We start from the raw sequence: 121,896 nt of genomic DNA on the forward strand, positions 1-121,896 counted from the left end.
ATGGGAAGAAGGCAAGCTGGTGGAGGCAGTGTGATGCTTTGGGCATTGTTCTGCTGGGAAACCTTGGGTCCTGCCCTCCATGTGGATGTTACTTTGACATGTACCACCTACCTGAGCATTGTTGCAGACCATGTACCCCCTTTCATGGAATCGGTATTCTCTGGCCTCTTTTAGCAGGATAATGCGCCGTGCCACAAAGCAAAAATGGTTCAGGAATGCTTTGAGGAGCACAACCACCAGTTTGAGGTGTTGATTTGGCCTCCAGATTCCCCAGATCTCAATCCAATCGAGCATCTGTGGGATGTGCTGGACAAACAAGTCCGATCCATGGAGATCACACCTCGCAACTTTCAGGACTTGAAGGAGATACCACACCTTCAGGGGTATAGTGGAGTCCATGCCTTGGTGGGTCAGGGCTGTTTTGGCAGCAAAAGGGGGACCAACACAATATCAGGAAGGTGGTCATACTGTTCTGTCTGATTGGTGTAGATTTCAGCTGTGTTATGCAAACTGCCAATACATTGCTTCCTCACTTTGAGAAAAAAGAAAGTGGAGGAGTGCCCTTATGGTTACAGACATATTCATATGGAAGTGAAAGTAGTTGCATATGGAAATAATGATAATTTTAGCCATGCATATACTAATAGATAGAGCTGACTGTCAACGCCTCTTTTTCCTTCTACAGTCTGCTGTTAAACCACTTGCTGAAGTCTTGGAATGTCCTGCCACCAAAAGTAGGTCCTTTCGTGATGTCTGTTGGTACATAGACCAAAGTTGTCTCCCTGGACATACTTTAATTAGAGCAATATTGCATGTTTATACTGTTGAGCACACTTAGTGGAACTGCTTTATTATTTGAGCAAAATGCAGTGTGATGCAGAAGGGGAGAGAAGTTTCTTTCTTTCCTAATGGCATTTTTGATCATCTTTTAATTAGACTGTTGTTCTCTACTTTACATTTTTAGCTGCGAAAGAACCTTGAAGAAACAATCCAGTCCTTCCGAGTGACCAATGAAGAGATGAGAGACACTGTTGAATCTAATGACCTTCAGGAGTGCAATCATCTGTGCCAGGTAAAACAAATTCACAGAGCACGTTTGATTTGAAATGCTAAAAGTAATTTGAAATGTATTATTTAACAATTGTAAATTAAAAATAAATTATCTTGGTTAACAGTACTTACCTGTGTCTCTAGAATCTACAGGTCAAGATGCGTGGTCACGGGTTCCCCTGGTCCAAACTGCTTATGGTTCTGCTTGTGTTCGTCGCTGGTTTCATTGCCCAGGACATCAGATCTCACAGCTCTGTCGCAGGTCTGACAGATTGCTGTTTACTCATTGCAGTCATTAGTCCTCATATTTCTGGCAGATTTTACTGTACATTATGTTTGTTGTAGTAACAGTTGCTGTGTTTCAGATTCCACCACAGCCAGGTATCTGCACTCTTCAGGGATCGTAGCTGTATCTCAGCAGGCCTGGAGCAAAATAACAGTCTACTCAAAGCAGGGTTTCAGGTATGTACTCACATTTCACATGTGTTAGATATGCAAAAAAATGTTCTGTATTGAAGCACGCTGCAGGTAAAGCAGTTTTTACAGTCTGGTTTACTGACACAGTGTTTCATGTAGGGCTGAAACGATTCCACGAGTTATTTGAGTAATTCGATTACTAGAACTCCTCAGGGCAAAATTCTCTGATCGAGGCTTCGTTTAGTCCACTACATAGTAAACTCCAGGTCACTAAATGACAGACTGCAGTCCGAGTCTGGACCCAGACTTCATCCGATACGGACCAGGACCTATCTAAATTCAATTTGGCAAGACGCTTCTGTTTTAACCGCCGCAGCGTTTCAAATGTTTACGGCGTTCTTGTTTAATAGATCAGAGGCTGAACTACGAAGGCAGGTTGACATAGTCAGGCTTTCTTTGTTTAACTTAACTAAAACTATAACCTCAGTCAGACTTAACAGGTACGAAGGTGGTTCTCAACTTTCTTTGTTAAGTCAGACTATCTACTTCAAACTCGTCCACACAAACAAGATCGTTTAACGCATCATTTGACTGTTAAACATGCATAATGTATTTATTTTACCGATCAATGCAGCAGATTCTTTCTAACAGACAGCTGCACAATAAAACTGTCAGACTTCATATATTCAAATATGATATTGTATTGAAGTGCATGTAGGTCTGACTCTATCTGATAATGAAGGAAATGACTTTAATTTGTGGCCAAATCAAAGTTAAACTAATGTTACTGATTAAACATTCTCTGTAATAAATACTAATAAACTAATCAGTTTTCATATTTGTGTTCTATCAACTAACTGCGGTACCAGCAGTTTAAACGGACCAAACATAAAAACATATTTATTTGATTTCTGCATCACCAACTAAATAGGTTCTCATGGCTTTAGTTTCAGTTGAATATCCCTGTACTATACTATATATGTACAATACACCACAGATGTCTGCCTGTGTTCCACCAGGATGGTTATTTCTGTTGCATAGCAGGCTCACTTCCGCTTTTGATGCTGTAACGCGCATGCCAAGCACAGAATCAGATTACTCGATTAATCACCAGAATAATCGATAGAATACTCGATTACTAAAATAATCTGCTGCTAAGCTGCAGCCCTAGTTTGATGAAACATTGTTCTAAAGTAATGTTCAAAATCCTACAGTAATACAACTATGATACAGTCACTGACATTCACTGATACATTCCACTTTATTAGCTACATTTGTAATATAATATCAACTATTATGACCTGAACACTTTTACAAAATTTTATTTTGTTTATCCACGTCTTTGGCAGTGATAGTATTCACTGATTAACAGGAAAAAAAGAAACATGAGCCAATGTTAGACCAATGGCAATTTTTTTTATCTGTTGGCCCTGGCCAGTGGATATTTTGATGCCTGTATTGTTGATTATTTTTTGTTTGTTTGTTTGTTTGTTTATACTGTCATGGAAAGATGTTTTAGCATTGAGGTCATGGCGATTGATGAATGTTGTCCTAGACTGCATTATATTCAGAGGTGTTTATAATAGGATAGAAATTTTAAACAATTTCCTTAATCAATAGTATGCTAAATAACAATCGATAATCAGACATGTAATGTTTGCTGCAAAATACATTTGGCTACATTAGAAATGTAAAGAACAGACAAAGGAAATGCTGGGTTAGTTTACCGTAATTATAAATTAAATTGCCAAAATTACTTAATTTAGTATTAATCTCAGCAATCAAGCTGCAGTAAATAATCTGGGTTGTTACTAATCTTTTCATAGCAATTTGATATTAGAATCATCATCATAGCTGATCTACATGATGGAGTGACTTTTTTATTGTAGTCAACGTTAGTCCAGCTGCTGGAAACAGCTACTCAGCTGGAACAGAGGTCAGATGTCTACAAATACTGTCAGAGCAACTTAATTATCCATCCAGGATGTCTGTCAGTATTTACTGCTATCTCTAAACTATACTGCTATCTGTATTTAAACTCGTGGCAGAGTGTAGCAGACACACGTTATCACTTTAGTTTGTATACTAAGCTATTATTAAGCTATTACTATTACTAAGCTATTATTAAGCTATTAAGCTAAGCCATTACTAAGCTATTATTACAACACTGACATGAGTAGTAAATCTTTGAACTCTCTGTATGTTTAGTCACTCAGGCAAAGCATTCAACTGCTGTTTATATTATGTGTTCTTTCTTCTGCTGTAGCTGGTTGGAGACCAGCACTCCTTATTATTACTCTGAGTGTGTGCGGGTTTTGGGGCCACTAATGGAACAAGGTTTGGAGAAGGCAAAAGCAGCAGCCATCTTCATCGCTGAAAACACGACACAGTTTGTCCTGTGGGTCAAAGAAACGACACCGCTGGTCATAGAATGGGTAAGACCGTGCATGTCTTTGCCTTATGCTGTTTAATCAGCTCCGCTTAAGGTTCTGGGAGTCCGAGTAAGGATGCTGTTAAATGATGCTGAAGTCACTTTTATCTATTTAAATCTTTATTGCCAGAAGATCTGCAACATTAAACAGTGAAAGCCACAAAAACTGAGAAATTTTTCATCAATTAGGTAGTTGGTGTTTTTTTTTTCCAGTTAGATTATAGTGTTTCCATTCTGAGTCTCCCATTTTTTTCTTATTATTAGACATACACTCACAGAACAGCATATTAGCACTGCCAGGCTTCCCTTTGCTCTCACACCCTTAATTCTTGTGTCTTGGATTCCACAATGTTTGGAAACATGTCTTTGACTTAAATCTGCTGACTGTTTCCCCTGTGTGTCTTGCCCAGGTAAACACCAACACCCCTGACAGTGTGTTCCAGGTGTTGGCATATTTAAAGGAGCTCCTTATGTTCCTCCATCAGAATTACATCCTGCCAGCGCTTGCGTACATATCTGACCTGCTACAACAAGCGTGGACCAACCTACAAGACTCCTGCAAGTCAGTACACAAAGCATCCTTCAACAGTTTTGGTTTTTCTGAGGGTACCAGCAGCATTAAATGTACATCTAGTATTGAAGTGTGTCAGGAGCTGCTTAAACCGGCTGTTCATACCTGAAAAAACTGAATTATTATGTAAATGTTTGCGTGTCATAGCATATCCATATCATAAAACACCTTGGAGCACTCACATTAGTTGTTATGGTACATATGTGCATCTAGTATCTGTCAGGTTTACCGCTACATTAGCTCATGAATGTATGGGCTGAGATTAAAGAGGTGATGTTTATTATGTTCAGTGCATCAGATTTTTTTCCTTATTTTTCCTTATTTATATTGTATGTATAGTGTATATATTTTATGTCTTAATTTATAGATGTGTTCTCTTGCTTTCCTTATTGTCATTTTGCTGCTGTGACTTTGCAGATTCCCCCTTGTGGGACTAATAAAGGATATTCTATTCTATCTGATGCTTGAACAAAATTTAGTTTAACATTAACATAAACTACAATGATTTGAAATTATTTTTCACAAAAATAACATAAATAACAGCCTTCAAATAACAAAATGTGAAAGTAGTACAGTTAATGCCCCAAAAGCTAAAAATACTTCAAATTCTGAAACCGTTTTCTCCATGCGAGTACATATTTCAGCTGACATTAGTCATATAATTATAGTCCATCTGCAGTAAACAAAGGAAGTATTTCAGGGTTTTTTTTTTTTTTTTAAATCAAAAATACTTAAAAAAAAATTAACTTGTTCTAGCTTCTCAAATGAGGCATTTGAAGGTTTTTCAACTTTTGGTCAATCAAGACAAGCAACTTTCAGACATGCTAAGACTACACTAATGTTGTTAATGTGTGTTTTTCTTGCAGCGGGGAGGTTTCAGTATCGTGTCTGCAAGGCCACGCTTTGTCCTTGACCAACTCAACGTGGCAGCTCCTCCAACACACAACTGCAGCCATCAAGACGTGGGCTCAGGATCTTCTGACACGAGCAGGATAACGTATCAACAGACCCTGACTAATTTACACATACAATATACACACAAGAACTTATATACTGTACACGTACACACACACACACACACACACACACACACACACACACTGACCCAGTGTGAGGCTGCCTTTCAGTGCTTCAGCTCCTCTCATGAAGCCTTGATTAGACTCTGTGGGGTCAGACAAAAACAAACTCTCACTTATACAGACCCTTTTGTCTCCTGTTTTGGCTAAATTTTATCAATCATTTTGCTGTTGTATAGATGTTTGTTTCTTTTCTACTAATCTTTTTGTCACTGCTTGATGCGGAGGTTGTATCTTTCTCTCTCCCTGAGTTTTCTACTTCAAATTTCAGCTGTTGTTTTAACCTCTGGGTTAAATAGAGTATGTAATTTATAGAAAATGTATGTTTGTAGATGATTTATAAAACATTTTTATTTAAAGATAATAAAAAAAAATGTTCTAAGGAAACTTGGTAAAGGGCAGGGAAAAGACCAAAAACTTTTCCAAGCCACTGAAGACCTCATCAGGTAAACTCTGGGGGCCACTTCATTTCCAACACTTTTTCTACGCACCATATCGTCAAATCAGACACGGTGTGTTCAAAGCCTTCACCAGGCTTGAGGAGCTTCTCACAATGTGAACCCGTCAGCAGGAGAGATACTGTTAGGAAGGAATCACATCTGCCGGTGGACTGATTCCTCCAGAGGATTTGTAGTCGACAGTGTGAACTTGAGAATGTGTCTCACATCAGTCTAGAAAATTAAATCTACCTGCTGTTTCTGTGTCTTGCACATCATCTTGTCTTGTCTCGCCTTTGCTGCTTAATTTTTTTTTGTCCTGTTTCTTATGCTTCATCTGCCACCAGCTGCTTATGACCTGAGCTAAAAGAAGCACCTCGGTTGTGTACTTGTACTTGAAAACTGATGAGACTCTCAATGTGTGTGGATCAACATGCTAATTGTCGATAATGGGCTCATGATTATTTCTGTGCCAACATCCTCATGTATGCTGAGATGAGCAAGCTGTTCCTCCAGGTCTTTCTGACCAGCTGATTCACCAACCGCTCCTTGTACCTAAGATGTTTGGATGGATATGACCGCAACTAATGTCTTACTTTGTTATGTAAATGATTTATAATAAAGACTTCAACGCCATTTGCTGTTTTTGTTTGTTTGTTTGTTTTTTTTAAAGTTTTAAAAACTCCATAAGGTTGACTTGAGGTAAACCATGTCAGGTCTAGGGCCTTCTTCCTTATAGAGTCCTCTTGTCTAAAACGGGCTATTTTACTTTGAAAAGTCAAGAATACTTATTTTTCTGCATTTTATACTTTCTTTAAATGGCTATTTTATTTTATCATTGATATACTTTATACCAGAGTGTGTTATTTATTTATACCAAAACGTGGGTCACACAGAAAACTGTAAAATACAGCTTCCAGAATATAGGGCCCCCAATTTACTTATGCAAGGGAATTTGCTGCACTGATCCTCAATGAAGTACTTTGGCCTCACAGCTGGATGGCCATGGTTCATGCCCGGCCTGGGGTTCTCCATGTGTTTGTGTGGGTTCTCACCGTGTTCTACGGCTTCCTCCCACAGTCCAGAAATATGCTGTGAGTGTGACTATCAACTGCTGGGAACAGCAAGGGTAGGGATCTGCAGAGCTGAAGGCTGCACTTCTAGGACTCCACGTTTAGAGCATTTTTACAGACAGCGCCACCTACTGCAATAGATGATCACTAAAGTGCACAGCTTATGATTTAAATATAAAACTTATGGTTTAAAAGGATGCTTTCACTCCAATTATACTTAGAATTTAAAAGATTTATTCAAGGAGTATCCAACTTTCATGTTGGCCCCAGTAAGTTTGTCTACAGAGGTGGAGGCTGCACTTTCAGGACCACACCGATAGGACCGCAGTTCAAGGGTTGCCTGCTTCTTCTAGGGCTCCGGTGTTTGAATTACCTGTTGAGTTGATGCCAAACGAAGTAGCAGCATTTATGTAAGACAGATCCGTGTATATTTTGGCAAATTGATTTTCCGTTCTGAAACGGGTATTGAAAAACAAAAAACGAGTGGTTATTTGATTTTCGTTTTAAAATACAAAAATTAAAATTGAAATACAAGGCGTTTTTCCTTTTCATGAACAAAAAGGGATATACGAAAATGTAAAATTCCTTTGATTTTCATTTTATATTTAGAATAACAAGAAAGTAAAATCAGTAAGAGGCAAACGAAAAAAGGTCCGTTTTTCATTTTCTGAGACCGGAAGTGGTCATCACCAAGTGTGGAGCCAAACAGAGTACGGTGCATAGACTATATATTTTTTTCGTTAGTTTTCATGGTCAAAATGAGAGATCAGGTGGCCGATCTTAAAATGAATAAGTACTGAATTTTTTATAGAGCGTTAAAGTTTTGCGAAGCCAGGGGGCGGGACTACTTGATTGACAGTCTGGTCTGGAATGATTGACAGGTCCTATCTCCATAGGCAGCAGAGCCTCTGCTCTCCTCGTTTGGATTAATTCTGATATAATAACTGTTGGTTTATTTATCGGTGCAGCAGCAGAACATTTTCCACAGACAGTTTTCCTGCCCGTTGGCTTGTTTTAACCAGTTTTCTACCTTCGGCTGATTCTACCAGCAGACACTGAAAGGACTCTGATAGTTCAGTAAGTTGATGTTTATTTTCGTATCGGTGCCGCTTTTACTGCACTTTATATGCAGCTTTAGTGTCAGATGTAATGTGTGCCATGCACTCCAGATGTTGGTGGAGTTTGTTTCAGTGTGTGTTGACCAGAGAAGAAAGTTAGCGTCCGGTAAATATTATTTTTATTGTTAGCGATGCTAACCGAGCTAGCTGCTCAGTTGTAGCCTGATTCAAGCTAACGTAGCATTAAGCTAACAATGTTTGTGTTGACTTTCATGTAAACAGCTGAAGTGTGTTGTGTTACTGTAATGTAGTGCATTTAGTTAATGAAACTGTTCATGGAGACACTGGTTCACATTAATGTAACATTTAGAAAACCTAAATGTGATTAAAACATTAAGGTTAAGGTTCTGTGTTGTCAGTAGTCCTGAATATCTGCTGAGCAATTAAATGTTTATCAGTGATTAATCTTTAGTGTTAAATTTTTACTTTGCACCTATATTTTTTTTTTAAATGAAGGTCATTTTAAGGTAGGACATTAAAGGATGATTTTCTTCGGTAAATGAATTTAAGGTTTAATTGACTGAAATCTTTCAATGTGTTTCTTTAAATTTGAAATATCTTGATTTAATTAATACAGCTCAGTCGTTTACATTTTATATTATTAAGAATTCTTATTCAGTTTAACACTAGATGGCGTATCAGTTCATTGAGTATTTCAGAGCCATTTTTTTCTTTTCAATTATCTGTATTCAAAGTGATATTATTAAAATATAATTGCAATGAAACAGCAGCAGCATAAGAAACGACCAAATATACAAAGGAAGTGCAGCTATTGTAATATTAAAAAAAGTTCTATCAGAACATGGTGAAAGTGCAGCTAAAGTTAACGAAACTACGGATAAGCAACGCTTCCTTTTACTTCCAGAAAAATAAAAGCTTCATATTTGCTATTTATTAAAAAATCACTAAAAGCAACACTTCCACCAAGTTTGCTTTAGTTTGTTGGTATTTATCGGTGGAGCAGCAGCACATTTTCCACAGACAGTTTTACTGTCCGTTGTCTTGTTTTAATCAGTTTTCAGTTCAGTAATTCAGTTCTTCGGCTGATTGGCCCAACAGACACTGAAGGACTTCGACAGCTGGTCGGTAATAAATGATAATTTACTGATCGGTGCCGGTTTTAATGAACTTTATTTTCAACGTCAGAGTCAGATATAATGTGAGCAGTGAACCCCAGGAGTTGGTGGAGTTTATTTGTGTGTGTTGACCAGAGAAGAGAGTTAGCATCCAGTGAATATTAGCTTTAATGTGAATTAGCGATGCTAACCAAGCTAGCTGACCAGTCCTGATTAGCAGCTAAATGTAGCATCAAACTAACGATGTTTGTGTTGTTTCCTGTCAGCAGCTATAGTGTGTTGTTTTCCTGTAATGTGGTTCATTAAGTTCATAAAACTGTGGCTGGTTGACGTTAATGTAACGTTCAGGAAACTTAAATGTGATTAAAACAGTAACGTTAATGTTCTAGTTGTCAGTAATCAGCTTTAATTTGACACTAAAACAGACTCTGATAGTTTTAAATGACATCAGTTTCATGAATTTGTTGAAAATTGTCTCATTTGTTGTGATGTTGCTGCTGATTCATTAAAACCAGATGGTCCGTGTTGAAGATACGTTTAGTTCTAGTATCAGAAGTACAAGAAGGAAAATGGAAGTTTAGTTCTGCTACATCAAAGATTTCAGGAATAAAATAACTAAATGAGTCTTTATGCCTCAAACTTTATTTTACAATAATTAAATAATGAAATAATCACAGATAATAAAAATATAAATAGCAGAGAAAACCTGAGAGAATAATTTCCTGAAAAGTCTGTGAAGGAAAAGCAGCTTTTTATCCTGAAAGATCAGAATCAGCTCCAATATCTGCATCATCAAGTCAACCAGAAAAAAAAGAAAAAGAAAATGACTTCTTTCTGATCACATCTGTTCTGCTGCTCACAGTCTGCTGCTGCTCACATTCTTCACATTTATAGTCCACTTTTAAAAGTTCAGCAGACAGGTGCTCTGCTTTGGAGTGTGACGATGTCGTCGGTGATGTGGAGAGTGAAGTTTCCGTTTCACCCACAGCGTGCTTTAGGGTGCCGGGGTCGGACTTGATGTTTGAAATACTGATTGATAGCTTAGATTTAACTGTCTGTAGTTCCGTTTTGATGGGTGTTAAACTTTCACTCAAAGCCACCAGGAGCTGGGTCTTTAAAATAACCACCGTCTCATTACAGAGTGAAAGTAGCAGTTCCTCCTTAAGGTCAGAGATTGCAGCATCTGAGGGGCTCTTCAAAAGAAGATGTAGTTGATGAAGGCGTTCTGGAGCAGGACCAGAAAGTCCACGACCAAGCAGCCTTGAGATCTTAGCCAGCGTCTCCCTGAGGTGGGTGTTGACGGTGTTCACGGTCAGGTCTGTGGTAATCCCGTCAAAAAACAAAACAGAAAAAACATCTAGATTATAAATCAACATGTAACCAAAGCACTCTGTGTATAACGCCATAGTATGGGATGTAACTCAGAAAATGTCAAAGTATAGTATACTTTTCAAGAATAACATAGTATGGCCTGTAGTTCATAGTATAGCATGTCGGCTAAAAAACCCCATAGATTATTATGTGGTTCAAAAAGCGCAAAATGATAGGATGTTGCCTAAAATTGTCATGTATGATGTGATTCAAAAATGTCATAGTGCAGTATATTGTCATAATAGTATGTTATTCAAGAAAACATCAGAGTATAATATGCCATCTAAAAATGCCATAGAGTAATATTTCATTGCACAAGTAAAAGTACAGTCATTTTTAAAACTGTTTAAATTTTATAATATGTTGCTAAACAAACAAAAAAAAAGTCATAGTAATATGTCAATTAAAAAAGCCTATAGTATAGTGTGTCACCCAACAAATGTCATAGTATAGCATGTGGCTCTAAAAACGTCACAGTATGGCCTTTGGTCCAGAAAACGTCCATAGTATAGCATGTGGCTCTAAAAACATCACAGTATAGCCTTTGGTCCAGAAAACGTCCATAGTGTAGCATGTTGTCCAAAAACGTCATAGTACAGCTGTTGCTCTTAAAACATCATAGTATAGCATGTCGTCCTAAAAACATCATAGTTTAGCATGTCACTCTGAAAACATCATAGTATAGCATGTCGTCCAAAAAACATCATAGTATAGCATGTCGTCCTAAAAACATCATAGTTTAGCATGTCACTCTGAAAACATCATAGTATAGCATGTCGTCCAAAAAACGTCCTAGTTTAGCATGTCGTCCAAAAAACATCATAGTATAGCATGTCGCTCAGAAAACGTCAGAGTATAGCATGTCACTCAAAAAACGTCATAGTATAGCATGTCGTCCTAAAAACGTCATAGTTTAGCATGTCACTCTAAAAACGTCATAGTATAGCATGTTGCTCTAAAAACGTCATCGTATAGCCTTTGGTCCACAGCTGTCAGTAGGTGAGGAGCAACACAAAAACAGTCCAAACGCTGGTTTCCAGAGGGTTAGACAAGAATTTATTTGAAAGAGTAAGTTTACAACAACACAACATGTGAAGGGGTTAAAAACAAATGGGTGTTAGTAAAATAAAAATAAATAAACAGAACTAAAAGTGAATTTCATGTTGACATTGATGGGCATTCCAACCAGGAACAAAGTAAAAGATAATCAGTATGAAAAAAACTCTTCCTGTTCACCTCTTAAAACCCAAAAACACACCGCAGTAGCACCCTAAACTAAAACTACCAATGGGTTCCCTGTTTTCCTTTGTGAACAATTCAAAGGTCCCACACATGCACCAACAACTGGAACACATCTCCAAAGTTCTGCCGGGCCAGCTCAGCTTCCCCTCAGAAGAAGTGCCACCACCTGCCAGATGAAGGAGCCTTTTGAGAGGCAGCTGGCATCATAATTGGACTGTACTTTGGTCTGTTCCAATCCAGCTTCAGCTCCAGAGACGGCAGGTGGGACGAGTCAACGGAGGCCGGGTGGACGAAGGCATGCAGCTGAGTACAATCCAGAAAACAACAGAGGAGGAGTACAGCGACACAGGGCCAGAACAACCAGAGTAGCATCGTATGAATCTTAGAAAACATCATAGTATAGCCTTTGGTATGAAAAAATGCCATCATATACATCGTAGATTGTACAAATAACAAGTCAAAGGAAAGAGACATACATTGTAGAATTGTAGTAATTGTGGGCTGACTGATTTACTGATTATCAGGATTTTATTTTTTACTGATTTACGGTAATAAATACATTTAAAAATGGTGCTACTTTGGCTCTGAACCTTTATCTACCTGTGGTCGCTCTGTCTTCTGGAGTGATTTGATTGGTTATACATAACGAATAAAACTCCTTTAACTTAACATCTGTAAACAAAACAAAAACATCTCAACAAAGTTTTCTGTTAGAGTTTGTGTTCTTCTAAGTATAACTCCAAGATTTTAAATACTTTCATTTACTGCAAATGATTATCTAATCCAAATGTCTCACTAACAATCATGATCAGCCTTAAAAACCCACAAAACACCCCTCTATACTCGACCACACTTAGTACAGTCCGGTTCCCCCTTCTATAAATCTGCTTGGAATCTTCCACTTCCTGTTTGTCAAAGTGGCCTTCTACCTGGACAGGTTTTGTTGGAGCTCATGCAACAAACATTTTGGGTAACTGCACTTTAATATGGATGGATGACACTGAATTAGAGTCTGTTTTAATGAGACTGAGTTAAGATGTGTAGCTCTGTCATTAAATAGTAAATTATTTCTCAGAATTCACAGAGAAAAGTCTGAAATGTTTGCTAGGTTAGCGTCCCACATGTTCTTTGGCTCAGCTCAAACTAACTCTCTCCAACTTCTGGATCTCTTGAGCTGCTTGTTGTTAAAATATCATGCTAGAGGTGCTGAAGCTCAGAAAGTCTGAGATGTTTGTTCAAAATAAGCTCATTCTCAAGTCTTATCTGAACTGTCCTCTTTTGTTTTAACTTTCCCTAAACTTAGGAGTTAATGACAGAGCAGCACATCCAGACTCAGTCTCATTTATGTAGAGATTAAACTTCAGTGTCATTCATTGATGTTAAAGTGCAGTTATTCAAATGTTTGTTGCACATGCTCCCGACTAAACCAGTCCAGGTGGAAGACGATGTGAAGAGAAAGCTCCAGAGGATGAATATCACACATTTACGTTGGAAATAAATGTCCTTTAATTAGACATTGTCATGCAAAAGTTGGATTTCCCTTTGTTGAGTGTTTTGTTGATGTTGGTTTCTAAATGTTTTTTGACACTCGGCCCCAAAGATTAAAACCTTTTACGGCTCACAAGCTGCAACAATTCACACATTATCAACTATCTTTCTGACTAAACTAAGATAAAAAGTGAAAAACTGCCTGATTCCTGCATCATGAATGTAAATCTTTTTGGTTTTTATGACAGTAAAACAAATATATTTGGGTTTGACATTTTATAAACCAAAACAAGAAATGAATTAGTGGAGAAAACAATCAACAGATTAATGGACAAAGAAAATGTGTTTTCCAACACATATGGCTGAATTACTCCAACATTACAAGATACATAGAATTTTAATTCAATTTTATTTATATAACACCAATTACAGGTCAAATTGTCTCAAAACGCTTTATATTGTTTTGTCATATTTAAAATATGACAAAGTAAGAAATTTAAACCTCTTGACTAATCCAATTTATTATTTGTTTTTTAAGAGACTAATGGACAATTAAAATAAGTTTCTCCACTAAAGCTAATAAACATGAGGTCAAATAGAAGGAAGAGTTTTAAATACTGCAGTCCCACGACGACAAGAATAAAGTTTGCCAACAAAAACTAAATCTGCTGGTAGATTCCATTAAAGTCCTAATAAAGGATAACAAAGTGTGACACTAAAGGTTTGTGGTGCTAAAAATGTCCAAGTAAAGATATGAAGTTGAACATCTGGATGGAGGTTGATAAAAGTTGACCTCCCTTCATTTCTCTGGATTTTATGGATGGTGGTTAAAGACCTGCTCTTCTAGTCGTCTTCCTTCTAGTTGCTGTAAAAGGTCACTCCATCCTGACCGACTTCAACACCTCTTCATGACAACCTGTCCTGCCTCCGACCTGGTGGAAACTCAATAAACTCGGGAAAACCTGTCGAGACTCAAAGAACTCGTGGCGACTCAAAGAACTCGTGGAGACTCGAAGAACTCGTGGCGACTCGAAGAACTCGTCGGGCGGGGGAAGGTGTGGTGGGTAGTGGGGGGAGGTGGGGGACTAGAGGGGGGGGAAGCCGCCACCCACCTTCCCGCCTACTCTCCGCCCTGACTCCACCCAGACTCCGCCTTGGCTCCGCCCATGGGGTCACTTCAGGAACTACGATGTCAAAGGGACGACGAATTTATTTCTTTTCATCTGATCTGTAGCTCAGTGAGTTAAGGATTTGCCTATGGAGCTGCAGGTCGCTGGTTCAAGACCAGACACTTCTTAAAGTTTTCTCAAAATCCTCACAAAGACAAAGAAAGAAAACTGCCATTGGCGGGTCTTGAACCTGCGACCTTCCACTTGGTAGTCTGTCTTCTTATCCCCTGAGCTATTCGCTCAGATACTAATTCTCCTTTTTTTTGCGCATTTATCATCTATTTTTTGTCGTTTTCGAGTTTTTTTTTTTAACTCGAGTCTCGACTCGACCGTTTTTCTCAGGAGGCTGGACTTCAGCCTTTGTTCTGGAGGGTGGAACCCTCAGTTCCAAGACTTTCCAAAGCCTCCAGACCTCTCGAGTCCTCAGGACCTGAGCTTTCACAAAGTCTGAGGGCTGAAATTTTCTAAGTCCCACAGTAGTTCCCTGTTAGATTGAACTTTCAGACAGTCCAAGGACTGAAATCTTCTAAGTTCCTGAGTAGTTCTCTGTTAGTTTGAACCTTTCGACAGTCTGAGGACTGAAAACCTAAAAGTTCTTGAGTAGTTCTCTGTTAGTTTGAACCTTCAGACAGTCTGAGGACTGAAATCTAAGTTCCTGAGTACTTCTCTGTTAGTTTGAACCTTCAGACAGTCTGAGGACTGAAATTTAAAAAGTTTCTCAGTACTTCTCTGTTAGTTTGAACTTTCTGGTTAACAGAAGCCTTAAAACTTGTGACCATGAGTCTTGATTTCACATTTAGACCATCCATCTGAGTTCTTCTCAGACCTTTACCTGTGGGTTTTTTAGAAATCCTCAATAAACTTTGATTCTCTTCACTGAACAGTAAAGTTTGTGAAGATCAGAAGGTAACAGTTTGATCAATGCCTTCAACTACTAGTAGACTTTATCTGGAAAGCAGTTTTCTGAAATGAGTTCTTAGTAAATCTGTCTACAATCAAACCAAGAACATAGAAAGAGGAAATGTTTGAAGAAACAACTTGATCTTTTCATTTCAGACTAGAAAACGCTTTAATACTTTTATCTGTTTTTGCTCTTTTTGAACGTTTTATTGTCTCTTCTGTTTAATTTGATCTTCTAAAGTCTAACTGGTGTCTTTTCAAATATTTTGTCTTTAGTTTGATTCTTCTTAAATGTTTACTTTTGCTCTTTTCTCACCTTTTATTCTTTTCTAATGTCTGATTTGATTTAGAAATATTTTGTCTTTTTAATGTTTAATTGTTGTTTTTTCAAATGTTTTATCGGCTTGTTTGAAGAATTTCCTTTTCTTTCTCAATGTTTAATTTTTCCATTAAATCTTTAAGGTTTTTCTTTTTAAATGTTTTGCCTCCTTTTAATGTTTAATTTTCTTTTGAAATGCTTCATTGTATTTTCTGTTTAATTCCTATTTAAAGTTTTATTGTCTTTAAGACTTAATTTTCTAATTAAATATTTAATGTTTTGTCTTTTTAAAGGTTTAATAATCTAATGTTCTGTATTTTTTTAAATGTTTATTATTCTTGTTTAATTGAATTTTAAAATGTTTAATTATCTAAAATATTTCATCTTTAATGTTTAATATTTGTTTAAACAATTTTGCTTAATTTCATAATTACATGTTTTGTATCTTCTATTTAATTATCTAATTAAATATTTTGTCTTTCATATAATGATATTTAATGTTTAATTTTCTTTTTAAAGGTTGTATAGTATTAAATGTTTTTTTCCTTTGATTTAATTGCTTTTTTAAGGTAGTTTATTTCTTTAATCTTTTTTTCTGTCAAGATATTAACCCCAACATTTAAAATGAAACAAACCCTTAAATCACAATGAAAATACTTCTGTTGTCACAATCATGAGTTAGTCAATTATTCAGTTTATCAACTTTATTTGTTTAGCACTTTTCACACAGATGACAAAACTAAACAAGCAAAGAGAAAAAAACTATGCTAAAACTATGATTAAAACTCAAAAATATACTTTAAAAAAAAAAAAAAAAAAAAAGATTTAACATGGTAATAAACTATGTTGTGTCCAGGGGATGGAGGGAGTTTATTGAAGTCTTCTTGGGCTCACATGGTAAATCATTTAAAATATAAACTTGACATTCAGTCTAAGGAAACTGCAGAGTGACAGAAGAACCAACAATATCTCCTGTTTTCTCCTTTAATGAGTCGACTCTTCTTGTGCTTTTAGACCAAAGAACTACAGACTCTTCAAAACCTGCTCAAACTCTTGGTACAGGACCTCACCACACGGGTCAAGAAGGTTTCTGTCTCATTTCTACTCTGAAGCTCACCTTCTCCTGCTCAAACTGCTGACAAATGTTTCTGCTGCTCTAAAGTCTGGTCTCCAGAACTTCCTAAAAACTCTCAAAGTCTCTTCTGCTGCAGGTTGCTTTGTAGAACTGTTGCAGAAAACCTCACTAAACCACATGGAGGGGCTTCAAGATAGTCGTCCAAACGAAACCATACAAAAACCAAACTAGCACAACCCAAACGCTAAAGTCTCCTGCAGCCTACCAGAGAACCTCTGAGAACAGAGAATCAGGACAGGAACTCTTACCTTCTGGACAACCAACGCTGGTTCACAAACAAGAATACAGAATGTGTCTGACCAAAAACCTCTAAAGACTCACTACAGCCAAGATGAAGACACAACTCAGCTGCACCAAATCCACTAATCACTGCACACATTAGCACCATGTGCTAACTGTGGCTAAAGAACCACATTTACCAAGACAACTATCTGGTACAAAGTCCTAAAACACACCAAGTAACACATTAAACATCATTTTACTGCTGGAAGCTGCAAGCCAACGCCTAAAGAACAACCTAAAGCAACAGAGCCAAACCCGGTTCACTGGTGAAGAGAAACAGAGGAAATGTTTGGCTGCAGCTAAATAAAGCAGGAAGACACTGAGCTGCTCAGGTGTTCCTGATAACACCAAGCAGCCACCTGGACAGCCAATAGGAACACAGCTTACTGGAAGTCGAGAGGGCTGGGTTAGTCAAGGAAATTTAGTTTAAAGTTGAAGCAGAAAGTTGACAAAGAAAGTTGAAAACCACCTTCTGATACCTGAAATCTCTGAGTTTTCACACAAAGAACACCTGAACATGTCAAACTGGCTTCATAGTAGAACCATCATTGTAAAAACATCATATTATGGTGTGTTGCTCAAAAAACATTATGACCCGGCTGTCTAGGTTCGCCGAGGAGCAACACAAAAACAGGACAAATGCTGGTTTCCAGGGGGTTAGGAGGCTATTTATTTGAAAGAGGAAGTTTACAACAACACAACATGGGAGCAGAAAAATCACAAAGTCTGTCTTTAGTTCAGCTGAAAATATTAGTTTTTGTCTTTTTTATTGACCAAACTTCTCAGGAAGTAGATGAAGAATAATTAAAGCTCTCATGTAGAAGTCCAACTTATTTTGGATCCTTGTGGAGAGTTTAATCTTAGAGTTTGTACAGCTGTTGAGTTTTTAGAGTCACATGGATTGTTTTGACATTTAATAACCGAGTCCTGAAATAAAATTACAGTTGTGGATTTCTGTCATTTAGTCTGGACTAAACAAATAACAGCAGCATAAATCTCAAACATCATTATGAGGAGTCTGGATTGAGGTTTCTCACTTGATAATGATCAAAACATGAAATTTAGGTTGGTTTAAAGGAATATTCCACCTTAAATCTTTGAATGTTGACCTAAAAGGTTGGTTTCAGGAAGTATTCCACCTACAAGGTCCCCACACATCCACATTAAAGGAACATTCCACCAAAAATCCTTGGACATGCACCTAAAATGTTGGTTTAACCGAGTATTCCATCCGAAATCCTCAAAGAGTGGTTTGGAAAAAATCCTTCAATGTACACCAAAAAGTTAGTATGGAGGAATATTCCACCTGAAATGTAGACCTGAGAAGTTGGTTTGGAAGAATATACCATCCTAAACATCCTTAAATGTAGACTAAAAGACAGTTTGGAAGAAAATTCCACCTAAAATCCTCCAATGTAGTCCTAAAAGGTGAGTTTAATGGTATATCCCACCTAAAATTCACAACTGTAGACCTTGGAGGTTGGTCTGATGGTATATTCCACCCAACATCCTTGAACATAAAAAAGTTTGTTCAAAGGAATATTCCACCTAAAATCCTTCAATGTAGACCAAAAAATCTTGGTGTAAAGGAGTATTCCACCTTAAATGTAGACATAAAGGATGGTTTGGAGTAATATTCTACTCTAAAATCTTCCAATGTAGACCTAAAAGGTTGATCTGATGGTATATTCTACCCAGCATCCTGGAACATTTACCTAAAAGGTTGGTTTAATGGTATATTCCCAGAAGAACCCTTGAACATTGGGCTTAATGGTATATTCCACCCAAAATACTTGTACATATACCAAGAAGTCAGTGTAAAGGAAATGTAGACCTTAAAGGATTGTTTAAAAGAACATTTAAACTATTATTTTCATTATTTAATAATCTGTTATCAGTCAGAACCCTGGCAAACTTATTTTCATCAGTTTTTTTAGTGGAAGTCACAAATAAAGGAGCTCTTCGTTTTTACAGAGTCAAAAGCTGCTGTTTCAACACAGAACGTTCACATGCATCCACAAACCTCTCAGCACTCAAACACCCACAGACAGGCGGCCGGCTGGGCCGAGGCTCGGCGGTGTCCTCAGACCCACGAGTCGGGGAGTCGGTGAACTTGTTGGTCCGGTTTGAAGGCCTCCGTGTGGTCCAGTATAAGTCCACGTAGTCGGTGTTGGCTTTGAACCGCAGTGACTGGCCGCCATCAGGTGGACCGGCTCGTCCTCGTAGGGCTCCTCCTGTAGCCTTGAGGGGACCACAAGAACATTCAGTAGCTGTTGGAGTTCTTCCTGTCAGGCTCGTGGTAGAACGGCTCTGAAGAATCTTTTACTTGTCTTATCTGAACAATCTAACAACCTAAACTGTTAACAGCGGTGTAAAGAAGCAAACACACAGGCATAGATTAGGACTCAAACTAGATTTATTTTAGAAAACAAATCAACTTAGAGGCATTTGTTCACACATGTGGCTGAATAGGAGGCCGTCCAATCAGATTCGAGGTCTTCACTCTGTAGGTTGTTTGTTTGGTGAGACTCTTGGACCTCCATCAGCTGACGTGGATGTTTGATGGTCTTCTTCTCTAGTGCCAGATGATTCATCCATGAATTCAGCAGCTACAGACTGAAATGAAGCTCATGCTGCTGTTATTGAATTCCTGTTCCAGATCAAATGTTCAGAGCTCACCTTGAATGCAGCCATCTGCTGTCTGGATAGTTTTTCCTCATTGTAGTCTTCAATAAAGTCTTTTTCCTCATGTCAGGATGTGGTGAGACTCTTTCTCAGTCACTGCAGACGTCCCTCATTGTGCATCTCCAGAGAAGAAACAGAAAAACTGATCACTGCTTCAGCATCACAAACACTCTCCAGCATTGAGAGTGTTTTAGGAATTCATTCATTGTGTTGTGAACTTTGAAGGAGCAGAAACTTTACAGCTGTCAAAGATATGAGCTCCAATTCTGGATGTTTTAGGAATTGAAGTTCATCAAATGAACACTTGATTTTTGCTGACAACTCATTAAATTACTGAAGAAATCTAACATAAAAGGTCCTTGGTCCTTTGTTATCTGCAACCCCTGGTGAGCTCATCATTGGACCTGCTGCAGTTCGCCTACCAGCCCGGCATCGGGGTTGATGATGCGGTGATCTACCTCCTGCACAGATGTCTCTCTCACCTGGAGAAGACGAAGAGCACTGTGAGAATCATGTTTTATGATTTCTCCAGTGCCTTCAACACCATCAAGTCTGTGCTTCTGGAGGACAAGCTGGAGCAGACAGGAGTAGACTCCCACCTCACAATGTGGCTGCTGGATTACCTCACCAACTGGTCAGAGTTTGTGAGGGCAGGGGACTGTGTGTTCGACCTGTGGTCTGCAGTACGGGGACCCCACAGGGGACTGTCCTTGCCCCCTTTCTTTTCACCCTCTACACAGCAGACTTCTCCCATCACACCACAAACTGCCATCTTCAGAAGTTTTCTGACGACTCCGCCATCGTCGGCCTCATCACGGATGGAGATGAGGAGGAGTACAGAGAACTTAACCGGACTTTGTGAACTGGTGCCTGCTGAACTGTCTCCAGATCAATGCAGTGAAAACCAAGGAACTGGTGGTGGACTTTAGCAGGAACAGACACACTTCTCCTTCACCAGTGAACATCCAGGGAACAGACATTGAGATTGTGGACTCTGACAGGTACCTGGGTGTTCACTTAAACAAGAAACTGGACTGGAGTACAAACACCAACGCACTTTATAAGAAAGGTCAGAGCAGACTCCACCTGCTCAGAAAACTGAGGTCCTTCGGGGTGTAGGGAGCAATTCTGAGGACCTTTTATGATTCTGTGGTGGCATCAGCCATCATGTATGGAGTGGTCTGCTGGAGCAGCAGCATCACGGCTGCAGACAGGAAGAGACTAAACAAACTGGTAAAGAAAGCCAATTCTGTCCTGGGCTGCCCCCTTGATCCTGTGGAGGTGGTGGGAGACAGGAGGATGATGACAAAGCTGTTGTCTATCATGGAGGACACCTGCCATCCCCTGCAGGAAACAGTAACATCACTGGGCAGCTCCTTCAGTGACAGACTGCTTCACCCGCGGTGTCTAAAGGAGAGATACTGCAGGTCCTTCCTTCCTGCTGCAGTCAGACTTTACAATCAAGCCTGCTCCCAGTAGCTCAGTTCACCCACCTACAAACTGTGCAATAAAAATGTACATAATGATGCTGTGCAATTTCATAGGAATTTTGCTGTAAATATTGTATGTTTTCTTCTAGAAGGAGAAAATATTTATATCTATGCACTGTGTGCATTGTGTGCTGCTCTCTTTTTTTATTCTGTTCCATCTGCTGCTGTTACATTGTAAAGTTCCCCGCTGTGGGATCAATAAAGGTTTAATCTATCTATCTATAAAAACCTGTAAACTCTCAGGCAGCTTTTGTTAAAGTTTGTCTATAATTCTATCATCATGTTCTGGAACCAGGACTCTGCAGAAGTTCCTTCAAACAGATACTTGTGTTTCTATTTCAGGCCTCAGGTTTGAACGTACAGTAGAGGATTAGAAAGGAGTGATTTTAATATTTAAATCAGTCCAGTAAATATTTGGAGTAAAAATGATTAAAATTTTGATTTAGATAGATTTGTGTCGTAAATAATATTGTAGAATCTCACTTAAATATATCCAAATGAGTTCAGTGTATTTACATTTTATAGAATATTTGATTTCTTAATCTCAATACTGTAGGGTCTGATCCTAAATATTGTAATAATGATGTAAATTTAAATAATAAATAATACTGTAGTGCAGTCATAAACTTTAATTAGCTAAACTTGCATAATAAACTTCACTGCACAATCTTAACCTGAACATTCATATTATTGAGGTAAACTTACATAAATCCTGATATTCTAGAGTCTTAACTGGAATATGTCTAACATTAATCTTTTTGTATTGTGCTGATAAACAACAATAACCCGACTTTCAGATAATATTTATTGTCTGTGATTGTGAGACTAAATTCCTCCACATTTTGGAACTTACTTGCAGCAGCTGTAGGAATAAATAAAAATAAAATCTGTTCATTTCCACATTATGCAAATTTATTTATTCTTAATATCTCAGACTGAATGGTAGCTGGCAGTAAAAACAAACTCATCTGCTGGACTGAATTTCCCAAAATGGAAACATGGACAGAATTTAACACTCATGTATCCATGGCAACGCTAACGTTTCTGCTTCTTACCAAAGTTCACAACACAAGTAAAGATTTTAATGTAAAACTTCAGGGATGACTGCTAACCATAAGTATTCTGATCAATACTTCATGATCAATATCAGGACAGATGTTACAATTCCAGCTGTTACATTAGACTGCAGTTATTCACAGAGAAATTAAAACATCACATTCCTCATAAAAACTAGATGGGACTTTTATTAAATAAAGTGTTGGTGAATAAACAGTGTAAAAAGTGCAAAGCAGCTCCATTAAATCAGGAGATGTGAGACTTCCACAGCATGGATCACCATCTGCTGTGTTGATTCATAGCTGAATGTCAGAATGAACTGAGCTAGAAAAGCTGCTTTGAGCTGCAACATTATGGTCTGACAATCCAACACCATCACAGTTTTCATCTGGTTGTTTTGCTTCAACATGCTGTGAAGTTCAGTTTTTACATGAATAAATACAGAGATTCTATTTCCAACCAAGACTGGAATAAAAATTAGAATGTTATGAGGTTATTAATGCAACTAAATCCTTTCAGATGGAAGGATTTACTTCTAGGTTCTAATTCAAGTTTCAGTTGGAGCACATTGCATTCACAAAGAAAAACAGCGATACCTTCATAGCAACATTTAATAAACCAAAAGCTTCCCTGTTGGCACATTGGTGGAGTTTGTTACTGAGCATCTGAACCTTAAATCCAGTGAGACGACCATCTTCAGTCGAGGCCAGTCAGAGAACTTCAAGACCTTCCATCAGCTGGACCAGATGTGGCATCATCTCCCTCTGAACATCTGGATGACAGGAGAAAAGACAGAAATCAAACACAGATCACAGAAATACAATTTATTCACTTTCATCATTTTATAAAAGTAGCATGAACTTTATTAAAACTTGACAATATCAGTAATGAAAGTAAATGTTTTTATCTCATGTTGAAGTTAAATTTAAAGTCAATGTTAATGACAGTTTATCCTGAGAGAAGTGAGAATGAGCTTTTTCCTTTTTAGAATATTCTCTCAAAATATTCTGTTCATTATTGGCTTTAGAAGCATTTTTCTTTATTTATTTTTAGATACCTCAGACTGATACACTTTGCTGGTTTGCAGATGATTTCATGTACAATGACAATCAAGATCTTCTATTATAACATATTTTGCTTAAAGCAAGAACTGCAACCTTCTCAGCCATCTCTCAGTCTGCAAAATTCCAACTGCAACAAAGAATTATCTGATGTAGTTATTATTATAATCTTTACTGAACCAGCCCTGTAATTAATAAAAATCTGTATATGGATATGATTTTCTCTGATGGGACCACTATGGAAGCTGTAGTAATTATTAACTATCCTTTGAAGGGAGAGATTGGGTCTTCATTCAGGTGGATAAAAAAAAATGCTCTCCCTTAAAAAAAAAAAAAAAAAAAAACTGCGTACAATAAAGTAAATCTCTTCTGCACTGCACACATACTACACTTTTGTATAACTCTGGATGTCAGAGTAAAGGCAGACAGATCCACCAATCAGCCACAACATTCTGACCACTGACAGCTGAAGAGAACAACATCCATCATCTTGTTCTAATGCAACGTTCTGCTGGGAAACCTTGACATTCATGTGGATGTTTGACATGTACCACCACCTAAACACTGCAGGACAAACAACCCCCTAGTCTCCATGGCAACAGCAGTCCTTGATGCCAGCTGCCACCCTCAGCAGGACAAACTAAGGGTGCTTTCACACCTACGTCTTTTAGTCCGCTTAAAGCGGACTGGAGTCCGCAACACCTGCAAGTACGGTTCGTTTGGGCTGATGTGAAAGCATACCAGATTTTTTTGGTTCGGACTAACGAACCGCACCGAGACCACTTTCGGGAGGTGGTCTCGGTCCGCTTCTATGTGAACTCCAGTTCGGTTCGCTCCTGGTGAGAACACAAACCTGTCTCCATTCGGACCGGCTTGATGGCGCAGCAGACTTTTTGGTCTACGGGAGCTTCCATAGCAACCTGCACAGGGAATTTTGGGAGGCGCAAAAAAACTCGCGCTAGCTAAACCACATTCTCCACACGAGTTTGATCGAGAGCCTGCGTTTACGATGAACAGGGGACAAACTTAAACGCCTTGTTTTGTAAGCAGCGCCGCCAAACGACTGGGGGGAGATATAACATTAATTGGAGTAGGTTCAACTGCGAAAACACTGGTGTGAATGCGAACCGAACCAGTTGAAAATAGCAACATTGTAACAACTTTTGGGTCCAAACGAACCACTCTAGCGGACTAACAGGTGTGAAAGCACCCTAAAACTGCTCAGGAGTGGTCTGAGGAACACGACAGAGCTAAGCTGTTCACCTGGGTTCCACACTCCCCGCATCCAGATCTCATTGAGCATCTGTGGGATGGTCCAGGATCAGCCTGGTCTAGGTAGGACCCACCCTGCAACCCACAGGATCCACAGAATCCACAGGACATCCCCAGAGGTTCTGATGAACCACTGGGTCAGAGGAGTTTTAGCAGCATAAAGGGACCAACACAGTATTAGTCAGGTGGTCATAATGTTGTACTGTTATATTGTCATGCTGATTATATGATCAGTAAATGTTACCATCAATTATAACGTCCACATTGATCAGGAAAAATAAAACAACTATCAGTTCATTCAGAAACTGTGGGGTTAAACCTAAAAACACAGACCTCAACAGCAGTTTGTTTCAAAGCAGAACACCAGCTGGTTTGCACTAAAGAAGCTTTCAGAGCAACAATTAAATGACAGTTTTGTTCTCATTAAGTTCACAGAGTCAGAGTCAGCCAAAATAATGTATACACACATCAGGAAAACGAAAACTTTTATAGATATTTCATTTGTATAAGTACTTCTATACATATAGATTCCTCTTTCTACGTTTGATCAAATCACAATAACTCTGTGTCCTGTTGTACGATGTTTTCCCAACAGATGGCGCTACCCTCATGAATGGAGCATCAACAAGTGACGTCTACAACAGAACAGAAATGTCTGGAAGCCAGTGGCCACCACTTTGAGCACCTCTTGTAATTGTAGAGGCCAAAGATAACTTTTATTAATCTCGTGATGTCTGAATAAATTTGGTATGGAAATATCTATGCAGGGCTGCACAGTAGCATAGTGCTTAGCACTTTAGCCTTGCAGCGAGAAGATCCCTGGTTCACGTCCCAGCCTTCCCGGGATCTTTCTGCATGGAGTTTGCATGTTCTCCCTGTGCATGCGTGGGTTCTCTCCAGGTACTCCAGCTTCCTCCCAGAGTCCAAAAATATGCTGAGGTTAATTGATTATTCTAAATTCCTCGTAGGTGTGAGTGTGATTGTTCGTCTGTATATGTAGCCCTGCGACAGACTGGCGACCTGTCCAGGTGTCCCCTGCCTTCACCCCAAGTCAGCTGGGATAGACTCCAGCCCCACCGCGACCCTAGTGAGGATTGAGCAGTGTATAGATGATGGATGGATATTTATGCAAGTTTTTCTTTTCCTGATGTGTGTAAACATTATTTTGGCTGACTCTGTATAATGGGTTTCTGACAGGTCACCAGGCAACAGCTTTTTATAATAATGACAAACATACCTGCATTCTACAGGAGTGATTTTCCTCATGTGCAGGTAAAGATGTGTGAGGAGCTTAGAGATGACAGGAGCAGGAGTCATCCTCACTAATTCAGCTTCCACCTAGAAACAGAAAGACCACAAACAAACACACTGATATACTCTCAAACATTCAACCTCACAGCCTCAAAATATCTGTTTAGGAAGTGTTGTGTTTCTAAATTCTGCTGAAAGCATTGACAGACATTCTCTTACAAGGTTGTGTAAAAAGCAGCCTGTCCTCTGAACTACTGAGAAATTTTCCTGAACAAAGTTTCTACATGTAAATCGGCTCAACAAAAGCTAAAGCCTCAGTCAGAGCTAACAGGTATCACAAATTATAAAGAACTTTCTTTGTTAACTCAGACTTTCTCCTTCAACCTCATAAAAAGGGGAGTTTAACTCGTCAGGTGACTGAAAATGAACGGCTTGTGCAGTTCTAGATCCAAAAGTAGGATGTTTCAACTCATGTTTTACTACAAATGCATGCAATAATAAATAAATACAATGGCTGCTTGTTAGTTTATTCACTATTAATGTCACTTTATATACTGGATTGAACTTGAGCAGTGGAAGAGAAGGAATTTCATGAAATTATGGAAATTCAGAGACGTAATGTTGCGCAATGTTAAGCGCGGTTTAATTCAAACCAGCTGAATGTTAAACTTCAGTGCAGCTGAACGGGTTTCAGTTAACTTTAAGGTAAAATAACTTTTTTAAAAGCTAAAATACACAGAGAAATACAGGTTGAGAAGTTCATTCTAATAATGACAGCTGCGGCAGCAACTAACACAGGTGTTCAGTGGTAAGTTAGCCACCTGTGTTTATTAGCCCGCTAGCTAACTTAGCCGCTTAGCTAGCTAACGCGTCCGGACCAACTGCTCAAACACGACAAAACACAACTCTTCACAAGTCGCTGACTTAACGTACAACAAAACAACGCTACTGGTTAGAAGTATTTATCTTCTTACCGTGTTTTACTCCAAAAACAAGATCAACAGCAGCCAGAGATGCTACCAGACGTACCGACCATAGACATATATAGACTAGATACGCTAGTGCGCTGTCTTCTATAGTATCTATGATCTGACCAATCACTGCTCTCTGGCTCCGCCCTCTGAGAATCTTGTTGTCGTTTGGCTCCACACTTGCTGATGACCACTTCCGGTCTCAGAAAATGAAAAAACGGACCTTTTCGTTTCTGTCTCTCACTGATTTTACTTTTTGTTATTCTAAATATAAAATGAAAATCAAAGCATGTTTAAAATTTCGTATATCCCTTTTTGATCATAAAAAGGAAAAACGCCTTGTATTTCAATTTTAATTTTTGTATTTTAAAACGAAAATCAAATAACCACTCCTTTGTTGTTTTTCAATACCCGTTTCAGAACGGAAAATCCAATTGCCAGTTTATCCGTGATTCAAGGACTCCAGATAAATACACGGATTCCTTTCACTCCAATTATACTTAGAATTTAAAAGATTTATTCAAGGAGTATCCAACTTTCATGTTGGCCCCAGTAAGTTTGTCTACAGAGGCGGAGGCTGCACTTTCAGGACCACACCGATAGGACCGCAGTTCAAGGGTTGCCTGCTTCTTCTAGGGCTCCGGTGTTTGAATTACCTGTTGAGTTGATGTCAAACGAAGTAGCAGCATTTGTGGAAGACAGCTACAATGTGAGTACTGACTGTGAATTGTTTTAATAGTTTAACGTTATAAAACAAATAAACACTTGTTTTATAACATTTTATTTGTTTAACGTTATAAACATTTCTGCTGTTCATTTGCACAGCAAAGCTGCTGTTAACCTGCTAAACTGAGAAACAAACTATGTTTGAACTCGTCATTAAGCAGCACAACCGACCACTTTTATATACAGCTGCTGTAAAACCAACTTAGTTTGTTTGCTGATTAGTTTAACTGAGTCATAGCCAGAGCACCTTCTTTCAGTCATCAACAGTCCAGCTTTTGTGCTCCCTGACAAGTTAAGCGTTTTTGGATGTTTGGAGGCCTCAGTAGATGGCTTCTCAGCAGCTATTCTTTCCTTTAAGCCTTGTTCCTTCAGTTGTCTGCTGTCATTCTGGAGACTTTCACAGATTCCGATCTAGAAGCATTAATCTCTGCCTGAAGATCAGCAGTGGTCTTCCTTCTGTCTTTGGTACTTCAAATCTTGAGGTGTCTGACATCTGCTTCAGTTACCTTTTGTTTTTGGCCTCTTCCTTGGTGCCTTTTCTAAGTACCAGTCTCTGCAATCAAGTCCAAGGCATACTTGACAACACTGTGAGAACTCTTTATGTTTCAAAGACCATCCAGCATCGTGAAGTGCTTTAATTCGGACTCTCTTTGTCAGAGAGTTCTCTATGCTTCACCATTTTGAACAGTGGATGAGGAATTTCAAACTGAATTCATGTTTTTATACCCAAATTTGACCCAGCACACTGGAATTCTCTGAGATGTCAGAAATGAATCAAGAATAACATACAACCACTAAAACACATTGTTCTGTTCAGGAATGCAAGCAAATAATTTTAATTTGGCATCTTAATAAAAAAAAAATAATGAAGTGCTTTGCTGTTTTTTTCTGCCTTTACTGAACTAAAAGTTTATAAAGCACCAGATTACGTCTAAAAAATAATTGAAAAGAAACATCAGTGGATGTATGGAAACAGAACTCTTGAACACAACTTAAACAGTAAGATTAATGCATATCTGGTTGATATTCAAGTTTATGTCATGTTTATATTCAGAAAATACTGTAAAATCAATATATAATGGGCCCTGCTTGTGGGAAACAGAGAGTAGCTTGGTCATACAATGTGAAATTTATTCAAATATGCACCAGTTTGCCAAGAGACAGTTACCAAAGTAACTCCCCATAAAAACCCAACTTGCTGTTATATGTCCATTTTACACAGGTCAGGGCCTGATTTGGTTGTATTCATTGTATCATAATGCGGAAAACGTTTTTAGTGGTCGACAGGTTTGGATTGCAGGCAGCAGAGGCCCTCCAGAAACGGAGACGTCAGTGTAAAATACCCCCAGAGAAGAGATACTGTGGTTTATTTAGTGGTCTAAAATTGACAGGTGACAAATTGGTACATATATGTTGAATGTAATGTTTGTCTCCTGTTGTGTTTCAGGTGGAAACCTTCTCTGGTGTCTACAAGAAGGTTGCAGGCAAAGACATTTTGTTTAAGTACCCAGGATTCCAGCTGTAAATGCAGATATGAAAATAAATGTGTTTACTGTCAATATTGGTGACTGCCAGAGAGGAAAATGAAAAGATTTAAAACATCAACCTGAATTGCTGGTGTGCTGCTTACAGTCCCTGAGTGTTTCCTTTTGTATTCCTATACAGCAGGTTCATGTAACTGCTGGCTCAGTCTCACTCTTTATAAAAGGATTTTGCCGTGTATCTTCAAGCTGCTCCCTCTTCAAACCAGACTGAAGATTGCCGGGACAATTTTGTAGTACAAACAACAACCAAGATTACAGCCAGTTTTATATTCCCCTATCCCTTGCCACTTTGTTGACTACCTCCTTAAATGTAGAAATAGCGCCATCAGCCTATTGACTGCGTGATGTGGCTGAAAGTGGTACTGCAGGACGTTTCCTCTTGACTCTGAGCTGCAAAGGTTCCATCCACCTGAGGAGAAACCAACGGGGACATCACGGTAGTATGTCCATCTTCATTATACAGTCTGTGGGAGACTCATATCAAAACATAACAACTGAGGAAATGGTTACCCACAATTCCAAGGAGCAGCCTCAGACTATATTTATCCAACAGGCTCATACAAAGACTAAAGCAAAGAAAAAAATGTCCAAACATTATGCGGCAGTCAGGTTTTCCTTGGAGACCGTGTGAGACGTAGAACTGTCCAGAGAAGACAAGTAGACACCATAAGTGAGACCAACATCCCATCAGACGACCATAAATATAGCTTGACCACATCTTACTCAGATTCTAATAGATTCTGATAGCTTTGTCAGGAAGGTCACCTGATTAAAAACGACATGTCATCATACGTCAGATGACTCTGAGGAAGACTCCAGACGCAGTTGAAAAACATCCGCAAGATAGAAACCATCTTTTCCTTCCTCAATTGTCGCTTAAAATGTAACGCTATTCTAAAGTAAGGTGCGTCAAAGTTAACATAATTCGACTTTTTGATTTTGTTTCTGGGTCGAGGATTAATAGCTGGTTATTACACAAATTCTGCAATATCATTAATGGCATTTTTGTTCTTAATCCATGTGTTTATCTGGCTAATTAACAAATGAATGTGTATGTGGTCCACATTTTCTGTAATCCTGTTGCATGAAGTTAAAGATGGTCACATGTACTGACCTTTGGGCATTCCTGGGTTTAACCTGACTTCCATTTTGGAAGTGTAGAAACGGTTTTTGGGAAGGGGTACTGGCTTGACTCAAAGGGACATCAGGTGCCAGCTGCTGGCAAAGGGTGCCATTAGATTCTATCCTTTCGATCTTTCTAGACACTTTAACTTTAATGTCAGACTTTGCTACATTTTCATCAGTTTTGTAAACATTTTCACTAAAGAAAAAGAGTCCCAAGTGGCTTTTGTAAACATAAGATATCAATTGTATGTTATTTTATTAGCAGTTATGTTTTCTATACATCCTTCAATGAGTTTTGATGGTTTAGTATATCCCACACATTACCTTTCTATACTATTAAGGTCTAGAAACACAACTGAATCTGCAATTTAAGGTCATTTTCATTAGTGATTGATCTGTTGATAGTTTTTGAGTAAGACAGTAATAGTTTGTCCATAAAATGTACAAAAACTTTAAAACTGGTGACATTTTAAAATATTTCCATTGCCCAATTGTCAAAACACAGTTTTCATTAACATGAACACAGAGAAGCACGTTCACATCGAAAAATTACGCTATATTTGACATTTGATATCTTTTGACTTCAGTCGTTCCTTTTTTCTTACTGTACAATAACGTCAATGGCTTGGATAACTGAACAGAGGAAGAAAAGTAGGATTTACAGCATCAAGTGCAAATCACAAGGTGTCGAGCTTTGACTTGTTTATACAAGTCCATCTTTACAAATGAAATTGGGGGACAGAGAAAATATAGACATTTCTTTAAAAACAGCTTCAGTGTGTATATGAACTTCAGAAAACAATGAAACAGAGATTAAGGGTTTGGCTCTGCAGTTTGATTAGCAAAGAAATGTTTTAACTAATACCTCTGTAGTGCATTTGCCAGGAAGTAAATGCAGTGCATAAACATTTTGGCACAATCAAGTAAACTGCAGTCAGTATCATTATCTGTAGGATCACAAGAAAAAAATGCATGAAGAAGCACTTAAATTTTTTTTTTCAAATAATTAGAAACAATGTGTCAATGGTTCATCTATTTAAGATTTTTTTTTCAGAATGAAGAATAACAGGAATCTCTTAAAATCCTGTATTGTAATAGAAAAGCTCTTTCCAGTCGCCCTCTCTACCATCCCTTTCTTTGAAGATTTACATTTCAGGATATAAGCTTACTAAAATGAATAACATTCATGTCTGTGCAGTAAACACAGTATGTAGATAGAACCAGCAATTTCACTTAGCTTAGCAAAAGACTGGGGACTGGGAAACAGCTAACTTGTCAGAAAACAAGATCTATCTACCAATACCTCTAAAATGTACAAATTAAAATAAAAATCTGTCTTGTTTTAGTCCAAACAAGACTAAATTGTTAAAACAACCCATTATGGGTTTCATATTGGTTATATTGTTGAGAATTCCCCTATTTTGTTGCATTTGGACAGATCCAATGTAGCTGCTTCCTCTTGTTTCCAATCTTTGTGCTAAGCTAACAATATCCAGCTTCTTTTAGTGTACATATATGAGAATGTATCAATCATCTCACCTAACCCCTGACAAGAAAGCAAATATGCAAATTTTTTCACAATGTTTTCACACTTTCACCATTTACAATATTGTGAGACGTCAGTTAAAATCTGAGGTGTTGATTAAAAATTGACTGACATAACTGACAGCATCCATGAAAGGTGCAGTGCCTTTGACACAGTCCACTACAGTGGGAAGCTGTCTGAGTGCTAAGTGTGAAGTTCTAGTGATCTTCACTGGCCTCCACCCTGCCATCACCAAGAAGTCTCTCTCTTTCTTCTGGGCTGCTTTCATCATCTACAGTCACCATCCCAGCACAGCACGGTATCCTGGCCAACAGGGGTCGGTGCAGACCATTGTAGAGAGATGTACCCAGCAACAAGACCAAGAAGCCCAGAACCTGCAGGCCGTGGAAGTCCTCCCAATCCAATGCCAGGCTCACCACCCAAATGACCAGTGTCCGCAGGCTGTCCAGCACCATACGGGTGGTGGCGCTGATCTCTTTGGTGACGCTAATCCCAGCGAAGTTGAAGAAGGCGATGCTAACCGTGTTGCCCAACAGAGCCAACAGAATAAGTGGCTGGTGTCCGATCTGACAGAAGGCGTCTAGCGCATCCTCCAGAACATGCCGAGGATTGTCACTGAAGTTTCCAACATGGATGAAGTACATGGGGATCAGCAGCAGCGTTAGGACGAGGAAACCAAAGAAACCTGGGAATACAAAACTGTGTTAATCTGACCTCACTATAAAATCATCTAGTCATTTACAAGGCAAAACCAAAGATTGGAAGCAAGGCTGAAAAAAATACTTTTTGCACTTGTTTTCAGAAGTATTTTGCGAAACGAGGCTGGGGGGCCAAATGGGCCTAAACAATTTAAGGAAAATATCTAATTACAATTCATCTGGCAGATAATGTGAATGGATTTGCAATACAATTTTGTTGAAGGCTAGCTTCAGTTTAATATTCACTGTGTAAAAGATGTAAAATGAGATAGGGCCTTACCACATCAGATACCGTCAAAAGCGTGACTGTCATAAACAAGAGGGATGGCATGTATTGGTAAAAACCTTCTCTTAACATTTTGGGTCAGAATGTATGGGATGTGATCCCGCCATGCAGTGAAAATAAAACTCTTTACTTTGTTAAATGACCATTTGGTGCCCCACATACACTTATTTTTGTGGGAAAAAAAAATCTACATATGCAACTTTGGTTCACATGTTTGATTTTTTTTAGGGGTTTAATAGAGGACTGAAGAGAGACTATAAATATTTTATTTTATTATCCCTTATTAATCCCACGAGGGGAAATTCTGATTTTCGCATATCTCCCCAATTGGGGTAGTCAGAGCGACGGGTCAGCCGCGGTACAGCGCCCCTGGAGCAGGAAGGGTTAAGGTCCTTGCTCAAGGGCCCAACAGTGGCCACATCGGGGCTTGAACCTCTGACCTTCTGATCAGTAGTCCAAAGACTTAACCATTGCACAACCACTGACTATACTTATATCAGTCGAATATGAATAAACCACATATGATCAATATAGTGATCAAAGGGCAAGCTTAAACAAACCTTTAAAGTTCCAATCAGCTCAAATTCAATACAGTTTATCACAGCATTAGTTTCAATTTTTAATGGCCATGTATTCTAAATTGCAGCCTTGAAAATGCTAGATTTATAGTTTCAAACTGCAATATTGGTTTAAAATTGAAGTATTCTAGATCCAGTTTATGATCCACTGGTAGGGATCAAATCGCCAACCTTTCAATCGGTAGACAACCCGCTCTTCCACCTAAATCACAGCCATCCCTCCTTGTCCATCTAGATTTTCTAGGAATTGCAAGGACGCTGCTAGTTGTTTATACATCCAGCCGTTACAGACCACCATTATCTGTTATTTGGTCTTCCTTCCCTGCAAACATAAGTCTAAAGTTCACTTCCTTTTAGCTTCATCTTTGCTCTCCATCTACTGCTGATAGAATTATTTGACTCTTTAGCTGCCAAATATTTAACTACATTCAATAATTCTGTTGTGTCCTACTGCTGTTTGGGGCTAAGTAAGTTGTATACAGGGGGGTTTTAAGCACATGCTTTGACCAAAGACAGAGCTGATGGGAGCTGTGATAATGAACAATCAACAGCTGAGTTGCAGGCAGTAAGACCAAATCAACAAGTTGAAAGATGCTATAATGGCCGAGAGTAACTGCAGTTAGGTATTAATAATATGCAAAACCATTTATATTACACATAATCATTTGATATCCACAGTTGATTACAGTAAAAGCTATTTATTGGTGTTGCTTTAACAGACTGAATTTTATAGGTTGTAGGTTTGAACCTGCCAGTCTGCGTGTTCTTGCAGGTACTCTGGTTTCCTCCTACAGTCTAAGGACATGCAGGTTAGGTTAACTGACTCTAAACTGTAGCTAAGAATTTAAATTCCTAATGGAATCATAATCACACTGTGGAGAAAGTTCCTGTACTTGATTTTCAGTAATACTGCTGTACATTGATCAAACTTGTTAAATATATTTAAATACCCTTGTTATCTGCTGGAAAACAATGATGAAACTAAATGTTGTTGTTGTTGTGTTTTGGTGGTGGATTCCACATTTCTCATTGATTTCTTTCAACACTGATAACTCAAGGAATTGGCTCTGATTAGTTTTTGTGTTACAAGAATGCAGATGAAAGAAGACAGCGGATTGAAACTGCTATACCTTCAGTTCCGACAGCCCGAAGAGGATGGACATCATGTTTGTAGACAAACTTTTCCTCCAGGACCATCTGCACTGACACAATGACTTGAGCCATGATTATCAGAAGGTCTCCTGCAGGACAGCAGAGTAGCAGTGAATTATTTCTTGCTGAAATAAACACTGCTTTTTTTGTTTTTTTGTTTTTTTTAAAGTAAAAACAAACCTCTACAATTTTCTGTGTAGTTTTAGGTAGTGCAGGTGTAAAGTTAGAACCTGAGTTTCATCCCATACCGTTTTATCAGCTGTATCTTACAACACCATTGATTTGATATGGAGTTAATTACCACAGGGAAGAAAAAACCTCTTACCAGTGATGACGTCACTTAGTTTATGTGAGTCATCTTTGTGCCCACTGATGAAGTCGGCAAGGCCCACTATCACCAGGCCCAGGATGGTAATCATGATGCCGAGCCACTGATTGAATGCCAAGCGACGCCCCAGAAAAGCCACTGAAAGTAGGCCAGTGAAGATGATGACAGCTCCACGAAGCATCTGGAAGCTGGAGGCACTTGTCATGTTGAGCGCTGCAAAAAGATTTAAATAGAATAGCTACACAAAAGAACATCTTACGTTTGAATATGGCTGAATCCCTCACATTGCCAAAAGTTAATCTTTCAGATTCATGATCTGGAAATGAAGACTTTCCTTTCCATGATACGTAAATACACAGTTCATACTGTCCTATTAAGATGGAAGTAACATTAAGAAAAACAAATTCTATCTGAAAGTATCTAATAAGTAAGTGATGTCTTCTCCTTTGACTGCATATTACTTTATACTGTGCAAGAAAATAAAACAAAGAAGCTCCTCAAGTAAGATTACAGTCAATATTTCCTTCTTTATTTAATAGATACAGACTGTGGTCACTTACCAACATACATGATGGAAGTGGCTGTCATGTCACACATGGCAGGAGGGAAGAAAAGGAGAGGGTTGAAGCTCCTGCCGGTGTTCATCTTGGGTTCTGGGCTACGTCTGTCATGGCAAACCAAGATGTAGAAGACTGCCAGACAGCTGAATTCTCCCAGAAACATCCCCACTGCCTGAATAGGAAACATGGGTGAGGGAGAGAGGCAGACAGGCAGTAGATCACAACTCTGATGGAAAACTGTACAAAGCTAGGTTTATATTTTAAACCTCCTGAGATGCATCACCTTGTTCTAAAAAACGCTCACGGCAAGTTATCATCGCCTCTTTAATAAGTTTGCACTTAAATGTTATTTAAATGACGTTTTTACTCACTTGACCTGCAAAAACACACTCCGACATGCCAGTGTATGTTTTTCTAAAAAAAAATCTATAAATATGCATTTCAGACAGCACAAGGTACTTGTGCTTTAGTAAGAATGATGAGCGCTCACTGAAGAGACCCACCCTACTATGCCCCTTACTGATAAGTTTTGTAGCCTACCAGCATGTCCCCTACAGCCCAAGATGGATAAGTCAGATGGGCAGCACAAGCCAGCATATCAACGAGATCATCAAGTGGACACCTCCCTTCACTGACATTTCGTGACACCTTGGAGAAGCTTAAAGACGAGCTCTGGCATCCCAGAGTCATCCTCCTCCATGCCAGCTCCCACTGCCCACCATCGGTACTAGCAGACCACTCCATTTTAACAACACAACCCATACAGTACTGTCATGTTCAACGGATTCAGGCTAAAGAAGCCTTTGTGCACCTTACTACAATCTTTACCTCCTTCCACATAGGTGGCCTAATATCCATGGGATCCACGGGATATCCATGACATACCCTGAGGTGGTATATCAGGAGGAAGGCCCATGTGTCTATTCTTCCCTGGGTATGAGTGTGTGTTCTTTAAGTGTTCCTCTACTACTTGCTTTGAAGCTTTGAGTTGCCCTCCCTGTTCTTGACTGAGTAATCCTCTAACAAAATTAAAAGGGTCCCTATAAAATGCTGTTCTGACTCTTTCCTTCTCCTTTCTCTTCCTCTTTTGATGTTCTTCTCCTGCCAACTGGTTTCTTAGCTCTTCTTGCAGAGCATTGATTCCCCCTCTCTCCCTCATCTACTGTCACTTTCCTCCACTGTTTTCTTAGCTGTCTCCTTGACTAATTTCACTATTTTCCTCTGTTGCCTGGACCTACCTTGCTGCAATCTATCCACCCTTTTTCTATCATTAATCCCAAATCTTTCTGCACCATATGCATAAATTATGACGCTGGTCCTCTCCAATTTCCTTATCCCTGCTCCCCTAAGCCCATCTAATGTCACTGTAAGATCCCTGTTTACCGTCTTCAGCTCTTTCCTGCCATTTGCCCTGGGCCATCTAACTCCACGGCATCCCCTCCTGCAGCACTAGCTCTCTCAATGACAGGGTCACTGATATACTGCTAGCTGTGGTTTTCTACCTGTCGCTGGACTTCAGCCGACTGGCTCAACTGACTTGTCAAGAAGTACTGATCAATGTGGCAACTCCACATTAACTTTACCACACACCTCTTCTTCCCTTGATGCATTCTACAGCCCCTGACTATTGTTACTATCTGTCAGCCACAAGGGCAAATCTGCAGCTTCCTTTCTTCTATCATTCTATCCCTGTCCTCCATTGATTCTCTCATCCTACTTAATATGCTGCTGTCTGGAGTCCTATCTCTGGGGGATAAGTCCACAACTATGGCCTATGCAAAATCAGGCTGGTTTATAAACTCCTTTTTTTACTCAGTAAAAGACACAAAAATAGGCAAGAATTTTGTTAAAAATTGGACCTATCTTGTCAAACAACAAGGAAAAAACATTACAAATCTGACTAAATTTGGTACGTGATGGTTGTTAATTCTTAGATTTTTTTTCAGAACCAAGAAAGTTTTGCAGTTCTTCGGTCTATTACAAACACACAGCTGAGTGAAAATAAAGTAGTAAACAATATGGTCTCATTCCGTTTATTACTATACCTGCACAAATGGGTGTGAGAACGTATGCTCGGAGTCATCATGGCAACCCCTTGCTGTAAACATGTCGGCCCATCTGTCAGACAAAAAGACATTGTTGCAATTAAATTATGGAAATTTTGAACAATACGCAAAGACTAAAACAGATCTGCACACCAAGTAGTTCCTATTAAAGAATTTTATTTCCTCAGCTTTTCATTAATGCCCACAGCCCATATTACAAACACACATGACATCCCAAACCTGCAACCAGTTGAGTATAAAACTGCATATATTAGATGAATTTGTTTTAGTTACATCATTTCATCTCTGCTTGATTAAAGCACCCTTTATACTGGACTCTATGATGTGAATCTTTTACATTATTTCTGCTTTTAACAATAAAATACACAATGGAAAAAAGTGGCATACAAATTACAAGTTAATTTCTAATTCTAATTCCCCATTACGCCCGCATTTGAGCAACAACTGACTGAAGTGTAATGACATGTAAATGATTTTTGCTTCTTCCATTAAATGCAGTACATTTGTTTCACTGCGACCTGTTTCCACCAAGCAGTCCAGTGAATCACTGCACAGTCGGACTGGATGACTCCATGATGCTGCATTTCACTTCTTTAGTCAATTATTGCTTAAGTAGGCATAAACCTTTGACTTTTATAGTCACACAGAGCATGACTGACATGTGAGCATTCTGTCTGCCTCAACATGCAAGCAATGAAAATGTGGTCTCCAAAGGTGACGACACAGCACTTCTTCAATACACTTCTCTCAAACATCTGAGTTCATCAGTACATGAAATCCAATTAGTTTCAACCTGTTAACTTATCTAAACCTGCTATTACAACCCTCTTTCTTGTGGTCAGAGTGCTTTTGAATAAAAATCTTTATATGGTGCATGGTTGCATGAAAGAACAGAAGAAAGTTACACCAAAACTATCAGCCTACAAGCTGTAACTGATCTTAGCTGTAAGGCTTCAAAAGCAGTGAGGCGGCACTGAAAGGGCTGGTTTCAGTTGACTGATGTGAAACATTACGTGTTAGTGGCTATGTCAGACTGTTGTCTGACAGATTAGCACAGAACAGATCAAAAGAGATAAAAGCTATAATTCTAGCAGATTTGAGTTCTGCTTAGTTTACAAAACCACAAATGGGCAGAGAAGTTTGTGTGTCAGGCACTAAAAAGCTGACATCACAGATTATTGGAGAAGTAAAAAAAGCTGACTTTCTTGTTCCACTAAAATGACAAACCCCTTCCTATCACGACAACAAGAGAGGACTAATATGCAATCAGCATGTGTTTTAATAATCTGATGAATACCAAACATTCTCTGGTTCTCAAATACAATATAAAATGTTTCTGTGATGGGACTTTTTTTTGCATGAACTACTGAAATGGTCTTTTCTGAGGCTCCAGGCAGTACAGAATGTGGCTGTTACGCATTCTGCTAAAACCAGGAAAAGAGAAAACATTAAACCACTTACAGTGGAGAGGATTTTTAATGTTTTTCTTTGTTTTTCCAACTTGTCCACGTATCGCTCCTTCATTATTTTCTGTGTAAATCTTTTTAACACTGGTTTCTAAAGGTGCTATACAAATACGGTCATTGTCATCATCATCATTATTTTCATTATTCTAATTATTTGTGAGTTTTACTCAAATATGTACATTTCAGAGCACAGACTGGTGCATTTGTTGATTGACAGAATACTGACAGCCATTTTCACTATCACCTAATGTTAAGTCATTTACTGAGGAACATTGATAAACTGCCCATTTTCTGCTTCTCAGATGTTAAAATTTACTGCCGTTCTCCAGTTTAAATCATTGTAAATATGTTGTCTGTGTATTGTGGGCAAACCAAGTATATCCCACGGTGGTCTAAGACGATGTAGAAAAAATTATTTTATTATGTTTTCATGTTCAAATAAGCCACTCATTGTGACTACCTTTGACCTATATAAAGGGATGAACAAGGCAATTACTTAATCTCTCACAGGACATAAATGTCTGAGTGGGATTCCATCAGAATAAGTTTGATCGGTACAAATAACTCATGATTAGACAAATGTAGCATTTTCATCCCATCAGCAGCTGCTTCCTGTCATGTCCATAACCTGAATGTCTGTCCAGGTACACGAAGCTATGCCAAAAGCCGGGAAGATCTAGCTTCTTGTAAAGCCTGCAGACGAATCAGCTGTTAGCTTGCCATTCATTAACTGATTAAAGAACTACGATACAGCAGCTACAGCTACAAGTTAGATACACGTACGTTGCATGTTAATACTTTGTAAGATAAAACACAATAAACGAATTCATATTTTAGCTTGCCAGTGAACTAACGCGCAACCCAGATAGCTGCCCTACACATGCTGGTGAAACACTGGTCCAGCCTGGTTTTACAGTGCTGCTTGTGTGACCTAGCATAGCTCTGACTATGAACATGACACAGTAAAAAAAAAAAAAAAAAAAAAAAAAAGCATAATTAATTCTACTCACTTAGCCGATAACGTGTTGATGGAGCCTGTTGTGAGCATGAGTCCCGCGAGGAACAGCTGGTATTTTGTCCAAGCCATGCTGGACGTGGAAACAACAGAGACAAAGCCGAAGACCACCACCAGCACACTGAGTTTAGTGAAAAGGTGCTCAGTTTACCTCCACGGTCTGCTGCCTCTTTCTTTGTTGTGAGACGTCACGTGACAGGCCAGTCAGCTGACGGCTGCGCAACGACATGCTGCCTTCACGACCATCCGGAAATCACAAAACACAAAAAACCGAAGCGAGACACTGAGTGGAGTCCATCAATTTAGACGGAGGAAGATATAAGTATACACTTTAAAAGTTCGAAAACTCTGTGGCCGATTCATTAGATGTGTAAGGCACTGCTGGGTATCTACTGCAAAGTCTTTTTTGTCTATAAAACCATGTTACCTACGTGCATTTTAGAGCTTCTCTGTCCTTATTCTACCTCGAGGCCTTTCAGCAAGCAGTTGGCGACAGTGGGGATTTGAGTATTTGATTATATCTCAAAGCACAATTTAATTTAAATACTAAGCCTCCATAGGGACATTTGTCACATTTATCTAGTACTATTATTCATTACTTTTTAAAAGTCCACATAGATAATGTAAATTAAGCAAATACACACCTTTCCTGTCTTTGAAATTAAGCAAAAAAACAATCTACCATAATAGAATTAGGTTGTGCAAAAATATTTAGACTATGAAAATTATGCTTGTATTTACAGGATTTGTGTTAATGTATACATTTATGGGCCCATTTATGCTTCTCTTGTGCTGAACTGTAGCCCCTGCAATTTTGTACATAGCATTATAAAATGTGAAAACTTTGATAAAGTTGGTTGAATTTGAAAAAGAAAATTCAGTGAGAGAAATCAATGTTGGCCTTTTAAAAAGAGAATGTCAATAGCTGTCAGCGCTTTGAGGTTGAGTAATACAGGATAAGTTTAATACATGAGAAAATAAAACACATAACTCTTTCAAGTTAAGATGCAAAGATAATTCTTGGCCATCTGCTGCTGGTTTTGCTGCTTTTAGTGAGTTTTTTTCCTCAGCAAAGTATTATTTGTGTACTACATATGAAATATGAGTATATCTCTTTTTAAAATCTATTTTTATATAGGCAATAGCCTATTGAATCTCAAATAATCATACTAGATAGAGTATGCCATATTTAACTCACAAACTGTTGCTGTAAGAAGTTTGTGCTGATGTGTAGTGCAGTAGTGGGTGTCTTTGATGTCTACAGCTTCATCAGAAAGGACTTACACAAGTGTTGAAGCAGCTTTATTCATCAGTGAATTCATACATTAATCTGAGACTTCCTTCCCCTTTTCAGTGGCTACCGTTAATACTGGGGGTTTCCCCATCTGTTTATAAATTCAAATTGTCTTGTTTACAGAAAAGCAAAATAGCAAGAGGATGGTTTACACAACAAGACTGGTGTTTTGGATAAACAGCAGGGGAGTCAAAGACCAGATAGGCCAGTTGAGATTTGAAAGTGGGACCACAGAACAAAATTAGAACAGGCATGCCATGTTCCACGAGGACGCTGTTCCAAAAATATGATTGAACTAAATTAGGCAATTAGGGTATAGATTCATTGCAGGGCACCTACTACAACCAAAATATTGAAATTAACCACTTTTTATCTGATACTTGGACTTCGACTATGGTTAAACCTTTCTTGATGGGTCACAACACCAGACAAAGTTTATTTCACACATTTCCTTTGCTGCAGAGATATTTTAGCTCTTCCTCTGGTTCCACTTATCTGGTTCTACAGGGTGCTAAACTGGATTCTTAGTGACTTTCCAGACAGCTGACGACAACAACGAATCATCTGTTCAGTGACTCCCTGCAAAGTGTGTCATCGGTCCTCTCCCTGTAGGCAGATGTAAAACCTCTTGCTTCTGCCACCTAACATTCAGCGAGCAATGCTGTCATGAATGCAAAAAAAAAAAAGAAAAAGAATTTGACTAGATTCGTCAGTGAAGACAAGGGGACTAGATTTGTCAGCTGTCTGCGCCTGAGTCTCAGCAAGGACACAGCAGACGAGAGGATAATAAAATCTATTTATTACAAGAATACAGGCACAGGACACAGGAGTTTATTGACGTCACCAGGGAGGAAGTGCGAGACACACACACACACACACACACACACACACACACACACACACACACACACACACACACACACATATATATATATATATATATATATATATATATATATATATATATATATATATATATATATATATGTCACAGTAACATTAGCATTTCCAAAAAAACCTCTGAAAGTTTTCTACTCTGCCTTTGTCACTGGTCGCTGTGAAATGCATTATGAGTTGCTTGGCTGCCCCAAGTCCATACAAGTCCAGTCCTGATCATAGACTGAAGAAGAAAACATTGGAACTGAACTAGTTTGCAGGTTTGTTGTGCGATTCGAAATATAAAGGGCAGCGAAATGTAATGGATTCCCCTAACCCGGCTAAGACTCGGACACTGCAGTCTGAAAAGTGGACTGGCTTTGATTGGGAAGCACAGAGATGGGAACTGTGAGTGTGACGAACTACAAACTGTGAGGCATGTTCTTGTTACAATTTTTCTCAATTGATAAGACACTAAATTCCATTCACTGCACACAGCCACCTCTCTCTCTCTCTCTCTCTCTCTCTCTCTCATCTACTGTCACTTTCCTCCACTGTTTTCTTAGCTGTCTCCTTGACTAATTTCACTATTTTCCTCTGTTGCCTGGACCTACCTTGCTGCAATCTATCCACCCTTTTTCTATCATTAATCCCAAATCTTTCTGCAACATATGCATAAATTATGACGCTGATCCTCTGATCCTCAGATCTGGAAATTGAAATACTGGAGCACAAGTTAGAGGTGGGTGCATGGTCACAGGTGAATTATGTTAACTATTGGAACATTAACTAAACTAGCTATTTTATTTGTTGGAAATAAAGAAGACCAAGTGAAATGTATGTCATGTGTTTATTTCACTGCTGTGGTGGTGATGATGGTGACTTAAACTCTAAAGTGATTATTGCATATGGTGTCTCTGACTGCTCTGCTGTCCTGGATAGCTGGCAGGTGGATGAGGTCATCATCTGGGTCTTCAGTTTGTAGGGCAGGGTGTTGCTCTCCTCTAATAGTGGTAATATTATGAAGAACAACACATGCCACAATAATATCACAGGCCTCTCAGGAGTCACCCAGAGGTGATGTAGACACTGGAAACAGGCTTTCAGCAGGTCTATGGTCATCTCCACCCAGGCTCTCATCCTACAGTGAGCCCAGTTGAAGTTCTGTTGGGGGCCTGGTTCAGGGTCAGGGTATGAGGTCATCAGCCTGGGTTGGCATGGTAACCCCTGTCACCCAGCAGAAGGCCTCAAACTGTCCTGTAATGTATAGTGGATACATTAGAGTATATTAAAGGAGGGAGACAAGTGAATTATATTGTTAAAATCTTTAGGCTGCTTCCCACGTTGCAGTCTGTTGCTCAGGTTAGACTCATGATAAATCCTCCAGTCATGAACAGACCCAGGCCACTTGGCCTCCACATTAGAAATGATGTATGCAGCATCACATATGATCTTGAAATGGCCCCTCTGAGTCATATAGGGTGTATTTGTGTTTAAGTTGTCATTTTTGAGGACTGTATCATTTTTTTTACACTTCATGTGAAAACACAGTGAGAGAAGAGTGTTTTGTATTTAGCAGTGCAGTGTCCTAGTTTTGCTCCGTGTGTCTTAATTTTGAAAACAAAGTTCAAATTTTGACAATAAAGTGCACTTTGACACAATTGTGCAGTGCTTGGTGAATTGTGTTCAAATAAAAAAAAATAGTGTGCAGTGTGTTGGGAAATGTGTGCTATTTTTCAGGAACTGTGTCTAATCAATAGAGAAAAACTGTAAGTGCAAATTCCACTCATCCCAATGGAGGAAACTGTATAGAGACCTAGGAGCGGGTGTCTGACTGTCTCTTTTTGATATTTGCTCTCTACATAACATGGAGGAGTGGACAAATATGAAGAAATTTTTGAACTTTCTCATAACCACAGGGCTGTATAGAAAATAAAAATGAAATAGAGGATTCTCTGTGGACCACAAATAACATCCAGTAGGTGGCAGCAATACACCAGTGATGCATCTAGTCTGCCTAATTCCATGAATAAGAAGAAAAAGGTCAGATTATATTTTAAATGAATGATGAATGACATCTGTAACTGAATACTATTTTTTTTTCATCATCAGGAGAGGAGAATGTTGTGGATGAGGCCTTGGCAAAAATGGAGATTGAGGATTCCCAGCCCGTCTCTATTATAGAGGACAAAGGGTTCAGAGAGCTTGTTCAAGCTTTGAACCCAACCTATGTTCTCCTCTCAAGACAGGTGCATATGTGAGCACTTGAAGCATTTTTCCCCATATCCCCATATTTACCATTCCAATAGTGTTATTTTCTTTCTTTTAGGCTTTGAAAGCTGTGGTGGAGAAAAGATATAGGGAATCCAAGGAGAAAGCCATTGTGTAGCAGTTAGTTTGACATCAGATATGTGGACATCCATCAACACTGATGCACATCTAGCTGTGACATGCCATTTTATAGATGCAAGCACTACTTTGCATTCTGTTGTTTTTGGGGTGCTGCACTTCCCTGAGGTACATACTGCTGAAAATTTGGCTCAAATAAAAGCAGCACTTATGTTGCAGTTTGGTATTACAAAAAAAGTTACTTGCCGTGTAACTGATGGTGCAGCAAATACAGGTGGCTTGTGCCAAGGAGCCTCTAAATTTACATGGTTGAAAAGCACTTACCATATGCTCCAACGTCTTTATAACCTCAGGGAACCTGCAGGAGCATCTTTGGCAGGCCTACACACTGACATTGTGTCATGAGTGAAAAATGTGTTCAAATGAGCAAAAAACGTGCTCACTATTTTGCAAAAAGTGTGCAAGAGTTTTGGAAACTGTGTGCAAACCATGAATAGTGTTCAAGGTTTTGACAGCAGAGTCCTGTTTTTGAGAAATGTGTGCAGTCAGTTGGTGGCTGTGTGCAGTGAATGGAATTTAGTGTCTTATCAATTGAGAAAAAATTTAATGGGAAAAAACTTTGTGCAGAATCCAGCTCATATGGGGGGAACTATCCACCACTGGCCGGCTGGGTCGAGAGGGATAGAAGAGGTAGACGGGATGGGTGAAGGGGAGGGAGAGGGACGGGAGAAGAGGAGGGGTGGGGGACAAGCATGATAAGAGTAACATAGATGATACATATCTCTGTCCGTATTGTTCGAAAAATTTGGAGTTGAACGATGCATTCATTTTCTGTTTGAGAAGGGCCGCTTGTGGGAGTGTCGCCTTGCGGACACATCGAGCACAAAAAAAGCTTTAAAAATAGAGAGGGTGTCCGCCTCCCGAACCCAAATTGGGAGCTGGTTCCACAGGAGAGGCGCCTGGTAAGTGAAGGCCCTGCCTCTCATTCTTGAAATTCTAGAAATTCTGGGAAGCCTGCAGTCTGAGAGCAAAGAGTTCTGCTAGGATAATATGGTACTATAAGGTCTTTAAGACTGAGATTGGTTGTTAAGAGCTTTTTATGTCAGGAGAAGGATCTTAAATTCTAGTTTAGATTTTACAGGAAGCCAAGAAAGAGAAGCCAGTATAGGAAAAATATGATCTCTCTTGCTAACTCCACTACTCTCACTGAAGCGTTTTGGATCAACTGTAGGTTTTTCAGAGAGCCATTGGGACAAAAAACTTTTGCCAGTGAACTGCACACTATAAAACCTGCTGGGAAACAGCATTAGCTGTTCAGAATGGATGTCAGAGGAGCAAGAGGTCGTGTTGGAAGAAGAGGACGTGGACGACCCAGATCACAGCCAGAACCAGAACCAGAACCTGAACCTGCCCCTGCACCTGGTCCTGGACCACTTTACATGGTGTGTAAATGTTGTTTGTCATTTCAGTGACATGTCTGTACTGGAACAATACAAGCAGTCAGAAATGTTCTGTGAATACTGTAAAAAATCTAATGCATAATTCTGGTTCACAAGTGCTGGTAAAATTACAGAAAGTGTACATGACTGACTTTTTCTCTGTTTGGTGTGTGTTTGTTCCAGAGAGTTTTTCAGTTGGATTCTGATGATACACATGAATACATCTATGTGGATGAGGCTGGTTTCAACCTGGTCAAGAGGAGGAGAAGAAGGAGAAACATCATTGGACAACAGGCTATAATCAACGTCCAGGTCAGTGTGGAGCAACATAAGCATCTGTGCTGCAATAAGAAATCTTGGAGTAATTCACTGTAATGCAGTTCTGGACCCATAGAACACCCAGCATTTGTTGACTTTCCTAGATGGACTTAGAGGATCTACTGACACGGTGCAGCAGGGTGTTTGGCAAGAAGACACAGTTTTTGTTGTTATCTGGGACAATGTTAGTTTTCATAGAGGACTATTGATTCAGGAATGGTTCAATATGAACCTCAATTTATTGTGGTTTTTCTGCCACCATATTCTCCCTTTCTGAATCCTATAGAAGAATTCTTCTCTACATGGAGGTGGAAGGTATATGAGCGGCAGCCATAAATCTCTTGCAATCAATGGTCTTGGCATGTGGTGATGTTTCAGTTGATGCATGTCAGGGATGGATCAGACACACTAGGTCTTTGTTTCCAGAGAAAACATAGCTTATGATGTTGATGAGGTCCTGTGGTCTGACCAGGCTGAAAGAACTGATGCAGACATGGTGTAAATATCTGCATACTGTACTGTGTACAATACAGTGCTGTTTTTTGTCTAACATTATTTTTATTTTGTAATGTACAGTCAGGCACTGCAATGGCCCCGTCTGAGTCATTTATAGGATGCATTTGTGTTTAAGTTGTCATTTTTGAGGACTGTATCATTTTTTACACTTCATGTGAAAACACAGTGAGAGAAGAGTGTTTTGTATTTAGCAGTGCAGTATCCTACTTTTGCTCTGTGTGTCTTAATTTTGAAAACAAAGTTATAATTTTGACAATAAAGAGCGCTTTTGACACAAGTGTGCAGTGCTTTGTAATTGTGTCCTAATAAAGAAAATAGTGTGCAGTGTGTTGGGAAATGTGTGCTATTTTTCAAGAACAGTGTCTAATCAATAGAGAAAAACTGTAAGAAATGAGAAGCTACTCACTGCATCAGCTAAGGTTAAATAAGCTGTTGCCAGCTGACAAGTATTCATCACTGCAGCAAGTATCCAATGGAAGGCTCTTACCTATTTGCTTAGTTAAATCCATGTGGCAACTTTTTTTTAGGACAGGCAGTGTATATCTATATATAGATAATGGATGGATGGAAACTGATCAGCTTTGCTTTGGTCCTGACTGGGTGCTACACAGCCACGCTCGCATGTCGGTCAGGGGTTTTTGGGGGCTGCACGGTGCTTTGGTGGACAACAATGTCGCCTTGCAGCTAGAAGATCCCTGGTTCATGTCCTGGCCTTCTTTCTGTGTGGAGTTTGCATGTGTGGGTTTTCTCTGGGTACTCCAGCTTCCTCCCACAGTGTGAAAATATGCTGTATGGACAATGGATGGATGGATGGAAACTGATAAATAGACTCACTGCAAATCTTTTAAGGACAACAATTGGGTTATAGGCTTTGATGTTGTCTGAACTGTTTTTGTTTTTAGTATTATATCGTTCTACAAAGGCAAAGAGAACAATGAAATGGCTTTGTGACTGGCTTACATCTTTCTTTTTCAAGAAAACAGAGTGCAACCCTTTGACTGGAACAAGTGATTTAAATACATTTTCATCCTCATTAAACATTTGCAAAACTGAGCTTTACAAATATATTTTAGACTCTGTATTTTACATACATATGCACGAGTTGGCAAACTTTTCTTCATAACATTTTGTAGTGCATTTCTTTTCATAGTGCAATTAGTGGCAAAAAAAATGCTTGTACCTAAATGACATAAAACTGTAGGACAAATTAAAATAAATACATGACATTGATTAACACTAAAATAAATGAGACTATTTTTGTAAATGAAATATTTTTTCTTATTATGGTTAAAGAAAAAACGTCTTGTAAATGTACAGTTACACACATAATCAACTGTACACCACTCATTAGTTAATAAGAGATGCTGAACAATGTTACCAAGTATACTGCAGTAAGAACATTCCAGTCAAAAAAAAAAAAAAGAAAGAAAATGTGATGGAAACGAGACACTATAAAGTAAAACTACACAAATAAAAGAAGCCAATAAATCACAGGGCTGAAAAACAACCACTGCATAAAGTGGTTTAGATGGGGCTGGAGAATAGATCCTCTTAGTGCATGAGGCACAAACTCTCAGGCAATTTATCACTGTGATTATTTCCAATTTTGCAGTGTATCGAGATAAACACTTCTGATTGGTAACACAAGAGAGAATGAATTAGGATGCATAACTTACATAATAAAACATAATGCGATTCGATTAAAAAAATAGTGCACTGTTGCAGTGTCTGAAAGCATTTACAACAATCCTCTGAGGTGCAGCAAGATTTTCTACTTTAGGGCTTACATGTTCTGATTTAAACTATTAAAATATATTTATGCAATATGAAAACAAATGACAAGCAACATGTGCGTAAAATACTTTAATGCACAGAGTATGAAAAAGAAATTCATTGTGATTTGCAGTGAAGTCTGAAATTAGTGGCGGGGAGGCCTTGTGGTTAGAGATACTGTTAGAGGTTTGATCCATATAACAGTGTCCAACATGTCCTAATCTTCAATAAGACATTTAAACCAAAAATGTTCAGTAATTCTGCCTAGGATGTGAGGTTTTCTCATGGAATGAAGGAATATTACACAGATCACAAGGTTTGATCGGAATCTGAACTGGAGGAACAGACACACAGAAAAAGACACTGAGGATACTTTTTAAAACTCTCAATGGAAAATATGCCATCTATCAATAACAGATAAATGCCCAAATATGTACACATTTTAAATTCACTGAAGTAACAGAACTTAAAACCAAAGATTCCCATTTTGAAAAAGTGAAAAATATTTCCTAGCAGGGCATTACACACAGTTAATACACCTCTATTGTTCTTAAAAACATATCTCACAGTGTATTTTATCCCTTATCATCCTAGAACATAAAATTATGTTTCATGAACAGAGAAAATACTGAGCTAAATATCAAAATATTCAATATTCAAAGGTGATGAGAAGTGTGTGTTTGCCCCTGTCTTCGAACAGTGACAGCTTCAGATTTGGTGTAAGGAATGCGTCTTGGACAACCATTAGCATTGTTTCTCAAAGAGTTCAGCAACAATATTGGTGCTAAATGGGTTGTGCTTAGCTAATTGAAATTAAATATGGCTGGAGCCGGGAGGCTGCAGCACGAGGTTCTTCAGTGCCAGAACACAACAAATGTCATGAGTAGTGCATCTCTTTAGGACTGGAGGTGTGTTGCCTTGATGTCCACAGCCAATCACAGGCCACAGAAGGAACACCCTCCCTCATTTATTGGTACACAAAAGTGGGACTTGACATTAAAACATGAAGTCCTCCTGGTTTCTAGATGGAGCTTCTGCGTTTGTTGAGTCTTCTGTAGGTGCTGAAGCTGTGTAAGCCAGTGGACACTGAGCTGATGCCTGAGTGGTGCTGCTCACTGCATACACAACCATTAGATTGGAAGGGGTTAGAAAAAGCTTCTGTGTCTGAGGTGGAGAGGTCATGAGGGATGATCATGGGTATGGAATATTCTAGCTTCTCATTACTCTTGTACCAAAGACAGGAGCACATGGACTGAAAGTGGAGTACCTCAGCATAAACATTTTGCAGACCCCGGCTTGCTGCTCCTCCCCCACTCCCTCCAACTGCACTCCCTCCTCCACACCCAGATGGGGTGGTGGAGGAGGAGGAGGCCATGTCTACCGAGCAGTTGATATGTCCGCCTGCCAGACCGTTACGTGCGAGAAGAGCCCTGTGCTCAGCATCCCTCTTTTCGTCCTCAGCGTTCATGGTCATGAAGCGCAGCACTGCTAAGTTTAGGAACGCTCCAATCACAGCCAGACCTGTCAGGATGTAGATGAAACTGAAGGCCACGTATTCCGGCTTGGTTTGAAGAGCATGCTTATTCTGCAGCGCCACATAGTCCCCAAAGCCGATCGTGGTGAGTGTGATGAAGCAGTAGTAGTAGGCATGGAAGAAGCTCCATCCCTCAAAATGGGAGAAGGCCAGGGCCCCCACACATAGTGTGCTCATGCAGGATATGAAACCAATGATCACCATGTTTGCCATGGAGACCTCAGTGTGCCTCATTCCAAGGCACTTCTTGAGGCGATGGAGCAGGAACCTAACAAAAGTGTTGATCCGCTCACCCACACTCTGAAACATAACCAAAGTAAGTGGGATACCTAGGAGGGCATAGAGCATACAGAACACCTTTCCTCCATCTGTGCTGGGGGCTGCATGGCCATATCCTGAGGGAAACAGGGAGTAAGAAGCAGGGTTAGTGGTGTAGAACTAATTAAATCTATAGTGCAGAGGTTAGGGGTCTAAGAAAAGAAAGCTGGAGGCTGGAAAGATAGCAAAACCTGAAATAGACAGTTTGACAGATCATTGGCATTCTCTGAGGAGCTCCTCTGATAAATTCAAAGACTCTTCATTTCACAGTGGCAGAATGCAATTGGAGATGAGATTACACAGCAGTGTGGCAGGAATGGTGAAGTATTAATGTCATGTATGGAGAGACAGCTTGAATAATTCATTGACAATTGGTCTCTTTGGAATGGCTTCAGTTAATGAGTACATTGGCACCTAATAAGACCTTAACATTTTTCCAGAACAAATCAACAGAACACCAGTGGATGGGTTGCTGGTCCTTTTGTTGTTTTATAATGAAATCACAGCTCTTTAAATATATTAGCTATAATATCTGCTACATCCAGGAGCTGACAGATGACACCCTTGATAACAATGGGATCATCAACTGGAACAGGTTGACTGTTATGCACCCGTCTAGGGGGAAGGTGCATTGCATAATATTTGTTAAAAATAGAATGTTTTCCCAGTCCCAAGAAAATTACAAAGGTTTATTTACAATGTTTTTAAAATAAAACAGGCCACTCAATGGGCTATACATTCAAACAACAAAAAAAATGGATTCAAACTAAAGAGGCATTTTAGCACTCAAATGAAGAACTTATCCAACAAAAACACAACTACTAGATTAAAGAAACCTAACTAAGTCTAAGAAACAAAATTAAAGCTATCCTAATATATCAAAGAAACACAGGTAGCAATCAAACGTTTGGACTCTGGGAAACAAACAAAAAGGTGCTGCTGTCAGAGAGGCTTCCCATCCACTGCAGGCCGCTGAAATTTAAAAAGGTGGACAGCCAACCAGCATCGGGTCCGCCTTGCCGCCAATTACGCTCCTCCTCAACAGAATGAAGATCTACACACAGACAGACCAACTAACAACCACTAACAGGACAAACAGACGACTCACACAGAATACAAGGACAACGAGACAAAGATCCACACGACAACAGAACGCTCACTCCCAGACAACAGAAGAACTCCAAAATGCAAAACACAGTAATACCACAGTCTACACAATACGGCCACAGCCGTAACATTGACCAATAATTCTTTAGATGTTGGTTTAATTGTTTTACTGATCTCTGTGGTTGGGCCACCTGCCTGTCTGATGCAAAATCTATTTAAAACTTTTGCAGTTGCGTCACTAATACGAGAGCCATTACAACCTGTGTATCTCTTTGTGAAAGAAAGTTCACCAAGTATAGAGACGTGGGTGTGACTGGTGAAACTGAACCCAACTGCCAAATGAATTTGGTAGCTAAGGGCGCAGTTATTTTTTCCACATCGAGCAAGGTGAGGCTGGACAGCATTTTTCCTTCAACAAATGAAATCATCATTTGAAAACTGCATTTTGTGGGGTTTCTTGGGTTATCTTTGTCTTACGTTAAAATCTGGTTGATGATCTGAAACATTTAAGCATGACAAATGTACAAAAATAGGAGATTTTTGAAGGGAGGCAAATACTTTTTCACAGCAGTGTTTATAATTTAAAATACATCATATATCATTCACAAACTTACTAAAACTTTATCATGCTAACTCGTTGCATCTTTAGCTGTTACGAATCCAGTACAGAGGCTCAAGTGCAGGCAAGCGACACGACACCAGACGTAGGCAAAATACAATTCAAAGTTTATTTACAAGGGAAGGTATAACTGGACAGAACTACAAATCTGACAAAGGACTACAACAGGAAATACTCTAGAGACAGGAAGCAGAATAAACTAGGGTATCTTGGAACTTAAGGCCCTCTAGAAGACCGGCAGAGTTTAAACAACCAGAGTTAATTCAAAAACATAAGCAGAAAAACTAACCCATGGAAGGTGACACTTAGGCAAGGAAGCAAGAATTCCATGAACTAGAGTTATACAAAGAAAAGACTAAACACAATTCAGCAGGACTAGAATTTAACCAGGAAGTCTGGCTCGGAGATAGAATGTGAACTAAGCTGGTGCAGTAGCAGAGAGGGGGGTACAGGCCATCTTTGAGCTACAGTCCACTCTGCTTCCTAGCATGCTGTCTCCATCTCCAGCTATGTCTGGGTAAAGATATCATTACACACCCTCCAAACTGCAACTTTTGTTCTAAGCATCAAGTATTTCTATGGATTACACTCAAAGACGTTACATTGAAAGACTACTAAGATATTGCATTTTCCATGCATTATGCCACATACCTATTTAAACCGTGAACTTGCAGACCCCATCAAAACTCACAGACACCCGAATCTTAACTTGTTTTTTTTAGGCACTCAAACACAGTTTTGGTCCCCCCACTTCCCTCCATTAATCAGGCTGGAGTTTGAAGGCCGTGCCGACAGCTGTTGCGTATAGTGTAACAAGCGGAATGTAGAAATATAAGGAGAAATAAATAAAACATTAAAATACATCTGGGAAAGACAGAAAATAAAATGTAAGAATATGAGACTAAAGATTTTTACATTTATTCATACATTGGCAGGAAGCCATCTGACTGACAGCTCAATTCTAAAGAATAGTAAGAAAAAAAGCAGTTTTGAAAATCAAAAGTAACAGGAAATAACAAAAGCAACAGAGATTTAAAAAAAAGCAGTTGGAAAAAAAGAGATAAAAATAAAGGTATGGAAATAAATAAATGATGGGAATAAGTGAAAGTCCCTCCATTCATTTAAATTGATTTTAATGGATTAAATTATTTACATATTTTATGTGCACTCATTTGTTTTGCTGCTCACTTCCATTCTAGTCTGCTTCATGTTTCTGTGTGTCACAGACTCAAGATGCAAAAGACACACACAGAGGGGAATGGACCACACAAGAGAGCAAAAGAGAGATGGGTCAACAGAACGTAACAGTACCCAAGTTAACAATAATTTGCTACAGCTGCTCAGTGTACTGTAAAATGCTAATGTAGGCTTATGGTTGTAGCTGGATTATTTTTGCTGGCTCTCGTGTGTAGAATCGTTCTGGCTATAAGTGAAGTGTGAGGGGGAGGGGGAGCTGTGCCTGACATGCCGATTTGTTTTGGTCTGAAGTGACATCCAGTGGTTCCTAACTTTCTTTTTTTTTTACCACACCCCATGCAATCTGAGTTAAAAAAAATAAAAATACGGGAGTGATACAGTAGATGACAAATTTTGTATTTTAATTTACAAGGTGACATGTTGTGGGTATGTAAGTCTACCTTTAAATTATGCAAATTTAGATGGTATATAGCTCACTGCCACCAGTGTGCGCATGTGCAAATAACTAAATAGGAAGAAACATGCAAATTAAAACCTCTAAAATTTACTGGTCATGTCTTTAGGTGACATGAATGCAAGTATTTTTTGCACAACACACATTGGCTTTTTAACTTGGTTGGGAATGTTTGCAAGGATGTACAGTCCTTTGTTATATTCAGCACTTATAATGATGTCAGATTTGTCAGCTTCTACTTCATTCGGTTGTTGCCGTCATCAGTACTGACTGAATAATAAGCTTGGCCAGCCAGTTCAAGACAAACAGAGATGCAGAGAGAGAAAGTGGGTGCAACAGCAGAGGAGACAGCACATTGGCAAAGCATTTGTCTAGGTTCACTTTAACTCAGTTACCCCTGTGTTGGCTCCAAATCGGGGCTGGGAGAATGTGCATTCATCCAGCACACAGCTGAGACCCAAACACCAAAGCATTTCAAGCCTTTAGACTAAAGCAACCAGGCATTAGATCTGGGAGCTGTGACAATAGCCAGTGCTCTGAATTTACCTGTCTTATATTGAAACCCTCTTGTGATCACAAAATATGCATATTACAATTATACACTGTTTAAACTCTTCATCTAAAGAACCAATCTGTGTGTGTTCAGCCATCCTAGTTCGATGTTTTGCTTTTCATTGTGGAAAAAAAATCCCTATCAATGACTGTTTCCAAAAGTGCTCCTTAGGTTCCGTTTTAGGGGATGTGAGAGGAAAGCTTGGCAGGCCAGAGTTTTCCATGAGGTCAGTAAGGCATTCCAAGTGGAGTGTGAGATTTCTGGGAGGGTTAGGTAACTAAATAAAATCACATGACTTATATACCCCATACACAGTTGATATGGACTTGGTTTAAAACTCACAGCATGGCCGGACTGAAATGAAGGTCACGGACAATATACAACACAAGAGGAGGAGTAGGAGGAAAGGATAGAAGAGAACTGAAGGGATGAAATATAAAGGAAAAACAGGTTAAGAAAGACAAGAAATACAACTTAGGGGTGACAGATTTTAAATAGATTGTTCTTTTCATCATTTCTGCTGAACAGTGACACATTTAAAGCTTTAAAATATTATATAGGTGGTAGGAAGTCTTTATTTACAGTGCTGAAGTAGAAACACTAAGATGAGAAATCTCTCCAATAAAGCACAGCCATACAGAATAATGACATGACAGCAGAGGCCCCTATTATCTGATTGCTTACATTATAATGATCCTAGATGGATGATTTCCATCTAGCACATTTTACCCCGGCCAAGAGGTACATAGACAAAATGTGCTAGCACTCAAAACGGAAGTTACAATTTAAAAATATCTGCATATTCAGAACTACATCTAAACACTCTGAGGCAATTAAGAGTGTGTGATTTCACTAATAAATGATAAATATAATCTATAACCCAAAAATATTGCATCGGTGATTCTTGAAATAGCTCAAAGTATTACAAAAGCACAGCTGAGACAGCTTACAAATATTTTGATCTTACTGCTCCATAAAACAGGCAGATTGGTCCATTGATTTTCTCCTTGATTAATGCTAGGGTGGTCCAATCACAACTTGAAACCCTTCCCCCAAAATCCTTTATATGTTTGCAGCTGAACCTTCTTCAAAATTTATTTTTTGACGTGCCCTCTCTTAAAAAGCTGGAGGGCACTTATGTAGCGTACTAAGGAACAGAACATTCCAGAGCAACACACAAAGATCTAAAGATCCTCTCCCAAAGCTGGAAATTTGGTGAGACCCCATTTCAGGAGACAGCTAACCCAAAAGTTACCTCCAAATGGAACATCTGCTGATTGGATGTTTACGAATAAAAGGACCATTCATGGCACTTTTGGAGACAACAGGATGCCTCCTACCTCCACTAGAATCTGATAAGTGTCATAAAGTGTCAACTGTGAGGAAAACCACACCTCTGCAGGATTGGCATTCTGACCTTCTGATCTTCCTACCTAACACAGAACTTAGTATGCAGGAATGGATTCAACAGTTTAAATCAGAACATTAAAGAAATGCAGCATCACCGGAGTGACGATCTGGACTCAGTCTCTGATACCAGGTTGATCAGGACCAGTATGGAAGAAGAGCACATGGAATGTGAAATGTTTGTGGAAGATGCACACACATGATACACTAATACCTCCCCCCTCTCTCTCACAGACCACAGCCATAAAAGACATAGAGAGACTTTTTAGAGTTTCATATGCTTTTATGTTCAACCATGTTGTAAGTTTATCTTCATGTAGCCTAAAGTATACAATTTGCAAGTTTATTCCTGTTTACACCTTTTATTATTATCTCTGAAACTATATGAGATAAACATATTGTGTCTGGTGTCATTTTAATCATTTATTTGGTGTTATTTCATATCTGTGATTATCATAAATGTTCAACAGTTGGATTACTACATTTAAGAAATGAACTATGAGTAAGTTTTGAAGGTATCTGGCCTCTGACCTCTAATGGACAGTGAAGCTCAGCCCCACCCCTTGGGAGGAACACATCCATGATTGGTTAGATGCTGATTTGCATTTGGCTCCAAAACTTTGTATATAGAGGAAAGTCACTAGAATGCAACTGGCTTTTTAAAAACTGGGCTTACTTGATTTTTTCTTGAGCTAGGCTTTTTTTTTTCATGAAGAATGTAACTTGGGCTTTTAGGAAAATTCAACTTCGGCTTGTAACTTGGCTTGTAAGAATGGGCTTGTAGAACATGGGGCTCTTAGAAAAATGCAACCCTTAGAAGAATGCAACTAGACTTAAGAATTACTTAAGAACTACAACAGCACAAATATTTCCTTGATAACTATGAGCTTTGACTCTTGGTGTTTTTACTTTGGCACACTTTTGCAATGCAAACCTGCCTAAGTTCCTTCTTGTCTCTGTGTTCCTGAACCAACTCATCCAGCAGATCATCACAGCTCCACATCCTGCAGTGGCTTCTCACTCACTACCACAAAGCTACGCAAGTATCATTTTCCTTCTGCTAAATGGGTGAATTACAAATTACAATTGGTTTTCCAATTTTCAAAGTCATTCTAAATTCATCACCTTTTCTACCAACTGCTTCCAGTGACGATCACAGTTCACTAGTTTATCTGCATTTATTCATTCATTTATTCACTGTCTGTTGTTGTCATGTCATTGTTGTTCATTGTTTGTTTGTAGTATTAGTTCATAAATGTTTGTATATAACTATGATCAGTTCTACCGGGTATTTCCTTGTTTTGGGAACTGGAGGTCAATTAAATCAGAGTTTACGACTTTCATAATGAGACTGATCAACTTTGTTTTCATGAAAGTCTCTTTGAGACTTAGTTTAAATCGATAATTTCCTCAGGCAAGCTGAGGATGGTGCCCCTAAATTAATGAGTGCAATTTTAATCATAAAGAGTTTCTACCATTAGGTGTGTTGCAGCCTACACCTATTTATCTATTTTTGTTTCTTCCATATGACACAATTTCTACACATTCTGCTACACTTATAAAATGTGTGGTAATTCCTACACCGTTTCCCTGATTTGGATGTAAATATCCTCAACTCAAAACTGAAATTCTGCACTTAAAGCACTTCTTGATTGTTTCATTCACTTGACTGTATGTGGTGCAGCCGAGTGAGGCCACACATCTTACATAATTATTTGACACAGCTGTGCGAGGCTGTAAAGCTACATGCTATTATTATTTGCTGCTCCTGGGTGAGGCTACATTTCTGCTACACAACTTATACATTTTTGACACATTGTAATTATGGTTCCACGTATGAGGCTATCTTCTAGTTTAAGGCAACATTGTATTCTGTAGTTGTTTGCTTCCTGCCTGGGTGTTACCTTACATGGGTTGTTTGTTTATTTAGTTGGTTTTTGTATTAACCTTGGTAGTTCCAGTCCACCCTCCCACTAGTGGGAGCTCTAGCCAGTTTTGATCCTGTTTGATCAGTACTTCTGATTGTAGTTTTGTCTCCCATGTTTGTGGTTCTGTTTGGAACAACTTGTAATAATAAGTATTATTTTACTTGCCTACACTTGTTGTCTCTTTACCCTGCTTTTGAGTAGATAGATGCTATTGCTTATCTGAGCAATTGTTTAAAGGTTGTTTTTTTAAAGTTTTGCCTTTTTTTGGAAGGCTGCTATTTGTTATGGATATTGAAAACAAAAGACTTGCTATTATCTATGTTTTGTGCTCCATATGTCTCACTATACTACCTTACACCTCTCAGTCCAGCACATCCAAACTTTTACTGCCTTTTGATGGACATGCCTCCAATAACAAAGGAAAAAGTGAAGCAAACAAGGTCTGTGTAGCGCACGGATGTAGTCACCAAGATCCTTTTGTCTGTGGAATGCATGCTGCTCTTAATACCAAACTTATCATTTGAGTGGTGAGGAGACATTAGACCTGTCAATTACAAGTTAGCGCTGCCCTACTCAACTTTATCTTTTTTTTTTTTTTGCCTTAAATGGCACCATAATTTATGCAATGAACACCATGGTAAGCTCAGAGTAGTCAGGAGTCGCTGCCCTCTGCGCTACTATTACTCTATGCAACACACACAATTTCAGCGTAGGACTTCATCCTCACATATTGGTCACTCTGTCTTTTTTATATTGTATATTTTCAGCTTACCTTTTAAGGAGAAAAATGTCCCCAATGATCAACCATTTCTAATCTTCAGCTTTGAGTAATGGCAGTCAGCCAGTTCAATCAGCATCTTCAGTTTCACTTCAAGACATTTCATCAGCTGCCAGCAATAACATGCATATTTTTCAGAAAATGCACCAGTTCGAACCACAAATGCAGTTCCATTTACTTCACTGAACTGCGGCAGCAGCAAAACACATGTTACACAATACCAACAGCAGTGAGAAAATATTGTGTTTCTGTGATACCATATTGCCTGTTACACAAAGCTAGTTACTACACTGTTACGATCCCTGCTCCAGCCCCTGTTCTTTGCCTCTTTCTCCCTCTTTTTCCTTCTTTCTCCCTCCTTGTTCCTCTATCTGTTTTGACCTATCTGGCCCTTTGGCTCCCTCCGTCATCTCTCTCTCTTGTCCCTGTCTCTTTCTCTCTCTCTCTCTGTGCCCTGCATCTCCTGGCTGCAGTCTGATTGCTGCAAACGTGATTCAGCTGCAGTAATTAGTTCACCCCGCTCATTTGTTCACAATCACACCTCCAGCTACATAAGCACAGTTCAGTGACTCACTCCCTGCTGGACCACAGACTGTCAGATCCCTGTTTGGACTCAGTTTTCCCCCTCCCTGGATTTCTTCACATGGACTCAGTTCTTCTCCTGGTTTCCCGCTAGCCCATTTCTGTCTCCAGCCCGTTGTACCTGTCTTGTCTCCTGTCTGCTCCTGGATTTCCTCAGCCTGCCTCTTCCCTCTGTTTTCAACCCCCTTGTGAATTCAGTTTTAGTTTTGTAGATTTCCATTCTTGAATTTGTAGTGTATGTTAGAGTTCCTTGAGTAGTTTGGTTTAGTTTTGTCCCCCCAGTTCAGTTGCCCATTCTATGTATTGGTTTAGTTCTTTTGTTAAATAAAACCCCTTTCTTTATTCACCTGTCTGCCAGTTTTTCTGTCTGCGCCTGGGTTCTCCAGCTCCCCCTGTAACACTGTATGCTAACATTTGTAAAACACAGCTATGTTGCCCATGAAGGACAACACAACTACATTACATGTCTTATGATTAGAAGTTCCTGTTGTCTGATGTCAAACAGCATACCAGATAATGCATACAAAGGATTTGAAGCGTGTCTTATTTCGAAGATGATATTTCATGTTGTCTATTGATCCTCTATGTGGCATGGACAGATTTTAACCATAGCACTGTCACATACACCAATGTCACCATGTCAAGATGTTCACTCCTTGAGGTAGGTGAAGATGGAGGAATGGTGATTGTTGCAGAGCCAAGTGAACCACCTCCCTGCCAGGCATAGGAATTCCCAAACTGCCTGCCATTTTAGGAACACTTCCTTGCTCAAAGCTCATGGTGTATTTCATATGACTTCAACTCTTTCTCCTATTGACTGCTGACTAGTAAATGGACACTCAGCCTTCCACCTCGCCTTTCCATTTTGTACAGTGATGACTGATTTCTGATCGCAGCTTCTCCTCCCTTCTTTATATATGTTCAATTATTAGAGGGGCATGCCAAAGCCAGAGCTTCTCATGTCTTAGCTGCTCTCCACTGGTGGTTGTGCAGTTTAAAGATTGGGAATTGAAGTGTATTCTTATATTTTTCAGGAGTGTTTATTTTTTCTAAAATAAACACCCTAGTTGTTATAACGATATTAATTTCCAAATAGCTATGTTATGATCAACACATTTCTTCTTTACTTGTATTAAACACTGACTTAAGCTTTCTGGTCCTTAAGAGTATCCTATATTAGATTTAGAGTTTCAAAGCAGATGCCAGGAAATTATATCATTTCTATTTTTCTACTTTATCTTAACATATTGGGTATTTCACCCTAACGTTGTGGCTCAGTATTTGCCCTTTACTCAAAATCATGGCTGTGTGATATTGTGTATACAGAACAGTATCTATAGTGTTAATGTTGTGTGCCAGGAGTCCAGTGGAACAGTGAGACTCTGGTGTTATTAATACTTAATGGCAGGCTCAAACACCAGCCACTGTGTTTGTAACTGCCTCAAGGTTCACAATTACAGAATGCGGTTACAGACACCCAGTGTTGGATTAGTGTGCAATTAGTTGCCTGAATCTGATATGGTTACAAGTCACAGGTCACTACTGACAACAGCCCCAGTCACTGTACACAGGAGAAAGACTTAGAACATGTAGATAAGGAAGGCTTTTAAAAAGATGAAAAGAACACAACAAAGTGAGACCGTATAAAAAAAAAAGTAGTAAAAGATAATAACCAAATTTCCATCTTAAGAATTAAAGTGTGAATTTATATCAATACAATTTCTCAATTTACCACTTCAGCCATCTGGTAAGATGAGTAACGTATGCAGGTTAACTCCTTTCTGTGGTAGCTGCTTCTGCCTGATTTAACATTTCTCTATTTAATGTTCATCACAGAACATCACAGAATCAGTTTCTAAAATAAAATTCAAAAAGTCTAAAAATATTTACTATTTAATTAAACATTTAACTCAGATATATTAAGAATAAAACCATTATATTTTTTATGACAGTTCTGGTTTGATTTGGTTGGAAACTGTTCAAAGAGGTTTTAAATGGCCTTTAAAGGACCATTGCGAAGGATTTAATGGCATTTAGTGGTAAGGTTGCAGACTGCAACAAAATGAAGAACCCTTGAATTCCCTTACTACTTCTAAGTGTGTAGGAGAACCTACAATGGGACAAGTTTTTGATTTGTCTGTTCTGGCCTACTATTTAAAGACGGTGGTTCAAGACCCCTCTGTAGACATACAGGACTCATTCTAATTCTCCATTTCTGGTAAGAAATCATAAATCCGACACATTAGACCCTTACTTGTACACAATGCACACTTGGTTGTAACTTTTAACTAATTAGGAAAGAACTGCATACTTATACATTCAGCCATTAGCAAACAGCATTATCAGTTTGATCTGAATGTCTTAACTACTCGAAAATGCAAGTTCAACATTTGCTCCCTTAAAGTTCTGTTTTTGGTCTCTGCCAGCTCCTGAGGGAAGTAATGATTATGTTCAGGGGGGTTTAGAGATATTACATTGAAAACAGCTGCTTACTAGAGGCAGTATACAGTATAGAGCACTCAGTGAAAATGAGCTGAAAGTCACTATAAAGCTCCGTAAACTAGAGGCAAACAAGAGATGCAGATTTAAATGATATGTCTCTGTAAAGTTATCACTACAAGCATCCCTTTTGACATTTCTTACCCTTTTTCAGTATTTGGATAATTAAATAGCTGTGCTTTAGTGGGATTTATAAGATGTTAAAGAAGACATTAGACTTTCTCGTGGATGGGTGTTTACAAGGTCAGTACCATTTTGTCAAGTGTTGCAGGCTTTTTCCCATCATCTTATTTTATATTACAGTATTTTGACCATTTCAGATTTAAGTAGATTTGAATACTTTCTTCAGTACTTTATTTTCTTAATACTTGCAGGGTATTTATGATGGACCTGTTGCATGTAATGTTAATGGTAATATCATATTCTATGCTGTATTTTCTCCATCAGGCTACTATCATTACTTCGTGCTGTGCAGTCTATCTAAAGGCATTTCAACCGTGACGGACAGTAGCATGCAGCTTGTCGAGGACTGTAAAACAGTGGCACTTGTGTTTATTTATGCTACGGCATTTTGTCTGCTGAAATCCCGCAGGAATAAATATGTTTTCCTGCAAATCAAGATTTTACGCAAAAAATATAACCTACAGTGTGCTTGCAAAATGTAATGGTTTTCTTTGGATTTAATTAACCAGCAGTCGCCAGTTTGAAATTACAATGTCAACTTTTTGGCCAGAATAAAGTCTGATCTCAGAGCTGCTCTCTTACCTATGGTCGTGATTACAGTGATGGCGAAGTAAAAGGAGCCGGCAAATTTCCACTGCACTCCGGCTTTGTGCGGTTTCCGCTGCAGTACCACCTTCTCCAGTTCGTCGAAGTCCTCCGTGGACAAGTTGAACGTCTTGAGCAGCCCCACTTTCCTCTGGTGAAGCTCCGACCTCTGAGTCGTCTCCGTTCGAGATTCCAGCGCGTCGAAGATCGCGGCGCCGACGATCAGATAGGTGAAGGTGCAGATAATGAGGGCGAGGGTCCTGGCATTTTGCCTCTTCATGGTGTTGTGATGCGTGTTAGGGGAACAGGTGGACTGTGAGTGCGGGTCTGGAGGACGGGGAGCTCGGCTGGCTCATGGCTGTGCTGCTGTGACAGAGCAGAGGTCTGTGGGAGCTGTTCATCAGCACCACCCCTCCCTGCTGCCTCACCTCCACCCCTGCAGGACTCCTCCCCCTTCATACATCCTCATCCCTTCCCCACCTCTCTCTCTCTCTCGCTCAGATTTAAAATTTTCATCCATCTCAGAGAATATATACTGCGTGTATCACAGTTCAACCCTAGGCAAAACGTGTCATGCTATAGCTGCAGTGGCGGAGAAATTATTCACAACTTCAGCTTAAGTGAATGTAGTAGAACCAAGGCATACATGTTTTCTTTTGCTTTTGGTGTCATCTTTTAAGCCTTTGACTACAGACCACATGCAGTATGGTTAATTAATATTGATTTTTTTTTTTTTTTTTTAAGCATGCAAACTTTGGGTTTTCCACCTGCCAGGCGGTTAAAAGGTACAATACTTAGTTTGGCAAAGGGTTTCAAAGATTTGCAGAGCACCTCTTCACAAAGACTGTGGCAGGGGGATGTTACAGTTTGAACTAGGAGGAGAGGTGCAAACAAGATGAACTGACATGAGTTGCACTGAAGGTCTGGGAGGCAAGGAGGATCTATTGTGTTTTGTATCTACATCTATTGTAACTTAGAAACATAATGTGTCAAAAATCAGAAATCCTAATTAGTTCAATCAGCCGTGATTCAGAAATCATTAAAATATACATGTTTTTACAAGATAAAAGAATGTACTGGTGGATATTTAATACTTTCACCTACTCTACTCGTGTATGTTGTGTTTAGATACATTTATACTTTAAGGCGCTAGGCGTCACTGTGTTATACGATGCTTACTAAGATGCCATAAAAAGAAATTTTAAGAAGAGTTCTAAGATGGCGATTACCTGTTGCAACCTTAGTGTGTCTGCAATACTTACACTGTTAAGAGGGAAGTAAAGTGTTGTTCTATGTACTACATTTGTTTAATTTTACATCCTGCATATCCATGTACTACTATACTTTACTTCTATGCATCTATTTGACTGGTTACATTTATGTCATAAATAAGAAATCATATCTCCAAGAAAGTGCCCTGAATCGAGGCAGAGGCTCAAATGCAGGACCACAAAGACACAGCAGACAGAACTTATACAAGATAACAGATTTATTTACAGAATCATTATTCACAACTAATATAACTGAGAAACCGGGGCAGGACAAAATACAGTCAAACTACAAATTTACTGAACAGACTTACTCTTTCAAAGCGGGTAATATTTTAAAGGTAGTAACTAACCAGGACTTGGCATGACCAAGCTAGGAAAGCTGCAGACAGGACAGCGTTAACTATGCACACACGGCGTGGCAGCACAATACAGAACACTGACGGATTAACGAAAACTGAACAGAATGCACAAGTATGATAAATTACTGGGAACCTGAGAGAGAATGGAGCCATCAGCCACCTGGGAAAAGAGGGAGAGGGAATGCAGGTGGAGGAGGCATGTGGCGTGGCTGGAATGATGTCTCGGCAGGTGTAGGCTCCAGGTGGAGATGTCAGGAGGGATATCATCCACAGTGAATCAGGTTGGGTGTGATAAGACAGGCGTTGAGGTTTCAGCACGAGGCAGACGAAGTAGACAGGGATGGTCAGGTAAAGGAGAACACTATTAGTACAGACTACAACAGAAGCAAACGTGAAAAGAGCAGAAGTCGGAGTTGACTAACAGGTTGCTGTACAAATGTCTGGCGTCATGTCGTGGTCTGAGCCTGGCCTTTATTGTCCAGGTATGATGACTTGCAGCCAGGTGAACCACTCCCCACTGCAGCTGTGCTCACTCAGGTGAGTATCCAATGACCTACACCTGTACGCATTCCACACACACCTCACCCATGCCCACACGAGGGAAAAGGGAATGGTATGGGTAGGCATAGGGTATGGCAAGAAAGCATGTTTCTATACAGCTAATTTGCAACAGAAATATAACTTAATGTGGAAGTGTTGTTAACCAACATACACTACCAGTCAAAAGTTTGGACACGCCTTCTCATTTACTGTTTTTTTTTTTTTTTTTGCACAATCTACAATGTATATACTCATGAAAGTGAAAAAAAAAGCATTCAATGAGAAGGTATGTCCAAACTTTTGACTGAATAAGATATAATATTTAATTGCAAATCCTTTTCTTGCAATAACTGCATCAAGTCCTGTGACCCACTGGCATCACCAAACTTCTGCATTCTTCTTTTGTGATGCTTTTCCATCTTTACCTGCATCCTCTTTCAGTTGTTGTTTGTTTTGTGTATGTAAAATTTACCATATTGACTAACAAAACGAACAGCAACACAACAATTTAAATGATCTCCTATCTTAACATCCAAAGTTTTGTCAACCCATCCATCCAGCTCCAAACTCCTCCCTAAATGGATTTTGAGGTTCTTTCTAAGTAAACAACAATTTTACAAAACAATAATTTTAGGTTTATGGGCTCTACATCACCACTTTTTATTTTGGCAACCTGCCATTTCCTACCTTTTGGGGTCACGTGAATGAGTGCATGTAAAGTCTTGGGTGAAGTCACCACCTTGGAAACGTACGGAAAAGAGCTCTGTAATATGTGGTAAATGTAATGAAAGTTTGTATTTTAGCTCAAACTGTGATCCTTTTCTATTCCTCACTAAGTAGTTTTGTTGGCTACACTGTACTAAACTGATAACCCAAGTAAAAGACAACAAGTGAATACCGATGTCAAAACAAAATTGAAGTAAAAAAATAATACAACATTAATGGTCCCGGGGCTGCACAGTGGCGTAGTGGTTAGCACTTTCGCCTTGCAGCAAGAAGGTCCCTGGTTCGCGTCCCGGCTTTCCCGGGATCTTTCTGCATGGAGTTTGCATGTTCTCCCTGTGCATGCGTGGGTTTTCTCCGGGTACTCCGGCTTCCTCCCACAGTCCAAAAATATGCTGAGGTTAATTGATTACTCTAAATTGTCCGTAGGTGTGAATGTGTGAGTGATTGTTTGTCTGTATATGTGGCCCTGGGACAGACTGGTGACCTGTCTAGGGTGTCCCCTGCCTTCGCCCGAGTCAGCTGGGATAGGCTCCAGCCCCCCCGCGACCCTAGTGAGGATTAAGCGGTGTATAGATAATGGATGGATGGATGGATGGTCCCTGGACAATGTGAAACTCCAGTCTTCAAGGTGAAAGTCTGCTGAGTTACACAACCACCAACCCCTCCAACCTGCAAATGTGCTCCTTTTTATCCCTCTCTCTAATTGCACTGGGTATTTATGATGGTTCTAAAAGTAATTCAAGATCAATTTAATTGTGTAGAAACATAATTTGTAAGAGAAAGGGTTGAAAAAATGGGACACATAATTAATCACAAAATGACCAAATATTCACCTGTTTCAGTTTCAGAGGATTTGTTGTTTTTCTCTATTTAATTGTAAACTATTTCAAAAAAAGTTATTGTAACACATCTCATCAGGCTTCAGGAAACTGTGGAGGACCATAATCTTTGGAGGTTTTGTAGACTAAACAAGTACAGTAATTGATTAAAGGAGGAAACAATTGGTAGATTAATCAATGATGGAGAATAATTAGTTTTAGTCTGACAATAAACCTCCAGGCACAAAATCACAAAAACAATCATTTTAACTCACTCCATACTTGACAAAAAAGCCACACATCAGGGTTCCTTTTTATTGAATCTAACATTAAGGGTTTTTTCTGGGAGAAATTACATAAATTCTTAGACCACAGCAGCTTTGTTTTAGTGACCACTGATCTACTTCAGCAGAGCAGCTGACTGTAACCCTCTCATTTTCATTCGCATCCCCTGCTTCAAGCTGCAATGGAGTTTTATTGTATCAAAAATGATCTTTCTCTATATGTGACTGATGCTTTCAACATTACTCACTACAAAATTTAAATTGCTTCAGAATCAAGTTAGTCAAGTTACTTTGACTCAAAGGTAAAAAAAAAAAAAAAAAAAAAATGCAGTGTCTGCTTTTTAACCTTAGCTTTCTCCATTAGGACACAGCACTACCAGAAGCTTCTTTTTAGACTCAAGAGGAAATAAACTTCACATTGCATTTTTCAAATTTGTTAAAATACTGTTTGTTTACCATGATGGGAAATGTAGCTACAAGAGGTGTGTGAGAAGTGAATTTAATGTGTGTTTAAGCTAAAACAGAGGCACATGATAAAACAAAATGTAAAGTGAAAGTCTAACTGGGGCCAAATATGGTGCCCTCAAAGTCACTGGTTTCCACTGAATGGTTCCCTGATGTGTTGTACACCAGTGAGAGACAGAGACACCGTTTGTGAGAGGATACTCTGAATCAGAAGGCAAGCCTGAGCAGATTTTCTTTACATTTTCACAGACTATTAAAAGTGAAGAGTTTCTCATGGAAAATAAAATGCATGTGTTATTATTAAACGACTTTAACTGATTACAAAAAAATGTATTTAGTTGTTAATTTACTTATGCCCCATTACTAAGAAATTAGAAAACAGTATGCCGAAAACTATCTGCACTATTTAAATTAATTGTATCTATAGCCTTAAGACCAGCCTGTGACATGTGATGACATGTATACTGTACCTCACTGCCTCTGTCACCGATTGATAGATCCTGGCCAATCTTAAGTTCCACACTGTAAGCTAGGCCAAAAATAGCGCTGGCTTCAATAAACAGGTCAGTTAAGTCAACCATGACTGAGCCTGCATAAATCCTCCTTTCACAAACTAAAGTGCTGCAAGCCTAATCACCAATACACTTCCTGCAGCCACTGAGCCATTAGACAAAATTTTCCAAAGGCAGAGTCTAACCTCTGGCAGTTTAAGCAGGAGATTGAGCCTGGACCCTGATTCTTACAATTTTGGAGAGGCTGCAAAATCTGTGCTGAAATCAGAGAATTTATGTTCTTGGAAGCCCCAGACTGACATTGTAAATACTGTGATGCTATGAAATGAAATATACTAATTGAAAAAGTCTGTATATTAAGCCACACTGCATTTGCTTTGCATCTCTAAAATGTGATTTATCCCATCTCATTAGAGCAAGTCTTCAGTTTGATGACATAATCTTTGAAATGTGTCCCCTCTGATGTCTTAAGGTACTTAGCTCATCTCAAAGCACCCAGTGGAAAGTTTAAGAGAAACAGTAGATGCAGGCAGGTCACCATGCATCACTCGTGACTTCAAGTGAACTGGAAGAAGTACAATGACCTTGAAGCAAAGGTAGCAAATGCTCACTCCCTACAGTACAGAGTATACATTCTAAAATGCACCAGACACTAGCACAAAGTACTCTATTGTCCCATGGTCAAAATAGACCATCTTCACTATTTAAATTGTGTCTATAACCATACCACCAGTCTGTGACATGTGATGACATGTATGCTGTACCTCACTACCTCTGTCACTGACCGATATTTATATATTTTTATCTTTATCTGTTATTGTTCTATCCCGCGAAGGAGATGCACTCAAAATTTTGCTGTACATATGTCCAATGACAATAAAGGCATTTGATTTTTGATTTGATTAATTAAACAGAACCTGAACTTTACAATAACATGGTCAGATTTCCTTCTCAGTGACCATGAGGCAGAAATTAGATGTGGGCCCCAGCTGAGCTTCACACTTCACTGCAAAAATTATTAAAATAATGCAGTGATTGCAGAGCCGGTAGCTATGACTGAACTACTGTCCTGCAATGTACCGTGGGAGTTCAGGGTGTTGGGGGTTTAAATGTCATTATTGTGGTTTATGTTGGTGTTACAGTGTTATTAGTGTTTGTATTTTATTGTGTTTTTGTGGTTTAGTCAGTCTGTTAGTTTGGATAAATGTTGTGTCGTCAGGACCGTGAGTGTGAAGTGTAGTGTGTTTGATGACTTCCTGGCACATTATAAATTTTACTAATGTGTCTGGGTCAAAATAAAAGCATTTGGCAGTTGCTTAAAAGGCAGATGTGTGTTTTGCAGCGCCGTTGTTCAACGCAGTTCTCCACGTTAATAAATATAGACAAATATCTATACTGCAAAATTCCGCGACATAGCGCAACATCCGCGATACAGTGAGATCGCAAGAAAGTGAACTGTGATATGACCTGGGACCACTATAAATACATTTGTTTCTCTTTAATTCCTATCTACTGTGTCTTTGTTGCCCTGCAAGTGAGTCTCTGTATTGGCATTGTAACAGCTGTTTGATATATATACCATTGAAAAATGTATACATTTTGATTTTAGACAAGAAATCTACCGCCTTCAGCATGGGGATATGTTAAATGAGTGTGTGCGTGTGTTTTTTTGTTTTTTTGTTTTTTTTTACTATTAGGCCATAGAGATGTAAAAGTTTATAGACTGAAGATGAAAATTATCGTCAAATTAATCATTACTAGAACTTGTCATTAACTGCAGTCTTAGTAATGTAATGCTTAGTGTTGATTCAGGCTACTTCTGCATTAAAGTATTAGGAAATGCAATAATTACCAAATATTATGAGTAAGTAGCTCTTGCTCTCTTTGGCAAAGTTTGTAGAGTATAACATGAGGGCAATGCCAGGGACCTCTTCCCCACATTCCACCCCTATTTCTTCCCTACCCCTAAAGCATCGTACATTGGGTGGCCTTGAGCCGCCTACATCTCATTACTTGAGTTTCAACATGGCTTGCAGGTTCCCACTAATAAATAATTAAACTTTAATTTCACATCATTTACTCTGCCTCTGTGACTCTACTGCAAACTCCAGCTGTCATTTTCTAATTATTCCAAACATCCATCCAATTTGAGATTTATTTGCCTTGGTACCACTGTAGGATTCACCAACCATTAACAACAGTGAAACAAAGCAAAAGCAGATCTTTATCCCCCTCCTGTAGCTCTGGATTTTTAACACCTTTGCAGCCACAGACTGGAGACGGGGCTCCATGTGATCAGTGGAGCAAAGGGACACCAAGAAGCCATACCAGATGTGGTACATGTCTGTCAGGATGGTGTAAAGTTTGAATCAGCAGGAGGAGAGCATAAGAAGGCAGATTTCAAAGGTTTCCACAGAAACAGACCATCAGACGAGAGCACTCGAACAAAGTGTACTGGTTCCACAGTTGAACCAAATGACTGACTCACATCCCCAACCACAACTAGGACAAAGGACTACATGGCCCCCATAAACTCTCTGATTGATTCCTGACTCTGCAGAAAGTGGAGCTCAGAAATCTTGATAACAACTTCAAAAAGATTCCACTTCACTGGCAATGCTACAAGGAACTCGGAACTCAAATTAAAACAAAGAAAGACAATTATTCCACCAGTCTGGACTGAACCTTTCTTTATGTACATTCATTTTATAGAACAGCTGAATGTTTCAATAACCTCGTGATCAATTTATTTCTTTCCTTTTTTAAATCTTAAATTTTACTTGTTTATGTATCAACATTAGAAGTGTAACATGTCTGATGTTCATATGGGCATATTTAGTATCGCTCTGATCAGCTGTCTGTCAGGAGTGCACACAGGTAAGCAATGTGTCACCATATAATATTTTGGAATTACATATGACTCAAAATGATCTGAAATTTTAGCTATGCAAGTGACCCCTGGACCTTAGCCCTCTCCAGCGAAGAGGTCTAGACTAGACAAGTCCAGACTCTAGATTAATTAATGAGTAACCTGAAATATTCTGGATGAAGGTCTCTTAGGTGGCCTACATCAAAACCAAGTGGTGCCCGTGATAAAACAAAGGCAATTTTAATCATAAAGTGTAGTTTGTACAATTTTGTGTGTTGCAGCTACATTTATTAGACAAGCTCCTTGTTCATAGCTAATTTTGACCAACCATCAGTCTAAAAGCCAAGACGAAGTGAAGCAGCAATTGTAGAATACTGCAGTCAAACTATGAAAGAACACATATGGAATGATGTTGTAAACAAAAGTGTTAAACAAACCAGAATATGTTTTATATTTTAGATTCTTTAAAGTAGTCACCTTTTGCTTTGATTACTACTTTGCACACTCTTGGCATTCTCTCAGTCAGTTTCATGAGGTAGTCACCTGAATTGGTTTTGAATCAACAGGTGTGCCTTGTCAAGAGTCAATTTGTGGAATTACTTGGTTTCTTAATTTGTTTGTGTTGTGCAGAGGCAGGGTTAGTACATAGTGGATAGCCAAATTTGACTATTGTTGTATTCCATAGTGGGCTGCACAGTGGCATGGTGGTTACATCCCTGGTTTGCGTCCCAGCTTTTCCGGGATCTTTCTGCATGGAGTTTGCATGTTCTCCCTGTGCATGCATGGGTTTTCTCCGGGTACTCCGGCTTCCTCCCACAGTCCAAAAATATGCTGAGGTTAATTGATTACTCTAAATTGCCCGTAGGTGTGAATGTGAGTGCGATTGTTCGTCTGTATATGTAGCACTGTGATAGACTGGTGACCTGTCCAGGGTGTCCCCTGCCTTCACCCCAAGTCAGCTGGGATAGACTCCAGCTCAAAGAGTGAAAACTAACCCGTGTAAGATAAAACCCAGGCAGGAAGGAGAAACTACTCAGACTAGCATCCTAAAGCATAGTCTGTACAAGAATCAGCAAGGCTAAATTTGACAATAAACAAACAGGTTAACAATACCCTGGGGCCTGGGGCTACTTTGAAGAATCTAAAATATGAAACATATACTGGTTTAACATTTATTTGTTAACGATATAATTCCATATGTGTTCTTTCATAGTTTTGATGTGTTCTGTATTAATCCACAATACAAAAAACTTAAAAAAATAAATAAAAACCATTTAATGAGAAGGTGTGTCTAAATTTTTTGCTAGTACTTTGACTAGAACTGTATACGTCAATTATATATGGCCTGTGCATTTATTTGGTCAAAGTCTGGCTGATATTTTTCAGTGATGGAGTTGAGATGGATTTTGGTTGTGAAAACACTGTATTTGCGGCTCTGTCCTTGAAGTGATGATTTCGCCCTTTCTATGATATACTGTACATTTTTCATGTTTTTGACATTGACTGTATAATATGGTTGAACCCTCCATGGCACCTACAGATTTCCTGAAGAGAAGTTTTTGAAGTTCAGTGTTGTGGCTCCAGCTGTCGCCATTTTGGCCTTGCCTGACTCCTCCTGATTCCCAGCTAATGCAACAACGAAAAAACAGGTGATGCGTGAATGGAGTTGCAGTGGGCCATGCAAATGTATCTAGGCCACGGACTGTCCTGTGAGACAACCCAGCTCTCACTCAAAACAGCCATGCCCCTAATTTTTTTTACAACTTTAAGCCCAAATAAAATTTGAACAATTGAGCTATATAAAAATTCACCCCCATACAATAGTCACAAACAAGGACATTAGCTATGTAAACTGCTGGTCACTGAAAGAGTCCACGCTTCGTACTGATGTCCACAAAAAGGTTTAATCTTCACAGAAGCTATATTACTTGGTGGTACACCATGAAAACTATAAACACAAACATGGGAATGAATCATGAAATGACAATAAAATAACAACAGCTACAAGCTACATAGACCAACACTGCTTTTTGTAATTGTGTTATGTTTTAGGCAAACATGTGTAACCCTAACCCTAATTTTAACTTCTGCTGGACATTTTAACATGGAGGTTCGTGACACACCTTTTTCCACGAGCCAGTCTCAAATGGACATTCGTTTTTAATACGTTAATGTTCGTTTAATTTTTCAGGCCCAGATATTTGGTTGTTTATCATTCTCTGCAATCAGCAGCCATAATGACAATAACCTGAAGTTGTAAGGTGTACAAAAACAATGTAACAACCAAATTCTCAATCATTTATTTTTTTTACAACAACAGCAACAAAAATACATAAGAACTGGGTGGTTAGCATCAGTGTAGCAAACTGCTAGCTCATTTATTCATGGTCTAGGACTATCAGAGCTGTGTACCCTAGATCTTACGTACCAAGATCACAGTCTTGCACTTAATTTTATAAGGTGCACAAGACTTCTGCACAAGATCTAATTGTCTTATGTAAGTTAGCATAATAGAAATCTGATGTTTCTTCTGCTGCAAGGGTAATATGTTAACTTACTTTTGAACCGTTAACAAAATCCCCATGTGGCTGAATCTGCATGCTACTTTTAGCTCAGATTCTTTGAGTGGAGTGCTGCTAATTACTCTAATGGCACTCCACTTGAAGGTAATCAGAGTGAGGTATATTATGTTTATTTATGCATAGGTAATATAGAAATTTGTAAAATGTTTTACCAGAAATTGTTTCTGTTGTATGTTTGTTGTATGCTAACTCTGAAATATGTATAATTTCTATATATGTGTTTTTGTTATTTGAAATAGCTTAATACATAATTTAATGCGGTATGTCCAGGTGTTCAAACGGCAAGTTACAGCTCCGTTTACAATTTTATTAAATGAAAAACTAATTTGAAGTGTTCATGGTGCTTGAAAAGATGCACTGTATCCTGATAAGGAAAGAATAAAATGTTGCACCCCTTGGGGGCTTTTGTGTGCCAAGGACTTCAATTAGTACGATTGACAGCTGTCATTGTGACAGAACAAACTCCAAAATAAGAGGAAAAAAATGGATTAAAAATCTAGTGATGGGATTGTGTGAGTAACTCCCACAAGATTGATTGCTGTCTGCCATTGTATTCAGAAATTGCTTTTTCCCTAAATGTTCAGAGGTTTCTAAAGAAAGAAACATTGTGTTGATTATGTTTCATGAGAAAACCTTTTTCTTAAAGAAAAAAAACATAACTGTTGAAATAAAAGGAACTGTCAGGCCTGTTTTTTTGTGTCTAACTGTGCACACACATTAGTGCTGACAGAAAAGATAAAGGGCAGCATGTTCATCACAGTTATGTTTCCAAGAACATGCAATAAAGATGGATGACAAGAGGAAACAGAGATGTGAAAGGAAGTAAAAATATTGAAATTGATGATATTTACTCCGCCAAGGAACGCGGCGGAATTATGTGATGGTTTACGTTTGTCTGTGAATCCGTCTGTCTGTTTGTCAGTGTGCAACATTATTCAAAAATAGACTAAAGGATTTGGATGAAATTTTCAGGGAAAGTCAGAAATGACACAAGGACCACCTCATTAAATGTTCACAGTGATGCGGCTTATAGTCTGGATCCTTTGTTAAGGATTTCCCATTGTGAGATATAGCTGTCAGGGCGTCGCTGTAACCATGACAACAAGTGAACACTGTGTCAGTTACCTGCTGACGATCACATGATTGCGATCCTACTACAAATTGACTGTGATTTATCTGCTGGAAATCATACAAGGAACAAGTGATTAAACTGTGGGCTGTTTCTGAGTCCCATCAATTCTGCTACATATTTAGGTCATGAAATGTAACAAACCCCAGCCAGACAACGGTGAAGCTCCTGGTGTTTCACAAAGCCTTTATTTAGGTTCAGCCATCAGCCTTATTTCAAACACAAATTCACCTTTCTGTCCTTCACTCCTTTCTTCAGGAAACACCATAAGTGCTTGTCCCCATCCCATCTAGGTGCTTCTAATGTTATACACATCTTTTGCGTTAGACAGCAACAGCATATAACCATTTTCCTTCCATCTTTATGAATTTTCAGACTTTTCGGCAGTCTTACTCATGTCAAGAAACTGCTTCTTAGATAAACACTTCTTGTGCTGCTCGAATGGTGACAAAATAAAAGCCCGCAACAATAAAATACGCCTTCACAATAAAAGCATGGAGGGAACGGTTATTTTAACAGTAGCAAAACAAAGGCAAAGTGATGAACTGATCAACAGACCTTTATAAGAGTAATTTACACGCAATTCCGCATCCATACATAACATGCACATGCATAACACATGCCTGTGCTCAGTGCAAGGTCATTTTTTATTAAAGATTTCATCCGTCAGAAATTATATGTCAGCTGAGCATGCCTTGGTGGAGTACTGCGCTCTCTGAATGCTTTTCTAGGTCATTTATGATACTGCAAGCTTCAACCCAAAATCAGGAGATCAGAACAGTAAGGATGGTGTTTTGTTTAATGTCCACTCAAGAGTAGTGTCGCCTCAGGAGGTTTAACGTAATATATCATTCCGTGAGTACAGACGTGATTCTCTGGTGCACTTTTCCGACTTCCAGTCTCGTTACATGCTCACCTCAGAGCCAGCAATACTATAATCTCATAATACTATGCACTGCGCAGCATTAACTAGTCACTATTATACTTATTGCATTACACCTTCCCTCCTTTGAGTACCTTAGCATACCATTTGGAAATACACCAAATGTAAACAATATATAAACTTAGACATGCTAAACTTATGTCTTCCTTAACAGGCCAGCTAACCTGACTGAATACTAAGATTGACTCTTATTCTAAACATGCTAAATTGCTTCAGTTCACACAGGGTTAAACAGAATTTTTATTTTCAAACACATGACAAACAGACATGACCTGAACTAGGGTCTTGGGTCGACTACCAGTCACCTGCATAGATGCCAAGGATTATTCTGATTCAAACAGTAATCTATGCACTACCTAGAAAGCCTCTCAAGTGGCAAAGTCATTCAAGTGAGATGGCTTCTTGATGATTCTGCCTCTCGTTGTGGTGATGACATCTGGGGATGATGTTATCCTCTCTTCTTGTTAATGTCCTCTGTCTGTCACCTTCTCGTGTGTTTTGACTGCTCCTTTGTCCTTTTCCTCTTCCCCCACAAGCTCTGACTGGGAAAGAGATGGGTTTAGCAGGCACAGATGCTGTCTATTCCTGCGTAGAACACTGTTGCCATGTTTGGTTTTTGATGAAGTAGGATGTCGGAGTGGTGTATCTCTGCAAAACAGTAGCAGTCGTAGTCCATCCTTTCTGACTGTCAAGTCTGACAGCAACTGAATCACCAGGTTTGAGATGAGGCAACAGGTGGACAGAGTGACGTCTGTCGTAGTGGCATTTGTAAGCAGCCTTTGCTCTGGAGTCTGCTGCTTTCACAGCGATGAAGTCTGGCCACTTGGGGAGAAGCTTGTCTTCAAGTATGGGTACAGGAGTCCATATCTGACATCCTAGCATTACTTGGGTGCTGAGGCAAGACCTCGCTGTGGCCTCCATCATGTCGGGTAGATAGGCTAGATCGATGTATCTGGAGAAATAGTCAACTACTACAAGGTAGTTCCTTTTGTCCTCTTCACAGATGTCAGCAGCAACTCTCTCCCAAGGTCTACCCGGTAGAGAAGTTGGCACACTGCATGAAAAGCCAGATTATTGGCCCTGTGAATTGCCGAAAACCTACCAAGTTCCCCGCAGTTATTGGCAGTTCACAGGTTTTGAACTCCAAGTTTGCCCGTTTCCGTCAATTTCCGGCGGCAATTCACATCTAGGGCATGGCAGAGGTGTGAAAAACTAATTAGCATCTGGCCTGCCTGTCTAGCGTTTCCTAGTAGCTTTGGCACCAGCTCGGGCTTAAAATGTCTCTTTGCAGCCGCTGGATCATATTTATTTGGCCTTATTCCATCTGACAGTTGTCCACTTTGAAAATGCATGCGATGTGAAGCTGTGTACTTGACATCAGATGCAAACCTTGCCTGTAGGGCAGCATACAGATTGGCTAGGTCCAGGCTGCAGAAGGATGGAGGCCACACTATCCACCCACACACTCCGTCAATGCTGCCATCCTGTTCATCTGACATCGTGTCAGTGGTGATGTCCGTCCATAACTCCATTTCATCTGGAGCAAGTACTGTCTTCCTGGCATCCAGCAGATGTGAACATAATCAGTACAGGAAATATATATCAATACATTTACTAATGTAACAGAAAAATAATGTCATAGGGACCAGCAATAGTATTCTAACCACATCTTATATAAAGAACACAATGTAATGAATCAAACTAAGATCTCTTACTCTCTTTATTCTCTGGTGACTCTGGGCAGAAGACTTCATGGCTGATCTGCCATGTCGGGTTGGCTGTAGGGAAGTTCCTCAATTTATGTTTTTCAGGTGGCTGAAAAACAGTTGAATGAAAACGTTAGTAGCGTTTTTATTATTATTATTTCCCGCTATTTCCAGCTATTGCTAGCTTTTGTTGCCGTTGATGAAGTCAGAAAGTTAAGAACAATTTTAAGTAGGATACTTACATAGAAGGACATCTGTCTCCACAAATTCCAAGTCTGGACTTGCAGCCAGACTTTTTATTGAATACACACATGGACAAAATTGTTGGTACCCCTCAGTTAATGAAAGAAAAACCCACAATGGTCACAGAAATAATTTGAATCTAACAAAAGTAATAATAAATAAAAATTCTATGAAAACGAACCAATGAAAATCAGACATTGCCTTTGAACTGTGGTTCAACAGAATTATTTTAAAAAATAAACTCATGAAACAGGTCTGGACAAAAATGATGGTACCCCTAGAAAAGACTGAAAATAATGTGACCATAGGGACATGTTCAATCAAAGTGTGTCCTCTAATTAGCATCACAGGTGTCTACAAACTTGTAATCAGTCAGTTGGCCTATTTATAGGGTTACAAGTAGTCACTGTGCTGTTTGGTGACATGGTGTGTACCACACTAAACATGGACCAGAGGAAGCGAAGAAGAGAGTTGTCTCAGGAGATTAGAAAGAAAATTATAGACAAGCATGTTAAAGGTAAAGGCTATAAGACCATCTCCAAGCAGCTTGATGTTCCTGTGACTACAGTTGCACATATTATTCAGAAATTTAAGATCCATGGGACTATAGCCAACCTTCCTGGATGTGGCCACAGGAGGAATATTGATGACAAATGGAAGAGATGGATAATACGAATGGTAACAAAAGTGCCCAGAACAACCTCTAAAGACATTAAAGGTGAACTTCAAGGTCAAGGTTAGGTTTTTTACTGTTGCATACTGTCAGTGTTGACATCAAGAAGTGAATCAAAATCTGTGACTTAAATCAACATCCACAGTCAATTTATGGGCAGCGCTACTTTATGTCCCACTGGTGAATGAGTGAACATCAGCAGCTTTGAAATGTGCTCATTATTTCAGGGTGGTAAGAATAGCAAACAACAGACCAAAGACTTACCGCTCTACTGTAAATGCTGGTTGACAAGTAGTCAGTGACTGCTGCCTCTGGGAAGACGGAGCTTTCAATATATTGTGCTGAGGATAGAACCACGTCGAATGAATAATTAATAGCAGATTTAAAGTAACTACGGTAAATCTCATGGGGAGGATGTGCTTATAACTGTCAACTAATGAATTTTTTAAGTAGACCTACTGCTGCTCCTCCCTGATGTATTATTTATAAATCAAGCTTAGGTCTGGGTTCAAGCCTCTCCACTTCAAGCATTGCCAGTGGATTTGAATTTTTTCAGCAGGCTTAGGCTCCACTGTAAAACTAATAAAAACTGCATCACTTGATGCTGCAAGTTGCTGCAGATGAATGAAAGGTGTATCTTTAAATGTGTTAGGGGTGATCTAATCACACACACACGCACGCACGCACGCACGCACGCACGCACGCACGCACGCACGCACACACACACACGCATATATATATATATATATATATATATATATAGTTGTGCAGTTGTGTTTTGAGAGCAAAATAATGGCTAAAAAACTGCATGCATTGTAGGAATGTGATAACAAGCAAATACATTTTATAATGAGTTAACTGTGCTTTTAGGGCATTACTTAACCTTTTAACCCCGATCAAACCTTCTCATTTTAGACAATATTAAACCTCACATAATATTTTAATGAATCTGTTGGGGTATACTGTGGAAAACCTTATGCTTTGCATTTTAATGACTATAACCATGACATACTAGTTTCAATGAAGTGCTGGGGAAAAAAATACATTTTTTTAAATGGAGAGGAAAAAGCCCTGAGTAGGGCCTCTCAGACTTTAAGAGCTTACTTGAAGTATAGCTTTGATAGTTTCATACATACTTTTTAAAACACTGAATGACAAAGTTGCATCTATGACATATTTTTTATGTGTCTATTAATGTGGGAGAAATAAAAACAAACAAAAACAATATGGCTGCTATGACCTTAAAAATACAACAGGGTGCTTAGCAATTTATGTATTGCAATAGGGACAAAGAATTTGACTAGCATCTCTCAAAGAGAAACACAAGAGTGACAGCTCATTTACAGTATGACAGTGAACTTATTTTTTTTCCATTGTCTTGTTTTAATAACCAATTGACTTTTCTTGACAATATTAGAAACGCTACGTCTACAATCCATTTGTTGTCAAAGGAGCTTCCTCAGACTGGACCTTCATTCCCCATTGGACCTGAGGGCTCTGTTTTAATCCTACTTACGTAGGTAACACACACCTGTCTCCTTACTGAACGCAGTGGTCAGTATTGACCTGGAATTTCATATGCAATTTATTTCCCTAAAATTTAGTAAATACATAGTTTTGATTAGATAATTAAAGCAGAAATATGATAACCTATGAGCTTGCAACAGTCTATCAATACATCTGTTTGTTGATCCCATTATGGTGAATGCAATATCTCTTGAAGATGTGCAAGAAATTACTTCAAGCTTGGCTTAAACCTTCTTTTGGACTGCACATTACTTTTGGAAAATGTGCTACTACTAGTAGTAGTCACATTGCTATTACTACCACCAATACTACCAATAGTAGTTATAAAGCCTAACTCATGTATATCCAGATTACCATCTATGTTCTTCCTCCAAACCCATTTTATGATTGGGATTACAGGCAGTTCTTTAGGACTGCTCTCAAATAATTGAAATGTTACTAAACAAGGTTATACTTATCAAATTAAATAGCTCTGGTCTCCAGTATATTGGCGAATTTGGTTGTTTGTACTTAATTTATTAGCATGATTTCTTTTTAATATGTTGTGTACAGACTTAATTACTTCTCTGTCTACTTTTCTTACTCCATGTAGGTTTCCCAGAGACTATGGGTTGAGGAGGAATTGGAAGTTTGTTGGCTTAGACCTGGTGTCATTCCATCAGTGTTAAACTTCCCGGCTCATCTTAGAAGAGTACGTGCCAGAAAGACCACGACCAAGCAGCCTTAAGATCTTAGGCAGCGTCTCCCTCAGGTGGGTGTCGACGGTGTTCACGGTCAGGTCTGTAGAGGGGGGAGGCCGCCACCCACCTCCCCGCCTACTCTCTACCCTGACTCCACCCAGACTCCGCCTTGGCTCCACCCATGTGGTCACTTTATTAACTACGATGCCAAAGGGACGACGAAATTACTTCTTTTCATCTGATCTGTGGCTCAGTGAGTTAAGGGTTTACCTGTAGAGCTGCAGGTTGCTGGTTCAAGACCAGATCCTTTTTAAATTTTATCAAAATCCTGACAAAGACAAAGAAAAATAAAAATGCCAGTGGTGGGTCTTGAACCTACTACCTTCCACTTGGTAGTCCATCTTCTCATCCCCTGAGCTACTCACTCAGATACTAGTTCTTCTTTTTTTTGCGCATTTATCATCTATTTTTTGTCGTTTTCAAGTTTTTTTAACTCGAGTCTCGACTCAATCGTTTTTCTCAGGAGGTTGGACTTCAGCCTTTGTGCTGGAGGGTGGAACCCTCAGTTCCAAGACTTTCAAAGCCTCCACACCTCCCGAGTCCTCAGGACCTGAGCTTTCAGACAGTCTGAGGGCTGAAATTTTCTAAGTCCCACAGTAGTTCTCTGTTAGATTGAACCTTCAGACAGTCTGAGGACTGAAATCTTAAAAGCTCTTGAGTAGTTCTCTGTTAGTTTGAACCTTCACACAGTCTGAGGACTGAAATCTTAAAAGCTCTTGAGTAGTTCTCTGTTAGTTTGAACCTTCAAACAGTCTGAGGACTGAAATTTTAAAAGTTTCTCAGTACTTCTCTGTTAGTTTGAACTTTTGGGTTAACAGAAGCCTTAAAACTTGTAACCATGAGTCTTGATTTCACATTTAGATCATCCATCTGAGTTCTTCTCAGACCTTCACCTGTGGGTTTTTTAGAAATCCTCAACAAACTTTGATTCTCTTCACTGAACAGTAAAGTTTGTGGAGATCAGAAGGTAACATTAGTTTGATAAATGCCTTCAACTACTAGTAGACTTTATCTGGAAAGCAGTTTTCTGAAATGAGTTCTTAGTAAATCTGTCTACAATCAAACCAAGAACATAGAAAGAGGAAATGTTTGAAGAAACAACTTGATGTTTTCGTTTCAGACTAGAAAATGCTTTAAGATCTTTATCTGTTTTTGCTCTTTTTCATCCTTTTATTGTCTCTTCTGTTTAATTTGATCTTCTAAAGTCTAACTGGTGTCTTTTGAAATGTTTCATCTTTAGTTTGATTCTTCTTAAATGTTTAGTTTTGTTCTTTTCTCACCTTTTATTCTTTTCTAATGTCTGATTTGATTTCCAAATGTTTTGTCTTTTTAATGTTTAATTGTTTTTTCAAATGTTTTATCAGCTTGTTTGAGTTTCTTTTTCTTTCCCAATATTTAACGTTTCGATTAAATCTTTAAGGTTTTTCTTTTTAAATGTTTTACCACCTTTTAATGTTTAAATTTCTTTTAAATCCTTCATTGTATTTTCTCTTTAATTCCTATTTGAAGTTTTATTGTCTTTAAGATGTAATTTTCTAATTAAACATTTACTTTTTAATTAAATGTTTTGTCTTTTTTGAGCTTTTTATTGGATCGGCATAGTGAGAGACAGACAGGAAACAGGGGAGAAGAGTCGGGGGAAAACTTGCAGCAAAGGGCCACTAGCGGGAATCGAACCCGGGACGCTGCATCAGGGACCAGCCCCTATACATGGATCACCCGCTTAACCCGTTGAGCTATATGGGTGCCCATGTTTTGTTTGTTTAAGGGTTTAATGATCTGATTAAATGTTTTGCATTTTTTAAAATGTTTAACGTTCTTCCTGTTCAATTGTATTTTTTAAATGTTCAATTACGGAAAACACGTCATCTGTAATTTCCAATATTTGTATATTAAATATTTTGTTTAATTTCATAACGACACGTATTGTATCATGTTGAATTATCTCATTCAATATTTTGTCTGTTTAATATAATTTAATGTAATTTAATGTTTAACTCTATTAAACAGACAAAAATATTGAATGAGATAATTCAACATGATACAATACGTGTCGTTATGAAATTAAACAAAATATTTAATATACAAATATTGGAAATTACAGATGACGTGTTTTCCGTAATTGAACATTTAAAAAATACAATTGAACAGGAAGAACGTTAAACATTTTAAAAAATGCAAAACATTTAATCAGATCATTAAACCCTTAAACAGACAAAACATTTAATTAAAAAATTAAATGTTTAATTAGAAAATTACATCTTAAAGACAATAAAACTTCAAATAGGAATTAAATAGAAAATACAATGAAGCATTTAAAAAGATAACTAAATATTAAAAGGTGGTATATGTATATATAATTTAATTGTATTTAAAGTTTAACTCTATTAAACAGACAAAATATTGAATTAGATAATTCAACAAGATACATGTCATTATGAAATTAAATAAAAAATTTAAAATACAAATATTAAAAATTACAGATAAAATATTTTACATAATTAAACATTTAAAAAATAAAATTAAACAAGAAGAATATTAAACATTTAAAAAATGCAAAACATTTAATTAGATTATTAAACCTTTAAAAAGACAAAACATTTAATTAAAAAATTAAATGTTTAATTAGAAAATTACATCTTAAATTTCTTAAATCTTTTTAATAATGAAACTTTTTAAAAGTTTTATTGTATTAATTTTTTTCCTTTGATTTAATTGCTTTTTGTTATGTAGTTTATTTCTTTAATCGTCTTTTTCTGTCAAGATTTTAACCCCATCCTTAAAAATGAAATAAACCCTTAAATCACAATGAAAATACTTCTGTTGTCACAATCATGAGTTAGTCAGTTATTGAGTTTATCAATTCAACTTTATTTGTTTAGCACCTTTTACACAGATGACAAAACTAAACAAGCAAAGAGAAAAAAACTGTGCTAAAACTAGGATTAAAACTCAAAAACATTTATAAAAAAAAAAAAAACAAAAAACATTTAACATGGTAATAAAATATGTTGTGTCCAGGGGATGGAGGGAGTTTATTGAAGTCTTCTTGGGCTCACATGGGAAATCATTTAAAATATAAACTTGACATTCAGTCTAAGGAAACTGCAGAGCGACAGAAGAACCAACAATATCTCCTGTTTTCTCCTTTAATGAGTCGACTCTTCTTGTGTTTTCAGACCAAAGAACTACAGACTCTTCACAACCTGCTCAAACTCTTGGTACAGGACCTCACCACACGGGTCAAGAAGGTTTCCATCTCATTTCTACTCTGAAGCTCACCTTCTCAAACTGCTGACAAATGTTTCTACTGCTCTGAAGTCTGCTCTCCAGAACGTCCTAAAAACTCTCAAAGTCTCTTCTGCTGCAGGTTGCTTTGTAGAACTGTTGCAGAAAACCTCACTAAACCACATGGAGGGGCCTCAAGATAGTCGTCCAAATGAAACCATACAAAAACCAAACTAGCCCAACCCAAACACTAAAGTCTCCTGCAGCCTACCAGAGAACCTCTGAGAACAGAGAATCAGGACAGGAACTCTTACTTTCTGGACAACCAACGTTGGTTCTCAAACAAGAACACAGAATGTGTCTGACCAAAAACCTCTAAAGACTCACTACAGCCAAGATAAAGACACAACTCACCTGCACCAAACCCACTAATCACTGCACACACTAGCACCATGTGCTAACTGTGGCTAAAGAACCTCATTTACCAAGACAACTATCCAGTACAAAGCCCTAAAGCACACCAAGAAACACATTAAAGATGATTTTACTGCTGGAAGCTGCAAGCCAACGCCTAAAGAACAAATTAAAGCAACGGAGCCAAACCAGGTTCAGTGGTGAAGAGAAGCAGAGGAAATGTTTGTCTGCAGCTAAATAAAGCAGGAAGACACTGAGCTGCTCAGGTGTTCCTGATAACACCAAGCTGCTCAGGTGTTCCTGATAACACCAAGCAGCCACCTGGACAGCCAATAGGAACACAGCTTACTGGAAGTCCAGAGGGCTGGCTTAGTGAAGGAAATTTAATTTAAAGTTGAGGTAGAAAGTTAACAAAGAAAGTTGAAAACCACCTTCTGATACCTGAAATCTCTGAGTTTTCACACAAAGAACACCTGAACATGTCAAACTGGTTCCATAGTAGAACCATCATTGTAAAAACGTCATAGTATGGTGTGTTGCTCAAAAAACATTAGGACCCGGCTGTCAGGGGACAAACATGTAAGAAACATGAGAACAGAGAGAACCCAACCAGTAGGTCACAGTTTATCATCCCCCAGTCATCTCCTGAAGTCCATATGGTGAGAGACATCAGTATCTGGTTGTTCATTTACCAGAGGATGCTTATAATCATGCTGATGTGGTCTGTACTCTACAGTATTTTAGTGACTCAATAAATGTCTAAGTTGTTTTTTTAAAAATGCTTTTTAGTTTTTAATAAACATTTAAGAGCCTATATGTAATCAATAAATGGCCTTTGCCTATCTTAAGAAAAATTCACTCAGAACTCTATGTTAACAGTACTAAATAAATTAATAAATACATGCATACACACAAAAATAAGTTAATACATTAACTGTGTTAAGAGAAGATTTAGATTTTTAAAAAAGTTGTTTATGTTTTTGCAGAATCCAGTATTGCTCACTGGTTGGTCATTACATTTTATTAGTTTGATTTCACTGTTTAAAATGATGCCACCTCTTTTCAGACAGAACCTGTGACAATAAAACAATACAAAATGTTTAGTTCCATGTTAATAAAGCACTTAAAGCTTTAAGTATGGCTAAATGCTTTTTTCAAAATTAAATATATCACTCCTTAGGTGGTAGTGGCCCCAAGTTCAGTGAAGTTGGAAAGATATTCACAGATTCGGACTTCCAGCATCAATAACTCATTAGATATAGGTTGTCAAAACATAAACGGTGCCTCTTTCCCATTGTTGCAAGGTAGACAATGTGCTACAAGCCCAGTTTTATCAAAAGTAGCTGTCTTTCAAGCTACAGGAATAACATTGGTGTCTATGGAGTGAACAGGGTCCGTCTGCAATTTGCAAAACCGCTGCAACAGTAAAGAGAGACAAATATTCAATAACTTCACTCTTATACATTGTAGTGTCACTAAAATCACTGCAGCCTTCAACTGGCTCCTGTTGACAAAGTGTTTTAACAGAAATGTAAATGCTGTAATTTGATTCTTTTAATGAACCATGTAACTTGAATGGATGTGATGCTGGTGTGACCACATTGCACACGTCTGATGTTGCTCACAGTGGTCCAAGGAACGCTCAGGGAGTTTGTGTGTTTGCTCAGATTCATGAAAAATTACAGGGAACATTGGTCACCAGTCTCTCAGGGCTACACAGAGAGAGACAAACAAGCACATTCACACCTGCAGACAATTTAGAATCACCAGTTAACCTCAACATGTTTTAGACTGTGGGAAAAAGCCGGAGTACCCAGAGAAAACCCACGCATGCACAGGGAGAACATGGAAACTCCACGCAGAAAGATCCAAGGCCCAGGCCCAACCAGGGATCTTCTAGCTGCAAGGCGATTGTGCTAACCACCAAGCCACTGTGCAGTGGAAAATGGAAACTGAATTGAGGGGGAAACCTAAACCAAACTCTATAAAAATTCACAATTTAACTAAAGGGGAAAACCTACAAAAACTAATGCAGAACTAACTAAACTATCAGAAGGGGTATTCACAAGAATCAGGACTGAAACAAAGGGGAAAGGCAAGCTTGGGAAATCCAGGAGCTGATGGGAAACAAGGCAGGAACAACAGACTGAAGACAGACACGGGGCTGAAGAGAATCCAGGGGCAGAACTGAGTCCATGTGAGAAATTCCAGGGGGGGAAAAACTGAATCCAAGTGGGGATGTGCAATCTGGAGGGAAGCAGGAATTCAACAGTCTATGGGCAGGGAGTGAGTGAAGGAACGAGGTTTATATAGCTGGAGGTGTGCTTGGAAACAGATGAGTTGAATGGGCTATGACTATGACTTGGGACAAGATTTGTTTATCAGTAAGATAATGAGTAGAAGCATACAGCCAGATACACAGAGGTGATTTCAAAACAACAAGGTGAATGTCCTGTAGAGGCAAAGTCAGAGCCCAGACCTCAATGTAATTAAGAATGGCCAGACTAAAAAGGGCTCTTAACTTACAAATCCTGTGCAACCTGAGATCCCATTCAAAGAAGAATAGGGTCAAATTGCAATATTCAGATGTGCATGGATGAATGAGACCTATCCGCACAGGTTATGCTGTAATTACGATCAAAGATGCATTCACTACTACTGAAAATTGACTTGAAGGGCATGAATACTTATTTTATATTTCAGATTTTAGAAAGTCTTTTTTTTTTTTTGTTAATTCTTGTCCATAAATTGAATGAATTCAATGAAAGGGGACCACTTCCAAGACTGGATAGACATTTTTTATAGGAACTGCAACTTGGATCACAGCCAAATTCTATACATTTAGGAACAGTATCTAATTTAAAAAAATATATATATACACATTAGATGTGTATACCTAACTGCTAACTGCTTTCAAATGTTACATGTGGTTTCTTATGAAATTGTAGTAAGTTTTGTTCTTTGGTGGACAAAATAATGAATTTTTAAATGTCATCTAAGAATTTAAAATTTAAAAGTTTAGTGAATAGGCTTTAGCTTGGCAGGGAGGAGTCTGTTTTGTATATTTTAAAATGCAAACCATGAGAAACCATGAGAAATCTTAGTTCTGATATCTGCCCACCTTCACATTAATCTTCCCATATTGTGCCTCTTTTTAGCAAATTAGTGACGTTCTCATATGTTCCCAGAAACTAAGACTCAAGATGATAATGTTATGATGCCTGATCATGTCATCGACGCCATCACCATCAAAGTCAAAAGCAAACTCAAGAATCACCCTGAAAAGCCAAGTCAAAATCAACAAAGTAAACTTCAGTGAAGTCAGAACTACAAACATCGATCCCTATTTCAGAATGTGAAATTGTGATAATTCGGATTGTTATTGGTAATCAATGCAGTCTATGAAAACAACCGCTCTACTGATCTGTTACTTCTTAAAGTTCCTCGAGCACGTACTGAACTTGGTAAAACGGCTTCTTCTTTTGATACTCCAAGCTCATGGAACATCCTCCAACACTGTCTAAAAATTCATGTTCTTCCTTCTCTTTCAGACTTCAGAACTTTGATTTCTAACCATCGTGTTTCTCATTGCAACTGTTTTACCTGATTTTATTTTTATTTAATTAATTTTATTTATTTATTTTATTTTGTCTACCTTATCGTTGGTGAAAATATTGTTCACAGTGATTATTCTGTACTTGTTTTATTGTGCTGTGGTTTTAATGTGTCTGTAATCTCGACGGCATTGGAAATGAGGTAAACCTCGCTGTCCTTTCGAGAATAAATAAAGGTTTGAATGAATGAGAAAACCGTCCAGACATGCAGGGCACCCCCTCAGTCTGACCACATGATGGCGGCAACGCTCATTTTAGAGAACAAATTACAAGTTTACGTTACGGTTGTCAGTAACTGTATGGTTGTTAGTTTGTTCTTGTCTAACATATGGAAATTTGACAAACATTTCTGTGGCATGTTTAAACATAAATATCCGGAATATGATACAGCAACAGTTTCTGTTGCTTAAAAGTAGGTTATTTTCCAGTGAGACAGACCAGTGGAAAATAGGTCTAAAATAGCAGAGCGTTGAGGTCTGCTTTGTTCTAATGAGCCTCCCACTCTCAGGTCAAACACATGCGGCTGCTGCTGCTGCTTTGCAAACATGAAGACGTCAAAAAGGCGGTGCTACGTTGGAGCAGAGCAGAGCTGAGGGTCATATCCTATTCACCGCATATATTCCAGCCCCTGCTGGAAAACTCTGCCAGGAGGCTTTAGCGCTCAGCAGCATGGAAGTAACCAAAGGAGAGGACCGATCGGCCGAACAGGCGGCGTCTTTATTTGGGACACAAGAGCTGGAGAGTCAGAGGAGCAATGCTGGCCGTGGAAACAGAACGAAGACCCGCTTTAAGATCATTATTGGGGTACGTTCAGGAGCACTTAAACTTACACAACTGCCTCTCTGTCCAACCTGGACAGCACCTTTTGTCTTTAAACTTAACACTACAGCTACACTTGAAAAAAACTTCTTCCACTCTTCCACATTGTAACTAATTTATGTGTCAAGGTGCCATTTAACCGACAGAAGTTGGGTTTTACTGCACAATTGAAGATACATTATTCCTGTACAATTCTGCCCTTAATCTCAGTTGACTTCATAGAGTCCACCAAATACTGTTTGTATGTTTTGTATTCTGTCAGGCTGTACCACGCTATGACCAAAGTGTCCCATTAGATTGTCAAAAATAATGAGATTATAGTGACTGTTGCTGAAATTGCTATTCGGGTGAATTAAATAGTTAACCACCAGAAAAATAACCAGAAATTCTGATTATTGTTAAATACTGTCATGTTTTATTCATAAGAAAGTGAAAAATGCATTTGCTGGTTCCAGCCCAGCTTCTCAAATAAGAGGATCTGCTGGGTTTCCTGGTCAATATCAGAAACTTAATACCTTTTGGGTTTTGGACTTTAAGTCAAACAAATCAAAACAGACTGAGTAGTGACTTTACACACACACACACACACACACACACACACACACACACACACACACACACACACACACACACACACACACACACACACACATATATATATATAATCAGTCATCAGTAGGAATCTAAAACCTCAGCCTCAAGTCTGCATTTCTCCACTGTTTACTCTCACTGTCATTACTCACATCTGTCACACAGCTGAGTGTCAGTGCAGCCAGTGTGAACCTGGAAACTAAATGTTTTTCACTCAAATGCAAAGAGACAGAGGCCACAAATGTCTCTACAGGTAGACATGACCTAGAGTTATGCTAGTTTTGATCTAGAAGTGTAAAGTTTCACCTTGAAGTCTTGTGCAGTTAGACAGAGGGAAGAAGGAGGGGATTCCAGGCACCTTTTTTTGCAGTGCTCTTTCAAATGTTTCTTTCAGATGTTTGAGGGGTTACAGGGGAAAGGCACCAGAAATAAATAACGCTGTGTTTCACTGGTTATAGTTTGGTTTATGTATAGTTGTTAGTGAATTTTCTTAAGTGTGACTAATGGATCAATTGACAATGGCATCTTGGCACGCTGCTGGGGTCATAGTTTTAATCTCCTTTGTATATACCTATAGCACAATAAGATTATTTGAGAGAAACCCACCATATATCAATTTTGGTGATAATTCCTGCTGCCATTGTATTTAAATTTGTCAAAAATTTGACTAATCACCACTATGTATGTTATGATCTGGAATCTGATTATACATTTCAATGAGTCTTTGTATTCCTCAGGATTTTATATTTGTCACAGAATGAAAGTCGCAGAAAACAACAATGACTTTTGCTATTCATATTTCGTTGTGGCACTGAGACTAACCACACGGCTTCCTCTTGGAGGCTGCATTTGGAATACATTTCAGGCTTTACATGACGACTAAAACCACAATTACCGTAACAATGAAAAGAAATATGGCATTATGAAGTGCCATTATGCTTTAATGGTCAGGGCTATATCAGAAAAAGACAGAAATTTATGTATTTGACCAAATTTCAAGTAAGGAATTGAAAATGTATGGAATGTGTGTCACCTATGTCATCACTGAAATTTAAACTGTTGCCTCTGGATTCCCTTTGAGCAAGCAGTCAGTGATGGTGGGAACATATGTATAGCTTCTTCAAAATATCCGCCCATTGCTTTGATTACTGCTTTGCACACTCTTGACATGAGCTTCATGAGGTAGTCGCCTTAAATGGTTTTCCATCAATCTTGAAGGAGTTCCCAGAGATGCTGAGCACTTGTTGGCCCTTTTGCCTTCACTCTGTGGTCCATCTCATCCTAAACCATGTGGATTGGGTTTAGGTCAGGTGGCTGTGGAGGTCAGGTCATCTGACGCAGCACTCCATCACTCTCCTTCTTGGTCAAATAGTCCTTACACAGCTTGGAGGTGTGTTTGGGGTCATTGTCCTGTTGAAAAATATATGATGGTCCAACTAAACAGAAACCGAATGGGATGGCATGTCACTACAGGATGCTGTGGTAGACATGCTGGTTCAGTGTGCCTTCAATTTTGAATAAATCCCCAACAGTGTCACCAGCAAAGCACCCCCACACCATCATACCTCCTCCTCCATGCTTCACGGTGGGAACCATGCATGTAGAGACCATACATTCACCTTTTCTGCGTTGCACAAAGACACGGCAGGCGGAACCAAAGATCTGAAATTTGGACTCATCAGACCAAAGCACAGATTTCCACTGGTCTAATGTCAATTCCTTGTGTTTCTTGACCCAAACAAATCTCTTCTGCTTGTTGCTTTTCCTTAGTAGTGGTTTCTTAGCAGCTATTTGACCATAAAGGCCTGATTGGTGCAGTCTCCTCTGAACAGCTGATATAGAGATGTGTCTGCTACTAGAACTCTGTGTGAAATTTATCTGGGCTCTAATCTGAGGTGCTGTTAATTTGCGATTTCTGAGGCTGGTGACTCAGATGAACTTATCCTCAGCAGCAGTGGTGACTCTTGGTCTTCCTTTCCTGGGCCAGACCTCATGTGAACAAGTTTTGCCATAGCGCTTGATGGTTTTTGCAACTGCACTTGGGGATACATTCAAAGTTCTTGAAAATTTCTGGACTAACTGACCTTCAGTTCTTCAAGTAATGATGGACTTTCATTTCTCTTTACTTAGCTGATTGGTTCTTGCCATAATATGGATTCTAACAAGTGTCAAAGAGGGCTGTCAACTGTGTACCAACCTGACTTCCGCACAACACAACTGATGGTTCCAACCCTATTAAAAAGGCAAGAAATTCCACAAATGAACCTTGACAAGGCACACCTGTGAAGTGAAAACCATTTCAGGTGATTACCTCATGAAGCTCACTGAGAGAATGCCAAGAGTGTGCAAAGCAGTAATCAAAGCAAAGGGTGGTTATTTTGAAGAATCTAAAATATAAAACATGTTGTGACTTATTACACACTTTTTGTTTACTACGTAATTCCATATGTGTTCATTCATGGTTTAGATGCCTTCAATGAGAATCTACAATGTAAATAGTCATGAAAATGAAGAAAAAACATTAAATTAGAAGGTGTGTCCAGACTTGTGACTGGTAGTGTGTGTGTGTGTGTGTGTGTGTGTGTGTGTGTGTGTGTGTGTGTGTGTGTGTGTGTGTGTGTGTGTGTGTGTGTGTGTGTGTGTGTGTATATATATATATATATATATATATATATATATATATATATATATATATATATATATAAATGTGTTTTGGACTTAGACTTCTAGACTAGTATTTTTCCACCAGACAGAGTGTTTACTTTGAAAACCCACAAAGACCACGTCTTAAGGCTTTCCCAAGAAGCCCATGCAGGTTTTCTGTCTCCTCACCTATAGCTGGAGATAATAATTGCACATACCCAGACACTGTGCACACATAGCAGCATATTTTCATTGTTCGTTATTGTCTAGGAATTCCAAGTTGCTTTTGTGAATCACATGAAAACTTGTGGTTGATGATTCACACTATTCAGCTTTTTAACCTTAACTGCAAACTACTATGGCTTTGTAGCTTTGGTTTAGTTTTGTTTCAGAACATGTAAAGATTTCACTCACAACTTAATTCGTTGTGAGTCCATCTCTGTGGTACAACCAGCGAAATTTTGTTGGATTTGTGTGTTATTGCGCTTTATATCATGTATTTCTCATAAGGACGAAACTAAACTAAAATAAATCTGCAATGGTGAAGCTTGTGTTGTGATGAGATCCATTTACAGTTGCAGCTTATATCTGAAATAAACTGTGGTGAGATCAAAATTTAAGGAGTCACATTGCAAAAGTTTATTGAACCATCGAATGTTTAAATATGGTCATCTACCTTAAATCAAGGTTTCAGGCTAACTGTTGGGCTTCATGATAAGTAAATGGCCATGATTACCACTTGAGGCCTGAATTGGTTCGTGGAGGAGGAATGACAGCACAGCTGAACACCTCTAACTTCTTGGATCGTCTCTGTGTTCTACTTCTTTGAAATGCCTGTCTAGCTACAAACCCTTTGAGCCCAGTGTGCTGCTGTCCCTGGGCAGATACTGCATGAGCTGCTGTTGCAAAAAAGCAGCTAGGTCTTCATACTTCATTGGCTTTTGTATTGCCGAGAGACCAACATTTTGACAGTGAGAGACTGTGCATGAGGGAATTTTAAAAATGAACTCAACAAAAAAAAAAAAAAAATGCAAAGAGAATACATAATGGTCTCTCTTTACACATCACATCTTGAAAAACGATTCAAGTCACAAAAACAGAATAATGAATCACAGATAAAAGATAGATGAATTAACACATCAGAATGACTAAAAGTGCCTGATTAGCAGCTCTGTGAGGTTGTACTTTGACACAGTTGTGCTTTGGACTAAATGCTAAAGTCAGCATGCTAGCATGTTCATTATGCAAATGCTAACATATGGTGTTTTAGAGGTAATGTATACCATATATAGCAGCTTAGTTTAGCATATTGGTATTGTATTTGGCAACAGGCATGACAAAGAGCAGCTGCGGCAAATGTGATTGAATTATGGACTACAAATGTCAACTTCAAGTTGACAGCAGAGGAAAAGAGAGGAGATCACCAAAATCTTGAGAATTCATTCTTTCATTACAGAAGAAAACACAAAACTTTGAGCCATTTAAAATCATTTTAAATGAAAACTCTGACCTTCTATTAGTTTTGAGAAAAAAATCGGGGGAAAGGAGTCAGTGGGACTCCTCCGGACAATGTGGATATACTAGAATGTATCAAATTTCATGTTAATCCATTCATTGCTGGTTGAAACATAATTACTGAAGTCATTACAACTCTGGAGATCATGAGAAAAAATTCTGTACAGAATTCATGGCAGTCCATCTAAAATTTATCGAGATGTTTCTGTGTTAAAAGAACTGAAGTGGTGAACCAAACAACCAACATTATCTTCTCTTGAGCCAGTGGTTTAAGTGTAAAAGTGCAGTACAGTGCAGCGTGCGCTGAATTGTATCTACTGGGGGAAGTGATTTATGAGTTCTCTCAAGGATCCAGAGGCCTATTACAGTTTGTTTATATTATGGTTGAAAAGACATTTATCTGACATTAAACAGTGGAGTGCCAGCAGAATAAGCATGAAACTGAAAATTTCACCACACTAACATTCAAATATGCTGACATTCTATGTATTATTTTCATTTTTTTAATTAAGAATTTTGAAGATAGTAACAGTCAAGGGTGTGACTCAAAATTCTGGGCTCCATCTATAATTAATCTCTATGGTCCCTTCCTCTCTTTATCTTTATCTCTAATACATTTAACAAGTAGAAAACAGTTTTACAAAGAATTAAACCAACAACTTCACACATTTACATGTTATGGTTATCAGAGAAGTCACTACAGACACCCTAAGGCAGTCTATCACCGAACCACAGACAACAAAGCTCACACACATTCACACTTATGAACAATTTAGAGTCACCAATTAACCTGCACCCAGTGAGAACCCACACAGGCAAAGGGAGAACACTCCGCACAGAAAGATTTGAACCCAGGCCCTTTTAGCTGTGAGGCAACATTGCTAACCACTGCACCGCCATGCCGCCCTTCCCAAGCCAAAATTCAAAGCTAAAATGTATTGTAATGTCTTTTTAAGAAAATTGTCTTGTTTGGATGGACAAAAAAAGTAAATGTAATCCTCTCCTTTGTTTTAACTGACATCTGTGGTATTGGAGCCATGATTCATGTTAATCCACTTGGTGCAACAGCTTTTTTTTTAGTGCAGAATTGGCAGATTTAGTCTGATTCTGGTGTGTGTTCTGCAAACTACAGACTGATTCCGTAATATTTTCCTCAGAATTGAGTGATTCGATATTTCTTTTCCTCCGCTTGATCGAGAAAAAGCAATTATGGCAGACTACAACAGTTTTCTTTCTTTCTTTTTTTAGTGTTTCTTCACACCAGAAGTTGGCATTTTGACTAAAAATAGTTTGACGGCATGTCTGTGATTGTTTTTTTTTTTAAAAATCTAATTATCGGCCCTCCATCCATTGCAGATGAGTCAATCCTGTTCCCCCACCCCTTGATTTTGTAGTGCATGGGGTTTCTTTTGTACTCACTAGAAGCTAGAGTTTGAAATTAACATCATCAGTCATGTTTGACAGTGACATGTGATTAATGTTTTTAACATACATCCAAACATTTGTTCTATGAATTTTAGGTTCTGCTGCTGGGCTTATTGGTGGTCATCCTGGCTGCGGTGCTCTCTGTGAGAAAAAGCAATAATCAGAAAGGTAATCTTCCCTCTTAATAAACCTACATTCAACTAACCGACATTTCACTATAAATTTTAAAACACTACTTTTTAAAATTGTCTTTCCACACCTTGTATGTGCCCATTACCAAGTGCTAGTTGAAGAAGGAACAGGAGTTCTTCAAAGCATAATAGAATTTTATTATTCAGGAAGCCAATAAACTTATTATAGTAGACATAGTGTATTATGGTTCCTTGGTGGCCTATAGGGAATTTAGGGTGCTGTCCATTTCCTTCAGGTTGAGACTTTTAATGAAGATCATTCGTTCATTCACTGTCATCCCTCTGCACTACAAATTACTAATCAAAAGTGCTTGTGGAGGATCTTGAAGACAAAGTAATGTTTACATCACTGTTTCGTACCAAACTATCCATGAGGTCTCTTTAAAGAATGACTCTAGTATTAGTTGTGGATCCTTACCGCAATTCATTTCAGGTTAGTGTCCAGACAAAATTATCCTGTCAGTTTTTTTTTCCATGAATAATCACCTAAAAATGGATACATATAGCAGCTTAAAGTAGGAAATCTGTTAAATGCTGCTGTTGGAAATGTGAAAAATAGGGAAAGAAACCCTAGTGCTTCACATAAAGCTAGATTTAATTGACAATAATTTTACAGTAATTGTCGCAGTATTACTATTCCATATACAGGTGTCAACATGTTTACTTTCACTTTTGCTCACATTTAAATATAAGTAGTAGCACATTGATTCTTTATCTGAATGAGCTTTGTTTAAGTCAGAGTTTTCACTCAGTGGTCAGTAAAGTGCTTTGGCTGCAACAGTGTGAGACAGTCTAACTTTACATTTATTCGGTGAAGACTTGTTTGGTAAGGTTGTCAGTAGGCAAAATAACAATCACAGGTGCATACTGCTATTGTGAGAATATAAACCTGCTGTTTGGGTTACCGAAAGTGTAGAGTCTCCTAACATTCCACTTTAGATCCTTCAGAAAATCGAAGCTGGGAGTATTTAGAGAAGCAGTGAAGGAGAGTCTAGTTTCCAGCTAGCCAGTGAAAAAGAAAAATAAGTGAATGTTAACCCCTGAGACTGTGTATGATATGGTCACAGAATATGTTTCTGTCAGTTTGGTGCGAACTGGCATTTGGCCAATTGTTGCAATGCATGTTGTAAACACACTTTACAGTGGGAAGGGAAATGTTTTCTGCAGCTGTAGATTCCCTCTGGTTAGACGTGGGCAGCAGTGTCAGTGTGTTCTTTGTTTCAAACTGCCATGCTAAAACACCCCTCTTCCAATTTGAGGGCAGCGGTTGTGACTTGCAGCTGCCCTTAGCTTGGGTGGGGTGCTTTCTGTGCTGTGGCATTTCCTTTTAACTTATATTCCTTACACAACTAAGATGAAAGCCATATGGAAAGAATACATTTTGACTTTTCACTGACCCAGACTGTTATTTAGGAGCCATTCACATCTGTGCTTTTTCTACATCTTTAGAGCTGCTTTCTTGGTGAGGCCTTTGAAAACAGATTAAAAGAATTAAAAATAACTCAGGACTCCATTTTTTCCTAGTGGCTGACAGTGTCTAATGCAAAATGCTGATAGCAGGTTTTCTGGTGGATTACAGACCACAGAACATTCACATGTTCTGTCCAAACCACACTGTTGGCCCAAAGAGGCAGTGAGAAAGAGCTTTCTAGCCAACATGACTCCTGTGTCACATGTCCAGGCAGCAGCAGACTTGACAGATGTGTTGGGGTGGGGATGTGGGGGAGTTGCTTCCAAAGTAAAAGAGGAGGTTCAAAACTGTCTGGCTGAGTTCATATTGTCACATTTGTGTTATGTTTTGTATTTGCCTTTGTGAACTGTTACAGCTTTTGGAGATTTATTCTTAGTAAAGTTTTGCTCTTCTTTCTCTCCAAAAAACACTGGAAAGATTTTGCTTCTCTATTTGTCTTGTGAATGACAGCATCACTTTACTGTTGATTTGCGCACTTTCACTTCCTCAGAGATGGCGGTTAAATGACTCAACAATCCCATTTAATGGTACATTTGCTGGATTCTTTGATTTAGCTGCCAGCATTGTCAGTGAAAATTTTAGCAAACTAAATAATCACTAGCTTGATGATGGATGCAGCCTTTTTGAATGTTAAACTCTTAATTAAGAATACCTCTAAGTGTTTACATGAATCAACCTTAACTTTTAAACATTATACAAATATATAGTATTTATTTTCCAAAATAAGTCTGGTTGGTTTGCCTGTAAGTTTAGTTATTTATTTAATTTACTGACCGAAAAATAGTCTTTATTAACTAGAAACATGGCTTTTTAAAAAACTGATCTGTCTCCTTTTTAAGCAGAAGGGGTGCTCTGGTTACAGACGACCTCTGAGGAAATTGAACAGCCACAGTGTCCACCCAGGTAATGAAATTCTCGCTCTCCTTTTTTTAAATTTTTTTTTTCTACTGCTGTATTGTTAGAATGCATTAACATGCAATTAAAAATAATATGTCTCAAATCTTAGCTGCCCTTGGTTTGGCTTCTCTCCTCTAATATCTTTCCACAAGTTTCAAAGCTGAGAATGAAACTATTTTCTGTCTCTGTCTCACAGTTCATTTTAGCCTGTTCATCTTTGTTTTGTTTTAGAGGTATGTAATAACGTAAACACATGGCTTGTTTTTTTCCTGTGGTGTCATCTTTTTCCCTATGGGGACTATGCTAATGAGTCTGAGCACTCTAAGTAAGTAGACGTGTTTGTGAGTTGTGAGTGTGGGTGGCTTCATGAAAGCATGATCACATGGTAAGGGAGTAACCCCAGACAGACTCATCAGACTATGAAAAGAAAATCTGTGGTTCCAAATGGAGCTATTTTTGCATTGAAATTCTCGTTAAATTCATGAAAGTTGCCTTTATTTGTTTTTTTCTCAAATTAACTCAGTCTGTTGGGTTTGTTTATTTTGTTTCTGGTGTTGAACCACATCTTTGCTTGTTAAGTGTTGTTTGGTCTTTACACTTGTTTGGACAATGCTGATTGCAAACATTTTTTTCTGTGTTAAATTCTTGACTATGCAGAACTAAGGTACTTAAATCTTGAATACAAAGAAGAAGGAAAATAGAAAAGCAAATGTTTGTAAATGTAAATTGTGCACAGTTTTAGCATTTTTGAAGGCTGCATTTTCAAGTTGAAATTCCATTATGTATTAATTCATTAATCTGTTGTCAAATTTAGTATTTTTTGGTTTGTGTCATTTTCAAACATGGCTTTAATTTTACCTATTCATTATAGTACGATATATGAACTTAGAAATTCTGTTATTATTTCTTTTATTCAATGTATAACATCGTTCGATGACATAATTAGTAAATTTTATATGTAACTGCAATATTTTGATAACTGTACAACAAATCACAGATCATGATGCAATAACCTGTAACTCTCCTGGACATTCTATAATTATATACTCCCAGGGAGGTGGCCATGCATCACTTCAAAGAACAGAGGAATGTGAAGAGATTTACTCCTCTCATTCTTTGATTTGAATTCTGTTCCTGCTTTGTGTGACTGTGATTTGACTCTCTTTCCCCTCTTGGTAGCTCAGTCAAAAAGTTGCTTTGTGTTACCTCTACAAAGAGCTACTGTACACCACTTCCGCTACATCATTGGTGCCATAGATATCTGTGTCGCCCACTGAGCAATTAGTTCACTTTCAATTCACAAGCCCACCTCATTGTCCCCTTAAGGAACTTATATTCATCAGGTGCCTTTTCCTGCTCAGTTTTTCCAGGCCTCCTCTGATCCTGGTGTCCTTGGACGGTTTCCGAGCAGAGTATCTGAAAGATCACAGGAGCCACTTGTCTATCATCAACAAGTTGCGTAAGTCACCCACATGATTGACCCTGCAGCTCTTCAAGGTTTTCTGAGCATCATGGTGTGGCTGAACATGACTGTGTTCCAGGAAACATCGGAACAACAGCACCATACATCAGACCTGTTTATCCCACAAAGACCTTCCCTAACCACTACAGCATTGTTACTGTAAGTCTTTTGTGGTCATTTCAAGTTTTTCGGGCTTGTTTTGTCAATAATAGAAGTATGAATGTACCAATACAACAATGTTAAAGAGCAGTCTTATATGGATTGGCCAATATGTATTTGTATTATATGTTATCTATGATATTAATTTATTTGTATTTGAGGTTTATATTGAGGCCACAGCGCATAAATATCTTTTTACTGTTGTTGGTTGAAGTTCTTCTGAAAGATGAAATGATACATCTTGCAGTATTGTTTAATATTTTCTGTTATATTTCATGTATAACAGAAGCATTAAGCATGACAGATTTATTGTAAGAGGTTACAGACTAAAAAGGTTGGGAAGTCCTGATTTAATCTTTAGAAATACATTGTTTTTTCATAGGCTTATATTTTAATTTAAAACATTAACCTGGAAATAATTAATAACTTTAGCTGTCAATTAAATGTTGCACATTACAAAGTCTGAAATTTTCCCCTGACTGGCAGTCAATTCGGAGGATAAAACTGCATATCATTTGAAAAGAAAGTGACTCATAGTCCAAAGCACAATGGTTAAGTACATGTTACTCTCCAAAGCTCTGTGCTGTTACTGTACCACAGTTTAACAATGGACTTCTGGGCTTTTCCCTGAAATTACACTTAATATTTCTTCACAATAGTTGAAAGGTACTGTGCTTCTGAGGTCTAATGGTATACATGTGTTTGAAAACAACTACAGCAAAGCTGAGGGCCTTACAACGTAAATTCCACCTCAGTTGGTTGACAACAAACCCTGCAATTACAGTAAACTGCTGTGGGTGCTGGTAAATTTTCAGTTAGAGAGATCGGAGAGAGGAGATAATTGCTTTAAATTCCTGCAACCACAGTATCAAAATGACTCACCAAGACTGTGTTTCATCTCTGATACCTAAAGGGTCTTTATCCTGAGTCTCACGGGATTGTGGACAACAAGATGTATGATGTGACCCGAGATGCTTTTTTCAGCTTGAAAACTGATGAGAAATTCAACCCAAAATGGTACCAAGGGGAACCAGTAAGTGAATCAGTGCAACCATGATATTTTGTGTTAATTCAGTTCAGTAAATGCTGCTCTTGGCCAAAAGTAAATCCTAGTAAAGTTCTTTTTTCTTTCTTTCTTTCTTTTTTTTTAAAACCATATCAGGGAAATTCAGTTTTTGTTGGGCAATGTCTCTAAAGAATAGTTCTGTGCAAGTTGTTTGATAACGATTCCTTCACACATCTGGGAGTCTGAGCCTGACAGTATTGTTCACTTGCTTGCAAAATTTAACACACCCTGATCTGTGGAAAACCACAATCAAGAGTCTTCTGTAAAAATTGGGACGAATCATGCCCAGATCAAGCTGTAATTTGTTTTCCGTGAACGGCACAAGACAGTCAGCAAAGTTCATTGCTGAGAATCAGCTCTTAGTGTAACGTGCTTCTTGATGTCATTTTGGATTCAGCTCGTGCTACATGACAGCTTGTGAGAGCTCAGAGCTGTGAGTTGTGCTTGTTTATATGCCTTGTGGTTTTCATTTCAATGGGAAGTCTCTGAAATCTCATTTGTCAACTGTGACAAAAGTTTACCATTCAGCAGCCATAGAATTTTCCAGGACAAAAGGAGAGATGGATGACCCCCGTCGAGTGATAAATTCTTCAAGAGTAAATTCTTTCCTAATGACTTTTGAACCAATATAGCAAAGTGCATCTGCCAAAGTATGTTTATGTGCCCTGCTTCATATGCCCTGCACATCTACCAGCAGATCGGTCTAATAGGTATTGAGTTCGAATAAAGAACATGTTAGATTTGCATCAGACCCGACTGGCCTGTGAGAGATTATGCTTTCATCCTAATGGACTAAACATGCTGCAATGATGTACTGAGATAAGAGTTAGGTGCTACTACAACTCACTCTGTCTGAATTAGGCATGAATCTAGACATTCACTTTTCTCTTGTGCTGTTTCTTTTCCTTTCCTTCATTTCATATAAGGTACTTTCTAATTATTTTACCTCATTTAATTTTTTTACCTTTAATTTTCTTCCCTACTCTTTTCTTTTTCTCCATTTCCTCGTCTTTCCTTTCTTATTCTTTTGCCTCTTTTCATTTCCTCGCATTTCTTTGCCTTCTGTCTTATATCCATTCCTATCCTTTGTTTTCTTTCTGTTCTCTCCATTTCCTTCCTCTCTACTCTTTTCTTATTCTTCTTTTCCCTCACTTCCCTCTTTACTTCTCCTCTGCTCAGATCTGGGTCACTGCTATGCGTCAGAAACTGAAAACAGCTACTTTCTTCTGGCCTGGCTCTGATGTAGCCATCAATGGCACCTTCCCGAATTTCTACATGAAGTATGATCAGTAAGAGTGATGCCATTATTTTACATACTTTTGAATTCATGCCTGTGAATTTTAGATTTTATTGTATAATGCGGTGATGTATTGATGTCCTCATTATATGAAGCCTCTTTTCTGCACAGGAATATTCCATTTGAGAACAGACTGTCAGCATTGTTTGAGTGGCTAAGTTTACCTCAAGGAGAAAGGTATCGCATGTTCTTAATTACATCACAAGGATTATATTGTGAAGTTCCACTGAGAAACTGTGAACATCATGCTTACTTGTTTTTGTAATTTTAGAGCTGACTTTTACACTTTGTACCTGGATGAACCTGACACATCAGGGCATCATCACGGGCCAGGAAGTAGTCAGGTCAGTTATTCACTAAACCTGCGGTAAAAAGCTGGTGATTATTTACTTAAAAGAAAAAACTACCAAGGTAAAAAACAAGGAAAATAATGAGAGCAGGGGTTGAAGTTTGCTAACATGAAGATGGTTTAGTATACATCCTGTAACCTATAGTTGTGGAACTGTGTGACACACACCGATCAGCCACAACATTATGACCACTGACAGGTGAAGTGAGTAACACTGATCATCTTGTTGTAATACAATGTTCTGCTGGGAAACCTTGAGTCCTGACATTTATGTGGATGTTTGACATGTACCACCCACCTAAACACTGCAGGTCAAGCAACCCTCCACCCCCCCATGGCAACAACAGTCCTTGATGCCAGTTGCCACCCTCAGCAGGACAATGCACCCTGACACACCACAAGAACTTCTCATGAGTGGCCTGGGGAACATGCCAGAGCTAAAGTGTTCACCATGGTTTCACATTCCCCAGATCTAAATCTTATTGAGCATCTATGGGATGTGTCAAGATAAGCCTGATCTAGGTAGGTTCCACCCTGCAACCCACAGGACCCACAGAATTCACTGCCACCATCCTGGTGAAAACAGGACATCCCCATGCCCGGCATAAAGGGGACCAACACCATATTAGGCAGGTGGTCATAATGTTAGGCCTGATCGGTGTTTGTCTGGGGCAACAACTACCAATTGTTTTTTCCATCAAGCTTTGACCAGCCCTCTTCGTGTACATGTTATTTAGGGTGCACATGAGAGTTAGTTGCACGTGTGTTTGAGGACTGTGCACCAGTTAACATAAAGTACACATATACACAAATATAAAATGCGCATTTATACTGTATTAAGTCTAAGAAAGACAAAGACCATTGTGCAAGTAGGTGAAATCTGCTCATTCTTGCAGTCAGGCATGCAACAAGTAACTGCTTCAGAACAATCTGGGTGTGATGAAGCTCCAACAGTGCAGCATCAGAATCTGGCATGTGTACAGTTGAATGAGTGAATAAAATTTTTTTCGGTTTCTTTGTTGTGGCAAGCACACGTCTTTGTCACAATAAACAATGATGCATTTTGGTTCTTTCATGAATTTATTACAGGTCAAAATCTGCAACTTAAATGATCAGTTTTGGTTATGTCAAAAGTTCTAGTCAGTTTTTGTCAACTTATCTTCTTGTGACTGATTAGGATTGACAACAGCTGCTGACCCCTCTGAGCCACTTTAAATAGGACACATTTGATCCATTCATTAGACTCTGTGACAAACACTACAGAAGACTGAGGAGCTCAGAAAAGATCTGAAAAAGCAAATCATTGATTTGAACAAGTCATTAAAGTCACTCGGAGCCACTTCAAAGATACTTCAGATCTCCAAATCAACTGTGCAAACAACTGTTTCATATATTTTCTATCTTTCTATCTTATAAAGTACATGACACAGTTGTGTCACTGTGATGATCAGGAAGAAACACAAGCGATCACATGCTGCTGAGAGACAGCTGGTCAGGATGGTCAAGAGTCAACTAGTCCTGGACCCGAATATCCGAACATTTTGTTGTTGTGGTGGTATCCGAATATTAATTTTGAGATCCAAATACTCAGTGTATTCGGATATTCGTCATTAATTGGGCCTGAATATCCGGAGCTCACAAATTGCTATTCGGACCAGCCAATTCTGGCAAAAGGAGTGGTCAGAAGGATGTGAAAATGGCCAAGGAACATTTAACATTTCAAATATTACCATTGCTGCCTGTATATTTTTGATTTATGGAAGAACCAAAATAATATTCATGTAATTGTAAAATGAGTTAAGATGAAATTTCCACTCAAGCTGCTCTATAAAGTGACTGAATCAAATGTCCCCCATGCCTAGTGTCATGTAAAATATGTGTTTTTTACATATATATAGATATATAAAGTAACAAGTTTACTGTCACATAGGACAAAGGAAAGATTCATACAAATGTAACTTATGCGTTGGTTAGGATGCAAAATTTAGCCAGTTTTGGCATTTCTGCCTAAAAGATATTTTATATTACTAACAAATTTCCATAATAGTAGCCACTTTAATCATTGCAGTTCACAAAAGTTCAAAGTTGAGGCATTGTGTTCAAATATTTAATATGTAATGTTTAACCTTTCTGAATAGATTTTTCTAGGTTGAATCCTGTATTGTTTTTTAATTAGTTTATTTTTATGTACTATCTTTGCTTCAGTTCAAGCTTCATTTAGTAGTCAAAATTGTAGCCAGTGCTGGCAAAGCTGTTTTAGCTCATTATATTTGCTAAACATTTATTATCTGAAGCAAGCTGTAAATGATTTGTTTGCATGGTTAAATTGCAGTGTTTGCTAACTTTCTTCATCACCATGTGCTACCTCGCTTTAAGTTTAAACTGCTGTGTCTTCAGGTGATTCAGGCCTTGGAAAATGTGGACAGGATTATGGGCATGCTGATGGATGGCCTGACAGTGAAAGACCTGCACCACTGCGTCAATATAATAATCGTATCTGACCATGGTGAGACACCCCACACAGCTGGGATGCAGTTTACAAATCATGGCAGAGGCAGATTTTTGTTGAAATTAGAAAAACAAACAAAAACAACAATGATTAGATCACATTTCTTTAAAACAACATGAACCAATTCAAGACAGTTGACTGAAAACAGAATGAACAAATTTTTAGCAATTTGAAGGAACAAGTGTTATTTGTCCTTGTTTGCTCCCATTTGTATAATTTACCAAGATACATCTTTAAACACAATTTTAAAATTCATCTCACATTAGCAAGACCCTTCAGAGCTTGTGTTCCATTGACGGAGACATTTGAGGCTTAGTGACATCTTGGTGACCAGATTGAGTTACTGCAAAGCTCAGTGGTTAGCCCCGCCTCCTTACAGCTAGAAGATCACCGGTTTGGCCTGAGCCTGGGATCTTTCTGCATGGAGTTTACATGTTCTCTCTGTGCATGCGTGGGTTTTCTCTGGGTACTCCGGCTTCCTCCCACAGTCCAAAAACATGCTGAGGTTAATTGATTACTCTAAATTGTCTGCAGGTGTGAATGTGAGTGTGATTGTTTGTCTCTATGTGTAGCCCTGCGACAGACTGATGACCTGTCCAGAGTGTCCACTGCCCTTACTCTAAGTCCGCTGGGATAGACTCCAGCCCCCCGTGACCCTGAGGATTAAGCGGTGTATAGATAATGGATGGATGGATGGATGGAGTTACTGCAAGGAACAACATAAGCTTGTACCAGAGACAAAATGAAAAAGAAATGAGTCTGAGTCTTTGGAGTTTACCAGAAAAAGCTGTTCTTAGTAGTATACGTGGAGAATGTTTGGTTTGTTTGAAGATGTTTCTTTGGATATCTGGACGCCATATGTTTAGTCTTGTAATTACATATATTAAAGTTAGGGTAGGCTGAATCTTTTGTAGTGTCAGTGGGATCCTAAAATCCTGTAATAACCTTTCAGCATATTGCAGTTTAAGTGGTCTGAGCGGAAGCTAGACTGCACTTCATTGTTAGGCTTTAGGATAATCTAGCCCTTAACAGGAGACTTCAGCCAATCACAGGGCAGTCCACCTAGATCAGCTGAGAGAGACCACAGTGGCCACTGGATGTGGCTGTACAGTGGGATATACAAGACCTTCACTGCACAAATGAATGGTGACTTTTAGCAGGACTATTTTTGTGCGTTTGAAGTGAACACACATACCCATGTTTGTGCAGCATATGCCCCTTAGTGGGAGGGAGATTTGCACTACTATACTGTAATTACTCTACTAGTAATTAGTGTGTTGCCAGTCAGGGCAAGAAATGTGAAGGATTCACTGATATTCACAACACATCTGAAACACTGTCTACAAATGTCATACTGTAAATTTAAGTGTACAAATCACCTCCATTATTTGCTGTATGTTTGTGTCTGTGAAAATGCCATATCTTTTTGCCTTCAGAAACATTTCTGACAGGACAAACTTTTGACACTTTTCTTTTAACACTAGTCTTCCCTGAGATATTTCGTTTGCGAACTTGTGTCATTGTGTGTCTAAAGACCATTTAATGTTCCTCTTTTGACAGGCATGGAGGAGGCTTCGTGTGAAAGGGCAGAGTTTGTGTCAAATTACCAGGACCATTCTTCTGAGTTTACTGTGATCCAAGGCCCGGCTGCTCGCATTAGACCAACTCACCTCCCAGAGGATTATTTTTCATGTGAATAACATTCACCTTCCCTTCCCTTTTTCCCTGCTTTGCAACATCATCTAGTGTCCCTTTCTTTGAAATTATTGTGGGTGACCTTGTTCTGTGTTTCTTCCCTCAGTCAATTATGAGGGACTGGTAAAGAACCTGTCGGTATGTGAAGTATCCCACATGTGACTCTTGTATTGATAAGCAGAATGAAAAATTATCTGCTTGCTTGGCTTCACGTCAAACAATCCCATTCTCTGTCAGCTGTGTGTTAATTCTCCTTGTCTGTGTCTGTTCTGAAGTGCAGGAACCCTGACCAGCCAATGAGGCCGTACCTCAAAGAAAACCTCCCCAAAAGGATGCACTTTGCTAATAACGTACGCATAGAGAGGGGTCACCTTTACATGAAATCCGGCTGGCAGGCAGCACTGTAAGTCCGCTCTTTTTTAATTTTTCACTGGTAGTTCATCAAATTATGCAGTGTCAAGAATGAACAAAAGAAGCTGAAAAGACTAATTTAACTATGAAGCAGAAATATCAGGTATCCTATTAAAGGCATAGTATATCACAACAGTAAAACGTCCTATCCTATTTAACTATTTGTTCGGTTGAAAAACTTTGGTTTTAAGTTGGACATTGATTCTCAACTTTCATGGAGGTTTTGAGGTCATCCATGGTCTGGTAAATGGCATTCATCTTATTGCGTCCCTCCTTCAGGACAGAGCCGGTACAGAACACTGCAGCATGAGCCTGCATGGTCTTCTGCATGCTGAACCTAATTAGGTATAATATAATAGGAGGCCAAGCATACTAGCTCATGACCATGGGACACAAGCTGTAATTACAGTATGTTACTGTGCAGACGTGTACATCACTGCAGGTCAGTCCAGCTGGGATGCAGGCTGGATTTTGTTAAACACACAGAGTGACTGGATAAATTATTGTAAAAGCTTCTTCATTATTTTCAATTGGGAAAATGCATTGACTGTTTGAGCCATGGGAGATGTTTTAGAAAGCAAAACATGATTTATTTGGCTGCCAAACAAAGTGATAAAAAAAGCCTTTTGCATATACTAAGCAGACAGTGTAAACTGAGAAATATATTGGACAAAAAAACCCACTGATGCTGGTCATGGGGGTGTGAAAATGTAGGGAAATTAAACGTTTGAATTATGCTGCATTAGCTTGTTTTATGTAACCACATTTGAAAATAATTGGTTAATATTAGGTTCAATAATTACCTGATTGAGGAAGTTAAAGTAAAGGAATGAGCCACTGTCTCTGGTTATTGATTTACCCCCTAAACACTCATCTCTGTGTGTCAAAGTTAGATACAAATAGACTTTCTCCATGGAAAAAATTGAAATTAAATCGGATGTAACTACTCTGTTGCTTCATCTAGAGTGTGCAGATCTATGAAGTCCCTGCCTCAAGTGTACACAACCTAACCTACGACTCTGTAAACTACTCTACGCTATACTTAGAGACATAGACTGACTTTATTAATCCCTGGAGGGAAATTCAGTATACAGTGGCACTTCGTAATTTTGGAGTAATCCAAACAAAAGTGTTTGACCTGGAAACACATTCTGAAGAAGAATAATGACACAAAAAGTCCCATCCTGCAATTTGACAGCATTGGTTTCTTGGGTTTGTTGCATATTAATGTCTAGCTCAATGTAATCAGTGATTCACGATGTTTATTTGTCACAAACACAATTATACATAGTATAATGCGTAGTGAAATGCATTGAGCGGAGCTGGAGCAGGTACGACGGCCGCCGCACTCACCGGCGCCATCTTGCCATCAGTGCATTGCAGTCCCAAAACTGAAATGTCTGCTGACTGCTTATGTTCCTCGTGCTTTGTCTCCTAGCATATAAAAACAATATATGGACATGTTAACAAGGTAGCAAAGTTGATTTTCACTGGAGCCGGTCTTTAATATAAGGACAAACTAAAAAAATTGCTTCCTTAAGACTGTATTCATAATACAGTTGACTTGATAAAAGACTGAAATGTTCTAATGTAGCACTTGCCGTAGTGCTAGCTTTGGTAGACTAGCAAATTAGATTTGGTTTTGCTGTTGCAGACTCAGATGCCAGAGCTTTTACACTAGTAGTTTAGGAACTATTGCAATATTAATAGATGGTGCCATTGAAATAAATTTAAATATGTAATAATTAAAAAAAAGTTTCTTTGGCCCCACAGAAGCTGAAGGATTTATAGTCATTAGTAATAGCAGTCCTGCATAATGAGTATAGCATGGTATGATGGAAATGACTTGTACGAATCCTTTGATGGCTAACAACAGTGTAATCATGGAAAATCGTTTCAGGCTGAGGAGTTAAATCACTTCACTTGACAGATACAGTAAGCAGAATGTTGTTACCCTGTAATAATGCCTCACTGGTTAGTGGGATGAACTGCTTCTTCCAAACGAGTTAGACATGTGAGCGATGATTTAGTGACTTCCAGGTTTCATGTTTTCCTGTATTCTTTCCTAAGACAAGATCTTTTCATTTTATCTTCTCAGTAACCGCAAGGAAATAAAGTATTGCTCTGGTGGATTCCATGGCTCAGATAACGTCTTCACCAACATGCAGGTCAGAGGAAGAAGAGATGTGTGTTTGTTAGCAATGAGAAGCTTTTATCACAATGTTTTGTTTAATTTTTTTTTTTTTTTTAAACGGAAAGTTGTTATAAATTAAAATGACACACTAGGAGACAGTTACAGTCTAGATCAGTAGGCAATCAGTCTGCCAATGTGTCACTTCAAGTTAGCTGGACAACAGATGCAACAAGTGTGTACATCACAGGACCCATGAACCTTCACCCTTCAGCTGATCACTCACTCTGTTGTCAGTGGTCCTCGCTTTTGACTTCAGACTGTTAAAACATGATGAACGTGTCAGTGCCAGAAGTTACAAAGATCCATTATCTATGCACCGCTTCATCCTCATTAGGGTTGAGGGAGGGCTGGAGTCTATCCCAGCTGACTTAGGGTGAAGGCAGGGGACACCCTGGACAGGTCACCAGTCTATCACAGGGCTACACATAGAAATAGACAATCACACTCACATTCACCCCTACGGACAATTTAGAATCACCAATTAACCTCAGCATGTCTCTGGACTATGGGAGGAAGACAGAGAAAATGGTCAAAACCCAAGCAGGCACAGGGAGAACATACAACTCCACACAGCAAAACCCCCAGGGTCTACAAGCTGTGAGGCGACAGTGATAACCACTGCTGTTATGAATTTAAATTACACTGTAGGTTTTAAATGCTCAGGCTGAATAGTTGTTGTCATGGTTTGAAGCAGCAGCCCGTCATAGCTGTACTGTCTGTTGTTGTCCAATTAAACATGAGGCAATCATCCATCAGGGCGCTTCGCATGGCAAAAGAGTCTTAAGGTTTTATTTTTACATATTACTATGCATTTTTTTATTTCAATGTGAAACACAATTTCTAAAAGCAGATTCACCAGATGCTGAAAGATGCAAGGGAGTGATTTCTGACTTTTTCTGACAGCCAAAGCCTAAAAAATATTGAAAAGTACACACCTCTCATGAGACAACGCAGATTACGTTTTTTTTTTTTTGATCCTGTTAATCTTAATGTTCGGAAGGTTTGATGCCCACGTTGGGAAGCGGTGACGTGAACTACACTTGTTTGTTGTTATTTGAGATAGTAACAGTATCAAACATTTTACTTGAAAACAAGTCTACATTCAGCTTAGAGCAGAAAAAACTACATTCAAAACACTATTCAACATTTTTCAGGATTTTTTATACAAGATCATATACATCAAGTAGTGTTAATATTTTCTGGATGCTTTACAATCTATGGTAGAGTTAGATTGCATGGACTTGTCACTATATTTAGGAATTACTAATGTACAGTGTACTCTTTCAAGTTCCATTTACACCAATTGGATAACAAATAAAAAACACAAAAGTAGAAATAGAAGCAAATACTTAAAAAAAAAAGTCTAAAGAAGACATGAGACATGCTGTATCTCTAAAACTGTGCTGAAGTTCAGTAATTACACTTGTAGGTGGTTTTATCTACCTGCTTACTCTGATATTTAGACTGTGTTTGTTACAATTGTAAATGTGTTTCTGTCTGCCACTTTAATGTTAGTTATCACAGTATTTCTGTGTATGTTTCCAGATGTGATCTACACTAGAATTTGACTTGGTATAATTAGCCTACAAGACTTAGAACTTCTATTAAACAAAACAAAAAACAGTCTGTCTCAAGAAGAGTCAACTTGTTCTTCAAGTGGCTGTCAGCCTGCCTACACACAGCTAAGAATAATAGACAAGTGTCCATAATAGCAACAGTTTACTCACCTTAATGCATCTGTGTATCCCACCTAGTCATCTCTCCTGTGTAAAAGCAATTTTTGGTTACTTTCAAATATTTACACATGGGTGGCCTAAGTGGTTGACATACTGTTGGAAGAAAAAAATTAAATGAAGGTTTCCAGTTCACAAACTATCGGGCGACATTGTTTGGATGCTGTTTAGTGGGCACTTTCTTTTGTATTTGAAAAGTCTGCAAACAAATGGTATTGTTTTTTTCAGGCAATTTTCATAGGTTTTGGACCAGGATTTAAAGAAAACACTGTTGTGCCCCCATTTGAAAACATTGAAATATATAACCTCATGTGTGGTAAGTCACTTTGTTGTTTTAGTGCACACTTCTTAATGTTCTTCCTCCTCCTTTGCCGAAGCTGTAACTTCATCATTCTACTTTTTTCAGTCACACATTTTGTGAAATACACATATTTATTTTCCTGCTGAGAGTAGCTGAGCATATCCGTAATACATGTGTGTTGAAGTCTTGTCATCGCTGGAAGGTTTCCAGGTAGCCAACTTCCAAAGTACAGATCATAGTCAAGAAATTGTCTGGCATATAAACCTTGTAAACCATTACATGTTCTTATATGTCAATTTTTTTATGGACTTAATCAAGATATAATGGTTTAGGTAGTGACCTTTAGAGGTACTGGCTGTGAATTTGTGACATTTGGACAGAGTCCGACTAGCGCTTTTCCCGTTTCCTGTCTTCATGCTGCAGCACATATTTAACTTCTGATCATGAGACGAGTGTCAAACTTTTCATCTCACTCTTTGCCAGAATGAAGAAAAAGTATTCCTCCTTCCTGTGTGATTTGTGGTTGTTGCCAATGCTTTGAAATCAAAGTATAATTGAACTATAATTTTGTCTAAATTTTGTACTTAGATAAATTAATTTAAATTGTGACATTGTGCTGATCGAGCTTAACTACACCATGTTCATCACCAAATCACAGTGATTTAATCGCACAGTATTACTGTGTAAATACTATTGAGGCAAAATGCATTTATTTATTTATTTTATCTCTAACTGTCATAGTTTACCGACCCATTGTTCATCTTAGTTGTGGAAACATCTGCTTAACTGCTAAAAATACATGAACACAGTTGACACATTTCAGAAGAGGAAACAGGTGTGCTTGTTCTGCACTAAGTATCAGAACAAATAACATGACACAATTTTATGGATAGAATCTCTATGCAAATCCCCTGTTAACCTGTTTTTTATATACAATTACTTGAAAGTTGAAAACAATAAAAACACAGAGCACGTACTGGTACTGTCGATCAAAGTAGAAGAAAATACAGCAGCTTGACCACCTGGTCACTGTTCACTTCCAGATAATTTGTTCAGGTATTACAGTTCAATTACAGACTGCTTCCTAGTATAATGACAACTTTCTTCCTTTATTTAGCCTAATCCTTTCTAAATGTGTGTTGCTTGCTTTAATTTACACTACAGTCTTGGAGTGTCACTAATCCTTCGATCTCTACTATACACTTCCCTGAAGAGGACTGTTAGTAGAATTGGCAAACCCTGTTATGTAAAGTGGAAGTGATAAAAATTTACTGTCATTGGTCATGTCTGAGATGTCGTCACCTCTGTTTTCCCGCTAGATCTCCTTGATATCCGTCCTGCTCCGAACAATGGGACCCATGGCAGTCTAAACCACCTCTTAAAGACTCCCATTCACATGCCAGTTAACCCTGCGCAGCTCTCCCATGAGTCCCTGTGTGAGGCCACTGACCCCATCCCCACTGACAACTTGCAGTGCACCTGTAAATCCCAAACCACTGCAATGGTATGTGCTAACCAGATTCTTTTGGCCTTTTGGATGGCAATCTCAGTCCACTACTTTGGTCAGAAATGTAACATCAGTACAATTATAGTCTGGATTGTCAAGAAATGTTGGACATTCAGGGGACGTTTGCTTAGAATTTTGAAATTCCTGTTTGTGTGTGGTTTTTTTAATTCATATTTTGACTGTTTACTGTGATACTCTATTCCACTGACAAATATTTTTAGACGCGTAGCTCCCAGACTTTCTTTACTGCAACTTGACAACTGTTGGATGGATTATCATGAAAACTGACCTTTAATTAAACACCATATTCTGTTCAAAATTCAAACTGAGGTGGGGAACTTCATGTTTTTAGATGTGTGTTAACGTTGTCATTGTAAGCATGCTAACATTGACATTTTACACAAAACAATTCCATGGCCAAGGTTGAGTCTCAGAGAGACAGTAGCGTGGTTGTCTAGACTTTTAGGTTTGTTACATTTTTTTGTGTTACATTTAATATTTCCTTCCCAGAGTGTGTTATCTTCTGATAGAATGGTGTAGTTATAATACTCTCAGACTGAGAAAAATGTCAAAATCTGAACAGTCCTTTACAGTAATGTGCAAGAAGGTACTTGGCACCAGTGCAATTACACAGAAACTTTCCAGGCTTTATAGACACTTTGTACAGTAAAGGTTTGTCATATTTTAGCAAATTTACCCAATTATACTAACACGAGGCTTGGATTTCTTTTCAGGAAAAGGATATGAATGGAAATCTCATGACATCTGATTCAGGTCAGTATAATCATATTTGTCCTTGAATTCACTATGGTGTTTGTGTGGCAATGTACATTTTCCCTTTAGATGTTAAGGCCAGCTTACGTCGCCTCCACCATCCTTTTGGAACCCCACGAGTTGTCCAGTCAGATGCAACTTTTTGTCTGCTTCACCACTCTGACTACCTCAATGGATACAGCAAAGACCGCCTCATGCCCCTCTGGGTGTCGTATACAATCCCGCCTCTGGTGAGTCTGCTGGTTCAAGCCGTCCTTTATCTCTAAACACAGCCTGTTGAGTTGCATTGTCACTGCTATATTTCTTCTGTGGTTATGGTTTGGCAGCAGATTGTGAGAGATTGTTTAGTATCTGAATCCCTTCTCTAAGCAGCTGTAACTCATCGTCTCTGCTCATGTTTTCCTAAAACAGTTCGTGTCTTTTTCACAATGTGGTTGAGCTGTAGTGTAAATTATGACCTCAGGCAGAGTGATGCATTCCTCCGAGAGTTTACACTGTTGTACTGAACTGCCTGAATGATAGAGGAAGTGAGGATGTGGATTTGTTTTCATTCAAGGTTTATCTAAATACAGTGCGGTGTAGCCTGTACTGTGTTGCCAGTGTTAATTTTTACTTGAAATAATCATGATTATTGATTGATTATTTGTGATTGTGACATGACAAAACAGGCAGTATTATGCTAAGCCTACCTCTATACTCCATGGAAAACTTTAGTTTCACAACATGTCACACACAAATTGCTCTATATAAAGCAAGCTCCATCTAGTTTGCCTAGTAAAAAAACCAATGAAAAGCCTGAGGTCATGCTCCAGAGCAGACCTGCATTTATTGTCCTTTTCCATGCATATCGAATTCTTGATGATTTTTTGGTACTGCCTTTTTTTTTTTTTTTTTTTTTTACACATTGTGTAATTTTGTCACAATTTTTTTTAGATATTTTCCTAGCGTTTTCCTGGAAAGAACTATATAATCAATAACTACAGGAAAAAAAAGGAATGTTACTGAATGAAAATCTCTATTCGTATCCAATTAGATATGTGTTCACAGCTAATTTATTGTAGAGTCGAATTCATGATTTCATTTTCTGACGAATTTATGTCCATATTGCTATCTGTTATCATTTTAAAGCAAAAACTCACAATCTCAATCCAGATTAGTATTTTAGCACCATTAAAGAAATAATCTCTGTGCATACTAACATGACTGAAAACGCATATCACATAGTTATCTGCGTACATTGGGCACATGATGTGAACATGGAGCAGATTTCTTAGTTGTAGAAAATACTATATAGGAAGAACAGCAATGGTGAAAAGTCAGATCAGAGATTTTCTTCACAACTGCTTCAGCAGACACAACAAGCTTAGCAATATGTGTAATTCACTATCCATAATGAATTAACCACTAATAGCGAGGACTGATGTCGCTGTTATCTCCTGGATAGGTCAAATGATAGGGACGTGCTGATCGGGAAAGATACAGTGACTGATAAAACTTGATCAGGAGTTTCCAACTAAAACACGATCAGTAGCCTGTCCAAAAGTTGCATTTTAGGGTCCTAAAATGCAGCTGTAGTGTGGATACTAGGTGAAAACATAGAAGTGATGTGTTTTAAAATACAAATGTATTGGTTTGGATGCAGTAAGTCAACCAGCATTTCTGTCATCATCATCAAGAACTGAAGGGCGTCTCTGGGGTTTACTATCCACAGTCTAAGACCTATCACCATCTACTAGAAGGAACTACTATTAGGAACTAGGAACTTTTCATTGAAGTTATATGGCTTTGTTTGTTTAACAGAAAATTAGAAGTCTTGGTTAGGGCTCACACAGTCCAGAAACCAAGTTATAAATTATTATAACGAGGTTTCTTCCATCTTCACCAATATAAATAACTTCTTGTTAAGTCATTTTCCCCAAAATTTATCCTGTAATGTCTGATATAAAAATATCTACACTGTTTAGTGGTTGTTTCTAGCTGTCAAGATGCCAACATTTGAAGAACTTTTTTAAACTTACTGTGTGTTAAATGGTTTTTCTAAAATCTATTCAAACTAGTGCATTAGATGAGCTAAATAAACACACACACATATATATTTCTAAAGACACATCCTTATCTAGACATATTGAGTACATACTGTTGAGAAACAATCTACTTCAAGGCTGTTGTTTTAATTTCCAGTGTTATTACAGCAGGATTTTAGATGAGGTTTTCTTTTGTCTAAAACAAAGCTCAACAGTTTCAGTTTCACTTTTCTCCCTATTTTAAAAAGTATTCTCTGAAATTATACAAACATTTCATTTAAGTGGTACCAAATTCCATAACCCATAGTGTTACCAAGAATGTAACTGCAAAATATCTGCCATTTTTCTTCTGTGACAGGATAATATGATGTGATAATTGTTTTTAGAGCACTCAGCAAACAGAAACAATGCCCTCACTGACTCATGTGCACAGATGAAGCAGAACCAGGCCAAGTGATCTTGCACAACACTTGGAGGGCTGGCCTTAACTCCTACTCCACACTATCTACCACTCATTGATTCTTTCTCTCAGACCAGAATGCAACCCCTGAGCCCGGAGTTGGAGGTATGTGTTCGTGCTGACATACGCGTCCCACCAGCCGCCAGCCAGCTGTGCCTGCGCTACAGAGATGACCCCACTCTGTCCTATGGCCTTCTGCATCCCCCCAGTGAGTGTGTGTGTTTGTGAATGTGTATGTGTTTGGTGTAGGTCACAGCTCCACGTCCTCAGCCAGGTCTTCGTTTCAAATTGGCAAGCTTTAGAGGCGTTCTCATGGAAAAATACCCCCATGCTCAAGCAAAACAGATGAGTGTCCCATCCCTCATGATTGAGACGCCGTGAATTCAGTGTGTTTTAAAATTACATTCTGGTTTCAGGTAGCTTCAGCTGGATAGCTCCTTTCAATCAAGGTAAAAGTGGATTTCATGTTTGTCAGATTGTCTGAAATCGAGCCATGTTAGTGGGATACTCATGACAGAAACTGGGTAAATATGTCTTTATTGCCCAGTGGAAACAAGTGTTATTATTTTAATCACTGAAGTTAGTCTTCAGCTAGTCAGGGATCACCAGTGTCGACCTGTGCACAGGTGACATCTTTTGACCACAGATGTGAAGCCATTGCAAAGCAAATCCATTATTTCCTGATTCAGTTTTATTCAAAATGGTCTGTAATGCCAGCTCTATGTTTGAGACACCAAGTTTGATCTGTCTTTTTAGTCTTATTTATTCAGCATCTGCAAACGTGAACAAGTCCTGCTCTGTGTTGTAGTATGACATTAACATATGATTGCATAGATATGTTAATATCTATGTTCAGCCTATGAGCATCTCCCTGTGTGACTGGATTCTGGATTACTAGAACCCAAGTGGTCAGAGTGGGCAGACACATTTCCAGACCTGCACCCTGAACACTGGATCCCCCCAGGGGTGTATCCTCAGCCCTCTGCTCTTCTCCCTTTATACATGTGACTGTGTAGCTACGAACAGCTCTCACATCATTGTGAAATTTGTATATGACAGTCATTGTCAGATGGATCAGTAACAATGATGAGTGGATGTACACAGAGGAGGTTGACAGTTTGTCACAGTGGTGTCAGACTATCAACCTGATGCTGAACATCAGTAAAACCAAGGAGCTGATTGTAGACTTTGGGAGAAGGCAGCAGAGGAATTACACTCCACTGAGGATTAACGGGTCACTTGTGGACAGGGCGTGCAGCTTCAAGTACCTGGGAGTGAACATCTCTGAGGATCTGTCATGGTTAAAACACATAAACAGTCAGGTGAAGAAGGCAAGGCAGCGCCTTCTTCACCTGCTGAGGAAAGCTGAGGCAGCTGAGGAAATTCTTTCTGAAGGTCCTGAGGACATTTTATAATGGACTGGTGGAGAGCATGTGATGGTCGCGGACGGTTGGACCACTGAGGTTGGCGGATCGTACCATAGGCCAGCACTCCCCACACCACTCTTACACAATGTACACTGCACTTTAACATCACATTCTCTTCCTCCTTATTATTTATGATGCTGTGAGTTTTTTCTGTTTTGCTATTGTTTTTAAAGAATGTTCTTTATGATGTCTTATTGTTTTTGCACAGCCTTAAGCACAGTCACTTTGCATTTCACTGCGCATTCTGTATGAGCATGTGACAAGTTAAACTCCTGAATCTTGACTCTATTAAATGGTGAGTTCATGAGTAAAGAAGAAATGGTTGTGGAGATGGACCAAGAAGGGACGTGATGCAAAATATGTTCATTGGTCTCTGAGGGTTAATCAGTATAAAAATCAATGTTAGTTTGAGCCTATACATCATCTCCATGCATTTAGCTCCATCAACCTTTAAATGATATTCACAGACAGTAAATCTTTATTCCTTAATTCCACAGGCATATAAACTGTGTTTTATTCCATAGCCAAACCCCATACCCAACACATTTTTTTTTTTATCACCTCTCATTTTCCTACAGATCTGAATGCCAGTGGTCCAGAAACAGACTCTTTAATTACCAGCAACATGGCACCAATGTTCCCAGCATTTAAAGGTGAGTCAGTTTTGCAAATATTTAACCGGAAACCTGAAAAACAGAACTACAGAGATTCATGAGGTCAAAAAAATCTATCTTGATTTGTCAAAGGGGTAGATTTGTTGACTGACCTAGAGCGTCTAAACTGAACAATTTAAATTAACTAGTGAACTGAAAAGATCAGACTGCAGACACTGTGGTTTGCCATTTCTTGTGAGGCATTTTTATTGCCCAGTATCACACTTTTTAACGCTGACTTCCTGTAAACAAACTAAACTTTGCCCTGCTTGTACATTATATATGTGAGAAAAATTCAAAGATCTAACTGCAGTGATGACATGGCACTACTCTAAAGTGAAGCATCTTCAGTAAAGTACATTCATTTAAGGGGTTTAGTTTGAGGAACTTTTCCAGTGTTAATCCTACTGCCTACTCACCTTAGACACTGCAGTGTACTTCACCATAAGATTCAGTTAACAGGCTATTTAATTTGTAATCTGACTGAGCTCACTGATCACACTGTGTTCTGAAAACACACGTGGATTGGGCAATACATGGAATCATACATTATGTTTTGATGGATATAGATTGTTCGTAAATTGGGTTGAGATGAATGTTGGTTTACTTTTATTGTGTATCACTTCTAATTTTGATGTGTTTCTTATATCTGGCATTAATAGTATCAGAATTGATTTGAACCCTGCACTTACATTACTATGAAGCATGGACAAGATTAGTTGATTTCAGACTATGGTTTGCTGTTGAGACAATGTTGAGACCCTCAAGTTGGGTTTCCACTGTGGTCACCTGTGCTGGACAAGGAAACTGTCACTGTTTTGAGGTCCGGTTGTACAGTAGCGCTGAAGGTTGCGTTTGTTTGAAATCTCTATATTAATCAACTAGCAGATACTGCCCCCTAGTGGCTCATCATTTTTGTGTGTGAGAAGGGAGAAAGCTCATTAACAATATTATTGCTACAGTGCACTTCAAATGCAAAATGCAGTCATATCATCATTGGCCTATTTCTGTAGAGAAAATATCATCATCAGTCGTGATACGTGGTCAGAGCACTAAAACCTTTTGTGTGCATTTTCTCAGATGTTTGGACCCATTTCCATGATGTCCTACTTCCAAAATATGCACAACAGCTGAACGGAGTCAATGTCATGAGTGGACCAATATTTGATGAAGACTTTGATGGAAATGTTGATCCGCTCAGGAAAATATCTGGGTAAGTCAGCCACAGACCATGCACTGCTGGCCATCAGTTATGGTTTTAATGATTACATTAATTTGTCATTTGATCTCCTGACTATTTTGTTCCTTAATCAGTGTCAAAAGATTGCTTAATTGCTTAGTAAAGTTGTACATACTCACATCTGAAAATCGTGAATGTTTGAAGAAAAAAAGGTTTTTGTTTGTCATAAGATTTCCACATTAATTTTCTCTCAGTATTTTAATGGACTGTTTCTTTCTCCTCTATCAGTTGCTGTTATGATAGTAAAAAAAAGGTGTAAGTTTATTTTGTAAATGCAATTAAAGATGCCCTGTATAAAACAGCTTTATAATGAAAAGTCTGACTCTGAAAACAAAGATCAGTGTCTTTATTTTAAATTATGACTAAATGATGAATAAACTCGATAATAAAACGTATGTTCAGGTTAACCTTCTCACTAGTATTTAACCTATTAAAAGCAAAATTGTAAGACTTACATGCAATCATTAGCCATTCAGTTTTATTTAGCAGTTCTCAAGTGTATAATACAAATACAAACTTTTTTTGTGTTTAGGCCTACAGCAGCATTTACATTTATTCAATTGATAGACGTGTTTATCAGTGAGGTACAATCCAAACTGCTGTAGATTAAGGACAGACCTTTGAGGAAACTCAAATCAGATATGTCTGTGTATTTTCAAGCAAGAACACTTTGAAAATGGATAGTTGTAGCTCTCAAGGTTTACATGCAGTCGTGAACTAAAGTTTACATAAACTTGAAAAAGACCATGTACATCATGACAGTCTTGAGTTTCCAATGAGTTCTACAACTCTTAATTTTCTATGATGAATATGAAACTATTATCTGGGTTCTTGTATTATGTAGATGTATTATAGGTCTTCTATAAATGTGACAAAATCTGTTGGGTCAAAAATTTACATGCAGGAGTTTTGGTGTTGTAAAAAGTTGTGCCAATCAATTTTTATTTGTGAATGAAAACAATCGACCACAGCTTCCTTGAGCCAATTTAAATTGGTCCCCTTTGATAGACTCATCAGACTCTGCCACAAACAGTACAATTATAAACTGTGAGGAGCTGAGTACAGTTCTGAAGAAGCAAAGTCACTCGGAGTCATTTCGACGATCCTTCAGATCCCAGTATCATCAAGAAAAGCACTCAGCACAGTACTCTGCCTAGGCTGCTCAGTCGTATAATTTCTGACGGATAAGTCGTGTTAAGTCCGCAGCGGTGGATTTGTAGTAAGATTGCAATCATGTGATCATCAGCAGGCCATTGACGTAGCGTTCACTTGTTGTCATCGTTACAATGACGCTGTGCCGCTATCTCACAATGATAGGTAAATCCTTAACAAATCCATGGATCCAGACTATAAGTGGCAACACTGCCAAAATCTAATCGGAATCCTTGTGTCATTTCTGACCTTCCCTGAAACTTTAAATCAAATCTGTTATTCAATTTCTGAGTAATGTTGCGTACAGACAGACAAACGTATGCTGATCATCACATAACTCTGCCACATTCCTTGGCGGAGTAATTATGCAAACAATTGTTTGTAACTATGAAGTGCATGACACAGTTGTGCCACTGCCACAATCAGGGAGAAAACACAAACTATCACCTGCTGCTGACAGACAATTGGGCAGGATGGTCAACAGTCAACCAAGAATTACCAAAAAGCAGGTCTGCAATGAATTAGAAGCTGTTGTGAGACAGGTGACAGTATCCACAGTCAAGTGTATTTTACATTCCCATGGCTTAAGAGGCTGCTGGACAAGAAGGAAGCCCTTTCTAAAACCTCTTAAACCTAAAGTCATCCGCCAGAAGATTGGGTCTTGGTCGCAGTTGGGTGTTACAAGACAATGCCACACTAAAAGTGGTAAGAAAATGGCTAAACCAGGCTAGAATTAAGGTTTTAGACTTACCTACCAAAACCTTTGCCAGTAAGCCAACAAATTCAATTGAACTTCAGCAATTCTGTCAAGCGAACCAAATACAATCAGAAGCTTGCCAGAAAGTTGTGGACGGCTACCAAATGTGCCTAATTGAGGTGAAACTGGCCTAAGGATATTGGAACAAATATTAATATTGCTGTATGTATATTTTTTATCCAGAAGAATTTATTAATGTTTTCAGGAGACCTGTAATAAATGTGTGAAAGAACCAAAATTCATCATTGTTTTTTGCAACAAAGATGCATGTGTTTCAGTCATTCCATCAAAGACAATTAAGAATTGTAGGAGTCACAGTCAGTCAAGACTGCCAAGATATGCATGATCTTTACAAGTGCATATAAACATTTGTACATGATGTTTCATGTCTCATAGATGCAACATACAGTGAAGGTCAAAAAACTCACTATTTTTTTGGTGTTAAACTTGCAGTGATATATAGGGATGCTTTTTTCACACATAACCTTTGCAGGAAAGATGAGATTCTAAACCATGTTTGCTGAGGCTTTAGCATTACTAGCAGATCATTAGTTTAAGACCTGGAATCTTGGCCATTTCAACATTAGCTTCACTTTTATAAATGAGATGTTGTTTCTCTGTGTACGACAGCTTAAAATGCAGCAGTTTGTTAAACATGTAAATTCTTGACCCTCCAGGAATGAAGCTCCCATCCCAACACATTTCTTTGTCATCCTGACAAGCTGTGAAAACTTGACCTTCAACCCTGTTAATTGTGAAGGTCCACTTCAAGCCAAGTCCTTCATCCTGCCTCATAGACCTGACCACACAGAGAGCTGTGCTGTGAGTAACACCAATGACTCTTCATGCACTTACCTCTGTGAAACCTGCCAAGAATCTGATATCAGAAAAATAAATCAAATATCTGACCACCCAATAGTATGTTTTTTTGCTCCTTGTTTCTTATCTTCTTTCGGTTTCTTTTCAGAATGGGTCGGACTTGACATGGGTAGCGGATTGGCTGCAGTTTCATACCGCTCGAGTCCGAGACATCGAGCTTCTGACAGGACTCAGCTTTTACCACGACAGATTATCAGTGGAAGAGACGTTACAGCTCAAGACATTTCTACAGACTGCATAAAATCAGAGACGTTGCCAAATGAAGCTTTAATTATCAAAGACACCATTTCTGTCTGCAGGTGTGTGTCCACGTGGACACAAAGTAACCCAGAAATGGCTTTGACGGGTGCCTCACTTGTAATAGTTTGCTGTTCACAGACCAAATTGACCCCAACCTTAAGTTCCATCCCTTTTTGTATAGTATGTCTGATTTCAAATCAAATGTCACAAATATTACATGTGCAAAAACTGAGCATTTTTCTTTGACATTTTTATAGATGATTTTACAAGAAAAGTCAAGGATATTTTTATGACTGCGGCTCCTAGATGAAATCAGATCTGGTGAATGCCTCCAAAGTATTTCCTCAGATAAGAGAGTGGGTAGGCAGGAATAAAATAAAACGAAAAAGAAAGAATGTGATGATCAAAGAACAATTTATGTCACAGATGAATTTATTGGATAGAGGAAACATCATCTCTGACGGGATCTAAGGATTTAGAAACATTCGCGTTTGCTGACTAGATCTTGTCACACATCTGGAGAGATGGTAGTCGTTCTGTTCTTGCCAAATGTTGCCTTATAATTTTTATGTTTTTTCACCCGTGATATTTTTAGTATTTTGTACATTTTGGAAATAATTATTCAGCTTTTGAGTGTGTGTCTGTGTGCATGTACAGTATACAACAGTGATAAGTGTACTCCTGTGCATTATCACTTAAATAATAAAAACTGTATCACCTTACAATGATTGCCCTATATTTAAAAGACAGGTGCAACAAAACTCATTTCACCAATCATTACATCTCTATCTCTATCTCTCTACCTCTTCTGTCCCTCTCAACCCTCCCGGCCAGCAGCAGATGGGTCCCCCCACATTAGAGCCGGGTTCTGCTCGAGATTTTTTTCCCTGTTAAAAGGGTGTTTTCCTTGCCACTGTCGCCTTTTGGCTTGCTCTGGGGGTCAGGCATATGGGTTCTGTAAAGCGTCTCGAGACAATTTGACTGTAATTGGCGCTATATAAATAAAATTGAATTGAATTGAATTGAAAATTACAAAGATTCACATCTTTTATTTTTTCAATACTTGCTAAAT

The 121,896-nt window shown here is 38.6% G+C and overlaps 4 protein-coding genes and 1 long non-coding RNA gene across 7 annotated transcripts in view; 2 read left to right on the forward strand and 3 right to left on the reverse strand.

The window, feature by feature from the left end:
* tmem214 (transmembrane protein 214) overlaps positions 1-6,618 on the forward strand; it is a 19,264-nt gene extending 12,646 nt beyond the window's left edge. The window contains exons 11-17 of the mRNA XM_023299681.3: positions 686-734; positions 965-1,072; positions 1,195-1,312; positions 1,416-1,512; positions 3,734-3,902; positions 4,309-4,460; positions 5,336-6,618. Of these exons, the coding sequence (XP_023155449.2) occupies positions 686-734; positions 965-1,072; positions 1,195-1,312; positions 1,416-1,512; positions 3,734-3,902; positions 4,309-4,460; positions 5,336-5,465 (823 nt within the window). The 3' untranslated portion in view covers positions 5,466-6,618. The remainder of the gene's footprint in view (positions 1-685; positions 735-964; positions 1,073-1,194; positions 1,313-1,415; positions 1,513-3,733; positions 3,903-4,308; positions 4,461-5,335) is intronic.
* A 12,935-nt stretch (positions 6,619-19,553) lies between these two features.
* On the reverse strand, positions 19,554-26,278 carry LOC129350133 (uncharacterized). Of its 2 annotated transcripts, XR_008603404.1 has the most exons (4): positions 25,957-26,278; positions 23,058-23,158; positions 19,835-19,960; positions 19,554-19,771 (listed from the first exon to the last, which is right to left on the reverse strand). It is a non-coding gene; the product is annotated as an uncharacterized LOC129350133 (long non-coding RNA). The 2 variants fall into 2 exon arrangements; XR_008603403.1 differs by lacking the exon at positions 25,957-26,278 and adding an exon at positions 24,301-24,458 and having other exon boundaries at positions 19,835-23,158.
* A 4,275-nt stretch (positions 26,279-30,553) lies between these two features.
* Positions 30,554-40,216, reverse strand: slc35f6 (solute carrier family 35 member F6). Its single transcript, XM_023299699.3, has 6 exons — positions 40,027-40,216; positions 37,530-37,602; positions 35,485-35,656; positions 34,922-35,137; positions 34,575-34,685; positions 30,554-32,567 (listed from the first exon to the last, which is right to left on the reverse strand). The coding sequence occupies exons 1-6, from the start codon at positions 40,101-40,103 to the stop codon at positions 32,080-32,082; spliced, it is 1,137 nt and encodes a 378-aa protein (XP_023155467.1). The 5' UTR covers positions 40,104-40,216; the 3' UTR covers positions 30,554-32,079.
* Positions 40,217-47,830: 7,614 nt separating this feature from the next.
* Positions 47,831-62,758, reverse strand: kcnk3a (potassium channel, subfamily K, member 3a). The gene is made up of 2 exons (XM_023299728.3): positions 62,338-62,758; positions 47,831-50,525 (listed from the first exon to the last, which is right to left on the reverse strand). Exons 1-2 carry the CDS (start codon positions 62,618-62,620, stop codon positions 49,618-49,620), a joined length of 1,191 nt encoding a protein of 396 aa, XP_023155496.1. The 5' UTR covers positions 62,621-62,758; the 3' UTR covers positions 47,831-49,617.
* Positions 62,759-87,544: 24,786 nt separating this feature from the next.
* Positions 87,545-121,549, forward strand: enpp1 (ectonucleotide pyrophosphatase/phosphodiesterase 1). Of its 2 annotated transcripts, none has more exons than XM_035943639.2 (23): positions 87,545-87,787; positions 94,072-94,144; positions 96,478-96,541; positions 97,897-97,994; positions 98,077-98,156; positions 99,070-99,189; positions 100,402-100,502; positions 100,631-100,696; positions 100,791-100,863; positions 103,266-103,374; positions 104,938-105,069; positions 105,179-105,210; positions 105,348-105,475; positions 107,582-107,651; positions 109,639-109,726; positions 111,031-111,215; positions 111,953-111,992; positions 112,062-112,222; positions 114,549-114,684; positions 116,482-116,556; positions 117,637-117,769; positions 120,383-120,527; positions 120,673-121,549. In XM_035943639.2, exons 1-23 carry the CDS (start codon positions 87,653-87,655, stop codon positions 120,823-120,825), a joined length of 2,397 nt encoding a protein of 798 aa, XP_035799532.2. In that variant the 5' UTR covers positions 87,545-87,652; the 3' UTR covers positions 120,826-121,549. The 2 variants fall into 2 exon arrangements, with proteins under 2 accessions (XP_035799532.2, XP_023155448.2); XM_023299680.3 differs by having other exon boundaries at positions 87,548-87,787; positions 96,481-96,541; positions 100,402-100,511.
* The last annotated feature ends 347 nt before the right edge of the window (positions 121,550-121,896 follow it).

The sequence above is a fragment of the Amphiprion ocellaris genome, chromosome 12 (assembly GCF_022539595.1).
Source record: "Amphiprion ocellaris isolate individual 3 ecotype Okinawa chromosome 12, ASM2253959v1, whole genome shotgun sequence".
In the NCBI taxonomy this organism is placed as follows: Eukaryota; Metazoa; Chordata; class Actinopteri; family Pomacentridae; genus Amphiprion; species Amphiprion ocellaris.

Coding starts and splice junctions, on each gene's coding strand:
- slc35f6 (XM_023299699.3), bottom strand. CDS start 40,103: ATGGCTTGGACAAAATACCAGCTGTTCCTCGCGGGACTCATGCTCACA. Junction 35,657..37,529: donor TCTCACACCCATTTGTGCAG/GTATAGTAATAA, acceptor TTTCCTATTCAG/GCAGTGGGGATGTTTCTGGG. Junction 34,686..34,921: donor ACTAAGTGACGTCATCACTG/GTAAGAGGTTTT, acceptor GCTGTCCTGCAG/GAGACCTTCTGATAATCATG.
- kcnk3a (XM_023299728.3), bottom strand. CDS start 62,620: ATGAAGAGGCAAAATGCCAGGACCCTCGCCCTCATTATCTGCACCTTC. Junction 50,526..62,337: donor CACTGTAATCACGACCATAG/GTAAGAGAGCAG, acceptor TGTTTCCCTCAG/GATATGGCCATGCAGCCCCC.
- enpp1 (XM_023299680.3), top strand. CDS start 87,653: ATGGAAGTAACCAAAGGAGAGGACCGATCGGCCGAACAGGCGGCGTCT. Junction 105,476..107,581: donor TCCGGCTGGCAGGCAGCACT/GTAAGTCCGCTC, acceptor TTATCTTCTCAG/TAACCGCAAGGAAATAAAGT. Junction 120,528..120,672: donor ACCACACAGAGAGCTGTGCT/GTGAGTAACACC, acceptor GTTTCTTTTCAG/AATGGGTCGGACTTGACATG.